The following is a 144,179-nucleotide window of genomic DNA, read 5'->3' as shown; positions in this document are numbered from 1 at the left end:
CAGCCTGGATATTCAACACAGCTTCCCACCTGCCCCAGCAAATAAGATTTACTGCAGATTTGAACTAAAGTCAGTTCTGGTCCAAATCTGTAGTCCAAATCTGGCAGTTCTGGTCCTTTAAGCAAAAGCCTTATTAGAACATAGCATTATTTACCAAGGAAAATAAGAATGCTTCTGAGGAAACATATCTTCAGAGCAATACAACAGAGTTGATTGATCTAACTTCTTTCCCATAGCTTTGTTAATTCTGACACAGCTCCACTCTCTGCTGCTTTCAGTCCCCCCTTTTTTTCTCGAGAGCTACACTAGGTCAGGCCAAGATAGCTGTCTTGTCTCTGAAAGTGGAGTATAGAATCTACTTATTTGCACCAAAGAAGAAGCGCAAGCATGGGGTAACCTTTTCTCTGTCATGCACACTCTCAGTCAGACGTTGCATTAGACAACTGTTTTTAGTAACCATCAAAGGACTTATCTTAACAAATAGCCCATTTTTCTCCAGATAAATAATTTTATCTCTTCAGTTTTCTTTTCTTACTCTTCACTACTTTTTTTAGTTAAAAAAAAAAAAAGATACGAGGCTCACAATCCACTAAAGCTGAAACCAGGATTCTTACAAATTCCCTTTTCTGTCTATATACTAGAGAAATTCCTATTAATTAATTGTGTGCTTTTTTTTCCCATCATTCTTCCCACAGCCTGATGTTAAATTAGTTTAATGTTTTCAGACAAGAGAGTTTTCATTTTCCTCTGTAGTATACAACTGTCTAGATACTTTTCCTTGTTGATCACAAACACAATTATCTGCAGATGAAAATAAAGAAGCTCCATGCCAACTGCATTATGGATAAGTTTGTGATTCTGTTGTCTTTAAGTCAGCAAATATTGTTTGCAGTCTCCACTGCGTTCATTCCAGCAGAGATTATAGAGACTGCTTTGCCTTGGAAGATGATAGTGAAAACCAAAAACATGGAAAATTCCATTTTAGAGGATTAGAGATGATGCTGACATCCACTAGTCTGGAGTTAGAATAGCATTGAAAGGAAAACAGGAGATGAAAAAGAGAAGACAAAACAAAAAATTATCACCTTCAAATGAAGTGATGAAGCCAAAGTAGGAGGCCACATGAAGGCAGACAGATAACAGAGTTGTCACTAAAGGTGTCTATGAGCAATTTCATTGACTTATGTGTAGTTCCAGGAATTATACACCCTTAATAACTCTGAGCTTGAACATCTGATTGTGGAAATTTTGAAAGGCAGTGCTAGGAAACAAATATACCTGGTCTATCTCAGAATATCTGACTGCAGATGGGCTTAGGGTAAGCAGATTGCCTATTCTTTTCAGGGAAACCAAAGAAGCACTGTTTATGTTTGCAGCCAAAAGTCATGTGGAAGAGGGAAACTGAGGCACGGTGATGTGTACTCTGTGTGAGCTTTGTGATACCTGATAAAGAGTGAAAAAATAATCAAAATGGAGGGAAACCTTGAGGAAATACAATCAAGCATGCATCATGGTAGTATCCCCATGGGATCAGTAGTTCACTCTGTAGGCTGGCTAAATCTCATCACAGAAAAAGCAGAGCAAATGTTTACCTGTGCATTCTGTTTCTCACTCCTTGACCTGAGGATATCCTTATAGGAAGTAATTTTTTGTTTTTCAGCTTATACAGATACATGAGGATTTTTTTGTGGGGACAGAAAGCAGTGAGTTTGTGAGGTTTCCTTTTTCTAACTAGGTAAAGATGCTTGGGCACTTCTTAACCTGAAGAGTTGTGTTCTGAAGCCTCACACAAAGTTTTGTAGCATGCACATATGCTCTATACCTGTTAAGACTGTGATGGCTATAGGAACCAAGCACAAAACAATTGATAAAATCCTGAACCCATTCATGGATATTCACTACGGTCCAGATCTCGCTCCCACTTCAAATAGGACTTTTCTAGTAGCATTTAAATTATGAGACCTTCTAAACTTCATACAAGAAGTATTTCATAAAGATACGAAAAGCTATGTTTCAGGTCTCTTGAGCCGTAGCTATAATTAAAACTACTGAATAGTGATTATAGACTTGAACTAAGAGAATACTGAAAGAGAACCAGCTGAAATAAAAGTCTTGATTAAACTGGGACTTGATGGGGGAGAGCCCACAGATTTCAGTAAAGCATAGACTGTAATAAAAGTCTGAAAGTCACAGATTGAGATTACAACAGAATTAACTTCAAAATTTCAGCTACCACTGATTCTTCACTTATCCAGACTCCCTTTGATTTATTCACGGTATAAACATAGCAATCATCACAGAGTTTTGCCAACAGCAGTTTGCAAGAAACGATGCAAAGTTTGAACCAGGTGACTGTCCATTTAGTAAAAAGATCTGAGCTCTGAAAATTGGAATAAATGCCAGATGATGAGCTTTCCTGTTTCTGATTTCATTGGTAGGAATTACTGTTACCACAGGCTGTGCTTTGGCTTTTCATTTTTCTGGGCAGGGGCAGAAAGTGCTGAGACACACAAAAATGTAATGAAATACCAGTGGTTTCTTTGCTAGCCAACTGTACTTACAAGCCTACAAGCTTGCTACATACACAGGCCACATATGGACAAATGATTAGCTAGTTTCTTTCTTAGTTAATGGTCTGAATTAATCAGTGACATGAAGGAGAATTACTTGAATGGAAGACTTTCTGTGCCAGAAAGCTTTTATGTGGGGACATAGCTAAACATGGCACTAACGCAAGATTCAAAAAAAAAAAAAAGAAAAGCCTAAATGCTTCCAAGCCAAAGACCTGGTTTGTGCTGACCCAGCTTTGAACTCCTGAAGAATGAATGAGTTCTGATGGGCCAAACTAGTTTCATCCTTCATCCCTGAAAAGAGAGTGGGATAAATAACTATACTGATAGCTCTGAAACCATTGCATCATTACCTGAGCAGAAGTGGAGCAGAATCAGCAAAGGAGGATGAAAGACTTGCAATTCCTTCTGAACCTGGAAGGTCATCTCCCCCTCACTCTGAACAAAGCCTTCAAATGAATAAAGCATTTTCTGAGCACTCTGAACAAAGCATTTTCAAATGCTTTGCAACCAAATTCCTCCCCACCTGAAAGGGATGGTGATATGGAAAGATTTAAAACAATGGAAACAAATGAAGCTGGTGAAACAGGCTGTAAAAGGCAGCTCTTGCTGTGGTCTCTTCACCTTGCAACTTCTTTACTTATGTACTTACTACAGCCCCAGTGTCTGAGGCAGTAGGACTCAAGGGATAATATTCTGTTCTAGCTGCATCCCTGAATTGCTGGATAACACTGGGTTTTTTTGTTTTTTTTTTGTTTTTCTCAACAGTAAAATAAAAATAAAAAAATAAAAATTCATGTTTCTGGTTTTGTTAGTAGAAGGTACTGTAAGCTTGAGCTAACGTGCTATATAAAGGCTAGGGATCAGTATTCTCTCTTGTTTGCAGCAGTTAGAATTATTTGCCATATAAAGAAACAACCAATGAAACGTTCAAGCTAGGCGAGAATGTGGCATTTTGTTCTGCTGAGCTAGAAAGGCAATCCAGGTGCCAAGTTTTCTCTTAAAGTCAACAGAAAAGTTAGTATGAGCATGGCAAAATAAGGCCCCAGGGACAAAGGCTGACTTTCATCTCCTCATGCTCAGTTCAGCATGCTATTTGCAGCCTCAGAAACTTTCAGGTCCATGTCTTCTCGTCAAGCCAAAAGCTTTGGTGATGAGATCTAAATACAGTGCAAGACAGAGGAAAAGCAGAGTAGTGAATCCCATGGCAAATCTAAATTCTCTGAAACACATCAAGAAGAACATTTAAGTGCAGCTACCCCTCAAGCAGGGTGATGTCAAGGATTTTAGTGCCTGAACTCAAACGTGAAACCACTAACTGCAGGGTAAACTGAGTTTTTAGTTCCTAACATGCAGACTGATCAACTGCTGACTTGAGACTGGGTGAGGAGGAGCCCCGGTCAAGGGCTTAGATTAAAACCTGGCGCTTCCACACAATCTTTGCAGATTGCCAAAGGATCCCAGAAAAAAAAGCCCAGCCAGAGAAAAGCAAAGTTTTGCTTTCTACAGATGCATCTGAGTTGAGAGGCAAAGAGACTGGCCTGTCTGCATACAACCTAGTCAGTCTGGGAAGCAGGTTACAATAGCCCTGATGTCAATTTTTTTCTCCAAGTAAAGTCAAACTGGCTGCAGCACAACAAATCTTTGCAAATGTGGCTGCAGAAGACCACACATTTTTCTTATTTCCTGCACAACATAAAAATGCAGTCTTTCTAAGTTGGGATCAAGCAGAATTACAGCCTAATGCATGTCAAGGTGACAAAATGGACAAAGTGAACACGATACAATGACATCCTAACAATAGTCATGGAAAACAATGATAATAATATCTCATGCAGAAAGAGCAGTTGTCAGGGAGCTTTAAAATGCCGTGCTTCTGCTAATCCCTCACCTTTGATTTTGACCACAATGAAATAATACAGACTATGACAACAATAATCTCGACCTTCACCTAACAACCAGTTATCAACTCTACACTGAAAAGCAAATCTGACTGCAAGAATACACATGTTAAGGCAAGTACCTTTTGAGATAAATTAAAAAATCAATTACTAAAGTTGTTTGCAAAATAGAATTATACACTGGATAAACACCTGAAACCAGTATTTCCTCACTGACTCCTCTATCTGGCCCAAGTATAATCCCCACAGCTCCTTTGTGGGCTCCTAAAATAATTGTAGAAGATTAAAGAAATCACCAAGATGGCTCATAGCTGGCATACTGGTACAGCCCAACAGTACAACAAATTGACCTGGGCTTATGGTAAAATGGACACTCTAATGACTCTAAACCATATATACGGCTCAGGCAGTGGGTCATAGAAATTCACAATCAGAGGACAGCATTGCAGTTGTGATTAATTTATATTATTTGAATAAATTACTTGACATCATCATACACGTGTTTGTTTATTTCAACTGCATCCTTGCCCACAATCCAAGGAAATAAATACAAACTGCATACCAGTGACAAAGAGGGAGAAAGAATTTGTACATGTAAAATTCAGTTAGAACAGTCCATCTATTAGCCTCAGAACTCAGCTCCTCTGCCTTGCTGCTGCTATTTGTTCATGAGAGCTGATGAATCATTGAAAAAGCCCATGTGCTTGTGATAGCAAGCTACAAGGAAAAGGCTGAAAAGTTTAATCAAATTATCTCAATATTCAGTCAAAAGACTGTAAGTCAATTTGAAAGATCCCAGTAAGAATCTAGGGCCACTGACAAAACTGGAAATATTGAAGGAAAAATCCATTTAAATACCAACATCAGCAGAAAAAAAAACTATTTCTGATACAAGCCAAGGAGTCATTGGCCTTCTTGGTCACCTAGGCACTATGCTGGTTCACATTTAACTGGCTGTCAACCAACACCCCAAGGTCTTTTTCTGCCAGGAAGCTTTCCAGCCACTTTCCAAAGCCCGTCACATTGCATGGGGCTGTTGTAGCCCAAGTGCAGGACTCAGAACTGAGCTGCTCTCCACTCACCCTTCAAAAAACATGTAATAATCTCAGTGAGTTGCTCTGGATGTTAATGCTTCTGGACCTTTTCCCTTCAGGGGCTCAGGAATTCATTTTTATGTTGAATTCCTTCCTGGTAATGGAAGTCATGAATGACTTCATATTAGGGCAGAAAAGGGAGCACAGGGATTATACACTGGACTGCCACAAGGACAAGGAATTAATTTGCAAAAACTACTAGAAAAAATGCTGTGCCATGGTTTGAAATATGCTTTGAAACTTTAACATGGAACTATCTGCACTTCAAAAACACCTCAAGTAAGGAAAAATTGATAGAGCCACATTCTTTCCACTATGCCCATAAAGTTCACTTCAGGAAATTCTTAGTATTGCAATAGTTTATGCTACATATCATACATTTTCAACATGGCAGATGAGTTTTGTATGTAATCAGCAGCTGAGAGGTAAAACATTGATTTTGCATCTACTGATGCTCACCTTTCTGGAATTCAGAAGACTATGATGTGTTTGCACCATTTGCTATTTAGAGCTTCAACATTTATTTATAGTTACACCCTAATTAAATGTCTTTTCCATTCTCAGACCTAGTTAAATATAAACATAAACCTACCAAATACATATATAATCAAACTTTTACTCTAAAAAGCCTAATGTGCTAGCGTTTCAGCTTCTATTGAGCACTTCTTTGTCAAGCTGGTGTGGAAAACAAAGAATTCCCTAGAGTTGAAATAAAGGTTATTAATCTAGCTATGCACCCCTAGGTGGGATCATCTTCAATGGATGATCTCCAGAGAAGTAACATTTTTTGTCATTCTGAATATAAAAAATCTAGAGCATGTCTAAAAAGAAAAGTATCTATTATTACTTCATTTCTAGCTACATATGGGGCTGTATCTATCTGTCCTTCAGGATTCTGTGATAAAAGATTGAACAGGAAAAAATACTGCAGCTTTTCCTGTGAATAAGATTATTCCCCTCACACAGGTACCTTTGAGTCTATTTTTGTTTCTTATCTAATTTTGCCTTGGATTTCATGCATGCATGGATCCTGTGACTTCAGAAGAGAGCACTGCATGAGTGTCACAGCTGAATACAGCCTTTTGTTTAATTTTACCATGGGCCACACAATTTCCCCAGAATGACCTCTGCTTGTACACAGTTCTGACCGAGATTTTTATTTTTTGAGTTGTTTCTAAGTACATGCCATTCATCTGACATGAATCAGGTAAACCTTCTAAGTAAACAACCCTTCCTTTTATATGCAATATTCAGTTTCCAGCAGATAGCTCTACATGAGTGGGGATACTGTGGCAGACAAAAGGTACACTGATTCCAGCTGACTGCTGGTGGCCAGAAACAGATATCCAGGCTTAGAGGAAGTGCAGCCTGTTCACTTCCTCAAAAGGCTCTCCTGGACACCAGCAGAGCACAGATCATGGAACTCTTCAGCTTTGTGTCCTGTAGGTCGAGATTAATTTCTATTCTACCAACTCATCCACTTACCCTTTTAGCCTATGGAAACTTTTAGCATACAAATCATTCTGTTGTCAGGAATTTCACAGCTTAGCTATGCCTGCATGAAAAATCAATTTCCTCATTTTGAAGAAACCTTAGTTGTCTCCTTTGCAGACTGAAGAGTCATAGCCTACGCAGCCACTCCGTTACAGGGAAGCCACGTTTGTTATGACCTGTGTAGACTTTTCTGACATTACCTCACAGCTTTTTTGATATCACATATATTTTATTCTAGACATAGACGGATTCACATGGTGGCATGTTCTGTCAGCATGCTGAAGTAGGTATGGTTAGATTAAGACCTGGTTCATTGTGTTGCTGGGTGGCTTCGAGTTAACTCAAAGTTGAATACAATATCATCATAGAGAAAATCTACTCTCTCATGCAACTTTGCTCAGGTCATGTGCTTTAACTTCGCATGAATCCTGGCCCAGCCCAATATACCTGAACATTTATCCAAACACATGAACAGAGTGAAAGGCAATGACATTTTGATAACGGTTTCGTATCTTTGAAATCACTGTTGGAAAGAATTGCTCCTTCTCTGGTGCTGGACTGGACATTGGTACTGGCTGAATTTCATGCAGTTCTTGTCAGTCCACTCCTCCAGCATGTCAGGTCCCTCTGGATAGCAGCATATTGACTCTGTCTCCTTCCTGTACAAGTTTGATGTCATCTGTGAACTTGATCAGAGTTGTCACCTTCAGATCATAGAGATGTTAAACACAAGTCTCAGAATAAATCCTGGCATTACCCAACTTGTTATGGGCCTCCAGGCACAGTATAGCCCATTCAGCCATTTTTTTACTATCTAGTTGCTCACTAATCAATAACAAAACATGAGTACAAGAATACTGTGGGAGAGAGACAGCAGCCTTCTTGAAGTAAATCCAGTCATTTTATCTTAGAAGACCATCAGGTTGGTCTGGCATGATTTGTCTTCCGAAAAGCTGTGTCGACTCTTCCCTCCCACATTCTTCTCCTTCGTGTTCCCAGAAATGTGCTCCAAGAGGACTTGCTTCACAATTTTCTGTCTCACAAACCTATAGCTCCCTGGATTGCCCTCTGAGTCTTTTTTAAAGACAAATGCAGTATTTGTCTTCCTCCAATCCTTGTGGACCTTTGCCCACTCTCCGTGACCTTCTCTAGATAAAAGAAAGCAGCCTTGCATGAACATTAGCCAGTTCTCTCTGCACCCTTTGATGAAGATCACTTCAGACATCTCTACCACTTATCTTGGCTTGAAATGACACAGTGACAGTAGGGTGATAGCCAGAACTGCCCTTCCCTTGGACATCTCTCATGCAGCAAGGCTCCCACATGTCTCCCTGTTTGCTTTATAACCTTCCTCTTGCAAGACAGTCAAACGTGAGTTTGACCCTTCAATAAAAACGACTATTAAATCTGAATAGCCATGTCTTAGGAGCACTTATTCTTATCTGCTAATGCCATGTTAGGGACATGAGCTATGTATGTCAGATACACAAAGAAACTAATGTATCTTTCTAACAGTGCAGAGAACCAGGCCTGCTATCAGCTTCTTGGTGTACTAAGTGACACTTCTTATTTTGAGAATTTTTTTCAGGTATGTTGTAAATTGTTTGTTTCTCTGTGTTTGTAGTAGTCTATATTTTCATGCTTCTGTGCATTTAGTACTACAGGAAAGATATAAGCAACATGGTTTGGGGTTTTGGTTTTTGGGGGGATTTTGGGGTTGTTTTTTCTTTGCTGTGCGTTTTGTTTCTTTGTTGTTGGGGTTGGTTTGTTTGTTTTTTTTTGGTGTTGTTGGGTATTATTTGGTTTTGTTTCATTTTTTAATAGCAGGAATGCCTGTAAAAATGTTTTCAGAAAACAGTACTGTCCCCACAGCCCTGAATACAGATCAGTGTCTTTACGCTTTGAATCCGAGGACCACACCTACAATATTCTCACTTTTTCCAGTCTTCTCCTGAGTGACACTCAAAACATCATGCTCAGAGCACAGAGCTCAAGCCCCAGTGAAAGACAATTGCCTATAGCTGCATGCTTTTCTTTCTGAAAATAAAGAAATAAAACAATGAATGTTTGTGAGCTGCACTGATCATGCACTCAAATCAAGTAATTTTATCACGGAATATCTATGTCTTTTATATACGAATGAAACATGTAATGGGTGGTTGAAGGGAAAGTAAGAGGTATAAGAGGCATGGTAATGAGAATGGAATCCTGCCATTCTGCTCCTTACAGCATCAGCCCTTAATTATTAGAGGACATAGTCAATAGATTTTCAACACGAAGGAATGTTGCTGCCTATTATAAGCACAGTAGCCATAGCAATGTGAGGAGCTACTTTCATTTATTCAACAAATTAAAAAAAATTGAAAAAGATTGTGGCCCCAAATCTGCTGTTGGTAACATACATTCAACCCTCTTGACATTATCTAACTGAAAAAATAATTTAGTCCAACTAATGTATTTTTTCTTTTTCTTTCAAATGTTCTCAGAGTCTACAATAGTGCTAGGGCACTACAAGTTGGTCATTTTCTGTCAACTAATGACAAGCCAAGCAAAGGGCTCTCAGCTACTTCTCAGGCACTCAACAGGTCATTAAATGCCAGGAAATGCCTGTTTTATCAGTCATTAATACTGAAAGAGCAGTTTCTGTTAATAATAAATGAATATCCTCCTTCCAGAAGAGGATTGGTCTTTTTGCCGCTAATGTACTGAACTAAACTTTTCCTTAATTTCATACAATATCTTGAAGTCACAGACAATGGAATGATTTATACTGATAGAGATGTCTGAAGGTCACCTGGTCCAGCCTTATACTCAAAGCAGAGGTAACTTAAAAGTTACCCCAGGTTTCTCAGGGCCATGTACAGTTGAGTTTTCTCTGAAGATGGAGATCCCACAAACTGCCTGAGCAGGATGCTTCCATTGCTTAACCACTCTCACTGTTATTTTCTTTTCCCTACATCTGGTCAGAACTTGTATTTGTGTGACCATTGCCCCTTGTCCTTTTACAATACACCTCTGCAAAGAATGAAGCTGCCTTGCATATAACGACCCACCAGCTGAAGACAGCAATTACAGCTTTTACTTCTCCAGCCTTAACAAACTGCTCTTTGGCCCCTCTGCACAGACAGTGTTCCAGTCCTGGGTTCATTGTGGTGTTCCTCTGCTGAACTCACTTCAACATGACACCTTGCTCCTGAAGCAGCCTTCCAAGTGTTGTGTAGAGGAAGAAAACCTTTTCATTTAATGTGCTCATTATTCTTTTGCTTATACAGCCCAGCATGCTGTTAGCATTCATGGCTGCAAGAGCACACTGCTAATTCATGTCAGGTGGTTATTTATGAGGACTCCCAGGCCCTTCTTGCAGAGCTGCCACCTGGACAGCCAGTTCCCAGACTGGGCTGCTGCATGGGGTTATTTCATCCTAGGTTTAGGGCTCTGCGCTGCTATTATGAATTTTCTGTTTACCTGCTTCTGCTGGCTGAAATCCCTTTTCTGTACTATCAACTCGTGTCCTTGCTTTGGTGCCAATTGAAAACTTGCTGGAGCTATGTTTTATTCCATTGTCAAGGTCACTGATGAAGATTTTGAAAGGTGTTTTGTGCTATGTGGAAGATACCACAATTTTCTTGTCCAGACTCTGTCTCATCTCCTCTCCCAGCTGCACACAAATAGTCTGTCCCAGAGAAAAAAAAAATTAATTTGGCAGTAGAACCTCGAGAAACTCTTTATTTCGTATGGGAGCAGCACCAGGTGGACTATGCTATGGCAACACATATAACTGAGAAAGATTGATTTATTTAGCTCAGCCAAAGAAAGATAACCCCATGTCAACAATAAATAGGGAGGAATATATCTTTTCACAACTTGTTTTTTTTAATCTCTAAGTTTTTGTACAGAGTTCTTAACATGTAGGTGAAACTTTAAAGCACGTAATAATAATAGAAGAGAGCTGTTCAACCAAAAGGCAAGTTGTCCTTAAAAGGAGGTTAAATTCATGAATACAGACTATGTGTTAAGTAGTAAAATAAATTTAATGCTTACTGAATAGTGTCACTGACATAACAATAGAACATGTTGTCTCATGGTTAATGGACCGTATCAGATTTAGAAGACAGTTACTAGACATTTTTGTTAGTTTGAAATTGCCATGTGACATAGAAGGCATTCACATTGCCCTGTGTTGGTAAACAATCCACGAAAATAGGCAGCTTTTAATGAATAATAGTAAAGTGAAATAAATGTGGTTTTAATATCATGCTGGTGATGGACTAAGTGCATTCGATCTTCTCGGAGACCATGCAATCCGTTCTACATCGCAGAAAGGAGGAGTGATACATTCTTAGAAAGAACAATCCCACTTCAAGACCATGTTATTGACCACAGCTCTATAGTAAAGAAGACAGTCTGTGAATAATCCACCACTGGTTTTTAGAAGCTTCTCTGCATGTTCTGTGAGCACTGTCAACAACTTACTCAATTCTGCTTAGCCACAGAGGATTAGATGAAAAAAGGTGGTTGTGTATTTCCACGGTCTTAGCCAAGCTGTGTATCTTTTTGCCAGCTAATGTCAATGCTGCTGCTTTGCACTGAATTATTTGCTCCTTACTGATCTCATCTCAGATTAGAAATTGATTGATTTTCAGTGAAAAATAGAAAGAAACTACCACCCACTGACTTACTTTTAAAGGTATGCATAGTATAAGGCTAAGTAAAACTTCAATTGCCACTCTTTTTCTCACCCTATACTGAAGAAATTATTCACAGATCCAGTCCAAAGATGCAGTATCTAATGCACTTTCCTCTCCCCTCTCCAAGAAAGTATTTAGGGAAAACCCAAGCGTTACTAGAAATGTTGTCTTTGCAAACACTGGTGTAGGACCATGTAGGAAAGATTATTTACATGATGGACAGCATAATGAAACATTGAGGCTTCAGAGTTTACTACAGTTTATACAAATGCCTAGATTGCCTAATGTGTGGCCACTATTTCTACTCAGAATCTCTATAGTAAATACAGATTGTGAGCAATCATTCTCTGGTTTCTAATGAAAAGCAAGATCCAACATAAAATGTGAATAATGTCAAGTGTGAGAGATTGGAGCCTCAGGTTATGGTTCAAGTACTAGGTTCAAGTACTCAGGTACTAATAGCGTACTGTGACTGCTAACACCAGTGCCAGCAGGAGACAAAGAAAGCTTATCCTTTGTGCTAGACTCTGAAAGGGGTGGTAGAGGAACATCTCCTTGAGCAGTCACAGCTTCCAGTGTCTTTGGTGCAAGGAAGCAAGACTTGTTAAACTCAACAGTGTCACAGATTTGCTGTTTTAATTCTGTTCATCATCAGCGAAATCCACTTCATTTCCCTTTTGATATGAATTGTAAATCCTAAATATGTCTTCCCAAGGCAGCTCTGAATCTTCAGCTGAGCTATTTTCTTCAAGAAACGCTAATACAAGTTGTAACCATTCATCCTGGTTCTGTGCCAGGTTACTTGGCAAATGCATGGACTTAGGCGGTTCCTTTCATCTAATTTGATGCTTTGCCAAGGTGGGTTATTTTTATTACTAACCTTCTGTCATGCCTGCTGTACAACAGTCCAGAAACCTCTTGAGTCTTTGGCAGAGCAGCAAGGGAGTCTCTCTGGCAAAGGAATAATAAAGACTCAAAACCAATGGAATTTAAATGATTGTGAAAAACAATAAAAGACTAAATGGCCAGACTGCTTTAAAAATGTCGCAAGGACTCTGCTGCATCCAACAGTAAGAGTTAGTGCTTGCTGACAAGGGAAGTATTTTGCTGCTGTCAGGGTGGCCACCCAGAGATGAATTTGGTGACCTGGCATATGTTAGTACAAGACAGGTGTCCCTGCTGAAACAACTAAGTTCACAGATCGACTGTCTGATCAAGAGGAATCTGCGGATGAGGCCTTGGGTGATATGGTTTAGTGCGAGGTGTCCCTGCCCATAGCAGGGGGGTTGGAACTTGGTGATCTTAAGGTCCTTTCCAACCCTAACTATTGATTCTATTATTCTATGATTCTATATTGCAATCTCTTTTATTGATGCTTCAGTAGATGTCAGCAACTGAATAAATATATAATAACTGTGCTTTCACTTATATGAGAAAGGTCCCAGTACCCCAAATCAGGAATTTTCTGGATTTTAGGAAATCATAATCTTGCTTTTAAATACTTGTTCTCTGTTTTCACAACAGGGGTGTTGATATTATTTTGTACTTCAATTTCAATTTTTTTTGTGTTTTTACTTACATCTATCTCCTTCTACTGTAAATCTCCTTAGCTGAAAGACACATACAGAGATACCACCTTCAGTCTAAAATGCTGTAATTCATTTATAACCAATTGCTTTGTTTGGATTACACAAGGAATAGTTTTTCTTACAAAGAAGTTGGCAGAATATTCTGGATAAAATACAATTCCTTTGAGGAAATCAAGGGTAACCAATCTTCTGTAGCAAAGCTTTATGGGGAGACACATTAAGAACTACTTAGCCAAGCACAGCTCTGCAGAGCTTCCAGTTCGGAATTTGCTTTATGGCCTCAAATATTTTTCATATTTGCTTCCAAAAGATCACATGGGTTTGCCCTAGATTGCCTGTCCCATGTTGTGCCTTTTTTCAAACAAGCAGTTCTTTTTGACCTTTGAAACATCAAAGTCAGTAGAATTACATACGTGAGAAGATCGGACTGCATACAGTGTTTCTGAGGCACAGTAATGTAACCTGACCGGCACTTCCCTCTTAACAAGATTTATGTTTTATCTAAAGAGAAAAATCAGCACAGGATAGTCTCAAAGCTGAAGAACTGCCTTAGCCCTCAGGAACAAAGAGTCCAAAAATTGCTATTTCATAGGAGCTCTCTGTGAAGTTGTATATAGGGTATTTTAAGAGGTATTAGTCAGCTAATGCCAAATTAGGCATTTCATGAATTTTTAAAATCTCTCTCCTGTTAACTTTTCATGTAAGTACCCACTCTGCTGGATTAGGCCTTTTCTGTCTCATGTTACATTTAAAACAAAGACAATAAAATTTATGGGAAAAAAAACTTATTAACAGTACTATTAACTGAAAGAGGCTCGCAAAATTCACAGATTAGAAGAGTTAAGGGGAGTTAATATAGGCTCTCATTGCTCTCAATTGTTTGTGGAATTTTCATAATACTTCTCCCCAAAAGCCAGTCTTTGGAGATGAGGGGGAGGGGGTTACCTCACACACACATTTCTCACTGTGATATTCACTGTAAAATTCAGTCAACTCTTGTCACACCACTTGGCGAATGCATTAACTGACACGACAGCAGATTAAGACCATTAATAAAATCCACTGCACAACCAGCCTTCCAATGAGGATGTGCCCTATGGTAATGGGGAAACTGTCAGCAGTAACTAAAAAGGAACAGCAAATCTACAAAAGGAAACTCATAACCATCTACCCTACGTACCCTGAAGTAATGACCTAACTAAAATGATTTAACTAAATAATGCAATGTTTAACTTTCCTTAGTGAGAAGAGGAAAGCAGAAAGGATGAGGATTTAATTTTGGAAAGCTTGCTCAAGGGAAAATGACTGTTTGCTATTGCTATTTATTCTTTATTTTTAGTATTACCTATGGGATTGGTAATTTACCCCTTAACACTTTTATCAAATCACACAACAAACTGTTTTATTTGGAGGAAGAAACATGTAAAGCTGGGACTAGAATAAAGAACTCTTTATTTTTCTATTTGTTTTGCTAAGAGCACGGTCCTTTCATGCTATGTACACAGCAAGAGCAGATATTTCATTTTCTATCAGACAAATGGAAATGGAAAGATGGAACCAATGTGACAACATTAGTTTCTGTCAGGGGCATTTAATGGGTATGGGGCTAAGAAAAGTTTTAAAGAGAGATCTGAAAGAAGAAAGGAGGCTGAACTGGAGAGAAGGAAACACAGAGGTTTATTGGCCACACAGCCCTTATTACATTAGCATGGGAAAGCCTGGACTGCAAAAGCTTGAGCAATCAAAATATCATTGGGACCCTTTATACAAATTAAGCTTACATTATGTAGCAGATACTGTACACAGGTGCCTTCATGTATGTAATCACCTTCCTTGGTATAAATTAATTTTTGATGAATAAGGGATACTCAATCAACAGTAAAATGGACATAGTCTCAGTGATTGTTATCATGGAATACCAGAGAATACGGTAGTATGAAAGAAGAAAGGAGAAAGGACGAAAAGGAGCTGGGACAAAACAATTTTTCAGATCCTGGTTTTCAGACATAAGTCAACATTACTTTGCCGTTGACCTTAGCAAATATCAAATCAGGATGAAGGATGAGGAGGGGTGGGGGAGAAGTCAGTTGGCCTCTTGCTCAGAATAATGTCGATCTCTATGGGGGGGAGGTTTGGGGTTTTTTTACAATCATTATAGTACCAGAGTCAGTCACAGTGAAGGGACATAGGTAAAACAAGCAGTTATTCACACTGATACTTTATCAAATCTTCTGTCTTCATTGATCTCCAGTTTCCTGCAATGAAGGACAGCTCTGTGGTATGCAGAAAGCTCCGTGTGCTGAGGTTGTTAACCTTCTGCAGTGACCCAAAATGGGGAAATGACTAAGCAAGGCAACTGGTCTTCTCAGAAATTATAAATGTCAGTCTTTAATGGGCATAAATAATGTATTTCTTTACCTTATTTTGCCTTTCATGATCCATTTTTTGCAGCGAGTGATACTGAATTTTTTTGGAAAGCAAAATACCCCAGGGAGAGAGATGTAACAGTAAGAAAAACTGCAGATAAGCCTGTGAGTCACATTTTCTGTTGATCTAAATCACTGTCATTCCAGCTGCTTTTATCAAAGATACCATGATTTACACAGGGTGAGGAACTTGCCCTGCATTTCCAGGAATTAACAAACAATGGATGATTCAGATTTTTTCATTATAGTTCTTATGTTATAGCTCTATTCTATTTTCTTAGCAGGAGGAGGAGTATGGCTTTAATGTACAGTCTGCATATTTCTACATGGTTATCATTAATCGTTTTCTGGTACATGATGTATCTTATTAATAGATGAACTTCCCAGCTGTAAATGTCAAGTTAAATTGATTGACCAGCTGGTACTTTGGAGATACAGTATTTCTCTAAAGTATCCAAAGCTTGAAGTGGGGGAGGGGAATAATTTTGTTTTAACCAAAATTCAGCATTACTTAGTGCAAAGAGCACTGATAACAGAATGAATCTGATTAACATGTCTAAGTTATGCAAAAGATAAAGAAGCATTTTCCTTTAATTGTAGATTCTGACTTGCAAAGCATTTCCTCTCCTTCTCCCTCCCAGTACACACAGCAGTAAATGCACCTCTGGTTTACTTTCCCCTATTCTATAAAAAAATGCATTATCTGAAGGAGTAGCAGGCAGGCTGCCATCTGCCGGCTGCTGCTGCTCCTCAGAATAATCTCATTAGCCGAGGCAATTGCATTAACATGAGAGAAGTGTGCTGTGCCGTGGCATTGATTCAGACATTGCAGAGGTTACTATTGCAAATCAAAGTACGTTTGGAAAAACAGAACAATAAATCAAAATGATCAAAATCTAATCCGATACAGTCTTTAGGATATGCCCCTCTTCACACTGCAGTTCCTTGTCAGAATTATGATAGTCTCGGTGATCCTGATCAAAGAACTTTGGTTTACGTGCAGGAAAACAGAAGTCTGAACCTGATACCATGTGCCCCTACCAGGAATCCTAAAAACTGTTTCTTCTTTTTATTTAGAAGCTAGGAGGAGAAGTGATGGGGGCAGGAGAGAGGCTAGATTTCTGAAATTCTTTCTTTGTGAATCAGCAGATAGTGCTTCTGGGGCTGGGAGTGTTTCCTCTTGGACTGACTCCATCTCCTTTTTTGGTCTGCAAACCCTTGAGGTTAATGGTTGGGGTTGAAGAAGTTGAAGCACATGGTAGTGCTTTGAATATGAAAAGAGGAATTTGCACAATATGGGTGCATTAGTCATTTGCAGTTCACTAATTATCTGTTTTATGTTAATGCTAATGCTCCATGTAAGTAAAGTAAATTAACACGATAACATAAGAGAAGCAATTAATGGAATATTTAACATTTGTAGCTATAATAAAAGTGATTCCATTCCACACACAGAGAAAGAGTCTATTTAGGTCTCTGAAATAAATGAGGAGCCTGGTGAAACCTTACTGCTCTAAGTAACACCAAGGACAGACTCACATGACATAATATTGTTGCCATAGTAACAGGGATGTGCACCAGCGGAATCATGCCCATATATCATTAATTTAGTGCTCTGCTAAACACAAAATAATACCTCTCCTAATTATATTGTGCCTTTGATTCTTAAGAATGTAATACCACTATTACTTATAGTCAGCAGTATGAAATCTGAGGTGTGATGGCTATCGGAACATACAACTTTACCAGAACACAGGGCTTGTTGTACACTGTCTTGAATACAAAAGAAAGAAAAAAAGGAAGAAGAGGGAATGAAAAAAAAAATTAAAAGAATTCATATCCGCAAGTCTCCTATATCCACAAGTCTCCCCTAATTCTCCTAAATATGCCACTGAGGAAGCTAATTGGCTGTGTGCCATTTGGCAACATTCTTCTTTACAGTCTTCCTGAGGCTCTGTGATATCAGCCACTTCCCAAAGCTTGAAGACTCAGCTTGATTTAGAACCGCATCTGGTGCTTTTTGGGAGCACAGTTGATATCAGCAATCACACTGCACATGCACAACTTCCCAAATATCACACCCACCCGTACCCAGAATACTTATAGCAGCAGCCAAAAAAGGGGAAGGGAAAAAAAAACCACCACAGCACAAAAAGCTGTGACTAAATTTATTGATGAGAAAATGCTGATGTTGGTGAATCCACAGCATGATTTGAAATGTTAGTAAAGTTATTAAGTCACCTTAGAAGAAATCACCCTGAAGACGAATGTTAAAGAAAGGCTATTTTTACGACAGTGAGTGTTTCATTCAGGTGATGAATAGTTTCCAGAAGATCCACGAGTTCCAGCAGCTTGCAGGATCTCAGGCTGCTTTCAAAACTGTAACCTTACTTCTGTCACTTGCTCTCATTCATTCAGGTATTTCAGTGCATGCAGTGGAAACACACCATGTGGTCTTGCTGAAAGCAAAAGCACAATTCATTTCCATCAACACGTCAGTGTGAAAATGCCTTCCAGATCTGGAGTCACATTGGTTTATTTTCCTATACTTTGATTCCTCAAGCACATCATACTGCTCCTTTCTAAGTGGGTTTGCATGATCAGCTCAATTTCAATCTTAGCTTCCTTCTGGTTTGCAGAAGAAGGCTGTAGAACTGTGCTGAATGACAGTAATTTCACAACTTGTTTCTTTGGGTGGAAGGGAAATCTCTGAGAACCTTCAACTACATTTTCTTACTATCCATACTGGCTGACCCATTCTGCAAGACAGTAGTTGGATGCATGTTTCTCTGTGGCCATCTCCTGATTTTCCCCAAGATAAATGTATTTCCATTATTTTTTATTTTCTGCTTCTTCCACCAGGAAGGAAGGAAGGATTTCCCACACACACCCTTTTAATTTCAAGATCGTAATCTTGAGAAAAAAGAAAAAAAAAAAAAAAGAAAAAAAAAAAAGGAAAGAAAATCCAGATTTTATTTCAATATTCTTTTCTAATCTGAATTCAGTGTTTAGCCTCAGTTAAACGCATGGATCTCCTGAGGTGAAGGCATAATAACCAGCATGTTCCATATATGTATTCAAGTTCTATTTTTAGAGCATTTTAAACTTGTAGGGGATTTTTTTTTTTCTGAAAAGACATTGTAATTTGTATGCAGTTTTCCTAGTTATTATTCTGGGGGACATTTTTCTTCAAACGATGATTACAGTCCTAACAAGGTTCAATGCTTCCCATCACTTTGCAGGCGGAGCGCAGATTCCGAGGAGCACACTGCCACCAAGCGGAACGGTTCTGTAGGTCCTGGACCCTCTATTAACGGTGCTGCCGGAGTGCTTTAGTCCCTGCTGCTACGCTGCGCAGGCTTTTGTATATGCAAAACAAACAAACAAAAAAAAAGGTCTCATAAAGGCTGAAGAAAGCCAGCAGGCAAACCCGGGGACTATCTGTTGCTGCTGCTATCTCTAGGCAACCAAAAGCATCACCTCTATCTGTTTGGAAAATATGTTCTTTTATACAGGGACTCGTGTCATTCACTGCACTGTAAATAAACTCTGTATGCATGAATGGATAGAAGACTATCTCTAGATCTCTAAATGAAAGTCCACTGCAGGCAAATGTTAAATAGAATTTAATGTAGTGTAATTCCCACTTTCAATGTCTACTTCTATTGTGTAGCGTACAGAAACAGCATGTGACAAAGTAACCCTTTTTGCTTTCATCCTATTTGAAATATGATTAGTCCAGCTTTTATATTATTGAGGCATAGCAGGCACCTGATTTATAATATGATAGTCAAAGGGAAATTACTCCTACCAGCAGCCTTAAGTAGCACTTGCTTCTAGCTCTGCTTCTTCCAAACAGAAGCCTTCATACAGATGTGGGATTACATGGATTAGATGGATTTGCCTAAAATAACTTCCGATTTAATAAATCAGCAACAAGAATCATCATCATCAAGATTAGGACACTGTACTTTGGGCTAGATTTTCCAATAATTGTCTAGTTCCAGTGCTGTCAATAGATACACTTAGTTCTTTTGTTTAAGTATCTTGGTTGCCTATTTCTTGAGTTGGATCTCTGTTATTCTGAGCAGGTGGAGAGGGCAGGAACAGGCTGTCCAAATTCATAGGTTGTGCAAGCCTCTGCCTAGCTCTTAGTAGAAGACAGATTTGCTTTCTTTGATCCCCAAAGAGCACAGAGACCTGCAATGCTCAGTGTTCAGAAATGCTCCCCAAACACCATAAAATCTCCTTAAAGTGGTCAGCCAGACTATAAGACTCTGTGTCCAACCCCTCATAAATTATCCTCTGGGGACCACTTTTCCCTTCTTTGAAGCTGATTCATACTTTAAGGATGGAAAAGAGAAACATTGGTATGACTGATTATCTGTCCTTTACCAGCCTATGCTGTGGTCCTTTGTACATAACCTGAGCAGCAGAGCACAGAGTCACTCTGTATCTTCTGGAGTCTGATAGGTGCAATACCTGCACAGCAAGTAAGAAACTCAGGCATGAAGGAAGGGCAGTATATTACAAATAGAAAAGAACAGAATGCTACAGACTGTTTTTCATGTTTTAGAAATGTTTTATAAAGTACTGGTTAATAACAGTGTCTATTGTGATTGTTTAGGCAAATGTGACAGCTCTTATCAACAGCTCAGCCATAACATGGAGAAGCTGAACATATTATTTCCTGGAAGAATAAGGCTAGAAAAAAATAAGAGAGACAAAGGAACAAGTAATGTAAATTTGAAAAATCTTCAAATTATACCATCTTGCACAAGTTTCACTTTGTTGTGTGCCAGCCAAATTTTTCCTCTCATTCTTTCAGTGCACAGCAAGATCTTAATGATCACTAGGTAAAGATACGCTTTATCCTGGAGTCAGAAGTAGCTCCTGCATCTTATGTACCAGAACACGAAACTCAAAAGACATGAGGAGTTAACAGTGGCTTTCCACCATCTCTTTGTAACATCACAGTCATCTGGGAGTGGGGGTTGAGCTAGGTTAATGGACAAAGTATGTGTCCCTGAGCATTTTGTTGCTGGACAGAAGCAAAGTTATCATCTGTGCTGCTGCTAACTAGGCAACATTTCTATTCAGAGAATACCCAGGTGGAGCCTGGAAGTGCCTGGAAGAGAGATTCACCAAATGAACTTCAGAACAGACACTGGAGGACACCGTCATCCTCTTGCAAATATTTCTGTCAAGAGAAAGAAAAGCTTTATTTTTCAAACAGCATGCCATCTACAAATTACTCCCTTAACTGTAATTAGGAACATGCCCCCAAGTATAAATAAAACACTGTAAAAAGCAAAATTTCACTCTGATATTTGACAGGGGCACTTTGTGAGAGCCTGATAAGGTTTCTCTGTACTTAAACTGAAAAATGAACCAGACCCACATGAATGCTGAGTTACTGTAACAAATTAGCCATTGGGACCTGAAGGTTTCCTATCTTAACCAGCTGAATTATGCCACTGTGTCCATTCCATACAAAAACTGCGCAATAAGATAATTTTCTTTTATTTCACTCCACCTTCTGTGACACTTTTGCATCCTTCTATACAGAACACCTCTTAATTGTATTAAAAACAGTATCACTGGCTCAGGACACATTGTGTATTTCTGCTCTGTTGTGAAACATGATGGCACTACATGAATGCCTCTTGATGGCTGTGGTTCCCAAATATTCTTTTTAGGCCAGTTCCAGCATTCTGTAAAGTCAGGGGAAGTCCTTCCTTTGATTTCAGTGGGAGTTGCATGAGATCCTGAATTTAAAAATTACAAAAGCAGCTGGAATTTGACACAAGCTCTTAGACTGAAATCTACAGATGTCTGGGATAACTTACTACAGTATCTGAGAAAGGATAACACAGGCTTTTATTGAATAGAATTTCCCCTAGGAACTTATAGAAATAAGACATATGGTTTTGAACAGCTTTACATCCAGCATTTCATATTCTTAATGTTTCCGGCTTTCAAATAAAACAATGTGACATTAAACAGACATTATGTCTTTTACTGAAGGGTCTTACAGTGCTTTAGAAGCAGCAATTAAGCTTGCAAGGTATTTAAGTGGCACTACAGATGGTCACTAAGGCACAAAGACATTTCCAAGGTCACTCAATAAATCAGTGACAGCAACAGCGCTAAACCCCAGGCATCCTACTTGCCCCACTGCTCAAAACACTACAGCCACATGCCAGGCCAGCCTGTGCCTCTGCTCTGTGCTCTCACTGTCCCATGCATTTCTTTTCCTTTTTCTTTCTTTTTGTGAGCGTTGGGTGTTTGAAGCAGGCAAGCTAATCTGCTGATGTAAATTGGCTGGGTTTGATTGACTTCCGTGCACTGTATCATGCACAAGAGCGGCATTTGCATTTAGCTTTGATATCAAATTATGTGAAGTATGACAGTTTGATGTAGTTGGCTGCCATCATCCTTGGGCCCTGCAGGTCTAATCTGAAAGACATTGTCACTGACTTCATTGGAGCTATGACAGTTAAAACCAGCTGAGGATCCGACCCAGAAATATCCTGAAACCTATAAAAATATAGAAGAATCCAGAATTTGATACAAGAAGGACTGATTAATCACAAATCATATTTGGGCACTTTATACATTCAACAGGTTGTTTATTTATCTTCAGTTGAAGATTTGGTATGCAAATACCAAACAAGTGGATTGGTTCCTTTAGTATGATGCAAATACACAAGTAAACAGAAATCGAGACTCACTGACTTCAAAGAAGTCAGGAGTAAATGACTGTTTGGTACTATATATTTCATTTTGCACAGTGAAAGAACCCTGAAACACATCTCATAATGCCCTGCTATAAAACAATTTTCATTATCAATAATAAATGTTTAGTTAAGACCATGAGAGAACATTTGGAAGGGGGGAAACTGAGGCTGAGAGCTGACAACCTTATCTCTGGCCGCAAAACAGGTCAGTAGCAGAGTAGGGCTTAGACTTTTAACATTCCTCAAATCGCCATCCCATTCTTGCTCCTCCAGAGCTCAGGCTCCTAATTTAGGAGGCATGTATTTAGCGACACTCTGTCACAACAAGTCATCATTTTTCAGGGAAAGATAATGACTGGAATTTACGAGTACCAGAGCCTTTGCCATGTTTGATCATCAGCATAAAACTCTGTCTGCCTCCCACTGCCAGATTTCCTTAAACTTGGAACTTTTCCACTAAGTATAATTGCACAGACCGGTAAGTCACCATTTCCTAGGTCAGCTCATCTGAGGCACTGACTAAACCCTCATCCACCTTCCACTTACAAAGAAGAAAGGGAACACCTGAATTTATTACAATCATTACTCAGACATACATGCTTGCCTTTAAAATGAAACCTAAACCATTTAAGGATTTCTGTTAAAAAAAAAAAAAAAGAAAAATTATTGCCTTTCACATGCATTTAAAAACTATAAAAATATCTTTTTATTTCTGACTCATGACCGGTATACAACATTTGGCCATATTCTGAAGTGCAAGAGAGATTGTTTGGATGGTAACCAAACGTTATCTCATTCTTTGACTATTTTAAAATATTCATTAAGGTGAACCTGAGCTTGTAAAATGGAATAATTATTTTAGCACTCCTATCATAATTTATAACATGGCCACTGCATGCTGATGAGTAAGAAATAGCCTCATTGCCATAAAATACCCGAGGACAAACACAGTAACTTGGAACTGGCTTATTTCAATGAGAACTTATAGGACAGTCTGGAATAAACCAGAAGGCATATGTGACAGTTATATAAAAAACATTCCCCTGTTGAAGATTTATATTCTATTAAAGTCACAGTTATGTTGTTAGCTCCTCATTCAGAGAAAAAATGGTGAGTTCTTCCACTCCAAGCCCCTTGACCTCATTACGATAAAAAATTGTTTCATGTTAAAGATCATAAACATCTTTTAACTAGTTTGCTGCTAAGTACATCTGAGCTTCCAGCATCTATAGCTGTAAGGCAGTAGACTGCTGTTAAATCTGAGGGTACATGTATGGTTAAAAACTGAGAGATTGTTCACTAGAACAGCATCATCTTCATGCTTATTATCATTTTACTTGAAATGCATCACCACATTTGTAGACATGGTAAGTTTTCCCAGAACAGACATGTTTTCTGAAACTGAACACACCTTTTAATTCTCCCTTTTCACTCAGGTTGTTGATTCTAGATGCTGTGGGAAAGGAACCTCTGCAGCGATTTGAGCAAGCACTAAGCACCCATGTAAACATTTATCCTCCTACAAAGGCCAATGCAATTTTTTTTTACAAACATTTCCATCTCTTTTATGTTCCTTGGTGCTAGGTTATTCAGTCCCATTTGCTTTTTCCCATTTTATCTTAGGCTGCAGTTACTTCTTTTTTTGTAGTCAGCAGTTTCATTTGATTTGTAGGACTAACGCTCTTAGTGCTTGGGGTATCATGCTTGGATTTAGATTTCACAAAATACATTCTGTGTTAGGCCTATTTTATTGTCTCTGGTACAGAATTTCACCCAGTTTTACAGGACATTATCTGCTGAAGCACCAGAGCTCCACATATGAACTCTTATCAGGAGAGTTTATCTCCAACAATTGTGGTTAAACAAGGAGTTAATTTATTTGAATAATTAAGGGAAGCTCTCTGGTTAAATCTCAGGAACTGAACTGAAAGGCTTAGCAAGGATTCTGCATATGTTTAGGAATATATTAGTGTGGGAGGATGAAAGGTTTGAAAACTAATTTTGTTATTTGTAAGAAATATATCCCTCTGTAGCACGACCATCCCTTTAGAAGTCAATGAGGCTTTTGCTAGATTCTCAAGTTGAATTGTTGAATGGGGTCTATTTGGTAAGTATCAATGACTTTTCAAAATCAAAAAAAGCGAGAAAAGACATGAACACAGAGAACTGATGAAAGGTTTTAAATAATCATTAGTCTATGTATAATGTCAAACCTGCACTTGTTTGTTTGCAGGTTAGTCAAACAGGGAAGTAATAAATGACAACTAATCCATACCTATATTGTGAATCATGACCAGCTGTGTGTTTGAAGAACCTCACTAAGTACTACTCAATAATGGAGATTTTTCACTATGTCATGATAAATGTGGTGCCTGTTTACCATCCCTGCTGCCTTTCACTCTATATTGACTTCACTCCACTGGAAGTAAATTTGCATCTGGCACATGGATAACAACGAATAGTCATTAAACCTTAATTATCATCTGAATCTTAATTATCATCTGTTTGTAATAAACACTGAGGGACAAGGCAGTGCCTGTAGAACAGGACGTGACAATATTCCAAGTCTAAAGACATGGCTTAGGTTAACAAGTGGCGAAAGTGAGATAGAAAAGGGAAGGGAAGGGAAGGGAAGGGAAGGGAAGGGAAGGGAAGGGAAGGGAAGGGAAGGGAAGGGAAGGGAAGGGAAGGGAAGGGAAGGGAAGGGAAGGGAAGGGAAGGGAAGGGAAGGGAAGGGAAGGGAAGGGAAGGGAAGACAATTGGTAGTTCAGTATTTGCTAAAAAGGGATGGACAAAGAGGAAGAGACCAGTGTGGAGAAGAGGCAAGTTTAGAAGTGATTCACGAGCTTCTGAAGGTATCTTCATCTCTTGCTCAAAAGCTTAAAGAAAATTCTGGGCAATAAAGCAAGAAAATGTTTAGAAATGTTGTACTGCTTTAGGCAAAAGTTACAAATTACTGTTTTGGGAATGGTGCTTGTTCCTAGTGAAGAATAGCTGACAGTAAGCACTTCCTAAAGATGTGTGTCAAAAAGGCCAGTGAGTACAGGAGTAGACTCAGACTGGGTCTGAGAGGCCTTATGTCCTCTACTTGTCAGTACCCATCCTATTTATGTCCAAGGTAGATGCTTATATCTAGTCAGATGAACCCTATCCAAAGTGCTCACTGTATGTGAGCCAAGTGTGTGAGGCACAAGCACAGCAGTCAGTCAAATGCCCAGAGGCAACGGGAATACTGCCAGGGCTGGAATAGTATAGACTGTCTGTTTAAAATGTCATCTAAGTCTTAATTCTGATAAGAGAAGGAAATAATTCATCTGTTAATTAAACTGAATAGGATCTGACTAATCCCTCTGCACTTCTTTGCAAATCCAAACCTCCAGTTCCTCCCACTGTTAAATGTTTATAATTTTATAAATCTATAAGCCATCTTTCTTGATTTTATTTTTTTAATCCACAGAGGCTAGATTTTTCTAACTTGCTTATGTTCTTGAAAATGCATGATTCATGATGTGTGTATTTCAGAATATTTCCATGAGTTACTCCAGTTTAAGCTCTACATTTCACTCTTCTTCCTTCAAGGTGACTAAGAAAATCTATCCTTCTGCTGCCCACAAGTCCTCATGATCTCAGCTGCACCACAAGACTCATGATTATGAATCAGTTTATATCAGCTAGAATCACCTCCCTGGCACCAGAGGTGAGTGAGGGCTCAGTCCTAATTCACTATCCACCCAGGTCCTCTGTGGTGAGTAACAATAATTAGGTGTAGAGGTATGTCCCTCTGACACTGTACCTGCCTGTAGTCTCCCCCCATAAGTTATATAAAACTTTTAAATTCTATACTGAGATCCTCTGGGGAATACAACAAAGCACTTTGAAAATCAATACTGTAAGGAAAGTGCATTTCTTTTTGTAGGAACATCAGCCTTATTGGTAGCCCTTTCCCAGGGAATCACCAAAAGTAGGTGATCGTGTAACATACAAGAAACATCATAATACCTGCCAGACAGAGTTCAGAGACATGACAGATAAAGATTTTTTTTTAACTCCTGGAATGAAGCTTATTAAATCTTTCAGAATTTAGATTATCATTCACTATTGTAAATGGGAATATTCTTGGGAACTATATAAACATTCAGCTACCTTTTAATCTTACTAAGTCTTCAGCTTTAGTAGCGTTCTTTGCAAAATGTTTTAATATTTATTGCTCTGTGCAACAATATATTAATCTATTTTGAGTTTACCACCTTTTAATTTCATAAAAGTCCCCATATTCTTGTGTTATGAGACAGGGAGAACTGATGCTCCTGATCTACCTCTTCTATACTGTTTAATATTTATCATATTTTTATCACATTCCCTTATTTGTGTTTTTTATCCCAGTGTTTTCAGCTTCTGTTATGAGTTTCTCCACTGCTCTATTCATTGTATACCAGAAAATGAAAAATTGAATAATTTAAAAATACTTAAATCAGATAAAATTGCTGAAGCTTACAAAAAAAAAATCACGAACTTTTGTGTTCATGAGTTTAATTTAAAAAAACAAACAAACAAACAAACAAAAACAAACAAAAAAGAAACAAACACCAAAACTCTTCTGTGAGACCAAGGACATAATATATTGGTAACAAAATATGTTCTTTGGACAAAGGCCCCAGTAAAGAAAATGAATAGTTAAAAAAGAAATACTATTGATGTTATCTACATAAATACAGATAAGTATACAAAACTACTTACATACACAGATCTAAATATACACATTTACACATGTACATACTTTTGACTTACCTGGGAGCATTATGAGTCCTATGGACATAGGTCCATGAAACAGTTGAGTTAGAATTATGGCTACAAAGATTTGCCAATTCATGCTATGCCTCACCATGTTCAGACACTGAAACTGACTTGTCAGATTGTTTTAGCAGAATATACATTAATATGGCAGAATTCTAGATAAAATAAAATGTTCATGAAATTGCATACAAAACAACATGGTTCCTATAAACTTATTATGTTAGCAGGGAAATTAAGGATGTGTCTTACACCAGCTTCTGAATCTGGTCTTGCAAATATCACAAATAAGTAACTTTCATCAAATTCATTTATCTTGGCTATGTTAGCTTTCTCATCTTTAATATAGACCCCTGCTTCATTTGAGTTATTGCAATCATTTCCCTCTAAATCACAGCTCGAGACGCCTTTTCTAGCTGAAATACATGTTCTAGTTTCCTGCAAGTAACACCATATATATTTAATTTTTTTTTTACTCTGTAGTTGTCCTTTTACTTTATAAATGACAGTGAATGCACTGTATTTGAACAGCAAAACTGTAATTCAGTCTAGAATCTCAGCTTCTGCACAAAACATGGATTATAATATGGTTTACAGTGACAGCACAATCCTTGGCTGCATTAATGTCTTAAATCACCAGTAGCTTCCATCTGTCTCTATTTGATCAACACACACACACACAAAATGAGAGCCAAGACACAACAAGCATTTGCTGAAACTTTTTATGAACATGTCCAGTTTATTTTACACTTCAAACAGATAGAAGAAAAACAGGGCAAAATGTAATCTCACACAAATTAATCTCAGTTTCAATTACCATTCAGCAGCACACTCCGTGTCAGACCATCCACTGTGTTGCACCAAGTTCTTATTTGCTGAAGCAGAAATGAGCTCAGGAACCACCATGAATACACAGCCTGGCATTGATCGTGGTGTTTCCACACTACCCTGGGAGAGTTCAGGAGGAACAAAGCTCCCTTAAAGAAGACAAGTGAAGACTATATTTGCATTTATTCACCATCTTGTCTAAACCAAAGGATGGATCAATGCCTTCTGCCTGTCCCTGCTGACTTCTGAGTCATTGAGGCATCCCTTCTTTGACCAGCATAAACACTCTTGTAATCTACTGAAGTCAGGGCATCATTTCCCAGAGAAGTAAAAATATTTTCTCTTCTGCTCTGTTCACCTGCACTACAGTCAGCACAGTCAGATTAGTTAACAGTATCTATTTGGCATCTCTTCAGTCAATAAAGCAGTACAATAGCTTTGACTGGGAAAAAGACGGACATGATCTTTTCATGCCCAACGGCAGTGGAAATAGGGCCAATTTCTTAAAACTGCTAGCAAAGAATAGTGGTAAACCAGTACCCTTCTGCATTCCAGTAGAACTTCCTTGACATATAAAGCTCATTTTCCAAAGTCTGATGTAATGTGTACTGAGTTTTGCTCCATAATTACAGGAGAGCTAAAAAGCAAGAGTGCTGACAGAAAAAAAAATAAAAAAAAAAGTCAGTACTATATGAATTCTGAAGATTTCCAATTAAGACTTGAAAATTTTCCTTTCCATTACAGAACAGAAACTCACAATTTTGGCAATTTTTAAAAATCAAGCAGCTGTACAAATTTCATTCTCCATTAAAAAAACTGAATAGGATTTAAGTTTGTTTTAAAATATTACAGTAGGAAATTTTTTATTTTTGAAAGTTCTTCAAAATGGAAAACACCCTAAAAGTGTTTACTTCTGCAGTTTCAGGTTGGTTTGTTGTTTTTTTTTAAAAAAAACAACCTAAAAATGTCAAGTCTAATTCTGGAGATGGGAAAACTAATTTACCCCTTACAGACAGAAATGGTCATATTATCAAAATGAAGTGCAATGTGTCAAATATACTTTCGCATCATGTCAACTTCGATGGACCTGAATTCTTGGAACTACAGACCTAGCCTATATTTATCTGTTGTTCTTATAAGGACAAATACTTCTGCTTGTGCAAGAAAGGAAGGTGTTTGTGTGCAAAGAAACAGTTTATGCACATCCTACAAAGATCAATTTTCTCTCAAAGCCAGGTTGTGTCAACATAATTCAGTACAAGAGAAGCTGAAGACAGTCAGATGTATTACTGCTTGCAGATTCAGGGATGGCAAATTCGAGTTATGTTTGGATCCACTAGCAAGAGGCTTGCCAGCTGCAACAGTGTAGTGGAAAGCCTATTGTTTTTTATATGACATAATGGAGAAAGCTCAACTAAAAAGCAGGACTTGTGTAGCCATTTCGGATAAACTTTTTCACACTAATGATCTGCATTAGAATTGCTTTGTAGCAAGGAGTTAACTCTAATTTAACTCTCCCACTTGCTTCCATAGACACTCGGCAGAACAACTATCTGAAGGTCTGCTGGAAGCTCAGGGTCTGATCCAAAGCCCATTGAAGTCAGGAGGCTGTTGGGTCCCAAAACAGAATGAATCATCCATCCTGCAGCATTTTCACACTTACAAGTTTCCTCAGTTGGTATCAACTGATCAAGACAAGTAACCAAATATTTATCACACATAACTCCACCCAGCCTGACCTCCTGGTTGCATAACATGTCTGTGATGCGTAAAGGAAACGCTAAAGCTGAGAAGATATTCAAATTCAGGTTTCCACTAACTCCGAGCTAAAACTGCTGGCAACTGTTATAATAAAATCTGACAAGATGTCACTCTGCCTACAATGAAGAAAGAAAAGCAGTGGTTCTACACAAGGATCTGTCCGAAAGAAAGTAAACAAACATTGAAACCACACATTTAGGCGGCTGCACCAAAGACTGACTTGGCAATTAAAAGAAATCTCTCAGTTCAACAAATTATATCACTTTGAGCTTTGTTGTCAGCTGTTAAAACTCCTAAGAGGGACATTTTTAAACATGAATTTTAGTGTTTTCTGTAAGTAGCATGGCTGGGTGCACAGGAGACCAAAGTACAAGGGCAGCACAAGCAGTATCAGAGCTGTCTACCTCTGATGCTCTGCTCCCTCTTGACCAGGGCAGACAGATGACCATTAGAGATGAGAGCCTCCATGCCTATCCTACTCCTGGTCTGTCTGTCTGCTGACATTGCCAGAGGGTCATTTTCAGATAGAGACAAGAGTGCATCACAAATGCATAAACATGTCAAAATGAGACTGTTTAAAACTCTGTTTTATTACACTGGAGCTTGCAGCAGTGATTAGGAATGAGTGATGAGTCTGGGTTTCAGGTTTGAGGATGGCCAAGTTTTCATTAATTTACATCATTTTTGGCCTTGGCTATTCATTCATTGTTATTTTTTTAAACTTTTTGCTGGCACAGGCCTTATTGATCCCCATCCAACTACCCATCTCAAAATAGGTTTACCTCATGCTTTTCAAGAGAGGTTTTATTAGCATTGTCTAGTGGTGCGAGGAAAGTTGAAAGAGCCCCATTTCACTTGTAGTCAGAAAATGCCATGTCGCTGATGTATTAAAAACCACAGCAGTGAGTCAATGGAACAAAAGGGAGGGAAATAAGAAATAATAGTGATAAAAATAAGAAATTAAAGAGATTCTTCCATAATTGATTATAAAGCTTTTCACTATTAATATAAATTCAGTTCCGACGGTACCTTTGTGTTCTTGACCTTCTTATTCTGTGTATGCAATAATTTTTTATTATTAGCTGTTCCTTCATATCTTTATATAAATGCTTTCTGTCATGGACCCATCTTACTCTGTGTCCTGTATGAAATGCTTGTTCTAGGCTCCGAATGGGTAATGACATTACCCATTACAGGCTTTTGGTCTAACCTGTCATAGAGTTACTCAGTGTATTTAGCAGAAAAGTGGCTTATGGACATAGACGTGACACTCTTGCAGCCCTTCCAGTAGGAGACACAGCCCGGGCTGACTATATTTTCAACAGTACACTGCACAAGCCATGTTCCTGTGGTGCCTCTGCACACTGATTGCCAGTTGCCCTTTCTACCTGCCAGCTCAGGTAAAGAACTGTGCAGGCACTCCATTATATAGTTCCCGGTAAAGAAACCCGTTTATTTACCCAGGCTGGATGGCAGTGCCCTCCAGGTGGTTAGGAGTTAAGGGTCCTATTCCGCCAATCTTCCTGGAAGGTATTTTCCCAGAGTGCTATGCCTCTAAAGTTTTGCCCTGCTCATTGCCTGGATCCTATTTAAAGTAATAGCTGGAAATCTTGTTTTGTCACAGAGGAGAGCCAGTTATTCTCCAGAGTCCTTAAAAATGACACATTCTGTGTTACAAAATACAGATAGGAAGTCTAGCTATGGAGGAAAATGTGAGATTCCAGGAACCCTGTGAAATATTCTCCCTTCATTGGCAGATGCAGTTTAATGCCTAACGTCCAAACAAAACCAAACAGACTTATTTTCACTTGGGAACATCAAGAATTTCTGTTTAGAAACTTTTTATTCTGAGGAAAATTTTTACTATAATAATGGCCAAAAATCAGAGAAAAAAAAAAAAAAAAAGCTGAAATGCAGGAACTTCCCAGAAGAAGACCGATCTAATTTTCATTTTGCTCTAATTTCAAAGTTCAAAATTAAATCTCAAGAGATTCCTACCTGACATAGAAGTCTCTACAAAGTCTTGCTGCAGGATGACCTATCATTGGGTTTTAACTGGTTACAATAACTAAAAATAGCTGACAAACTGGAAGAGCTTCATAACAGAAAGTTTTTTTTATTGTGGGTTGAAATCATCACTGAAGAAAGCAAGTAAATGCATTTAGCATTTCAATTCATATTCAGAAAAACACTTGAGTAGTGCTTAGCTTTCATCAGGGCCAAGCACACGTGTTAAGTTAAATTTGGTTAATATGCTTTCCTGAACAGAGATAATTTTCTGTGTCAAGTTGTTAATGAACAAATGGTAAGCCAGGCTTTTTTACCCCTCCACATACAGATGCATCATGGTAATTCCAAACTAGCAAGTATTAAAACTATACTGTGAGGAATACCTTGCTATGAAAATCTACTATGAAATGTTATATAAAAATAACAGATTGTTCCACATTTTATTTCTCCAAATGATCTCATTTAAATGTAAATTTTAACTAAGTTATGCTTCCCTTGGTGGTATTACTGTTTAAACTAATTGCTGCCTGTTGGAACTCAAAAATTGTGTGCATGCAGCTGTGAATAATGTATTTCTATCACCTCACTAAAAAGCACAGAATTTTCCTTTCCTGATATTGCTTTATGGTATTATCAGATCTAGTTTTTATATCAAATGAAGTTCAGGACAGATAACATAAGAAATCTTAAAACTAGATTTTGTAAGAGATTAGGTAGATTTCTTTTGAGGGAAACATCAGTAAGCTTGCACAATTTGACCAAAAAGTCACTGTCAGATCATTTACTTATCTCAGCATGAAAATTACCTGTTGCATACCTTTGCTGCTTTTCTTTTAATTTCTGTATACTTTTTTTATCTCTCATTGTAGCGGTTTATTTTTGGCAAAATTTACTATATGCAGACTAGAATCAACTCTACAGATAATGGATAAATGGTATTATTTTGCCATATATCATGACTGCAATTTTTTTTTCTTACAGGCACCCTTCAATTTGTATTTGGGAATGCTGCATGCTCATGGCCTTGTTCAGATCCCGAGGCCTGTTTGTGCCTTACAGGCATGACCATGTGCAAAGACCAAGATTTGCCCAAGACAAATACACATGTAAACACACTCTTTTTTGAAGTTATGCAGAACTGTGCATGTTCTACCCATCCCCAGGGCTTAGTTTTTTCTCCCAAAGAGCTACACAGCCATTCAGCAGCTACAGTATATGCCTCCTCTCCTCTCCCCCTCCTTAGGCACCTATATCATCAAACAAGTATGGCCTCAACCCAACATCAGACACAGATTTACCTGTTCACTACATACCAGTGCATGAGATTAACTGATGCCTAGTGTGCTACTAAAGGGGAAAGCATAAATACACATAGTGCAAAATATTTTCCCCAGGCACTCTGAATGGATCAGGCAGAGATGGGGCTAAGCACACTGGAGAAAATGGGGAATAGCACAGTGATTTTTTTCCCAAAAGATAATGGCATCTATTACCCGTATGTAGAGTTGGCTGTACAGGCTCTATAGTTGTAACAGAAGTTTGGATACACTCTTGGGATCCAAAGTATAGGTTTTCAGCCCATAATTACCTTTCTGTATGCCAAAAGCACACTGCCATCTAGGCTGACCTTGGAAGCTCTGCTGAACATCTGTACAGGAAGTTGGTCACCCATTATCTGCCTTCGTGTCCTTTCCTTTTTACGGTGCATCTGAAACCTACCATGATCTTCCACTCCTCCAGCAGTCTTCTTGGTTCTGGTATTTGGCTCTTCTGCCCTCTTCTCTCGTTTGCTTTTAAGTCAATAGAGCAGGAAAGAAGCTGTTGGTCCACCACTAATTTTTGAAGTGTTTTAATATTGCACATGAGAAAGAAAAAAAGAATTGCAATCAATAAATTATTTGATGTAGGAATGATGTAGGCAGGGACTGGCAGGTGACATAATCTCTTTGAAATTTATGGTTTCACAATATGGATAAAGTTAGAGAATTTTTATTCTGTATTGAGGTAACATATTTGCAAAATTTGGTGAAAAAAAACTAATAGGAGTGCTGTGAGCGTAAAATTGAATCTTGTGATATGTTTAGATAGTATGTTCACAAAAAATACCCATGAATGCTGATATGGAAATGCAGATAGATAAAGTTTTGACAACAGTGCCATCAGAACGACTTTGGCTCGTTCCGAGAAATGGGAGATTTTGCAAAAAAAAACTTGTTTCTTGAGAAAAAACAGGAAAACTAATTGGAACCCAATGTACACTTTATCTGCATTATTTAAAAGCTAGACTACTTAAAAACACAGTCTTCCCTTACGAATCTCTTGCCAGTAAAGCTGAAATGTTTAACTTTGTCCAGTTTCCATTTTTCTGCCAATGCTACAAAATAAATTCATTCATTCATTCATTCATTCATTCTGCTGCCACTTTGCTTTAAATTAAGTTTCCAAATATTAATTTAACTTAAAATACTAGCTGATGATGATAAGTTTAGCCCAGAGGTGGGAGCTTTAATGATTTAGGAAACCAGCAACCAGGCAGAATCTTTCAACTTTGATTGCCAGTTAAAACCTAATCAAAGCATAACCTCTCATGGGGTGGTTATGAAATTCACTGACAGCTTGCACCTCATTCCTTGAACAGGAAACCATTTTTAACTGGCAGTTACTAGCTGACTTGTTGGCAATCTAAGGAGAACAAGTTAAGATTTAAGAGGTTTAAAAATTGAATCTGTTCCAAGTGTCAAAGAGTGCAGGAAGTCCTTCTGCTGCTGTAGATGACAGGTTCAGCTCCCTAGCTGGAATCACTGGGACTCCTGCAACTTCCCATACGGGCTTCAGTTCACAAGTTAAGCCTAACTTAACTTTTCTTTGCCGTGGCTCTGGAACTGCTCATAGAATCATAGAATAGTTTGTGTTGAAAGGGATCTTAAAGATCATCTGGTAGCAAAGCCCAGCGATGGGCAGGGACTCCTTCCACTAGACCAGGGTCCTCAAAGCCCCATCCAACCTGGCCTTGAACACTTCCAAGGATGGGGCAGCCACAGCTTCTTTGGGCAGTCTGTGCCAGTGACTCACCACCCTCATAACAAAAATGTTTTTCCTAATCTGTAAGGTAAATCTCCCCTCTGTCAATTTAAAGCCATTCCGCCTTCTCCTATCACTACATGCCCTTGTAAAAAGTCCCTCTCAAGATCTTATGTAGGTCCTTTTAGGCACCAGAAGCTGCTCTAAGATCTCCCTGGAACCTTCTATTCTCCAACTCTCCTAGCCTGTCTTCATGGGAAAGGTGTTTCAGTCCTCTAGTCATCTTCGTGGCCCTTCTCTGAACTCACTCCAACAGGTTTGCATCCTTCTTGTGTTTGGGACCCAAGAGCTGAAAGCAGTACTCCAAGTGGGTTCTCACAAGAGCAGAGTAGAGGGGCAGGGTTATCACTTCCTCCAGCCTGCTTGCCACATTTCTTTTGATACAGCCCAGGATACAGCTGGCTTTCCAGGCTGCAGGCGCATACTGCTGGGTCATGCTGAGCTTCTTGTGAACCAACACCTCTGAGTCCTTCTCCTCAGGGCTACTCTCAATCTGTTCTCTGTTAACCTTGCAGTTGTGCTTGGGATTGACCTGACCCAGGTGTGGCACCTTGTGTCTGGCCCTTTGCTGAGCTTCATAAGGTTCACACAGGTCCACCTCTCCAGCATGTCAAGGTCCCTCTGGATGACATTTCTTCCCTCCAGCATGTCAAATGCAACACACAGCTTTGTGTTGGCGAAGTTTCTGAAGGGGCGCTCAATGCCTGTACCCTCCCATTCCAACACCCAGTCGCAGAAGCCATCTCACTACATCTCTAATCACAGTGCTGCAAGCATGTGCACATCTCTTAACTCCTCTTGTTCACTCCCCATGCTACCTGCATTGTCAAAGAGGCATTTAAGTTGAGCACCACTGAAGACAACTTACTGGCTGGAGTAGCTGGAATTACTTTGTGCTGCACTTCAGGTGCTCTCCTGCTGACCTGTGATCTCTCTTCAGGCACTTGGCACCTATTGCTGGCACTGGCATCAAAGTGGTAACAGTGGGATGAATTGAAGTTCCCCTCCCCTGGGTACTTTTAGTTTGAAGCCCTTTTCACCAGCTTGTCAAGGCTCTGACTATTAATGACAATAGCGTCATTACTTTATCTCTGAAGTTCATTAGCTGGCAGTAGGTATGTTTTAAGGCTCCTGCCTATAGTGCTAGGAAAGCACTAACCCATAGTAAAGAAATGGATCCTCCTTCAAATGGTATAAGCTTTACGGCTGCCAGACTTAAAACACTTAATACATCCGTAGATAGCCAAATTACTCTGCAATAGTTACCAGGTCACCATGTAGTACAAACAAACTTCAAGTACTGCATGTTTCCTTGTGTAAGTTCATGATCCTCCCACATTTAGAGAAAAAAAGGATAGTGTTCTGCAATAACTTTTGGAAAATGCTGAACTCTCATTGTTACCGCTGGAACATAAAATGTGATCATTGCAATCAATAAAGTTACATTTAATTTAAAGAATGATCCTCTGCTCAAAATAAATGGGAACACTTCAATAACCATATGCTTTTCTCTGTTTTCTAGTCTCCTAAAACAAATAGAAATTACATGAAAGTATATCACAAGATATAATAAGAGCTTCGAAATGAGTAAGCTAACTAAAACTATGGTTCTGACCATAGTCATTATATTTTCCGTGTTGCATAACGCAGTTGCAGCATAACTTATTTTACTTACTTTAAATCAGGGTTAAGGCAGCTTAGACTGAAATTCTGCTAATGCTAACTGAAAAGACACCCATTGAATCTTGAGTAGCTCGGGACAAACCTAAATGAGATTTTTCTTTTATTTATTCTTGTTTCTTGGAACTGAAATCATATAATTCTGACAGAAAATATGGTCTTTCTCTTTGTCAGAGGAGAATGAAAGCATTTGTCACTTTGCAGTATTGTCTCCATCAAATCAGATTTATCAGGAGAGTCAGTAATTGTTATATTATAAAATTAGAAAAAGAATGTAGAACATCTCTTGAACAGCATAAAGCAGGATCTGTAGTGGGGAAACTGTAAACCTCAGCCCTCCTTTTGAAGAGTTGCTTGAATGCTTTCCATAAATTCTAGCTGAGTATCTTTTTATTTGCTTTCATGGATTGCCTATGCAGCTATGGAACATTAGTTAAATTGAACCAATATAGATATATCATTTTGTATTATTGAAGGCAATTTTCTTTAATTAGCTTAATAAGAGGAAAATTACATATCTTAGTAAGGGCCACTTGTGTCATTTCCCTGTGTACGCAGGTCTTTCCAGCTGATTGTTTTCAATCAACCTAGAAAGCACTATGAACAAAGCTGCCGGAGTGTAGCAGCCTTACTTCCAACATTATTCATTTTATACATGACATTTTCGAACATGGTTTCTGAGATCTAGACCACATGAAAGGATTTCTTTTGACTGTTTCAAAAAGTTTGCGGTCTATCTGTTCGCTTACAGTCATCATGGAAAGACTTAGGCAATGACTGTGTTTTTAGTGGTTTGGATTTTTTTCCCTTTTCTGTCTTGTGAGTGAAGATGAAAGAACCTAATTACTTTAGGATTAAACTTCTTTATATTTCACTCTGACTTTGAACATTAATATCGCTAGAAAACAGAGACAATAATTCTCATTTACCATGCAGGTTTAGATGACGCAACACACTGAATGAATGTATGTAAAGCTATAATTATATACGTACAGCTTGTCAGAAAGTAAAAGGAATGTTATAATAGTCACTAATTAAGTTTTACAGTCTGAGTAAAGTTGGTTAGGTATTTTGAATTATGAGAAGGTGAAAAACCATACTTCTGAACTGTGAAAAACAGTGATATGAGCACTCTTCCCCCCCAGAGAGATCACTCTAAAAGCAGATAAACTTGTATTTGAAACTTGGCCTGTCACTAATGACTAGTGATCATGTTATTTGAAGCACTGCAGAAAATTTGGTTTCCAAATAATACAGGCAAGTAGCATCTATGAAGACATAGCTCTGAACTTTCAAAAATGTGTCATCACATATACACATTAAAAGTAAACCTAAAGATCTGTCATTGAAAGTATCTTTTGGCAGTACTGCTTTCCATTTATTATGGAGGCTTTTTTTCATTTTTAAAAGAAAACTTCATTTTTGTTAAACATGAGGAGGGAACAGTTTGAAGAAAAAAAAATATTTTTTTAAATATTCCAGAAATTGTAAAAATGTAAGGTTTTTCATAAGACTTTATAAAAACTAAAATAATATGTTTGTTTGTTTTTCCATTCTTTTGGAATAGATGAAAATAAGTTACATTCCTCAGACAATTACAGTAGAAAATAAAGGAACTTCTGACTGATACATTTTTTATGTACATCCACTGTTCAGCTGCCATAATTCACAAGCTTACAATAGCAGAAAACTAGGGCATGCACACTAAGACAAGTAGCTAAACTCTATCTTTGGCTAAATGTTCTCATGTAGCTAAGTCACAATTACTCACCTAGAAGCCAGCATGGTAACTACCTCCAGTGAGCAACACCCAGCTTCACCAGAAATCTTATGAAGACACTGGAGGAATGCTGACTGAAAAGAAAAATATTAAAATCTGCCTTGCAATATGCAATGTATGTACCACAGTCTGCATACATTTTGAGGCATCTAAATTAGACAAAATCTAAAAGGAAGTTCTATTTATGCCACAAAGCATTGCCCAATGCTACTGAGCAAAACACTCATTTGTATTTTAAAATTACCCTCATACAAAAAAAACAGACTGTCATTTAAAAAAAAAAAAGGAAAAAACAAACAAAAAACCAAAAAATCCCACCCAAATCCCATTCGCAGATAATTTTTATAGTTGAAGTTTTATTCTGTTCAAGTCAGATTTTCTAATTTCACAATCCTTTTTAGTTTTTTCGATCCTTTCTGCCTTCACATGAAGGACATCACTCCTTGCCAGTGGGATTGTCAATTTTCCACATTTCAAGCAAATCCATTTTCTTTTTGGTGTAAAAATCTGCAGGATTATTACTGCTTTGCCCTGTACCAAAGCAGTCACAACATAAAGCCCAGTATACCATGTGTCAACCATACCTCTTACATGCCCATAATTTTGAGGTATGATGTTTACATTGCAGTGCACAAGCCTTTGAGTCAAACCTTCTTGTTATTCATTACCTGGCTTTCCATTCTTTCCAGTACATGTGCAAGATTGTAGTATTTGAGGAGACAAGTTATTTGCTTCTTATAATAACCAATACCAACATCCCCTCCAGGATGCATCCCTCTCAAGTAAGAGACTTACAAGAAACACATAAATATCACTTTATGCTCCATTAATTAGCACTTCTTTTGCAATGACCAAAGGCAAGGTCACAGGGAGCTGTAAAGAAGCAGTTTTTGTATACTTGCGCAAATTCAGCACCCATGCTTCTCTGAATTTTGCTTTTTGCCTAGAATTTTTAAATGTGAATTACCCACAGAAAGATTCTCTGGCTTTGATTCTCCATTTGGATTACCTGCAATTGCTTGCAAGCACTTAGATGCAAATAAGCACCGTTTCCTTTCAAGATCAAAGATTTACTGGTTGTCAGATTTTATCTCTGACAATCACAACTCTATACTCACAAGCCTAATGCTGTATGTTCGTACATTTAGAGTTCCCCGTTCACTGTGTTAAGCAGAAACTAGGTCATTGCCACACAGTAAGTGAATGAGCATAACAGTATAAGAAATCTATAATTCTCTCTTGAGGGTTGAACAGGGAAGCAGGGAAAGAGATTGGATTAATTCTACTGAAACAGTGTGGTTGGTCATTATTCTTTATGTGGATCAATATGAATTGAGTCTGAGCGATTCCAAAACATACTGTTACTTTCCAGAAGGCAGGGAGCTATTTTGGTGCTGTGCTTAAACCATAATAGTTACATTTGTCAGATTATCCATTATACCTCATATCTCCATAAAAATTCTCAGTGCTGTGACATACTGCTGGAATCATCTTGGGTACATTTACTTTGAGGTGAGATAATATAGCTTGACCTATTTGGGGTAATTTTTTAATGATCAACCATATCCTGAGGATAATTTGGTTGTAATTACCCCTAACTATTTTGACTAGTTTGAAAATTCATTTACTGTCTAATCTGAGAACATCAGAATATAACAAGATTAGAGCTTCAAATATCAGATGCTACCTTATTACTACTAACAAAGTAGTTACTACTCCAGTTTTTCTCCCCTTTCAAATTATGCAACCTGCTGTTTTAGCACCAAAATTCTTACAGATGCTTAAGATGTACAAAATCCCAGCTGCCGCTTGGGAATATGTTTTGTGGTGCTGTTGAGGTCTGCTGATCTGACCTGTAAAGATCTGAACTTCTGGAATCGTTCTTTCTTCTAAGAACTAAGAATTTTTCTGGTGTAAACTGTTACTGAAATGAGGAGAAAGACTTAAATAGATCTATGATAATTTGAATCAGCTAATATTTTGCCACCTCTTTCATGATTTCAGGAGTTGCAGTCTTTCGACACCACATTGCAGGATGGAGCCCTGAGGAATAAAAGTTTAAAATCCCCTTACAGACTCTATCATAAGGACTATGTGCTCAGAATGCATATTCAAGAAAGTGTTTAGAGCTGCATAATATATGTTGTGCAAATGTCCTTCGTCCTTTTGACATTGACACAGATTGCCTCAACTTGTTACAGAATTCTGCTTATAGCCAACTTCTTTTTCATTTATCTGCACTGTATCTAATGATAGTGGGTGCAATGTGCAGTTGTTTGGACCAAAGAAGTGTGCTTATATGCATCCCCAGTAAATGGGAATGAAAAAAAAGGATGTCCAGAAGAGAAGGACTCCAAAAAAGACATGTAGGGCACTGAAAAGTCAGCTTTTTGAAGGGAGTGTGTAAGGAGATTATTGTAATAAACTTTATATGAAGATAAAGCACTTGACCTTTATCTTTACTGCAGCATTTAAAGGATGGGGGAAGTGTTTTGGTTTTTAATTCAAAAGACAAGAATTATAATGTGTAAAAAAGCATCTATTTTTAGTGTTAGCTGTATCAAGAAAGTAGACCCTATTTTCTCATGTCATGTTTAGTAGACACTGCTGCTCAGTAGATGTCAGTCAAAATGAGTGAAAAGAATTGTGAACAGTGGCTAAAAATCCTTTCTTCTCTCATTTCTTCAGATTTCAGCCTCTTTTGTCTTGAGATGTCATAATTTCTTTGTATCTCCAGTTGCCATAGAGTTTTCAGGATGGACAAGAGCTGAATACACATAAAGGAAGAATAAATGACTAAATGATTGAAAGAAAAACCCGCTTTTTTCCTTTTTGCAAGATTACTATTAAATGAGATTTTTGTTCCTGAGAAAATAAATGCGCTGGATTAAATTAATGCAATGACGACATTGTGACTGAAAATGCAAGGTCATTAGTCATTTATTACACCCCACTGAGTCACAGAATTCAGAGAACATCCACTATCTCACAGTGTACTACGTAAGGTCCTTGCTCCTGTTAACATGCATTTAGAACATGGAAGTAATTTCATGTGACTGTAATGGAAAAACTGGCACCCTTAAAGTTAAGAAGATGCACTAACCTCTGTGTGATGGAAACCCCTATGCACGAGGGTGATACAAATCATAGAATCAACTCTGTTGGAAAAGACCTTTAAGAGCATCAAGTCCAAGCATTACCCCAGGACTGTCAAGTCCACCACTGAACCATGTCACTGAAGGCATCAACACAGTTTTTGAACACTTCCAGGGACTGTGATTCCACCACCGCTCTGAGAAGCCTGTTCCAATGCCTGAGCACCCTCTCGGTGAATAAATTTTTCCTAACATCCAGTCTAAACATCCCCTGGCACATCTTAAGGCCATTTCTTTTTGTCTTATCCCTTGTTACTTGGGAGAAAAGAACAGCCACCTCCTCGCTCCATCCTCCTTTCAGGTAGTTGTAGAAAGCAATAAAGTCTCCCCCAAGCCTCCTTTTCTCCTGACTAAACAACCCCAGTTCCCTCAGCTGCACAGAAATTAACCCAAATTTCTGTATGCTAGCTATCGAGAAATAAATATTAAGTTTACTTCTACTGGAAATGATAGCTTAATTCGACCTTGTGGATATCTATGTAACAGGAATATAAAATTAAAACAGTATGTTAAATTTGTAAACTGAAACCCTTCATAGTCTTATACACTTCCTCAATGTGTTTGCAGGGAGTGCAAACATGCAAAACCCCTACAAACCAGGGTTAGGTAAATGACTAAACATGGATTTGGGATTAGGATTGTCCAGACAAGTTAGATCACTTCTCTTCAGCACTGTCTTCAAACCTAAGTGACTAAATGATTTAAATGCCTGAATCTTACTGTCCTTTCCTTCGATCTCCTAAAAATCCTAGCCGAGCACTGAAAACTGGGTCCCATTAAAATCAATAACAAACCACTCATTTGATTTCAACAATCAGTATTTCACCTGGGATGTCTAACTTTACACACTGCAGAATAAGTATTCCCTAGCAGCTTGTTTCTTCACCCACTAATGATTTAATTTAGAGCTAAACCAAGTCACTGGAGGTGAGATTGACTTCAATCCAGGTTAGAGTGACCTTTCAAGAAAACGATCATATGGTAACAATAAGACAAGAACAAAATAACCCAAATAAACCCCACACATCTGTGCAAAAAGTGGGTTTATTATCCTTTCAGTGGGCAGAAGCCAGTATTGCTGATCTGTGCTGCCACCCTCTGTCATTCAGTGCTATGCCTTGCGCTTTCAGTATTTTCTGTGCAGCTCAAACTCCCTTATAATATTGGCCCTTTTCCCCTGTCCTTTGTATTGGACTTTGCTCACAAGAAACACCCTACACTAGATTTTCATTCACTGACTGGGATATATATTCCAGTTGGACGCCTTTCGTATCAGTCTGGGCCCAAATACCTACGTACCTCAACAGTTAAAAAATAAAAGCTCTCATTATACCAAAGTCAAACTGATATTTATTTACGACTAGGACAGACATCATTGCATGCTAATTGTCAAATAGGTTATGTCCTGATTTAATTGGAAAACCACAATTGAAAATGATGGATAATGTTTTCATTACGTTTAGTTGCTTAGTCATACTTACAGTTCATGATGAGGAAATATTTTAATTGGATTTCACTTGGCCAGTCTGGGGACAAAGACTGTCCTTTCATTTTCATGGGAAGTCCTTCAGGCAAGAAGATTTTGATCTTTAACCTGGCATTTAAACACAACTACAATTAATAAATACATAGTTTGCATACATATATATATATATATTTGGGTGTAAATTACAACTTTCAATTCTGTCCAGAAGTGTAAGAGCCTGAATGGACATGGGAAAACCTAGCTGGCTGTTGCCTCATAGGGCAACTAGCGTTTCCCTCTGTTGAAGGTGCAAAGGGTGGAAGCATTCACAGTGTTCTGATTCTTTAAGAAAATGTAAAGAATCCTACTACAATCTATTTGTTACAGTTATCTGCCAGCTCAATCACATGGTGCTCTCTCCCTTGCCAGGCAGGAAGAGTTTTAACTAAAGAATTACTTTTTTTGCACTGAGCAGTATTCACCAATCAGTGAGTGCTCAAACTTTTGTTTGCTTACATCTGAAGTTGAGAGGCCTCCTCTGTCTTCTGGTTTGTTCTCCCCTTCAGTTCTGTAACATTCCAGAAAGGTTTACAGAGCCTCCATAGTCTGGGCTTAGACTCTTCAGGCTGTTTCTCACAATTCAGTCATCATCCTTCTGAAATAGCTCTTTCCCACACTGCTGAGTAGGGCATTTCCCATAGGTCCTGTCTCCTTTAGAGAAATATTCACTAGATATCCATCTCCGCATTACATTTCACAAAACCAAATTAAGAGACTTTTAGCTGGTACACAAAACCAAAGTCACAGAAAATGAAAGACTGAAGACTACTAGCTAATTGTTAATTAATGAGTGCTGTCTTTGGTCACATACTGGCTTTTTCTGCAGTGCTGCGAAGGGCAGAGAATGGATACTACACCATAAACTGGTATCCTAGTAATCTTCAGGACAGCCAGCATTGTGATTTTACTGACTGTGTGCTGTTTAAAGCCATTAAGGGTACATAGGATGTTTCATCTCTTCACAGGCCTTTGCATGCTATCCTTCATGGTCATAGCTCAGTTTTTCACAAATACTCATTAACTCTAAGCATGTCTGCACCAAGCAGTGCAGTGCTGGACAGGCTAGTCACAAAACTAGAAGCATTAGAAATGCATCAGTGTCACATTGCATCTTGCCTCAGAGAGATGCTTTTTCCATGGTATGAGAATCACACTGTTTCTGCAAGTCAGACTAGCATCTTCGCACGGGAATGCTGTTTACCCATACCAAACCATTGGAAGATAGCAGAAGAATCTGGAACACAGTATTGTCTTGTATCACACAAACACTGCCTTATCTTTGGTAAATGTGAAAAAGAAGTTATTGCTCTTCCTATTTTAGGAAAAAGACTGTCTGTTTTTGTTCCTACTTTGAAATATCTTCCACTTGATTCTTCAGAGCAACCAGCATTTTTATGGCACTTTATAGTTCCTTTTGGCTCCATTTGCAAACTCAACATATTTTGCTATCAGTTTCAAGTTAAAATAATATAATGTCAAAGTTCTGTCATGGCATGGCCAGTTTTGTAGAAAGGTAAACAATAAAAACCCAGCCTAGACCACATACTCTGAATTTCGCATGATTTTGGTGGATATGCACACCTCAATGCAGATCATTAAAAAGCAATTTATAACTGCACGCAGTTTTCAGAGAAGATGTAGCATTGTAGAAGTGATTAGCACTGGAGGTGTTTTATCATTTGCTGCAGTGCCAGATTTTAGCTGTAGAATATAATCCCACCTACCTAATGAGCTCTATGTGCTTGGCTTGTCTCACTGCAAACTCTGTCAACAGAAAGCTCCTTGTGGCCAATCACAATAACATGATCTGAGTGGCAAAAGAAAGCAAGCTAAAGCCAGCGGTGTGACCGGCAAGAAAGCAAGGGTTAAGATGAGACTTTGTCGTAAGAAAGGGAGATAACATCAGTTTTCAATGAGAAAAGCGTGAAAGCAATACTGTAACACAGAACAAAATGCTTCCAGGAGGTTTTAAGATACAACAGGGAGCACTCGCCCTCTAGAGGATTAGTGACCATCAGCCGGCTCCTCTCCTTTAAACCCACAGATCCTTACTGCAGTTGGTGAATGGTTCAAGTTACCGACATTCCTTCTGCAGCCCTTTCTTTCCTCTGGCATCGGCCCTACTGTGCTCCCCGGGCTGTGCAGGAGCCAGAAAGGAGGCGGCTAAACACCATGCGCTTTCCCAGAAGCTGTCACGGGAAAGACTACTAGCGGTCTAAACACTGAAGCTGTCTGGAAGATGATTCAGAGTTTCTGGAGCTATAAACCCGCAGATTGTGACTTTCCTGGAACAAATCAGAGCAGGTGTCACTTCCCAATACCATTTCTTGAGGAACAACTCTGCCATACTCAATTAAACTGATGTTATCACCCTTTCCATTGCACAGCCTCAGCTTCTCACTTCTTCTCTTGCCCTTTCCCTGCCTAGATTTAACTTCCCCACAGGCTGCACAAGTCTCCGCCAGCTGTCTGTTGCACTCTGTAGTTTTCCTTCTACGTTCTCCACAGTCTCAAAAGGCATGGAATATGTGGGAGTTTTTTAACTTTCCACTAATTCAACACCCACCATCATGCAGAGCTAAAATTCTCCACTGCCAATATCAGTTCCATAAAAACTGAGCCATTAATAGGTATGAAGAACGCAAAACGTTCCATCTGAAGAATGCATTGGTATAATAAAACCTATATTTGGTTGTGGAAGGCCAAGTATTTTTTGATAGTTCCAAAGCCAGTAGTCTAAAACTGTATTCCTGATACCCTTTAAGAAAGGCTAAAGAGACCATTTAAGAGAAAACTCTAAAATATGCATGGCATGTAACAGCACTTTGGAAGCAGTTTGTACGTTTATTTTTGAAATATGTGTAAAGACAACCAGGGTTCCTGAAGGTGTGGATTTTAAGGCTCAGTTGAATTTTAATTGCTTACTAACAACATTATGTAATTCTCCAATTAATCTTCTCCCAAAACAAGCTTACCCATGAGATATTATTCCAAAGCCTATTTGTGTAAAATTGTTATTTTTGCAAATGAAAAGGTATTTGATTTCCTACCTGGAGCTCATGTCTTCTATTTTGAACATTTTAAGCAGTGTGAGAAAATGTACCGGTCTGGTTTTGTAAATAAATGCAGCCTGCCTTGTGGTTTAATTACATCAAGCCTCCCTCTGAGAATTGTCAATGTACCAGAAGAAGGTGTAGGGCCAACATTAAAAAGCAGAATCTGTAATTGCAAACTGGATGTATTCTTTGCATGTTTGGCATTGTATTTAAATTGCTTGGACACTTACGATAAATACATGGGTGCTTGATACATTGCATAGCACACAGGTAAATATGCTATCTTAGCCAAACACAGTTATCTGAAGGCAAAATGTGTGTTGGGTAAGTTCTATTATCAATAAATAAATTATTGAAAGAAATGTACCTGTAAGCAGGCCTGGGGCATGTACATCCAATGATTTTTGCATGTACAGTGATTTTTCTAATGAGTGATGTTGTATCTGACATTCCGTTTATTGGTTCTGTTTTGAATGGCAAACTGCATGTGCTTGAGTTATCACAATAGGAAAGCTTATCATAATAATGGCACACAAACTGCAAAAGGGCAAAAGCTTTGGCCCATAGCACAGCTTCTGTATGCCAGGGTTAGACATTGTCTCATCCAAATATAATCGCACCCTAAGTTATGTTTAAGAGTTGAATAAGTCAAAGTTATTATCATGTTCACTTTTATGCTCAGTTGTTGCTCTGGGCATAGTCTCCTGCCACTTACCACTTACATGCTTCCTGGTTTTAATTTTTTATTAAGTATTCATTTTACAGGGAAAATCGGAAAATAGTATTTGATGCTCCAGAAACAGTGTCTCTAAGATTTGCTAAGTACAGAAATGTCAAGTATATAGTATAGGTAAAATGAAAAATGTTATACATACTTTATTGTCAGTGTCAGAGATTCTTAGGATTCAATAGTCATAGCTACACATTTTTAATTAAAGTTTTCTAATTTCTCTTTCATTCGCTTTTGTCCTCGCCTCACAACTACATGCTGGGATCTTTCTATTTGTGACTATGTACCTCATAGTCATAGCACAGTTCTGTTCTGGGTATCATTTCCCTGGATAAAATGAAAGGACAAGTCCACATGCAAAACCTGGTTGTGCTGATCCTGTTTACAGCGTGGTCCTTGACTTGATCAGTGATTTTCACATCCTCTTCATTCTCCATTTGTTTGTGAAAGACATGAAATGACCTTTCAAACAGATAAAACAGCTGAGTGACATATATATTCCACATACTTATGGGTGAAAGCCATACTATTTCAGTTTGGGAGTTTGGTTTGTTTTTTAACAATGCAGGAGACAGAAGCTACAATGCTAATTTCATTAAGTTCTTTTTACACTGTTTTTGTGATGATTTTGCTCAAAATAAACAAAACCAATCTTCAGAGAATTTGCTGGTCTTGTGAACCCTCAATCAGCTTGCCAAGAAAACTAATTTTCTTTTTTTTTTTAAGTCAAAATGTATAAAACCACCATAGGTGACTGAGAAGTTCAAACCAGATCCATTTGTTCAGAAAACACCTTTAATCAAAATAAATATTTCTGAAAATTACCTTGTTTCGAAATTTATAATGAAGGATTAAGATAAATAGATATTTGAATTTTAAATACATACAATTAAATTTGCATAGCTGTGAAAAGTGTGCCAGTCTTACAGGAACTCCATAAGTTTCACCCATATATGCCAACACACAGGTGCTATGCGATTCTGACAAAGCAGTAAGTATTGTTCCTGGGTCCTAATTATTAATTAATGTAATTCCATTAATTTAGCTCTAAAATAGATAATGATAGCAATCTTAGTCCATGATTTCTTTGAGAAACTGTGAAACCGAGAGACTTGATGACCTCATACTGAAGTAGAGATTATAGTGATGCAGAAGTCGCTATTAACCTCAGCAATGCCAGGGTTTCTTTTTTAAGTCAGTGGCAGAATTAAAATTCCTGGAGTCATGACATACAGTCTTCAGTTTTAATAACTACTAAAGCCATCAAAAATAATAACTTGATTCTTTTTCATATTATTGGTACAGGCAGCCATTCAACATTCAGCTTCTGTAGTAGGTTGCCTTCAATTATTAAGCAGTAAAAGGTGGCAGGTCTTTATCAGGAAGAGAGATGAAAGAGAATACTTTCCTTTCATACAAGAAGAAGAGACATGTTGCTGAACATAATGAACTGTACACTATGTGGAGTAAATCATAATGGGCTTTTTATTTGGGTTACATGTGGAAGATGAAACAAACATGTTCATACATTCCAGAGACATCTTTTCAAAACTTCAAACCATCTCATTTCATTCACTTCAGATAATATTTTACATCTGACAAGGCATGAGATCATTCAGCATATTAGGTCACATTGCCTATTTGAAGACCTTATGGATTATTCAAAGGACAAAGACTTACATGTCCTGAAAACTGTAAGTAAAATGTGTATGATAAAAAACCTGGGTCAATTCTGTAGCCTTTCTTAGGTAAATCTCCCAGTGACACATAGCAGAAAACCACTGCTGTGGAAATAAGAGCTCAATGTACACTGGCTGAAATGCTGCCCAAGCTGCATTTCAGCCATCACCAGGCACGCTTTTACGGGAGTGCAGAGGAGTAGCAATTGTAGTTGTGTGCCTCTCCTTTCAGGTGGCTATTGTTATAGCTCCAGATAAGTAGAAAGAACCATAAAGAACAGAAGAGTTGGGGCAATACTTCACCAGTGTTCACTTCATGAAATGCTATTTACTTCAGTATGACTGACTACACCATATGTAATTAAACAGAAATTGTCTGACCCATGAGATTTAAAGATTAACTGAAAACATGGTTGCTCAGAAAATGAAAAAAAATATGCACTGTCTTCAACATTTCTGAACTGTTTTGACTGAATTTTCAGAACAATGACCTGTATTTTAAAGTTCAACTTCAGTAGTATCAAATGATGGTATGAAATACAGACATTTAACATTCATGTCTAGAATGTGATTATAGGAGTTGGCCATCTGCAGCACCATGTAGACATTGAAAGTGGAAGATACAGATGGTTTCTGCTTAGCATTTGTTTATAATAATAAAGTGTAAGTCAAGTGCTGCATTTTAAACAGCTGTCTAAGAGCCAGTACACAATCTGAAACCAAGTACAACTTAAAATATAGTGCTGCTTTGCTTTTCACAGAATCAGTCAGTGAAACGGAGAATGTTTTGATTACTTTGATATCATTTATACATCTTGGTTTTCTAAGAAAATTAAACTTGCAGCTCATGCTTTTCTTGTCTATCATTTAGTTCCCCTCTCCTCCACCAACTGACTAATTGCAATGGAGCCTGACGAGAGCAGAAGTCCCAGGGATATTAAATTCCATGTTTTGTTGAAAGAGACAGATGAGCAGTAGAAAAACTTAAATGCTCAGATGAGAGAAAAGCAGAAAAGCCCATCCATTACATGTTCAGTTTGCTGCGCAATCTATCCACGCATCACTCCAAATCAGCTACAGCGTATGATTGCCCAGGTGGTCCATATGGTTCCCAGGTGGCAAGAAGGCCAAGAGCATCCTGGCTTGTATCAGAAACAGTGTGACCAGCAGGACCAGGGAAGTGATTGTGCCCCTGTACTGGGCACTGGTGAGGCTGCACCTCTAATACTGTCTTCAGTATTGGGCCCCTTACTACAGGAAAAACATTGAGGTGCTGGAAGGTGTCCAAAGAAGGGCAACAAAGATGGTGAAAAGTCTTATGCACAAGTCTCATGAGGAATGGCTAAAGGAACTGGGGTTGTTTAGTTGGGAGAAAAGGAGGCTTGGGGGAGATGTTATTGCTCTCTACAACTACCTGAAAGGAGGATGGAGCAAGGTGAGGGTTGGTCTCTTCTCAAAGTAACAAGTGATAGAACAGGATGAAATGGACTCAAGCCACATCAAGGGAGGTTTAGATTTGGATATTAGGAAAAATTTCTTCACCAAAAGGATAGTCAGGCATTGAAACAGGCTTCCCACGGAAGCTGGTGGCATCACCATCCCGGAAGGTATTTGAAAGGTGTGTAGACGTGGCCCTTAGGTATATGATTTAGTGGTGGACTTGGCAGAGCTAGGTTAATGGTTGGACTCAGTGATATTAAAGGTCTTTTCCAACCTAAATGATTCTATGGTTTTACACTACTAAGCACAAGCAATGCAAAATCATAGTAAGGATGAGAAGGTCATGAGGGCATTGCAATATGGGGACAGATAATGGGGAATTGCTTAACTTCAATGTAATGGACATAGACAACAAACAACAGTATTTTGTTATATCTGCTGGTCATGGCACAACTTCTGTAAGCACCTACTTCTTCATATAACAAACTTCCAATAACACCTAAAGTAGTCACAGATGCAAATACGGCATTTTCATTGTCACGACTGCTTCATTATTACAGAATATATCCAGCTGAGTACAACAATTGTTCAAACAAGGATTCAAATAAAGAAGGTTGAAGATTAGTAAGGAGTTGCTCCTCTGGCTATTGAAGTACAGACCCTGGCTACACTGTTCTCTGATAGTTTAGATCACATAAATATTAATTCACTCTCAGGCTCTCTTTTCTCAGGCTCTCTTTTGGAGTAAATAACCTAGTCCTGGGAAAAAAGAAATGTATTGAAATTATGGAGATAGTTTGCTCAAAGACCTCTTCTAAAAGGCAACGGGAACAAGATTACGCTGGGTTAGGCTACCACCACCACTTTAGCAGCCTTGGGACTTAATCCTGGGGCTTTAAAACTCAGGTTTCTTTACGAATCTTTTCCCACACATGGAGGGATGCTGCCCAGTTTCATATTATAAAATCACTACCCTGGTAGGCTGTGTTGGAGCTCTCTCACTACTTCAGGTAATTTAAACTGAAATTCCGCTCAGCTGCATCTTAGGACCACACAGGGACCGGAGGAGATCAAAGGTCTCTGAAGTGCAGACCAAAGGTCCTCCAAAGTGCAAACATCAATTTTCATGAACCTTCTCTGGCTTTTCAGTTAGAAGATGCTTTTTATCATGAGGATGCCCTGCTACCCTGACACTTAAGTATGCTAAAAAATGCAAGCAATCTGAAGGTTAAATATTTTTTCTCTTCCTTCCCTCTTTCCTCCAAGTGGAAGGTAAGAGATAACAAGAAAAAATTCTTTCCAGTATGTGGCAGCTGAAATGTAAACAGATGCAGAGCAATTTTCCAGCTACTCCGGACAGCATCAGACATGGAAAGAACCCACTTCTTCTCAAAATGTGTTTCACTTGTACTAAACTAAGGCATACATTTCATGTTTTTTCCATTACTGCAGCTCCATAGGATCTAGCATGTGTTTTTTTCAGATACAGGCAGTGAGCTCACTTAAATGAAATCTCTACATAAACTCCACAACTCCTTTATGCAAATGTTGTTCTTCCCACACACAAAGAGTATGCATATGCCTATATCTATGCTATACGTGTGTCTGCACTGTTAAGGACTTTATAAAGGCTCTCTGTCAACAGGGTGACAGGAGCAAGACTGAGGTATCTTGTTAAGAGCTATGTGAGAGATCACATCTGCACAGCATTAATCTCTATTCTGGCTTGTCTCACTTTGGTGCAACAAAGAAGTTAAGAAATGAAATATAACCCAACTAAGGCTAGAAGAAAATTCACAAAATGTGGATCACTCTGCAGTATCAAGAACTTGTTTATCTTCTTGGTGTTGTGAACTATAGTTTATTAATGGGTCTGAGCCAACAACAGTGGAATTTCTCAGCACTGAGGCTTTTGTTTTTCTTCTGTTGGAAAAAAAATGGACTCTAATGCAAGTAACATCACTAAGCAGATAACATCACTAATGGTTTAAGTGGAGATATTCCCAAATTGTTTGTAAAAGGATTAATTAAATGATTGATAAGAATATATAAGGATGCAGCTGAGAATTTCTGGATATTATAAGCAAGCAGCAAAGGCCAATCCTTCCAAACTGAATCACCTTAAAAGAAAGTGAGTTATAAACTTTTAAGCTGTACTCTATGGAATAAAATGCTGCCACTTTGTTAATTCACTGTTTTTGTTTCTCCTGAGATTCATACTCCTTCAGCTGTCGTTGTTAACAGACACTTGCGAAAGTAGGAAGGAAGCAGAAAAACAGCAGCAGTACAGCCTTTTGTCTCTGCCTCTTACTCACAATCTTGGCTGGAAGAAAACATGGTCAGAGTAAATTAGGATATGTGCTGAGACCTAGGAAACTTTTCTCTCCATGTGGCTTTGTAAAATACCGGTTCCAGTGCCTTGTTGAATGTTGGCTTGGTGCAACACTTTGGCTTGCTAATGTTTTGTTATTGAAAAGAATACATTTAAAAAATACAAATGAACAGGAATAATTTTGGAAACAAAACTGTTACACAAGCAAAAGAAAATAGTAGGGTTCAGTGATGTAATGACACAGCTGAAGTTGGGGTTGTGTTCTCATCCTGTCAGTGACCTTACTTCTTACCAGAACCTCTCTCAGGAAAATGATGGGTGGTGGTTGCAGGGACCCAGTGGAAGAGAAGGGCTGGCATCTGGGATGTGGAAATTCATTCTTCTCAACTTGCTGGCTGCTCCACCACTATCATGAACTCCCTTTAGAGTCTTTACTCATGGCCTTAAAAAAATTGGTTGACAGGCCTTATTTTGTCCACTGACAATACCAACTGTACTTCCTTTAAATTTCTATCTTTCAGTAGACCTTGAGCACAGCATTTTTCTTTTATCTTTTGCTGATTTTCATAAGGAGTTTTCTGTTGCTTCTGACAACATGTAGAACAGGGCTGTGCAGAAAACCACTGGTCTTTCCCTGGGAGGGTAAAACAGTCACAGAGGAAATAATTTTATTAACTTTAGCTCTGGAAAAACCCTATCAGAAAGGTGCAGGCACAGCCTATGTTCCATGCAGGGGAAAATTTCGAGATCATGCTTGGTATGGGACACGACAGAAAAAAGTTTTCAAGCTGTAACATCTACTAAGCATGTTTCAGAGATTTTACCTTGGGAAAAGTTTGTGCCTTTTCCATGAACATAAGACGCACTTGACGAGTGGGAGGGACCAGCCTCTGTGGCAGACGACAAAGATTGAAGCTTCTTAGTTAAACACAAAATATTTTCATCCCTGAAGAGTGTTACTTACTTTTTTAAAGGAAACAGCTTGTGCAGGCACGGGACTCCTTAGCTCAAATATTTAATTTAGATAAACTTGTAAGTGATTGAAAACAAAATCTTTTAAAGGAAAGTAACATTAAGTAAAGATCTATCCCTAGTCAAACACTGAGCATTAAATTGTCATCTCATTTGCACCAGTGGAAAAGCTCTTTGGAGTAATTGCGGTTATGTAGAATTTGTCACTATATAACTGCAAGCAAAATCTGATCATGGTAATCCAAACAGTTTTACGTGATTTATCAAGGCAAGTTGACCTAGATGACTTTATGCTTGTTATGCTTTTACACCGCAGTGAGTTTTTTATGAATTATATTTTTCTTAAGATGCAAAAGACATGTTTATAAAATCATATCTATATATATGCACGTGTGGGCCTGTACATTCACAAGAATATGGTGTACTACTCTCACTTTACCAGTGCAGCAGTAATCCTATACAGCAAGAAAACAAAGAAAAAATAATATAACAGATAAGTCTCTGGTCCGTTTCCTAGAAGAAAAGCTCTGATGTACAAAATGCATCAAATACAACAGCAAGAGAAATAAAAAAAGAAAGTTGTCTGAGGGGCAGTATAAAAGACTTATATTTACGTTTCAGAATTATGTTTGACGTATTTTGAACCCCTGTCTGCTCAGATTGCTTAAGTTTGTGAAAGGTTGCCTGTCAAATGCTATGTCAGCAATATGAAAACAGACAGCTAGTAAATCATCCTTTCAATATAAACATCAACTAAAAATAAATAAATGTCTGCGGCAGAATTCCAGCCTGATGTTCCATTAAGATGAATGTTATAAACCATGAAGCAAACTAAATACTGATGACAAGAAATCTGAAAAAGAGATGGAAGATTATGGTCAAATTAAGAAAATGTTAGTAAAGCTAAGGAACTGAACAGTCAACAGAAAAAAACGGTACAGCCTTTTAACATAAAAATTGCTGCACACTAACTCTGTTGTGACTAATAATAAACTGTAAGTACATGAAATATTTAGAAATATTTAAAAATTTAACTGTACAGTGTAAACTCATGTTTCTATGTGAGACATGATTCTTTTCATATGTTTATTCTTTTGAGAACATTGTTCATTATTTTGTTTATGTCACTGTTTTTAGCTTGAAAATATGTAGACATTTCCATCAGGACTGGTTCTTCCTGGTGTTAGAAACATACACTTTCTGGAAAAATACCTAAACCTATACTAAAAAGAAACATAGTGGAAGCAGCTCCTATCAAAGTGGTGTAACTTGGATCTAATCTGAAACAAATGCAGAAAAAAAGGGACAAATCCTACAAAAGGTGAAATGGTAGAAGGCAGGCAGAAAATCAGGTATAATAAAAATAAGGAGCAAATTGCATTTGCCACTACACAGCATGTAAGTTTTACATGAGAGCTCCTGGATCTTTTCACTACCCTTAAAAAGAATGAGAAAGGTATGTAATTAAGATGGATGACAGATTCTATAGGTTAATGCACAACATCCAGACTTTAACAACAGCAAGTTATCGGCTTTTTTATTTAATTTAAAAATTAATGAAACAGGAAAATTACACGGAAAACACAAATGAGAAAAAACAGAGGACATGAATGGTGCTGGAGAGACAAGGGCCACGCAGCTACTGGAGCGATGGAGGAGGATGTGCTTTAGGTCAGTGCGCCTGGCAGGCAGGGCGGGGAGGGCAGAGGGCAGCAACGATAAAATCCATTACGTGACAGATGACAGCAGCAGTGGGAGGCAAACAACTGCATGCCAGATAGTGAAGAGAAGGAAGAGGTCAGACGGTAGAGACAAAAATTCCTGGGATAAATTCCTATTTTTTTCAGTTAACATCATAGCCATAGAACTGGAGATAAGCTGCATGGGATATGCTGAGCCCCTGCTGCTCAACCTGGTTTTGTTTAAAATCCCACGTAGCCTGTTTTGGCATCAAGCCTTTTAAATCTAAACAGATAGCCAGGCTTTCGTGTTCAGGAATGAGTTTGGTGGCTGCACTTTGCAGATGCTGGGAAACCTCATGGATGTACGATATAAAATCAGTTATCAAGTTACTATCTAAAAATCGTATGAGTTTGCAAAATGGAAGAAATAAAAGCCTAGGCATGTACCAGCACTTTCCAGGTAGGTACAAGGACATCCTGTGAATCTTCACTGAGGTCCTTGTGATGATACTGACTGGGAGAAGTACATCTGTGTCTCTGCTGGCTTATCTAACCCGTGCTGTCCCTGCACCTCCCTGGCCTTGTGCAGCTGATAAAGGCTCTGCACACACAGACACAATTGCCGGATTAAAGCCTGGTTTATCTTCCCACGTACTCCTGTTTACTTGTTTTCCTCACAAGATCTTTGCATAAACATACTAAGACGCATTAGCAAGAAACGGGCAAGCAGAGATACAGCCCTTGAAAGGTGTATCTGAATTGCCATGTTGGGGTTGAGCACCGCAACCCACCATCGGCACACCGCACATTCCCCCACCGCGGACCGCCCGCCGTGACCCTACCGCTGCCCCTCTCCCAAGACGGCTTGCCGCAGCACGGGGCGGACCGCGGCCGGGCGGGCGGAGCCTCTCTCCGCCGCCAATGCGGGCAGGGGCCGTGGCGCCTGCGCTGGTCCGGCTGTGCGGCCCGTCCTGTTCCAGTGAGGCGCCGAGCCATGTGGAGCCGCTACCGGGCGGCTGGGGTGCTGCTGAGCCGCAGCCGGTAAGGACTAGGAGGGAGATAGGGAGAGCGGGTGGAGGCTCCGCCGATCCTTCTTGGGCCTGGTCCTGCCGGCCCCCTCGTTGCCGCCCCGGGCTCGCCGCGGGCCTGGGCGCGCTCCGCGCTGCAGCCGGCTCCTTCGCCCTCAGCCCAAGGACGGAGGGCGACGTGCCGTGTCCCTGGCGGGGAGCAGGAGCGCCGTGCGGGAGCCGGGCGGCCCCGCTCCCCAGGGCGGCTCCTCGCTGCGGGCCGGTGGGACTACGGCGTGTTCCCAGCTGCCCCCGCCTCTGTTCCCCGGCGCCGCGGTGAGGGCCGGTGTGTCGTTCGGTGTTGTAGCACCGGTGGTGGGAGCGTGTTTGTCTGAAAAGGAAGTGTTCCTTCAGGTTTTCGAATCGGAAGTCGTGGAGATGGAGGAGCATTTCCGCTAATGAACGAGCGCTGCAGTACCGGGTGGGCGAGCAAATCCATGGGTTCACTGTAAAGCAGGTGAGCATCGACTTCCACCTGTGAATCCTCTGTGTTTGTGTGTAGGTAAATATTGCCTTGTCTGGAAGGCGCCTAAATGAGGCTAGGAGCTGCACACTAGATGCTTTGGGTGGTCAGTTAAGAAAGTGTATTTGTTACTTGTAGTTGTCTCTCTGCAACCACATCCTTTAGGTAACTAACACATGTTCCTGTATGGATCTAGCTCTATGCTAAAGTAAATTACACGCTGCAGGAGTTTGTGTGTCTGCCACAGATGCTGAGCATTTGGTCTGGTCTTCCAAAAGTCCTGACAGGTGACAACTTCACTGTGTGCTGCTTCATGAAATATATTCAACTAATATTTTATCTTCTAAGATGCTTTTAATACCTTTGTTAAGAAACTGCAGTGGGAATTATATGTCAAATTGCTTTCTGAAAGTAAAAAGCAGATGCAGAGTAGAGGTAATTTGCAAAAAGTGATTGCTAGTGCCAGAGCTAGTGGTAGAACTGGGTTCATTGATACTTCTTTGGTTGCCCTAACCACTGGCATTTGAATATATGCCTTTCTTTGTATTTTTGATGGATTTGTTCTGGTCTACGTACCTATAGTAGAAGAGTATAGTTCTGTGGTTGTAGTCTTATTTTCATTGGTTCTTAAAATTGTATTTTTTTTTCATTTACATACTTATTTTTTTTTCTCCAACATACCACGGAAACAAAGAATTTATGTAACACTGTACATGGCAGTACTATATACAGGATGAAACTGATCATTGCTTTATCATGCATGATTTATTTGACCTACTTGCAGTCACACTGTAATGCAGATGTTTTCTTCCAATGCAGGTAACAGCTGTTCCTGAGCTGTTTCTCACTGCAGTGAAGCTTAGTCATGACAAAACAGGAGCCAGGTATTTACATGTGGCCCGGGAGGACTCCAATAATCTGTTCAGGTAAAACATTAATACATGTTTAGCACATTTCATCTCGTTATCACCTTATAGTTTCTAAATTGGAATCCAGCTTCATAACTGGATTTTTCTGTGATAACAGAGGATAGTTCTTCTGTGGGACTTGCTTAGAGTTTTTCACATTGAACGGCTGTCATAAGATCTGTTGTTCAGTCTGCTGCTCAAAACAGGGTCAGCACTTAATTCAGGTGTGGTTCCTTAGACATTTATCCAGGTGGGCCTTGGAAACTTCAGAATACTGAGATAATGCAAACTGTCTGGACAACCCATTCCTAATGTTTGACTGTTGATATGGTGGGATGCTTCTATCTGTACTATAGAGTTGGAACATTCCTTGCTTGAATTTATGAACGTTGTCTCTTGTCCTTCCATCAGGCATATCTGTGCAAAGAACTTGACTTCATCATCACCTTGTAGGTATTGGAAGGCAGCTATGGAGTCCCCTGTTGTCTTTCCTTCTCCAGGTTAAATGAGCCCAATGTCCTCAGCCTCTTTTTGCAGGGCATGTCTCCAGCTGTCTTTACGGCTCTACACTAAACTATTTCGGATTTCTTATAAATTCTTCTGCATTGGTGAGCTGAAAACTGGACTTTCTGATAAACTGCCTAATAGTTACAAGATGTAGACCAGTTCTTTTTTCCATAACCTTCCGAGAAGTTTTTTTTTTTCTGAGCCCTTTGTATTTAGTTATGTGCTGAAAACTTATGTATTACCTCCACAAAAAGAAGTGCATAGGTTGTACACCCTCTGGAAGCAGTGGCCGAGTACTCAAGAATCTTAAGAACTCTGCATCCTCCTTTGTGTCATTTTAGCTACTAGAAGGTGATAACGTTCCCATAAATCACAGCTGCAGATAGGAGGTGGGTTGACTTCTCAGCAGAAATAACTACATACCCTTCTGTGCTCTCTGTCTTGCAGTATACAGTTCAGAACTACTCCAATGGACAGCACTGGGGTCCCGCATATTCTTGAGCACACTGTGTTATGTGGTTCTCAGAAGTATCCTTGCAGAGATCCATTCTTTAAAATGTTAAACAGGTCTCTGTCCACCTTTATGAATGCATTCACAGGTGAGCCAAGAGTAAAGCCACTTAAAGAGCAAGAGGTTTTATTGCAATAGAGCTATCTGTTGGCTCTCTTAAATTTCCTTTTGAAGAGCCATTATTATTAAGTGTGAATGTTGTGAGATATTAAAAAACTAACAATGCAAGACAACAAAATAGGTCTTACTAACTTGGCACTTTACAAAGTCCCAGTAGAGCTGGATCTGTATAGTATACAACAATGTATTTAATTATATATGGTGAAAGCAAAGCTTTCATGGCGAAAATAATTGCAGTATTGAACTTCTGTGTATTTCTCAGCAAAAAATTTCCGTTTATTAAGCTTTTTCTCTTGCAGTTATTTATATGGATGAGAAATAAAAAATAAATGAGGGCAGAATGCATCTTAGACTTTCTAAAATTCTGATCTTTTTACATTTATTTATATACAGCTAGCGATTACACACTCTATCCATTTTCAACACAAAATCCCAAGGATTTTCAGAATCTCCTGTCAGTGTACTTGGATGCAGCTTTCTTTCCATGTTTGCGGCAACTAGATTTTTGGTAAGATGTGGTCAACTTGGGGTATGTGCAAGTTTTATGTTTAAAAACAAGAAGAAAATAAAACTTTTGAACTCCCAACGCTTCCTGGTTTTCTTTTCAGGCAAGAAGGGTGGAGATTAGAGCATGAGAACCCAGCTGATCCTCAAACACCTCTAGTCTTCAAAGGAGTTGTTTTTAATGAAATGAAAGGGGCATTTGTAAGTTTTGTGAATGTTTGGTTTGAGATCTGGTACATGGTGAAGTGGTTTAAGCTGCAGGTTATCAATGGCTGGTTATCAGTATCAATCACCAGAGATCTCCATTCCTCCTTTATCGAATTTAAGTTCTCAGTAAAGTTAACAATCTGTTGCATTGTCATTCTTAACATTAGCCTGTCAGAAGTTTGTTTATGTAGAAAAGAGCACCTTGTTAATGGGTTTTATTGAGGAATTTTCTTTTAAACTTAAAGCACAGCTAGTTTTATTAAAGTATGTGGGACTACAGAACAAAATGCTTGTTCGAAGAGTTCTTGTCTAAGTTAGAGCTCTGAGGTCTTATTATTGAGCACCTTTTATTTTTAAAATGTTTTGATGACTTTTACTAAAATGTGGTGTTTTCATCTTAAGACAGATAATGAGAGGATATTTGCGCAGCACCTGCAGAATAAAATCCTACCTGATCACACATATGGTGTAATATCTGGTGGAGATCCGTTATGTATTCCCGATCTTACGTGGGAGCAGCTTAAACAGTTCCATGCTACACATTATCATCCAAGCAATTCCAGGTATCTGAAATTTGTGACTAGTGTTCTAGGTTATGTAGTGTGTTAGCACTCTGTGAGTATGTTTGTGAGGGGAAAACCAGCAATCTGTTCATTTGGCCAGCAACTTAAGTAACCTATGGCCTACAGTAGCTAGGACAGCACTGAAGCAAGGGATTGATCTAAGAGCAATGAGGGGTGGATTGGAGGCATGCAACAGAGAGGGCTGACTTTCTAGACTGCATTTTCCTGCTTGATTGTGAGGATCTATTTGGGCGATTTTTGTATGCAGATGTTTTACCTTGAACTCATAGGTTGTGGGGGAAATGGAGTGAGCATACTAAAAAATATTTGGCAATAATGTTAGGGAGTTATGATACACTTAGTACAGATGAGTCTAGGGGTTCCTTCCCTCCTTGAAGTCAACACAGATTAAGTTATAAAAAGGAGATCCAAATGAATGGCTTCTCATTTGCTTCTGAATCACATATTACTGTACCAGGTTCTAAATAGTGGATATTCATTTGATGCTAATTCTGTTGGTACTAATAAGGTATTTAAGCTAAAAGTCAATTTAAAAGTGATATGCAGGAGAATGTTTCTTCTCTGCCAAATTGGTGGTCAGTCTTAGTCTCATGAATTCACTTATGGAACATCAACTTGTGTCATGATGATGAATTGCCACCCTTTCTTTTTCTCAGCATCCCAAGTATTCTGCTGTACCTGTGTTTAGATTTTAATGGGGGAGTAATATTCACCTGGGACATAGAATCATAGGCTAGTTAGGGTTGGAAAGGACCTTAAGATCATCTAGTTCCAACCCCCCTGCCATGGGTGGGGACGCCTCACACTAAACCATACTTCATACTCATGTTTAATCAAGTGGAAATCATCAGTGTTTCATGCAGGCATGGGAATATGCATGGTAGACTGACCCACAGAGCCCAGGCATGTTTTATAGATCCGTCAAGATGCGGATCACAGTATTTTATACATGATGTGTGAGGACCACAGTAATTTTGTCTTCTAAAACTTCAGAAAAAACAACAAAACTGGGATTCTGGCTTCAATTATTACTTTTTTCTTGGAAGATTATATATTGCTGCAACTAAACAACTTCTAACTTTTTGTGGCTCCAGAGCATAAAACAGAAGCTGGAAAATGTGTAATTTACTGGGAGATCTGTGGCAAACTGGTGGGTCATTAATGTAGGAGAATATGATAAAAGCTGTTACTGTAATTTTCATGTAAAATATGTTACTTAATGCCAATTTTTAATCTGAAATGCAGATTTTTCACTTATGGTAATTTTCCACTGGAGCACCATTTGAAACAAATACACGAGGAAGCATTGATAAAATTTGACAGAATTGAGTCAAATACTGACATCCCGAAACAAAAACTCTGGGAAAAGCCAGTAAGTAAAAATAAAAAAGAAATAAACAAAAAGAAGTGGCACACATCCAATCTTGAAATGGCAGAACATGGATATGACAGGTTAATATTTTAGACCAGGCTACTGGTGTTACTTTTTTGTTTAGAATTGTGTTTGTGTGTAAATGAGCTGAGGCATTTTTAGGTTTGATTCCAACAGGGAAAAACTGCACTTACTTTCGAGTTTCAGTACTGTAATGATTATGTGCAGTTGTTTATTTTTCTTATTTACAGTTTTCAAGTCCCTCATCATTTGAAGCTCTGAAGTTTTTCTTAATGGAAAACCTTTAGTCCTACTGATACAAATAGAAATATTGGTACTTAGTGTCAGAAAATATGCCTTCTAATGGTACCTAAGCTCTCAAACATTGGTGTAAAAAATACTTTTTTCCATTCTTTTCTTTTTCCGCCTCCCCCCCCCCCGGCCCTTTTCTTCCCTGGCTTGTCCAGAAGTCTAAGCATTTCTTTGAAACCCAGCTCAGAGTGTTAATTATGGCCAAATTTTCTTGATCCTCTCATCTGTTCTCCATCTGTAAAAAACTGAGATACCAGTCATATTTTTTTAGGATATTCTGTTAGTGTATTTAATCATGAATATTTAACTTAGTGATGAGTATCTGTATGCGATCAGTCATTTTTTATTTGTAACTTCTGCTCTGAGTGCAGTCTGCGTCAAATGTATTTATTATGCTTTACAGAGAGAACACAGTGTAACATGTGGCTTAGATTCATTTGCTGCAGATCCTTCTAAACAAACAACTGTCAGTGTGAGCTACTTGTTGACAGAGTAAGTGTATCAAAATGAAATTCTGAATCAAAGGCTCATTTTAGAACTTTAGGCAAGGTGCACCATGTTTCATGTTCTTCAGTCCCTCTTCATAAATGTCATCTTTAAGGTAAATAATGCCATGGGAAAGCCAGACACATCCTGCTTTAGTAAATGAAAGTTTAATTGCTAAGCAGAAATTTTCCTGTCTTTTTCTTTAGCAGATGGATATAAGGAAAGTCAGCTGAAAATCACAGAATTGTTCAGTTGATTAGGCTATTGGGAACAATGGCTTCCTGTCTTTCAGTTTCCTGCCATGTGCAAGCTTTTCCATATGACCCTACTGCTAACTTTACCCTTGCAGCCTAATTCAACTTGCTTTACTTCTAGTTACAAGTGAAAGATGCAGGACTTTCTTACTTCCCCAAGGTTTGGTGCAGTGTTTATAACTGATGGTTACTTCTGCCTCACACCCTATGCATTGTTTTGTAGAAATAACTCTTTTGAAATTAACTCGATGCTGAGTGTCACATATTCATAGCTTGATGCTTTTTAAGAACTGTTAATTTTTCTTCAGTATTACAGACACTTTTGAAACATTCACACTAAGCCTGTTGTCTTCATTGTTGGTGGATGGGCCGAATTCTCCTTTTTACAAAGCCTTAATTGAGTCTGGTGTTGGTACAGATTTTTCTCCTGATGTTGGGTAAGTGTCACCATTTATATTTCTGTAAGCAGTATTAGGAAAGTAAAAAACCGGTATTATGTTGTGAGAAGTCATCTCTCATACAGTCAATTTACGCTAGAATAATATTTAAATATTAAAACATCCTAAGAGTTTCTATTGTTGATCTATAAAGCATTCTCAAGTGTAATTTTTGGCTTGTCAAAATAATTTGATAGAAGCTGTGTTAGTTTAAACTAAGTTGTACTGTTTAAAGCTTATGAACAAGAAAATGTGTAGATAAGAACATGGTATACATTCAGTGCCCTAATTTGTTTGGGGTTTTCATCTTGGCCATTTAGTACTATTTAGAAGAGTTTGCTAGCTCTTCTCTGTGCTGTGCTACCTTTGCTTTTTTGCTTTTAATTCTGTGACTTAGTAGTAGGTTTGGCACAAATGTGCTTTTGTGCAATTTGGTGCCATTAACTGGCCATCACTTTGGTACAAAAGGGTATTTCTGCCAGCACTTACTTATTCAAGATGTAGCTCTTGCAGCCAGTCTTCTAAGCAAGCTTTGTGCTGCAGACTAAGGGGGGGTGGGGGGGTGGATTGTCTTCACCTAACTACACACTCAGCTGCTCATTGTAGTTTGCCTTTATCATCAGCATAAAGGAAGCAGTGCTTTCAGGGTGTGATTAATCTGATTTTTTACTTCATGATGACAAAAATAATGCCTTTGTCTCCACTGACTGTCTTAAGTGTTTGGTTGGGAAACCTTAATATACTCATCTATGATTTTAATATACTCTGCCTGACTTGAACTGTCTCTGCGTGAAGTCATGGACTTCTTGCAAGTCCTGTGTCATGCATGACAGTGCCATGCAGACACCTAAACTTTACAGAGCATGGCAGTAGAAATCTATCCTTAGACAATGAAGTAGTGATTGAGTTGTATGTTTTGTCAGCTGGGCCTCTTCCAGGTTGACTACAGTAATACGGGGTTGAACTGTACAGCTTTAATTTGCCTTAGTGACTGTGCTGATGGATCGGTGTAAAACACGTTTGAGTCTAGAGATCAGTGTTCAAGAATCCAACACTTGAGTCTGCCACTGAATTCTTTCTGTGGTTTTAAGTCATGGAATAGTGGGTGTTTAGAGTTTAGATAAAATTAGCTGTCCCAGCCAAAACCAGGAAAATGCTTTTTTGTTTGCTGGCTTTGCTTCAAACTACTAGGTGTTCTGTATTTGTGTAACTGTCCATTTGTCTCTGTAAAGAGGAGCTCTTAGGATTAACCATGCCTGACAGCTTGGACAAAATTATATTTACTTCTGTGGGTTTAAGTGCTACTGAAAAATAATTGCAACTAACATGGAACACTTCATTTGCCTTTACCACTTACTTTACAAGCGCTGCTTTAAAAGTGCTATTCCACTCAACTACTTAAGTAGAATGTATGTTTGGCATCACAGGCAGCCAAAATTTTCACCTTAAAACCAGAGTCTTTTTTTATCTGGAAGTACTTACATATGGATGGCAAGATGAACAGAAAAGACCGGCTTTTCTTTCATAATTTTTTTTCTTTCTCTAATATCATATGCTGTATGTTTTCTTAACAGTGGCTGCTACTACTGAACAAAAAAAATGCTTTTAAGTTTCATTTCTTGCCTCTTTGGTAATTATTTTTCTTTCTGTCTGGCTTTTAAAATGCTGCGTGTGTGTATGTGAAAATGATGGATGTTTTCCCCCTCTTTTGCCTTTGTTAGCAGGTTTAATGCTTAAGTTGTAGTACTTCTGAATATGCTTTATTCTAGGTTTAATGGCTCAACAAGAGAAGCTTATTTCAGTGTGGGTCTACAGGGTATTGCTGAAAGAGACATTGATACTGTGAAGCAGATAATTGCCAGAACAGTTGATGATGTTATTGCGTGAGTAATATTAAAGTTTTGAGAATAGAATTAGTTCTTTCCTACAATATTTTTCAATTGGGTAGTAATAATGATATATAGGCATAGCATACCTTAAAAATTTAGTTATATTAAAATAAATGCACCACTATTCAGTACTCTCAAAACTTGCATCTGCCACTTCCTCTATTGTACCATATTCATCAGCATAACCTTCAGTTTAATGATATTAGTGCATTTTCACTAAATGACACAGCATGATAAGATTATTTCATATCAATTTTAATTCAGTGTGGAAGGCATTATGTTGTAATGCTTTCTTTATCGATGTTATAATTCCTTTTCATGACTTCACTTAAAGTGATTAGTGTTAATGGGTCTGATTTCCTTCTGTCTTCACCCCTTCCCAAAGGAAAGGATTTGAGGAAGATAGGATTGAAGCTCTACTTCACAAAATTGAAATCCAGCTGAAGCATCAGTCTACAAGTTTTGGGCTTGCCCTGACATCTGTAAGTCCATACATGTGCCTATGTGAGGTGGTTTTTTAGGAACGGATAAGAAATCTATTGTCTATGTCTTTAAAAAATAGGGGGTCATTTTGTAACTTTTAACTTAAGGGCTTTGTCATCTCAGGTATCCTTCTTTCTTCTATTCCATAGCCTTTAAGCTTATCACTGGATTCCACAATGTGTGACTTAAGCAGGCAGTGAACCTGTTTTCTTTGCCTGAATAGTAGATGAGGGAATTGAGTGTACTATCAGCAAGTTTGCTGATGACACTAAGCTGGGAGGGGTGGCCGACACGCCAGAAGGCTGTGCTGCCATCCAGAGGGACCTGGACAGGCTGGAGAGCTGGGCGGGGAATAACTTGATGAAATATAATAAGGGAAAGTGTAGAGTCCTGCATCTGGGCAGGAACAACCCCTGGTTCCAGTATAGGCTGGGGAACGACCTGTTAGAGAGCAGTGTAGGGGAGAGGGACCTGGGGGTCCTGGTGGACGACAGGGTGACCATGAGCCGACACTGTGCCCTTGTGGCCAAGAAGGCCAATGGCATCCTGGGGTGTATTAGAAGGGGGGTGGTTAGTAGGTCGAGAGAGGTCCTCCTTCCCCTCTACTCTGCCCTGGTGAGACCTCATCTGGAATATTGTGTCCAGTTCTGGGGCCCTCAGTTTAAAAAGGACAGGGACCTGCTGGAGAGAGTCCAGCGCAGGGCAACTAAGATGATTAAGGGAGTGGAGCATCTCCCTTATGAGGAAAGACTGAGGGAGCTGGGTCTCTACAGTTTGGAGAAGAGGAGATTGAGGGGTGACCTTATTAGTGTATATAAATATATAAAGGGGGAGTGTCACGAGGATGGAGCCAGGCTCTTCTCAGTGGCAAACAATGAAAGGACAAGGGGTAATGGATACAAATTGGAGCACAAGAGGTTCCACTTAAACCTGAGAAGAAACTTCTTCTCAGTGAGGGTGACGGAACACTGGAACAGGCTGCCCAGGGAGGTTGTGGAATCTCCTTCTTTGGAGACATTCAAGACCCGCCTGGACACGTTCCTGTGTAACCTTATCTAGGTGTTCCTGCTCCGGCAGGGGGATTGGACTAGATGATCTTTTGAGGTCCCTTCCAATCTCTAACCTACTGTGATACTGTGATACTGTGTAATAGTAGATTTAATTGCAGAAGCACTGATTGCTTCTGCAGGAGGCATGCCATACTGGCTCTTGCAACTATGTGTTTTAGCTAGATGTCTGTGTATTTTTAAAAATCAAATAGAAGGCCTGTATTTTTCTATGGAATTTAGGGTTGTATTGTTGTAATTTAATTTCATGATTCACAAGTGAAAACATACTAATTCAGTTCTTGGCCTCAAATTTTTATACCAAAACTCTACCAGAATTTGAGACAAAGGTGTTACAGAAAACATGTTCCACAGCAGAATGTGGTGTCTTTGTGAGCCTGGAAATCATTGGTAAACTTGGGAATGAGTTAGCTACAGTATTTGCAGTCAGTTTGGAAATCAGGGCTTCCTGCTGCCACTTGTTCTCCAGCGTCCTCTGTTTTTTTTTCTGCTCTACAGCAACTTCAGTTGCTTAGCAGCTCATTTGCTTTCTGTCTCTCAAGTGTTCATCATCTTCAGCATGAACAGGAGTTCATTCTTTTGCTTCTTTACCTAACTTTGTATGCTGGAGCCCTGGATTAATGTGAGACTTACAAATGGGAGAGCACAACCAAGATCTGTTTCAAATCAGATTACCATACAGTGAAACAGACAGATTGTGGATATTTAACTGCCTGTCATGTTTCATAGTAGGATCTGGTAAAATGTGCCTCACTTTGATAGCCAGCACTTCCTAGCATGTTTTCAGATTGTGTGAGTTACTGTGACTGATGGAATATTTATGCATATATTTTACCTTTCAACATTTTTTAGTCCTGAAGTTGTTACAATTATTAGGACTTAATTCTACAACAAAAAGCTCTTAAACCATTGTTGCTTTTAAACACCAGCCATGCAACATTTGGTGTTAATATTCCCATAGAGGAGGGTTATACTTCAGTTTGCTTCCTTGAGGTCATGTTTTAGAAGCTGACCTTGAAAAGGGCCTGAAAGGGACCTAGTTATAACTAATTATGGAATTGCAGCATGGTTTGGGTTTGAAGGAACCTTTAAAGATCATCTGGTTCCAACCTCCCTACCATGGGCATGGCCATCTTCCACTAGATGCCATCCAACCTGGCCTTGAATGTTTCCAGTGATGGGGCATTCAGAACTTCTCAGGGCAATCTTTTCCAGTGTCTCACCGCCCTCATTATGAAGAATTTCTTCCTTACGTCTAATCCGAATCTACCCTCTTTCAGTTTAAAACCGTTGCAGCTTGTCTTGTGGGTACAGGCCGTGGTTAAAGGTTTCTGTCTTTCTTAAAAGCCCCCTTCATATATTGAAAGGCTGCAATAAGGTCTCCCCTGAGCCTTTTTCTTCTTCAGGCTCAGCAGTTCAAATTGTCTCAGCCTGTCTTCACAGGAGAGGTTCTTCAGCTCTGATCATTTTTGTGGCCCTCCTCTGGATCTGTTCTAACAGGTCAATGGCTGTCTTGTCCTGTGGGCCGCCGAGCTGGATGCAGTATTTCAGGTGGGGTCTCATGAGAGTGGAGTAAAGGGAGAGAGTTGCCTCTCTCAGTTTGCAGACCATGCTTCTTTTGCTGCAGCCCAGGATACGATTAGCTTTCTGGGCTGCAAGCAGATACGGCAGCTTCATATCCAATTTTTCATCTACCAGTATCCCCAAGCCCTCCTCTTCAGGGCTGCTTTCAAACCACTCTTCAGCTTGTACTGATTACTGGTCATTGCACCAGCACAGGTGTAGAGATGCTACCAGATTAGTGGGGCACTGTTTGCCTTTTATGAAGCCACTTTGGCTATCACAGATGACAGCATGTGTAATTTTAAATGTCATGTGGTAAAAATTCTCTTAACTTCCATGCTGTACTCCAGTGCTGTGCAAGCTTTAAAATTAGGACTTTGCTGTGTGTGATTTATTGATTTAAGACACAACACCATAGGTGAACTGTTGACTGAAAGGTGGGGCTGAGAATCTTAGTAAATGGGATAATATCTGACTAGCGGCCAGTCACTAGGGGTGTTCTCCAGGGCTCAATTTTAAGGTCAGTTCTCTTCAATGTTTTTATCAATGACCTGGACATAGGAGTTGCGTGTACACTAAGTACATTTTCTGGTGATACTAAATTAGGAAGAATTGTTGATTCCCTCAAGAGTAAAGAGGCCTTACAGAGAGATCTTGATAGATCAGAATGCTGGGCAATCACAAACTGTATGAAATCCAATAAGGACAAATGTGGATTTTGCACCTGGGACAGTGTAATCCTGGATGTACGTATAGACTGGGGGGTTAGGGTGGAGTGCAGCCTTTCAGAAAGGGCCTGGAACATTCAGAATCAGGTTGGAAGGGGCTCTGAACAACCTGATCTAGTTGAAGGTGTCCCTGCTCATTGTAGGGGGTTGGACTAGGTGACCTTTAAAATTCCATTCCAACCCAGACTACTCTCTCGTCCTATGATCAAAGGGATCTGGGGTTTTTGTTGATGGTAAGTTCAGTATGAGTCACATAAAGGCAAAAAGGACCAACCATATGCTGGGGTGCATTAATGACAGTACAGTTAACTGGTAGAAATAAGTGGTTGTCCCACACTTAGCATTGGCGTGTTGTCACCTTGAGCACTGTGTGCAATATTGGGCTCCACAATACAAGCACATAACAGTATCAGAACATGTCCAAGGGAGGGCAGCAAAGATGCTGAAATGACTAGAGGGCATGACTTACATGGAGCTGCTGAGGATACTAGGTTTGTTCAGCTTAGAAAAGAAAAAACTGAGGGGTGACCTCATTACTGTCTATAACTCCCTCATGATGGGAAGAGGAGCAGGAGATAGTGGAGTATTCTCTGTGGTGTCCAGTAATAATAGGACAGGAGGAAATGGCTTCAAGCTGCATTAGGGAAGTACAGAGTGGATATTAGGAAAGAGTGCTTCATAGGGTGGGGAAGGACTGAAACAAGCTCCTCAGGGGTACTGGTTTGGGCTGGGATAGAGTTACATCTCTTCATAATAGCTTGTATTGAGGGTATGTTTAGGATCTGTGGTGAAAACACTGCTGATTACACAGGGATGACTGCTGCTGAGCAGCAATTACACAGAGCCAAGGCCTTTTCTGGCTCTCACCCCACCAGTGAGGAGGCTGAGGGTGCGCAAGGAGTTGAGAGTGGACGCAACAAGGACAACTGACCCCAACTGACTCAGGGGATATCGCATTCTATTTGACATCATGCTCATCAGTAAGGGTGGAGGAAAGGGGAGGATGTTCACGGTGATGGTGTTTGTCTTCCCAAGTAAATGTTACACTTGATGGCGCCCTGCTCTACTGGAGATACCTGAACACCTGCCTGAACACAGGAAGTGGTGAATGCATTCATTGCTTTGCTTTGCTTGTATTTGTAACTTTGCTTTACCTATTAAACTGTCTTTATCTCAACCCATGAGTTTTCTCACTTTCACCCTTTTGCTTCTTCCCTGCATCCTGTGATGAGTGGAGGGAGTGAGCAGCTGTGTGGGGCTGAGCTGTTGGCTGGGGTTAAACCATGACACCAAGAGAAAGTGGTCATGGCCCTAAGCCTGTCAGTGTTCAAGAAACATTTGGGCAATGCTCTTAGATACATGGTTAAGCTTTTAGGTTACTTACTGAGAACCAGAACTGGATTGTTGTAATGACCCCATGGAAGCCTCAAATGAGGTGGCTTTTATTTCAAAATTACTAATTTGAGTGTAGTCTAAAATTTAACTATTCTTTAAAACACATTAGGGAATTTCCACAGAATAGATAATAATAGATATTACTTGAAAAGCCTGGAAGGCTTGTGATACCAGCTTGTAACTAAAGCAGTAAGGTGGTTTTGACACTGCAAATGCATTTGTTTTCTATATGCTTTTAAGGGCTTTTCTCTTTCATGTGTCTTGGAATTTTTATTTTGCTTTCATTCATTTTTACCACATTCATATGGGGTAGAAATGGAGAAGGTTTTGATAACTTGCCCTGTGATGTGTTTTAATAACTTTCAATAGCAACTTGAGCAAACACAGTAGTCTCGAACTAAAGAATAAAACTAGAATAAAAATTCTTCAAAAAGAAATATCCTGAGGATATTTCTGGTTATTTAGTGTCTTCTTTCTCCAAAGTCCCAGCTATATTACATTTTTGAATTACCTTATTATAAGTCATTTCACCTGCTACAATTAATGTATAGACAGTAAAATTCAGGTACTGCTTTGTCTTGACAACCTGTTTCTTTTCTCCTTTCTTGGGCTGAAAAATGAATTCATTTTAAATGGGAAGGAGGAAAGAATATTATGATCGATTTCCAGAATACAGATATACACATGTAAGCATAACAAAGAAGGAAAAGAAAAAAAAGAAGGTGGTTTGGTATGGTAAAATTAGAGGATAGAATAGGGGACAGATGATGATGGAGTATAGTCCTTTAATCTGAACAGTGATTTCAGATGCTTTTTCTTTTTTGCCTCTCCAGACATATAGAACTACTGATTATATGTCTGCTAGTCAAACGTAAATGATAAGGTGGTTTTGGAATACAGATTTTGTCAGTTATAGAAATGCAGATGGATTGTCCTGCTTACCTAATTAATCTTTCCTATTCAGTATATAGCCTCCTGCTGGAATCAAGATGGGGATCCAGTGGAGCTTCTGAGGATTGCAGATAAAGTCTCTTGGTTCAGGCAGTGCCTTAAAGAAAATCCCACATTTCTTCAGGAAAAAGTTAAAACATATTTTAAGGTAGGCAAACGTATAGATAAGTGTCTTTGGTATTAATTTTTATATCACTGTTTTACCTTTAAAAATTAAGGGTAATTTCTTACAACCATATTGCATATTTTGAGATGCAGATGAGCAGCAGCACTTTTAGTGAGACATGTTAACTTTAAATAGTTGAAATGGAAAAAACTGTCTAGTTGGACATTTGAAAACATGCATGTTAGAGCATTGATAAAACACTAGTGTTTTACTGAACTGTGAAGCCTGATGCCACATGAGTGTTTCCTAATGAGAAGCTCAGATGTGAACAGAGAGTTACAGGCCTAGTTATGTGTTTCTTAGTATTGGCATAGCAAGATGTATCTCTTTTTCCTTGAATAAGTAAGATCATTCTAGTGCTTGTCATGTTCACTGAACTGCTGTCTGAACTGTGTTGTCAGTGCCAATTGCTTTCTGCTCGTTTTCTTGTTTTCCCCTCCATATGTTCTTCAAGAAATGGAAATGGTGAAGGCATTATAACATTGAATAGTCCTGAAGACCTGAACTAACTAATGTCAGAAAGAAAGTATCTAGTGATAACAATCCAAAAGTGATGGGGGTTTTTTGGTGGTGATTTTATTTTTATTTTGGGGGGTTTTGTTGTTGTGGTGATTTTATTTTTTTTTCCTGAGGGGTGGGGTGTTTTTTGGTACTTTTTGTTGATTTATTTGCCTTTCCTTTTGTGGGCTTTTTTTTCCTTTTTTTTTTCTTTTGTCTTTGGCTTTTTCTTTTTCTTTTTTTTTCCCACACCCCAGTCAAATTGTTGAAGCTGTCCTGAAGTGACTGCCAACCTGATTTAATAGTGAGTGGGTGCTGGTTCTCCTATACTCAGACAAGGGGCAATGGCATCAATTTAAATCTGTTTTCATAGAGGCATTATTAGTGTCTGAAAGTAGTAGACAGCTGTTAAGGTTTTGGATTTTGTAGGGAAGAAACACAGGTGCAGTATTTTTGAGAATGTCCTTTACTGTGCAATTCTGACAAGGGAGCTAATGCAAAAACATGACTGGGTAGGAAGCAGTAAGAATAGTTGGATGTTCTTACATCAGAAGATTACACTCTGTGAACATTGTACCCGGAGATAAATAAAGCAGGAAGGCTGAGAGGGATGGAGAGGATGCTGTGCATCCTGTCCATTTTATTACGTGTGGATAATTTTGAATTTCCTTCTTCAACTCCATAGTCAGTCAGGTTTCCATAGTCTTTGCATATAAGCATAAGAGAGATACTCATAAAACAGAGTCTGGATACATTGTCCCAACCTAATATCAGTGTCTGTCAGTAACAGATGTTGCTGTTTGACTCCTACTTCAAAACGGGCAGTTTCTGAGGTCACTGTCATTTGACTGGCCTCCCAGTATTATATAAAATGGAAGCTGCTTGAGTAATATTGTTATTAAAATTCCACAGTCCGGTATAAACAAAGAGAAATTCAACAGCAGTTGTGCCACTTTCATAATTCAGGGAGTTCTCTGGCAGTAAGACTGATGTAAAGCGTTTCTGAGCAGGATGAGGCATGCACATTTTGCATCATATGGAATCTCTGTGCACTCAAGCTTGGGCAGGTTTAAAGAGGTGTTTAATGCAACCCTCCTGCATTTAACCAGATTCCCCATCTTAGAACATTCTCCAGATAAATCTTGGGCATGCTTCTCTGTTGTGTTGTGTACAGTTGTTTAACTTTGATTTAATTAAACTAATGAGTACTGTTGAGGAATTCTGACTCTATACTAAAACTTCACAGGAGGCTGTTCATGCTGTTTCTTGTGGTGAGCTGCCTCTCTTCCCCACCCTTGTAGCAGGCTGTTCTGTATGAAATGAAGAGTTCAGGTTGCCTGTTTGTGATACTTTTGATAATATGCAAGCCCAATGATGCACAAGACTGCTTTTTATCTGCTGCTGCTGAAGCAACAGTCTGAGGCAAAACAGGAGGCAGTTGCCCTCAAAATTAATAATGCTTTGTTTTGTGATACATTTCTGCAGGATAATCCACATAGATTGACTCTGACAATGAGTCCAGAGGAAAACTACCATGATAAACAAGCAAAAATGGAAGCAGAAAAGCTGGAAAAAAAGGTCAATGCTCTTTCTGAAGAAGAAAAAACACAAATCTTTGAAAAAGGTTAACGTGGTTTTCCATATATTCATTTGGGTAACTGCTTAAAAACACAGCCAGTTCTTTTAGCTGTTCTGTAGAGTATCTCCAGTTCTCAGGCACAGTCCAGCATTTGCTTTGAAAGGGGTGGTATTTTTTCTTGGAAGTTTGTGTATATGTGTTACGGGGCTTTACAGTCAGTATTTACACTACAGTGTATGACTGGTAAGTTTCATTTGTTTTCAGTATGCAAAACCAGAATGATCAATGTCTCCACTAGGGTAGAAGAAAGGAAATTCCTTTGCAGTACTGATCCGCTTATTCTTTCCCATGTTAACTTGCATGAAATACAAGATTATTTCCACCATTTACCTTAAAACTGTTATTTATTTTCGAGCATACAAGGTCTGCCCTATGCTCCTATAAAATTCCTGTTTCGTAGTTTTGTTTCTTATTTTGTCTACTTAAAAAGCCATTGGTGGGTTGTGTTTAACTTATTCTGGGCAGTGACTTAAACTTGGACACCTTGGGTAGTCATCTAGTTTTGTGAGAGCAGTGATCTGATCACAGAAATCCTCCAAAATAGTGTCTTTAGTCTTCTGAAGTCTTCTGAATCTTTGCTACCAGGCAGGGGATAGGGGAGCAGAAAATCAGATGAGTCTTACTTACGAAGATAAATTAAAGAGTACTTGGAGGTAGCCAGCTGGAAACAGAAAGGGTGGAATGTAAAATTACACACAATTTAGCTGCATCAGTGTACTGACAGAGCACTTGAGTAAGAACTGGGAGGAATGGATTAGGAAGGAGCTTCTTACCTGCAAGTTCTTTAGTTGCCTGGGTTGGTGTTTGCAGAGCTGGGTCACAGAACAGACTGGCAGATGTCACTTCTTCAAAGTCTAAATTGCATGTTACTGCAAACAGGATATGAAGGACACGTTGGAAAGAGAATTTGCAAAGATAGAGTGAGTGTTCTGTTAGTTGTTATGATGTGATAATCTGCAGAATTTGTTTCAGTAAAATATTTTGAAGAATTGATAGAAAATTCTAAACTCCAGACTCTTGTGTTTTTCTTTCTAATCTGCATTACTGCAGTAGGCTTTGACAGCACTTTCACTAAAAGCTGAAAATGACAAACTGGTATTCTGTCTCCTTACTAGGTTTGGAATTAATTGCTCTTCAGAGCAAACCTCAAGATACCTCTTGTCTCCCAGCTCTGAAGGTGTCCGACATTGAACCCAAAATCCCATTCACCGTGCTGGAGACCACACTTGTAGGTTGGTGTAACCACTGTTTTGTCCTCAAAAGAGCAGCACTGTTGGGTTGTTGCCCAGATTTTCCTCCTTTTTCACTTTGCAGAGCATGTGTACTCACTTTGTTGTGCATAGTTATGGTCCATTTCCTCTAGTCTGGCAGTAGGCTTCTGATGCCAGCAAGCTCCCTGCTTCCTGCTCTGACCCACGGGCAGAGGAGCCTCTAGGTGGCATGCTCCACCACTCTTGAGCAATCTCCCATCTGACTATAGACTAACTCAGCGTGCAGCACTGCTGAGAGCTTGCACATGGAGCCTTCATTACTGCTCTCCCTGCCTACCCATTTCTTACAGAATACAATGTACAGGAGCTATAGGAAAAAAATAAATTGTCCTTCTTCATAACTGGCAGTGCCAGTTTCTCCCTGCTTTGCTGGTGGCTACCCTGTGGATCTCCATTTTTTTACAATTCTGTCAGTATCTTGCAGGTAATACTGTTCTATAGTGTATTTCTAGCATTTTCCTGCAAAAATTGGCAGCAGGTGTCAAGTACTGTATAATTTTGATGCCAGAATGACCTGCTTTTGTGAAAATGCTAGAGTGTATATTCTAATCAGTATCTGAAGGGGGCCTATAGGGATGCTGGGGATGGACTCTTCATTAGGGACTGTAGTGGTAGGACAAGGAGTAATGGGTTAAAACTTAAACAGCGGAAGTTTAGATTGGATACAAGGAGAAAATTCTTTCCTGTTAGGGTAGTGAGGCACTGAAATGGGTTGTCCAGGGAGGTTGTGAATGCTTCATCCCTGGCAGTGTTCAAGGCCAGGTTGGACGAGGCCTTGGGTAATATGGTTTAGAGCGAGGTGTCCCTGCCCATGGCAGGGGGGTTGGAACTTGATGATCTTAAAGTCCTTTCCGACCCTAACTATTCTATGATTCTAATACCATAACTTAGAATGTACAGTGTAGGAACTTGCTTTCTTCAACCTTTGACATGATGAAGGCAAAAAATAAGGGAGAAAAATTCACTTTGAGTGTTACCTCTAAAATGTGGCCTCCGACAACAGACTTCTGTCTTCAAATTGTCCAGGTATGTATTACCTTACCATGGATAGAAACAACAACTCCCTTTAGTGCTGCTTTCAGTGCAATGGGAAGTGCCAACAGAAAATAACTCTTAATGAGAAGATCTTGTAAGAAATTGTTTTGCTTTTATGTGTTTAGAGTACGAAGCTGTTGGTTGATCTTTGCTTTTGTTTTTTTCCTTATCCCCAGCTGATGAAACTCCTGTCCAGTACTGTGCTCAGCCAACCAATGGGGTGGTTTATTTCAGAGCTGTTTCCAGCTTGAACACACTTCCTGAGGAGCTCAAACCATACGTGCCTCTCTTCTGCAATGTCATTACAAAGTGAGAGGTTTACTTTCTCAGAAGCTGAAGCAACAGGCTATATTATAGATTACTGAAATAATACAGGTTTTAATAATTTCAACGTCTGTCCTTGGTATACAAGGGAAGTGCTGGTAAGCTGGTGTCCTGCAGAAACAGTAGTGTTCCCTCTTCCCTGCAGAGTTGCCAGCTCCTTTCCCCTTCTTCATCAGTCTCTGCATTGCCTTGTTCCTCTGTATCAACATAAGCATTCCCTGAACAGATTGGAAAATCCATAGAAGTGAAAAATAGCCTAGCAGAAATTAAGGTTTTCACTTGGATAGATTTTTAGTCTTAATTTCACCATGTACTCGCAGAAACACTAACCCTATCAAGAGTGGCAAGGGTGGCATAGAGCAGACCAGGTGACCTGAGCTGGAGGAATCTGTTCTTTTTATTGGTGAGAACAGTTTATGTGATGTTTTTAATTTTCTGTATAGATGTTGGCAGCAAGCCTGTACATAAAAAACACTTCTTAATACACCATTTTGATGCTTTAATTGAAGAGCTTGGCGTGAAGCTTTTACAACTTGTAAACTATTATGATTGCTTGATAATGCCCCAGTTGTTTAGTTGTTAAATTAGCATTGGCCTAAACAGTCTACTTTGCAAATGCCATATGGATTTAGGTTTTGTCATACAATGGAAATGGAAGTAAATCTCTCTTGTTTTTCACAGGATGGGATGTGGAGCCCTTGATTACAGGGAACAAGCCCAGAAAATAGAACTAAAAACAGGTGGGATGTCTGTCAGCCCACATGTCATTCCAGATGATTCACACCTGGATGTGTATGAACAGGTAAATTAATCATAAACGTCAGGATGTTGCACTTGCAATAACAGCTCTGTAGTTAACTGTCAGTCAGCGCTTCCAGGTGGAGGGTCAGCTAATATGCATTGGAAACCCTGTATGAAAGGAATTAGAAAAGTGCATAAAAGGACTGGTCCTTTTTTGTGTAAAGTTTGAATTGGACCATTACAATGATTTCATATTTTGGCATAGGGGGAGTGCTTGATGTGGTTATCCATTTTAAGGCAGTGCTTCACTAGCATCTGTCGCCATGTATCTGAGTGCTGCAAAAAATGTGGAAGCAGAAGGCAGAGAACAGAATGGTATGGTGTTACACATAGAGATGGCTATTAACGTGCGTATGTCACTGCTGGGAGTCTGCTGCTGTGGCCTGCTGCTCACGGATCCCAGAGATGGGTGAGGGGGACTATTTTGTAGAAAGATGCATCCCCAGAACAGTTTCATTTGTGCTTTATGTGAAAAATAAGAAATTCTTTTTCTAAACTGCCCCTTTCTGCTGGGGAAGAGGAAGTGACAAGCTTGCTTTGTGTGAAGAACAATCACATTTCCTGTCTGCTCTGGTTTTAATAGCACAGCCTGTCTTAAAGTGGTTTTGTGATGTGTAGCATTAGGTTGGCATCATTGTATGACTTTCATTTAAAAGTTACTGTGCATTTCACAGGCCATTGCTTTGGTTGTGTTGTGTGAAGGGGTTTTTTTGTGTTTTGTTTTTATTTTTTCCTTCAGGGTGTGCTCTTTTCATCTCTGTGCTTGGATAGAAATCTGCCAGACATGATGCATTTATGGAGTGAAATATTTAACAAGTACAGTACATGGGGCTTCATTTGTTTGTGTTTTTGCATGTGTTTTGGGGTTCTATTTTCCCTTCTTCCCCCAACCATTCTCCTCTTAGAGATCCTACTTTGGGATTTCTTCTTATAGCTATATCTTTAGTGGCTCTCAGTTTCTAAACCTAAGTATTCCATCATTTGCATGACTGTATAGTGGAGTAAATGGACAATCAGTAGTTTAAAAGCTCTTTGTTGAACTTGGGGTGATGGATGATTATGTATTATAAATTCCATTGGTATGCTTTTGCATGAGATCCAGAGACCGCTTCTACTCTTTTTCAGCCCTCGATTTGAGGAGGAAGAGCATTTCAGAGTGCTGGTTAAGAAGACTGCCCAGGAGCTGTCAAATGGGATTCCAGACTCTGGGCATTTATATGCCTCTATTAGAGCCAGCAAAAACCTTACACCTTCTGGAGAACTGCAAGAAATGTTCAGTGGGATGGATCAGGTGAGGAGATTGTGGTGTCCTTCAGCAAGGCCCAAATCCTCAACTTTGGAACTACAGTGCTTGGTTTTGCCCTTTCTTCTATTTGGCTTAATCTGAAGTCTTCCTGCCTTCTCTTCTTGCACAGGTGAAGCTCATGAAGAGAATAGCAGAAATGTCTGATATTAAACCAGTACTACGCAAGCTACCACGCATTAAGAAGTATTTACTAAATAGTGACAACATTAGGTGAGTTCCAGCTAAAAAAGAAAAGGGACATTTTGGTTAAAGAGAGGCCATGGCTTGTGAATATGCATTTTGTGCTTCATGGAATACTGGGATTTCGTGAAACAGGTCATCTGTGGGGAAAAATACAAAAATGTTACTAGTTTAAATTCTCCTTATTTACAAGGTAGTAGCTGTGGCTTATTTTGTTCAATATTTAACAGGTGTGAGAAACTTAAGGCAAATTTTATGTGTACCTGTTGTACCAAAAGTGAGCAAATGGCCTTTTCTGGGGTTTTATAGAAATACTCAAAATTGTCCCCTTCCCATCCCCCCCGACTTTTTTTTTTCTTTGCACATGCCCATTGGACATTTTTTTTCATTTTGTTTTGGGTTCTTTTTCCCTCCCAAAAGGAAAACAGGGACATTCTGGAATCTGCTTGTTGGAAAACGTAAGAGGGCACTTTAAGGTGTTTGGTGTCCAATGGATAAGTTCCAAAAGTAGGTCCTTTTGAAGTCATATAAGTTGGAAAGCTTTGTTTTGCAAAGCGTGAAATGGTGAATGGAATAATGGAAATACCTGTACTGTTCAAAATCATGGTAGGGCTGCCTGTAAAGTGAGAATACAGAGGGCATTAGTGTCTTTGTGAGACATCTGTATTTTGCAAAACTAATGTAGTCCAGCCCTGTGCACGGAAGTGGTGTGACAGCTGCTGATAAACTTTAGTTTCAAAGGTGTTTTTGGGCAAACAACAGAAAAGCAATTGGACTGTGACTAATTTTTTTTTGGCACATCAAATACTGGATTATGAATATATTGCTTTTTTTTTTTTTTCTGTGGCAGTGGTTATCAGTGAGCACAGATCTAACTTTCTGATGATTTCATAGAAAATGTTTAAGAAAAAGGGGTGTAAATTATAAAGGAGAGCCTGAAAACACAAAAACATATTTAAAAACTTTGTGTGTATTTTTAACAGATGTTCACTGAATGCAGCACCTCAGCAAATATCAGAAGCAGCTAAAGAAGTAGAGAAATTTATAAGGGGTATAGCTAGAAGTAAAAAAGAAAGAAAACCTGTTCGTCCCCATGTGATTGAGGTAAGACATTACTTCATTTGTGACTAGGGCATCAAATACAGTTGACTCGATGTTGCGTAAAGACACCTATGCAATCAGGTAAAGATGTTTTAACTCAGACAGTATGTCCATACAAAGATGTCTGAAGAAGTTTGCAAGAGCCAGCTCTGTGCTAAGCTGCTGTGTGTTTTGCCACGGGTGCTGTCTTCACCTCCATGAAGTAGACAATAGTAATCCTGAAGATCAGCTGTCAAGCCTTACCCTGAGGTCGCTGCTTTTGCGTGGGATGTGGGATATTCTTCCTATCTATGTTGCATAAAACTGCAGTTTCTTTTTTAGCTGAACTTCACTTGAAATGTTGGCCAAAAGGAAATGGGGCATGATGTGCAGTTCCTCAGTTACGTAGAGTTTATTTTGTTATTTGGTTGTTCAGGACATTTGGCACAAAATGGTAAATTCAGCAGTGTTGACAAAGGCTGTCAATAGGCTTATCTGTCTTAATTTCTGATGAGGCTGTGTAAGCTCCCTACCCATGAGGGAAATGATAGCATGAAACTTCACAGGACTCATTTAATCTTCATGGTGTCTTTTGGTGCCAAATTATTCTCGAAAGGTAATTTATTTGGCATTTGCTTAGAAGTTAAAATATGAAGAAGTAATTGAGTAGCTTGCTGATGTTTGTGAAGACACAGCCTGATGATAATTTCAAAGAGGTTTAAGTGGTAGGGGTTGCATTTATATTAGTCTTGGTCTAAATTGTTAAATCTTCTTTTAATATGAGCGCTGGGTCTCTTGCAGAAATCATCAGAGGTTACACCTGTGGGAAGGGAAATGCTTACTGGTTTACAGATCACAAGGAAGCTAGTTAATGTAAGTGCATTGCTGGTTGGGGATAGTGGCATTATAGGGCTATTATTGATACTAAGCTGTTATGTCTTAAGCTGTTACAGATTGGTTTACTGTTTAGAACCACACCACTGAAACATATGGTGACCTTCAGTTCCACCCTCTGAATTGTTTCTTTACACTAGCGATTGAACTTAATCCCTGTGTCTTTTTTGTTGTCTTCTCTTTGGTTCTGGTGTGAAGATCTTTTAGCTAACTCCACATCCATGCCTGCAGGCAAATACTCGCTTGTGCTGTCTCTTGTAGGTGATTTGTTTTTTTGCCTGGTTTCTTTCAGAACCAGGCTGGTGTGGTGTCACTCCCAGTTAGTCCTTTCTTTCCTCTCCTCCCATAATGATTCTGAATGTCAGTGACACCTAACATAAGAGCATCAGTGACAATAAAGTAAAAAGGAAAATCTGTATTTGGCTACAGAAGATAAAACCACTGTTGCATACCCTGAGTCCTCCTTTGAGAAGGCAGAGAGTGCTCAGCCCATGGTTTTGCTTGCTGACCAGTGACAGATACGCTGCTCTGCTTGGCCCCACCAGCCAGAGTTGTGTTAGAGGCTGCGGCATGGGTCTCAAGTTAGGAAAACCTTAGGGGTATTGAAACGGGGGAGGTGGGGGGGTAATAGCTACTGTGGAAATGTGTAATGCTCTGCTCATGCTTAAGTACCCACACAAGCAGGAATATGTGTGAAAGAGACAAAGAAGTGAGTGCTACAGAGGCCTGGAGACATAAAGAGGACTGGAGGTTTTGACAGGAGGTTGTAAGGAAGAATTGCGTTTATTGCAGGGGATGTTTGAGCAGAAATTCATGTCGCTGCTGCTGTTCATAAGTAGATTGTTTTTTTTCTTTTTTGTGGGTTTCAGTTTCTTAATCTGTTTTCAGTATCTAAAATTGAGAGATGTACTGAAATACGATGTGGTGACCATCTACATATGTGGACATAGAAGTGGAGAGTTAGGAAGACTTGTTTCAATCAAAGTGAAGACACAGCAGCCAGTCAAAACTTTTTGGTAATATTGTAAGATCTGTGCAACTGAGAAGCTGCTGTGCCAGGATGAGTAGCTGATGTGTATGGTGTCCGCATGCATTAGTTTCCAAGACAGTTTTGTGTACTGGACTGATGTGGGCACAAGTGAGATGTCACTGGTTGCGGTGTAGGTCAAGAGGCAGCTTTAGCAATTGTGTGTGTGTGTATTTGGCAGAATTGCATAGTTCCAGAAAAGTCTTGAGTTCTCAAATAGATAAATCATCTCACCACTCTTAACTGTGACACAAATGCATTTTTCTCTTAGGATCCTACTTTCAAACCGTGTCAGATGAAGACCCATTTTGTACTTCCCTTCCCAGTGTACTATGTTGGGGAATGCATTCGAACTGTTCCCTACACAGCTGCAGATTATGCAAGGTAAGAGCAGAACCAGCAAGGAGCTTCTGTGTGTGTTACACAGCACAAAACAAAATGGAGTGTTAGGTTGAACACAGAAAATGGAGTGTCAAGAGAAAATGCTTTGCAGTGCATTTGTCACAGAATCTTAATGGAGCAACCTTTGTGTGGCCTGGCCCGGAGATGCCCTCTTTTTAGTAAATGTTGAGATTAAATAATGAGGGGCTACTGTTCCCTGACTTTGGAATAGAACGCCCTGCCTACTTGGATGCATCTGAGTTGGCAGTCCTACTGCATGTAACAAGGTTTAGGAAGCTGCTCTTGTATTTCATTAAAGTGAAATGCATGGAAATAGTGAAGAAATGTTCCAAAGCAGTGCTACTCTTAGAACGGTGTCACATTATTCAGCTGCTATTAAATATTGAGTAGTGTTATCATTACTGTTGTAGATTACAAGAAGCAAAACAATGCAAATGGGGATCTTTGTGAACGTTGAGAACATTACTGTTGTCCAGTTCATTTAACATCTTTGCTGTTGCCGTTTCTCTCATTACAGCCTTCGAATTCTTGCACGGTTGATGACAGCTAAATTCCTACATAGAGAAATCAGAGAGAAGGGAGGGGCTTATGGTGGAGGTGCTAAACTTAGTCACAATGGCATATTCACTTTCTACTCCTACAGGTAACAGTGGGTTCATTCTTTCTTGTTCATGTGTGAGGGGACTACTGACTGCACTTGCATGTGTCTTAATTTTGTCTTGATGGTAGTTCTCTTTCAAGACTGAGTGCAGTAAAAGGAATGACACAGCAAGAAAGTGATTCAGTGCTAATGATGTTAAGATTAATTGCTTAAGGTGTATAATAAACCCCTCCTTACTTTCTCTGGTTTGCATCCTGGGGAAAACTTACCTCTGCTGATAGCAACTGTTATTGTGTTTCTGTACTTAGGTGTTTGCTGTCCCATTACCAGGTTATGTAAAACTGGGTTTCACTTGCTGCTTCCTGGGTTGAGTAGGTTCTGAAAAAGGGAATGCAAGACTACTCTAAATTTGAGACAAGTAGAATAATGTTGGTCCTTGATGACCTGAGCCTGAAAATACACAGCTTCCTTTGGTAACTGGCTGGAATCATCAGAGGTTCAGCAGAAAGCATGGCTGGTGATAAGTTTAGAACTGCTTTCTCCCTTCTTTTCTTCTCTTTTTTTGCCAGTTTAGAACAGTTACTTTTCATTGGCCTTACTAAAGCCCTTTTGGATGAAATTTGAAATGGAGGTATTGAAGGTTGATCCCCACTAAAAATATGGCTACAGTCCTCGTTTAAATAATTTTCCTATGACAAAGACAGCACAGCATTTGGTTGGATTCCTAGCTAAAATTTGAGCAGCTTTGCCTCTCTGTGGAGCTTCAGCATGGTAGAACTTGTCCTGATTACTATTTCAATAGTTGTTAACCTGTTGCACCTGTTTTACAGAGAGCAAAAGCAGGTGTGGCAGGAAAAGTAACTTAAGAGAAGATAGGACATATCATAAATATGACTTGTTGTTGATATTAGTGGCAGTTATGGTTATGAAGCTGTTGAAGCAAAATGATAGCACATGGTAAACAATGGTTTACCGGCTTTTTTAATACTAGTTCTCTGCACACATAACATTTATTTCTTAAAAAACAAAAGAAACCTTTTCTTGTACATAAGAAATAAGTTTATCATTTGGTTTAATCCCCATCCATGTATGTATGTATGATGTACAGTAACTATGAATGAGAACAAAGCAGTTTTGATTTTTTTTTCCCCTTCTAAGAGACCCGAATTCCTTGTCCACCTTGAAAACATTTGAAAAAGCAGTTGAATGGGCCAAATCTGGAGAATTCACACAGCAAGATATAGATGAAGCGAAGCTAGCAGTATTTGCTGCTGTAGACGCACCAGTAGCTCCTTCAGATAAAGGTACATTCTCATCAGCTCCCCAGCATTGTCAATGTTTTGCTTTTATTTAAGGTTAAAGGGAAGAAAATAGTTTGCTAAACTGCATGATAGGGTAGGATTTGTACTTGGCACATGTAAGACAATTGCAGTTTCAACAAAGCAGTCACTTCCTGTTGTTTCCTTTCAGAAACACCACATGCATTCAGGCTCTGTTGAAGTATCTGTATTCATGTGGCTCCTTAATGTCAGGTGAATACAGCTACAGCTGGGTGTAAATTAAGGAAACAACTCAAGGCTTGGAAACGGCATTGAATGCAAGCAAATAAAAGGCAATATTGATTTTTCTGATTTGGTAACACTGTAGGATTATTTTCCTGACACAAGTACACCTGTTGAAGATTGATGTCACCGGCCTTTTGTGCATGCTTTTTTAGAAGAAGCTAAAGCCTAAAAGTCTGTCTGCTGTGGTGGAGGGTGTTACCCTCTTTATGCATCTGCATACTTCTGTTGGCTTGGCAGTATCTTCACATCTTTTCAGTTTGCTCACACTGGTTTGCTTTCCTCACTTTTTCCTCCTTCCCTCCCTCCCCCATTCTCAGCTTAATTTCAGTTCAAAACTTGCTGAGTTAGAATACATTCATTTTCTATACATAAAAGATTAAAATTAACATTATTTAACGTGTACTTGTATTAACACTAACTTATTAAAAAGAAAACTTAAAAAAATGAAGCTGACATTCACTTGATGGAACTTGGTTTTTGTCTGGGCAGCTGAAAAGGTAACTAGTTTTAGGCGCTTATGGGTGAAATGCATATGGAATACTGGCATTTGTGAGAGCAATGATTTGCAGTCTTTGATGTTTGAATAAGCATCTTAACAGAGCTATAGCAAATTTAGTGAAACACTGAAAAGAACGTTGTTCAGCAGGCCTGGAAACTGTTGCAGAGAGAAATACCTGTGGCCTTCTACTGTTATTTGTGAGGACTTAAAACAGCCCTATATAGCCTAGAACCCAGCCCTGCTTGGGGCCAGAGATGGGGCTAATAGCCAGATGTCCTCCCAAGCTGCCCTTTTTTACCCCATGGTTATTTGCTTCACAGAAAGCTTGGCTGTGATCGTTTGGGAGTTCTCTGTTCAGGAACCTATAATATTAATAGTCATATTAAAATACCATAGGCAAGTATTCCAACAAAAGCATTTAAAGCATTAGGATGCAGATTTCTGTGTGTAGCACAGACAGGTGATCAAATCTTTGTGTTGCACATATAATTGATTGCAAATCTTAGAGGAGTTTGTTCTTATAAACCACAATTAAAAAATACTTCATGAAATACATTTTAGCTGAAATATTATTAGAAAGTATTGAAACTTTTAAAGAGAATTAAAGAATTACTCTGGAGATTTAGGTACACAAAAATACCAAGTGCCTCTAGATTTCCTACAGTATCATTCTGACATGGGGCCTACATAAGATCTATGTTGGAATTAGATGATCTTTAAGGTCCCTTCCAACCCAAACTATTCTGATTCTGTATTTAGGTTTTCTGGGCCACCCTTACATTCAGGTTTTTGACAAACTAAATCCCTTGCCAAAATAAGAGTATGAATCTTTTTTCTTTTTTTTTCCCCTAAATAGGAAACTCTGACCACCTCAGAAAATTAATTTTTACCCATTTCTGACCTTTTTGATTGACATTTAGATACTGTTTCAGAACAATGGCCCAATGGGGGGCCTATTCTTCCCTTCTAGGACATGTACTGGTCTTAGCTTGCACTAAGGTGTCACTGAGATTATTCAGGGTGCCAATACCATGTTTGAGTTTGTTTTGTTTATTCCTTAGGAATGGATAATTTCTTATATGGGATTTCAGATGAAAAGAAGCAGTCGCACAGGGAACAACTTTTTGCAGTCAACAGTGGTAACCTGGTTGATGTATCAAACAAGTAAGTTTGCTCAATTGAGGAAAACATTGAAAAATGGAACTAAAGCATAATCTGAAAACAGTTTGTGAAAGTTGTCGTAGACTTCTAGGATTTCTTTGCTTGGCCTTTCATACACTTCCACTATTTGCTTTTACAATATAGAGAGAGATGTTAATTATGCCCTGTTTATGGCATTCTAGCAGATGGAACTCCCTCCTACATTCTGACTTTGTAGGTGATTGTTTTGCTTGTGAAAGGTCCAGAAACTGCCTGGAGAGTTCCCTCAGACATCAGCTCCCGGCTTTATAAGCTGCTGCTTCTGGGCCCATAACATTTTGTGCTTCTTTAGACTTGCAAATTCCACTATGGAAGAAAACCGGGGTAAGGAGATAGAATAGTTAGGACTGTGCTTTAGGAGACTATTGTATCATGCTGAGTGAGAAAAAAACACTGTAAATCCAAAAGATGCTGTGAAAGCAGATGGAGGTACGTATCAAACAGTGCTGTTACTGAGGTGGGAGTATTTTTTTAGTATGTGGCAAAGTTAGGGATAACTGAATGCAGCACCTTGGTTGTTTGTTTTTTTCTTACAGGTACCTTGCAGTTGGGAAGAGCACTCGTGGTCAAGCTGTGCTTGGCCCAGAGAATGCAGATATCACCAAAGATCCCTCCTGGGTCAAACGATGAATTCCTGATGAACATCCAAGCTAATAACAAGCCAATCTGTGTGACTATCTCATTAGGCTTTTTAGTAACTGTTAACAGTGCTATGGTCCAACCTAAATGCTTACTGCTGCTTTTAACAGTGTCCAAAAAAACAGTTAAAAGCTGTCCTTCTTGAAATAACTATGGGAAAAATTTTCTAACCATCCAGTGTTTGAGAGCAAGTATTGTACATGCTGTATGGCACAGACAGACCTTAATATTTTATTGAAGACTCACTCTCCCAGTTGCATATGAATACTATATAAATTAAATATTTTTGTACATGTAAACCTCTAGAGTTCTAAATGGTGTTTGTTTGAAATCATGCTTGCTGTTGGATATATAAAGAATTATGTCTCTCATACTGACAGATTTCATTCTTTGGTGTGATAATTCCAGCTTCCTTTGCATAAACCACCTACAACCAGAAGCCCTGTACGTGACAGTACATTCCACCTCGCATCACACTGAGAGTGTAGTGAATGGCAGGGTAGTGGGCACATCACTAATGAATTAGTGTATTTTAAGTTCAGTTTATTTTGCCAATTTGGGCAACATTTTGATATGACACTGTCTAGTGCTTAAATTTTGTGAAGGTGTAGTTAACAGATAAGCTTGCATGAAGAAACATTTTTACTGCTTTTCATCAGTGTGTTTTTTTTAATAGTCTTGAAAAAGCTGAGAGAAAGGAATCATGAACCAAAGGCCACAGTTACACCCTCATGGATCTCATGTTTTTAAAGCTTGCTTCCCACCACTGCTTCCCCTTAAAAATAAGTTTTAAGCCTATATAAGAAGAAATGATTCTGAGTTCTAAGTCCAATTCTGAAGCAACACAACCAGCATTTGGTATTGTGACTGCTGGCTGCATCAATAGGGCAGGGGGTTTTTTCTTTCACTGGAGCACACGGTGGATACTTCATGAAGCATTATTCCCCCAGCTGTCTAAAAGCAAGTGAATACAATTCCTGACACATCGCTCATGATGTTTGCAGCAGAATTTTATTTCACTTCAGATACATTAAGCACATCCTGTAACTCAACACAAAGCTAGCCATCTACACCTATTTTTGGGTGTAAGTACTCTGAATCAAAGTGCAGGAGATGAGTAACTTACAGAGTGCATAGAAACGGTGCTGCACTTGCTCTTAAAGGGTAGTATCGGTAACTGGTGTTTATCCATTAGATGCTAGGGTTTGTTTCAAACATAACACAAATACAGGACAAAATCTCTGTGTGACATCTGAACATCTCATTTCACATAAAGTGCTGGTACAATAATTTAAATGTTACAAAACAAAGCTGTAATGATTCTAAAGCATTGTTACTCACAATGTGCATCTATTACAATAATCTAGAAGTGATGCCTTTAGATAGCTCCGGTTTCTGCCTCCTTTGGGCTGTGCATAGCAACATGCTCCAGCTGGCCTGAGTCTGAGACATCGTAACTAGTCTTGTACTTGGCCAGGATTTTCATCAGCGGTCGCAACTTCAGCCACCATTGCTCCTTGGGAATCCTGTGACTGTGTGAGAGGTGTGATGGGGAAAAAACATCAGGTGATCTACTTAGTGGCTAAGACAAACACACTGGACAATACCAACAGTAATGGCATTCCTTATAGACAGGATGTGATATATTTATTGTCCCAAAATGGGGAGAAATAAGGTCACAATACTGAAGGAATGAAGAGATTTTACTGGAAGATGTTCTATATAGGTAAGTGTAATATTGAATTTGGCATAAAAGTGCTGCCCCACTAAAGGGTACCAGAAGTAAAGTAATTCTAGGCATTAGAGCTTAGATTTATGAGTGTTTTATGAAAGAATTACAAGAAAGTTACTTAAAAGAACAGAGGAATCCCAGAATTCATAACAAGAAACTTCCAAGTATAGAGGATGAAAAGAAAGCTAAAAGGGAGGAGTTATTAGAAAAGACAAGTGAACAATCGAAGTGAATTGCCGGCTGAATATAGGCCAGAGGCAAAAGTGCAGTGAAAGTGCCAGCAAATGCTGTGTGTCAGCAGTGCAGAGAAGTTCGTTTGATGTGGTGAAAGGAAGCCTGTGCAGAGATGTTTAAAATGGAAGCAGTGTATACGTACACAAAGTCTGTTTCAGTCTTAAGCTCAGCCACAGGTTGGAAAACGAGGTTGCGTCTACGCATTCCCAGCAAACAGACTGAGTCATCGGTGTTGGCAAATACTTTTCCTAAAAAGAATGAAATAATTCAGGATCTTTCTTACTCACTAGTAAGGGCAAATGCCATGCCATTTTTTTTGTAATTAATCTGAATAGAAAGCTTAACAGTAGCTTAATTTCAGTTACTGAACATTTAATGCAGTGATAAAATACCAATTAGTACTTTGATAGGGTTAGGAGATCTTCATTTTTTTTTAGTTTAGCTTTGGTGATTAACAGTGAAAATTGTGTGACTAAGCAATAATAAGACTGAACTTTAACATTCAGTTTTAAATTAGATTTTAGTAAACAGTGATTTACAAAAATTCCCAAAGAAGACATATTACCTTTTTCTGTCTCCCATGTAGCCACCATGAAACAAAAAGGAAGAACAGATGTAACTATATAACCACCAATTCCTTCATGCAATGAAAACTGCAATCATATTAGCATTTTCTTAGAGAAAGACAAGAAAACAGCTCTCTGAATTACTGACTTCACTTGAGGAAGCACAGCAAGCCATTACTGAACAATAAAAAGATAATCAAGAGGGAAGAAGTATATTGACTAATGAACTAATACACATTCGTATGTTTGCAAAATAGTAGTCTTACATACTGATATCAAAGACAGTAAAAGAGAGAGCATCAAATACTTCTTCACCTTTGCGGTAGGTTTCTTTCAGTTTTTTGGAGATCCACTGCATAGCTTTTGCAGATATTTTTGTCCCAAAGTTTCTATCAAATGGAGAAGGTGCACCACCCTGTGTGAAAATTGAGTGCAGGTTACTTTAGTTATTGAACCAGTCTTGGTTTGTTTTGTATTTTTTTGTCTGCTTTCACTCCAAGCATTACAGCAGCCTTTATAGTGTTCTGGGAACAGAATTGGTTATTTTCAGCTTTGGGGTTGGTTTGTTATACAAAGTCTGACTTTTTTGTCCATTTTCAATGCAGCAGATGGGACTGAAATCATGTGAAGTAGTTACAAATAGATCTAAACAGATTGTTTGACTAATGCTGGTCTTGGACTTCAAAATAAGGCTTGCTAAATTTTATGCAGAAAGTGCCAACCTCAGCATTGAATAATCTAAAAATATGACTAAGGGGAATATGCATATAACTTGAAAACTTTAAAATGAAAGACTGTTGTTTCACTAATACTACTTAAGACATTTGGCTCTACATGTTATTTTTCACTCTACGTTAGTCTTAGTGATTAGTGTGGCCAAATTAGAGAAGCTTACTATTTGCCCACTGTCAAGCAGTGTGGTGAGACAGAAGTACAAGGAGTAGCTTCCTACTGTCTGTTCTACAAGAACAATCCACCTGCACGTATTTTCTTAATGAAATCTCCTATCTTCCAGGGCTCAGAAGCCAGATACATTACAGATAGGCAGATTGTGTTCTAAAGACGTATTACAATAATGACAGCTGTATTATTTCTTAGAAAGTGTAACTGTTTATTGATATAGGCAGAAGAATAAAAAATTAAAATCTTTAAGAATCTAATACCTTTTTTCCCCTAGACTTTTAAGAAGAAATTACTAACAAATACTTACAAGTTACCTAAAAAAAATCCACACTTTTTATTTAATCCTGAGTCAGACTTGCTTGAAATGCTTGAATAGTGTATGCTCTTTGTTCATACACGTCTGTAATTTAAAGGTAATTTTTTACCTGCTGCATGTGGCCCAATACATTTTTTCGACAGTCAAACACTCCTTTTCCTTCTTCAGAATACAGCTGATAAATGAAGTCAGTTGTGTAGTTCTCATTGCAGTTCTCATTTCTGTAACAGTTAAGGCCAGATACAGTTAGCAAATTTACTAGCAAGTAGGCGATGTCCTTACAGCTACTGAATGAGAGATGTTTTCCCATTTTCTGGATACCAGCAATCATGGATTGGATATTTTCATCTAATGACATATGTTCATTTCCATGTAACATGCTCCTGATTTTGAAGTCTGCATTACTTTTACTACATTGTAATTGCAGTAATTGACATCACTTGGAATTAATTGTTGAATACGATAGTGAAAAATACCATTTTAGGTCTGACAAGTTCATTATGCAAAGAAAAAAAATGCATTAAAAGTCATCAGTATCCAATGTCATCATTTTGCCCTTGATAGAAGCATGAATAACGAATAGCAACTTAGTTTATTCCTTAACGACATCGGAAACATAGTGTATTTTTGCACCCTAACCATATAATAGAACATGAACAAATACAATGGTATCCCCATACAACTTACTGTGGTATTCCTCTTTCAGCCATTTGCTATTTGGCAGATTGAAATGCTCAAGAGAGAAGCTACAGTCTGATTCAGGCTGCCTAAGAAGGTGTAATTTTTAAACATACTAAACAACATGTTTTGATTTTTGAAAGCTATTTTATTGTGTGGCTACCTCCTAAAATCTACACAGGGTTTTTATAGTAAAGCCCATACTATATGGGTACACATGTATGTTAATTAAGATTATAAGCAAATATATTTACATAGAAAGAAGGAAGTTTTGGACTTCAGCTTCTAGACAGCCAGCAGAATTACCTTCTGCAGCAACAGCTTTACTAAAAATCTCACTCTAAAGGAATAATCAAGGAACACAGACTCAGAGTGTCTTTGCAAGTGGACCAACAGCCTACCTGGCTGGAAGTGCTCTGCATCACTGATGATTTTCATCACTGTGAAAATTACTTTTACTTACCTCAGCACTAGACCACGCTGGATACTGGTTTTCATTTTTTCAGTCAAGTGTTCCACATTAGCCTAGAAACAACAAAAGAATTTTTAATAAGCCATACAGAAATATAAAACAACTTTAATGAGCCTACATCTCCTGAGAGCTTCTGTAAAGAATTCTACATTAAGTATTATGTTCAAATTCAAAGAGTCAATATGTTTTTGGAGACCCAGGATAACATACTGTGTACAGCTATTCATCCTGGGTTAAAATTTCTTCTACATCACAACTAAATGATTTGAATCGCAACACAAAGTTGGTTTTGTATGCTATACTGGTACAGCACTGAGCTGAGTAACCTCAACATACATAAAAATGCAGAAATTGCCAAAAAAAAATAAAAAAATCACAGCTTGCCTTTACTCCCAGTCCTTGTAAAAGTCACTGTATAGTGACATACTGCTGTGCTGGTACACCCCTATATCACATGAAGAGTACGCGCCACTGAGAAATGTGTGGGAAGGAATTAGGATTCATTTCACATCTCTTTTCCCTTCAGGAAATTTCACGTTTCTCTTCCTTTCAGGAAATTTCTGCCTTTTTAGCTTTGTATTTGCTGATGACCACACGTAGTTCTGTATCAGTTTACATTCTAATATGTAATCCTTAAAGCCTTAAAGATCTTTACTTTAGTAACACCTTCAGACATGCTTTGTATGGTTGTGCTATCAAAGCCAGTACCTAATACACCTTATAGACTGCTCAGTTCCTAACCTGAATGGCCTTCTGACACAATAAACTAAGGCAGCATCACAAAAGTATTCTTTCCCTCCCCCATTTGCTTTTTGTGGGTTTGTTTAAAAAAAAAAAATAAAATCCTGCCTAAGTCTATTCATTTATATGTAAATTGGATTTCCATCAGAAGACCAAAAATGAAACAATCTAGTAACATGGCTAATACAGTGATTTTGTCATTTAAGTGAACCTGATGCCAAGGGTTAAGTGGGTACATGTTCGGGTACATGTTCTTGTACATAATATGGCATAACTGGCGCTATACCGAAGTGCAAACAAGCACAGCTTTTAGATACAATCAAAACTAACTTTTGTTATGAGCCATCTACTTCAAATATACACATTATGCTATATAACAATTTTAGGATCTACTTAAAAATGAGAAAAACATCTCTAATGTTGTATACCTGGAGTTCTCGAATATCAAACTGTTCTTCAAAGATATATGCAGCATCAGCTCCTGCTGCAAGGGCCCCCATATTAGCCAGATAACCACAGTAACCACCCATGGTCTCGATGATGAATACACGACGCTTGGTACCACTGGCTGACTGCTTGATGCGATCACACGTCTAGGCAAAGACAAGCTACTGTAAGTTTAAATAAAAAAAACCCTGAATTTTTATGGTTTTAGATTTCATGCAACATTCCATCACTTACTGGCAAAAGAATCTGAAGCATTTATAAAAATATTAAAAAAATACCATAACGCATTAAACTATAACATTTACCAAATAAAGTAATTCTTATACATCATACACTGAACAGTAAAAGTAAAATGTTTTGCTACTATTATATCTTGTTTTTTTGCTTCCCGGAAATACTAAAACAATAATTAATTTTGGTTTGTGTGTGGAATTAAAAGTTGTGATAGTCTTCTAACAGAGATACAAATAGATAAAATGAAGCTTTTTAACCAGTTCTGGTTAACTTTGCTTTAACTTGTTACTGAAGAGTTTATTTTCTCTTAGTATTGATTTTAAAATTCACTGCATTCCCAACCATACTTAAGGTACAATTTCAAAACCTAAAGTTCTGAGCATGTATTGCCCTACTGTTTCCTCTGCAAAAATGATATCCACATAAATACCATTCTTTCAAGCACTAATGGCACATTTTTAATGCTTTTTTTATGAGTAGATAAAAACATACTATAAAAAGACTGTAATCTCCACTTGCATCTGACTCTGACCACCATACAGAATGTTCTCTACAAAGAGTCTGTAGTTTACATGCCACCAATTAACACCAATATTTATTAGAGCTAGAAGACTTAGAAAATAACAGAGAAAATCTCCAGCATGGCAGGACATAGGAAACTTAATAGCGTGAAACTGACGGACTGTCCCTAAACCAGTCCTGCTTAGTAAAAACAAGAAATTAAACAAGAAATACCTGTGAAGTTCATCATCTTGAAACCTGCATTATGATACAGTCAAAAAATCCCCATGACTTACTGATTTTCCGAGTAACTGCAGATGCTGTAATGTTTATTTCTCTTTCACAGATACTTACACAGAACCTTCAATTCAGCTAACTGAAAATAACACTTCAAGTTGAAACTAAGATCATGAGCAATACAGCTTTTTAAAAATACACCTAACATACTACAGAACAAATAACGAATTGATACGTGAGAAAATGTATAATAATAGAAAACTAGAACTTCTAACATAGAAAGGTTTAATGCATTGAAGGACTAAAATCAATGTATGGATTCATTTGTGTCCAGCTACCAAAAGATACACGTAATTTCATTTATACATATTTATATATTTGCATATGTGCATGTTACGTGTATACATATACACACAAATATATACACACACATTTTAAAAATGTCAATTTCTTTTACTTGTTTAGGAGTTACAATGACCTCAAGCACTTTACTTTCTTCTTCCAGATGTGGTTTTATGAGAATTTTTGTAGAATACTGGCTTCTGGCATATGGTAAGCAGGAACAAATTTATTAAAATCCATTAATTTAAATAGTGGCAGGTGCAACACTGAACCAATTTTAACTCATTTTTTAAACAAGGTCTTTGGAACTGGATGGATACAATGTGTTTAGCCTATACTATAAAAAAAATAAATATCTTAGCTTTAGACACTGAAGAAATAAATGCACATTCATCTCCCTCATTTTGAGAAACCAAAACCATTTGTAAATTCCAAGCTTTCTAAAACAGCTTGCCAGCTGCTGGTAGTAGAACAAAATTTTCTGCCTTTTGAGAAGCTTCAAGTTCTAAGCAAGGACATAAGTAATAGTTGTGTTTGGGACTACCCACTTTAGATTCATTGAGGAGAATTTCTATCCTTGGCTATACAAGATGCATAGTAGAAACTTTCTACTATTCTTCCTCTCTCAGAATGACTGTGATGAAAACACCAAAATAAAAAAATGGCACATACTAACTTTAAAGAATCACTAATTCATACTGAACCCCACAGGCAGCAAAGGCCAAAGCTCAAGTGCCTGATGCAGATTTCTGAAGCTTGAACATAAAGGGATGGTGAATCTTTGGAAGACTCTCTGGAATTCCAATGCTTGCTGAGCTTTCATAGAACTGATACAGCTTCATGAAAAAAACGTGATATACAAAACTTCACCAACTGAATAGCATGGTATTGTTAGCATAAACGTTCTAACCATAGTGAAATACAATAGATACCATTTTTATTTTATTTTTACTGACAGCATTACTGAAAGCTGTACAAATTGCAATTAATAATACAACCAGTGAAATACAAGGAAGCAGCAATATATTTTCCCATTATGTCTTCATGTTTTCTCTTTTATAGGTAGATCACTATTAGAAGTGGTATCAGTCACAATTAACTGACTTAACCTACTTCTATAAATGTCAGCCTGAGGGGGAAGCAGCTAATAGAGTGGTGAAAGTAACTGCGTCCTGCCTATAAATGTACTGCTATAGTTCACCCACACCACATCTTAAGTCAGCCTCACCCCAGGGAAGACTAGGACAGAATGTAATCCACTGCTCTTTCAATTATCAACTGGGGCTTCTTCATTCCATATAAATAAATAACACAGTATCCAAGCAGGAAAAAAATCTGCATTTCTCAAACCCCTGGACTTCTAACTTTCTTGGCCAAATACTACAAAATTAGTTAGACAGATAGATAGATTGATAATGAGGGGCTTGATAAAACCCAGAGCTCATAAGAGGTTTATTCTCTTGTCTACATTATACCTCAACTCAGTTCTCTTTGCAGTGGCTCCAGCAGACTCAATAGGACAGCGAAGAAAAAGAGTTCATACAGCAGTTTTACCCAAGGGAAAAAGCTGTGGCAGACTAGAACTAGAAAACTGATTGTTCTGACTGAATACTCATTCATAGCAAGCTCTGGCCTTATATTGTTCAGTTACAGTGACACCAGTGACAGCCTTAACTGCTTATACTATGCATGCATTTATATGCACTTAATACACGTTAAACTTAATGCAGTCTATGGGATTATTCACGTGTTTAATGTTAACCATGTACTTAGAAAGCTCTACTGCACTAGACTCACTGGAATAATGTGGCACTTATTTATAAAAAATGCCCTTTCTTCTTTCACCTGAATAATGCTGAGGAGATACATAAGATAAAAATCAAAATCAACGCAAGCGAACTATTTTATTCTCGATAAAAGCAAATGCCCTAAGCACTAATGCAGCAATCCTGGATAACAAAACAGACTCCCCAGAAGTCAAACATACAACATAATGAATTTTTATAAGGTTAATCTTTAATTACCTTTCAAAAATTTCTTAACTATAAACAAAAAAAAAAACCCAGTAACTGAATTATTTTAGAAAACTAGACATTTCAAGGTCTGTACGTATCCTCATTTTAAGCATTTTATTGTCTTTTAAAACTTTTTTAATTGACTTTTAAAAAGATATGCAGTCTTACCTCCACAATAGCATTCAAGGAAGTGTCAGCACCAATGCTAAAGTCTGTGCCTGGCACATTGTTGCTAATAGTAGCAGGCAACACACAGATAGGTACGCAAAACTCCTCAAAGCGGGAACGTGCCTCATGTAGCTGCAGACAACTTTCATAGGCCTGAAGCAGTGGTACAAGTGTGAGTGATACATTCCTTGTCTTTGGATTGCTCTGCTAATGACTCCTTGTATGTGATGGTACATTTGGCTGTCCATTGGCCCAAGTATATACAATTGGTGAGATTATTTGGGGGTGGGTATCCTGTACGTACCACAACAGTGCACTGGGGTTGCATTGGCACAATGCTCTTTGAAGAAATGCAGATTAGTGCAAGCTAATACAGAGCGAATGCGAAGTGTGCACAGCACAGGCATCTGAAGCAGTTGAGCAGAAAAGGGCAGCATAAAGGTAGACTGGAAATCATCCCACAAGAAACCACTTGAAGAAACAAAGTTTGATATGTGTTAGGGAGATTAGAAAGTTAACTAGTAAAACACCTACAGTTTGAAGGAGATGCTTAAAGAAAGCTGCTTTTTTAAAAAAACTATGTTATCCTATAAAGTCGACACACACATCTATTTCTTCTAAGAAAAAGGAAAAAAGTTTTGCCTGTGCTTTCCAGGATTCTATTAACATCAAACATCTGCCTCTATGAACACAGACTGAACGCTGGCCCAGAAAAATGCAGGAATGTGCACATGGATGAGTTAATAAAGTTTTTGAGTATAGTTCAAGGATTCCTTCAAAAGCATAGCTGTAGGTCCTTGGAAAGATTCCAAACACTCGAAATAAATCATCGTGGGATAAGGATTAGGTGTTCTTAATAGATGTCAAAATAATACTTAAAGGTTAAGATTTTGCAGCTGTTCTAAGTCAGTAAACATATTTTTAAGTTACATTATTCCAATTCTTTCTAATGTAAACTAATCAGCATCTCTCATGATGTGTGGCAATTTTTTAAACTGCCTAGGTAACGACTCTTCACAAGAAAGCTGATTACACAGTATGTTACATTTTTCTTAATCTCTTTCTCCCAGAAAGGACTAATGTTCACAGAAGTCTCATTTCAATTCCTCAGATCAGTTCAGAGAATCAAACTATTGTAGAAAAAAATTAGATTGCTATCAAGCTATCTCCAGAAATAGCTATTCAATGCCTGATTTAAGCAATAACTTCAAAGAAAATTAAAGGAAAAAAAATCACCTGGGAGAGTTCTGCTCTCTAGGTTTTTGTCATAGATCAAGCAGACCCTGTTCAGTGAGGGGACAGGACATACATGGCAGTGGGTGCATAACTGCAAACTGACTTCCTAAAGTGCATCTTTACTCTTGTATTTCAAAGTGCAACTTTCAGTTATGGTCAGTGATAGAATTCATCTTCGTAAGTCCAAACACAGCCTAGAACACCGCACTTTAAGACCTGTAGCTCTGAGAAGCACTACAGCCAGAAGAGCCACAGATGGATTTTTCAAGTGGATGAGGCTTTATTGAGAAAATTTCAGTAGCTGCCCAGCTCAACTTAGCTGAGGCTGCTTTGAATTTTTACTTCTACTGAAAAATAAAGATATACACTGTCGCAGCAGTCTGGTAAAACCACATGGCTTCCTGAAGATCTGCAAAACATTAGTATCCCTAAAAAGTTTTATATTCAGACCTTTTGGAAAACCAAGTTAAAGGGAGGTTTAGAGCAATAACTAACATAATCAGTTAGTCTGCATTTATGATATGTTAAAATGCAGTTATGATATGTTTTACTTGCATTAAATATTGCCGTTTTATTTGATGCAAGTGATCTCAGCAAACATATCAAAAGACTGTACCTTCACCAAGCATGAGCATTAGATGATTATAATGCAACATCTTTGCATCACTGCAGCAAAATATGATAATATTTTCAATAAAGGGTCACTTAATAATTACAAAGGGTAAACAGCTAATGGGAGGTTTTAATAATTGCTTTACAACTACTTTTTCTTAAATAAGTACTACAGTAAGATTACAGAGGGATGCTTACTACGTCAATAAAATGTTTTAACCATTTCACACCCTTCTATTGTATGTGTTATTAAAAAAGAGTATTGTCATAACCAAGGATGCTTTTAAAAAAATACACACAATCAAGCAAAGACTGTGGTTTGTTGACTTCATGCTGATCTCAATGCAAATAGTCACTGAAAGGGATGGATTTACTGCCCTAGCTCCACAGCAGCTGTTGCTAGGACTGAAGTGGATAGATGAAAATTTAACTGGTTAGCTAGCTTAGCCAAGCTGATTTTCAGCTTCCTAGCTGAGATTAATGTGAAGCCATATATGCTAGTACCAGCACTGGGAGCATACAGGAGTCTGTGTTTTTCAAGGGAAATGCATGAAGATGGATGGCACTAAGGCATTCTGACTGTAGCTCTCTTCACTCCTCAGTGGCTGTTTGCTATTCTTTTTCTTGTAAAACCAATTGATCAACCTGTACCCCCTTCTCTCTGATGAAAGGAGAAGACAGATTGTCAAAGAAACAGATTAGTGAGTTTTAGCCTCTTCCTTCTTCAGGTTCTTTTTTTTTTTAATCTCCCATTTACTTCTAAATCTCCTTAACCAAATACATATTCTTCCATACCTTGTTCTGTTTTTTTTCCTTTTTCCACCAGTTAACACTAAGCCCATCAGCAGGCCATGGTTTTAAGTTAAGTTTTCATCCTTTCCAATCTCTTTCCATGTTCCGTACCTGAAAGAGCCTAATTTTTTATTCATTCTGCTTAATTATGGAGTAGGTTTCTGCTTTTTTAGTTCTCCGTGCAAAATGCACTGCTTATGCAATCCATTTAATTTAAAAAGAAACTTCTAGCCTTCATGGTTATATAGGAAAAACCCTAACACTTCTTTGCTGTCACATTCCAGAGGTCACCTATCTGAGATAATATTCTACTCATTTCATGGAATTAACAACACGCAGTTGAGAACATAGATATTTTTATTATGGTACTTATTTTACTGATCCTTCCTTTTCAACAGAAATCTCAAAGCTCACGTTCTTATCCTTCAGTCCTGAACAACTTAATGTGTGTATCTAGATATACAAGCCTTATGCATACCCTTTCCAGGTACATAAACATTCAGCTTTCTCTAGGTATTTTATATTGGAGTTTTCATTGACAATTGTTGTCAATAACATTCTGAAAAAAGTAAAAGATACAGCATATCATAAATTTAAAACACTATTCAAAGACAGATCAAATTCTACTATTCTACTGATTACAAGCCTACATTTTAAAGCAAAAATGAAAAAAAAATGAACATTTCAAGAGGCTCACAAATATGTTATAGAATCTAAATTTTAATTACTAAGAAATGTTCCTTCTACTATCTATGAATTAGGGAAAAGAACACTCCTATCTAATCTCTCATTTGGACGTTATGTATCTCTTGGTCTCTTTTTTATTATTTTTTTTTTAATGCAGATGCAGCATTTTAACACATTTTATCTGCAAATGTCTCGAGGTACCATTTACATACTTTACAAGTTTCAAACAAACTAATACTGACAAGCGTCTAGTAATGCCTAACACTAAGAAGGGCTCATTACCCAGCAGAAATGTACTTACCTTACCAAAAGTTGCCAAAAATATAGAAGAACAATACCACAGAAAAACTAAGTGTGATGACATTTGGTGTTCATAAGAGGTATTAATCTGAGAGTGTTGGAAACTATGATGCATTTATTGATCTAACAGAGGCAATAAGAAAAAAAATGCGGCAAACTAGATATAATGGATATTTATATATCAGTCAGTGCTACTTTCACTTATCACTGGCAATTGTAGGACTTGTACTGACTCTACTAGTCACATTTAATAGGGTCATCATCACTACTGAACCTGATCTGAAAATATGACACAAGAATGAAAGGATATATTTTCATTATCAGTTTTAGTGAATCACATCAGAGCAGAAAAGTGAAAAGATACCAAGCAGAAATGTTTCCCCCAAAGTCTGCTCCTTCCCCCCCCCCCAAAAAATAAAAAACATAATTTCCATTGGATTGAATCTAAATCTTGCAAAGCTGTTACATTCTACTTATTTCGGAGAAAAATCCAGAGAAAATAAAACGCAAAACCAAGACAGAAGCTATTAGTAATAAAAAAAGAAAAAAATAATATAATTCTGAGAAGTTTTCAACTACTGCCCTGAAAATCTGGAGAAAATGACTTTTTATTATGCAATGAATGTGAATAATACTTAGAAACCTAAATACAAAGCAAAACACAGCAGCAAAGAGGGAGAGACTGGCTATGATGTATCCTCCCTAGATTAAATAACCTATAAAAAGAAGTCAGGTAAATAAAGCTTATAAAGGAAAGGAAAGAAGAAAAGTAGGTGTTATGCACAATCATTTTACTCACCTTAATTTGTGATCATTTTGGAGAGATATTTTTATTTACCAGAACTGGAAACATCACCATTTATAACCTAAGTTGTCTATAAGGAACATGTTCAAGGTAAATTTTAGTTAGTTTAAGCTATGGTCTTGTTCAAGGCAATAATTAAGGAAACTAAGATTTCCTAACTAAAAGGTTTATTTTGCTAAAGATAAAAATATTTATGTTAGCATTTAAAAAAAAAAACAAAACAGGTGAAAATTATGTTAGTGCTCTTGAAGTTAACAGCATTTGAAGAATCATTTTTCTGAAAATAATATTGTAATTTTCAGAACCAACTTGAAAGTCTTTTCCCGCTTTACATAAGCACTCTGCTTGTGATTTTTCACTTTTTAAAATGTAGCTCACTATGTACAATCAGTGAAAACTTCTACATTCTGGTCCAACACAACTGAAAACAAAAGCAGAAAGTGAAACTTGTATTATAATCTAGTAATTCACTAAGATACAAAATAATTCTGTTTCTTCTTTGGAAGTGAAAATGTAAATTAAATTTTGAAGATGAGTGTTGTATTAGTTCTTTGCTGTGTTTTAAATAAACTATGGACACTCTACAACTGTACCTGCAATATGTATGTGTCTGCAGATTATAGAATCACAGAATCATAGAATAGTTAGGGTTGGAAAGGACCTTAAGATCATCAAGTTCCAATCCCCCTGCCACAGGCAGGGACACCTTGCTCTAAACCATATTACTCAAGGCCTTGTCCAACCTGGCCTTGAACACTGCTTATGTCATAGTATATAGAGTTGCTCTTCTTAGCAGTGGATTAATTCTTCTCCAGGTGATCCAGATGAACTGTAATTGTGCGTACCTACCTGACATCTTAATTTGTATGGTGTTTGACAGTGCTTTCTGTCCAACTCAGTTTTGTATTAATAAATCCATTTTTAATATATAGCATATTATTGGATGTGATTTTTTTACAATATACTTTATAATATGTCTCAACTCTTCTTGGTAAATCTGTTATTAGTAGAAAACATGTAATACCTATTATTAGAGAATAGTGGACCTTACACTCTCTATTATAGGAATAAACATGTCACACAAATACGGATATCCTGAACAGAACATTCATGCAGTGTTTGTTACAGCTAGTTATACTGATACTCTACATATAAGGGGGATTTTTCCTCTACAGTGCCTCAAATGATCACCAAGTCTTAGTTTAGGCTTCTTTCTTCTATATACAACAGATACATGCCATCTCATTTTGTAGTTTATAAATGTCCATATCACATCTGAAACCTATAGTTTCAGAGGAAACCTAACAGAAATGCATGGGATCCTAAACCACCTCTTTTTTAAGAGACACCATGAAGGTGGCTCTATCAAGTAACTGTAAATTTTCCAAACTATATTTCCAAAGTTCTGGTCCATAAAAATATCCAGTTCTAGCCAATTTAGACAGTTTTAAACAGAACCGCTTTGTTAGCAAGCGCACACACCAGAATAGACTTACATCAGTTATAGTGTTCAGAGCAGTATCTGCACCAATGCTGAAATCTGAACCCGGTACATTGTTGGATACAGTTGCAGGAACCATAACCATTGGAACACAGAATTCATCATATTTCTCTCGGGCAGCTGACAATTCCAGAAGTCCAAGGTATGCCTGTTGGGCACAGGCATTGGGTGAAAAATTAGGATGAATAAAACAAGGGCAAAATTGGAGTGAAAAAACGGAAAGGGCCACAGGGGGAGCCATTTCTACCACAGCATACTTCAGCATGTCAAAGCATTAAGGAACTAAATCTAACACACACACACAAAAAAGAAAGCATTAAAAACAGGTACATTTTTAAAAACAAACAATAAATAGAACTTTCACTTTCATAGGAATATATAATTCAGACATAAAAAAGTGTTTTATACAACGTAAACAACTGCAAACTAGTTCCGCAATCTTCTGGTACTGTTACTACTGATTTGAAATCTTAATATTCCTGAACTAGGACCTTGCCTAACAGGTTGGAAAGAACGGATGATTCATTCCTTAGCAAAAGCAACAAGCATGTCTTCCCTGGAACAGTTGGCAAAATACTTCCCGAATCAAGGTTTCAAAAAACTTCTTATTTTGGTAAAAGAAAATAAACATGAAATATGGAAAAAGAGAAAATATTTCTCTAGACCAACTACAGATTTTGAAATGCACTGTGACACAAAGCAGCTTAAAAAAGGAACCACGGTGCAATTACTGCTAAAGATCAAGAACTTCTGCATGTTCTAAGTACTGATACAGTATAAACTGTAACTTGGAACTAATGAAGTAAAAAATAATATATATTTATTAATAAAAAATATTAGCATAGAATCACAGAATCATTTGGGTTGGAAGAGAAGCTCATCTAGTTTCAACTCCCCTGCCATGGGCAGGGACACCTTCCACTAGACCAGGCTGCTCCAAGCCTTGTCCAGTCTGGCCTTGAAGTACTTACAAGGATGGGGCATTCACTGCTTCTCCAGGCAACCTGTTATGGTGTCTCAACACTATCAGGCTGTATTACCTTATTTATTCATTTAGCACATCCTGTTTTGCAACAGTTACTGGCCACTGTCGTGAATGTCAATTTTCTACAGAATCTGTGATTAACAATACTTTTGATACTAAACACTACTTGTACTGTATATAAAAAAATTTGTTATAACCAAAGACATTTTACATGAAAATTGGGTAAAAATTAAAATATAAATGGTTCATTTTGTTAGTAATTCTACTCAAACATAATTAGACATTTCAGTGTACCTCAAATCCACCAATAACCATAAGGGCGTTAATGTTGTTAGTGCGCATCTGGTCAGCAATCTTCTCCAAATATTTTGCAGGAAGAGTACTAAAAATTATTAAACCAAAAGAAAAATAAAAACAATGTACAGACTCTGCAGCAGTAAGAACTAATTACTAAGCTAGAACAGAGCAGTCAGTGCAATATTTTTTGTTTTATGTATTTGTCCACACAAATAATTCTTCCTGACAACCAAGTAAGGACTCATGTCAACTATAAGGAAACAAGTTTGCAATCCTTTTAAGTGCAAGGTTCCCAGGAATTTTTTAAGTCGAGGTCCTGACTCCCATTTTCATTCTCCCTTCAGGGCTTGTACAGTACTTGCTTGTACAAGTACCCGACTTGCAAAGTAATGATTTAAAGAAAAATAAAAAACCTAAGCACTTAAAATATTCTGTGGAAGGAGAAGAGCATGGAATCATATGGTGGCTACATAAAGTACTAGCATTCATCATATCAATTGGCAAAACACTGATGTTACCGTTTTGTACCGAGAATTGATCCTCCTTGACCAGTCCAGCCTCCAACATCTCCCCAGCTGATTTCCTTTATCTTTGAATAAAAGTAAAAAAGGAGACTCTGTTAAGTAATTATCCAATTACTTCTCCTGACATGCAGCAAACACCAGGTACTATTTAATGTAAAGCTGTTGGAACAGGCTTTGGGCTCAAAAAGCACCAAAAATGAACTTGGCAAATAAAACAAATCATGTCTTGTATCCAGTTTCTCCTCAATATACCAACTGATTCTTAAGACAGGGAAACAGAAGAATCTAACTCACCTGGAGAGCAAACCAAAATAGCTTCCTCCTTCAACAAGTACCATGCAGTTTCTTACAGCAAAGGAACTACACAGGTGCACATTCTGTACTCATTGTACAGAATTGGCGATTCATCTGTTAATATTCTGTGGAAAACCTGCCATATGCTAAATGCTGACCAAAATGTAAAGGTAGGATTCATCTGCACTAATTCTGTAGCTCTGCATCATGTGATTAGCAAAACCTAAGGCGTATGAATCTAAGAGTTAAATAGTTGAGAAATACAGTTACGATCTGGATGTTATATATCCTTAGGAAATAACTTACAGAATTGCTTCTCACAACAGTTATGACAGAACATAACTTCTAAGAAAATCAACAAAGGTGGTGGTGTGAAATGGGACACACACTATTGCAGGCACATGTGTCATACTGACCTTCCCTCTAGCAAAACCTTCAAATCCATCAATGACAGCAAACATTTTATGGCCTTCAGTTATGCCAACTCTCACTGCAGCCCTTACTGCAGCATTCATTCCAGCTGCAGGGGCACCAACATTTAAAACTGCCACATTAAAATTAGTCTGCAAAAAAAAAAACCACAACCAAACATTTAATAAGCACTTCAATTTATACAACACAGTTAACGTGTCCATCGTACACAGTTACAGAGGTACTAAATATTAGAATATAGGAAAGGCAGTTTTGAAGCCTAATGCAAAACTTAAATAGAAGATACATACACATATTTTTCCCTTTGCATACTATCACATAGAAACAAAGAGTTTGTGTTTTTTTCTAAAAAGAGTGTTTAGTTTTAAATAAAACTTTATCACAATTCACTTGGTTTGTAGGTAAGGTTATTCAGGTTTTTTATATTCTAGCTCTGACAGGTTCAAGAAACACAAATTACCCTGTTATTCATAGAATCATAGAATAGTTAGGGTTGGAAAGGACCTTAATATCATCAAGTTCCAACACACCTGCCATGGGCAGGGACACCTCACACTAAACCATGTTACCCAAGTCTCTGTCCAATCTGGCCTTGAACACCACCAGGGATGGAGCATTCACAACTTTCCTGGACAACCCATTCCAGTGCCTCACCACCTTTACAGTCAAGAACTTCTTCCTTATATCCAATCTAAACTTCCCCTGTTTAAGTTTTAACCCATTACCCCTTGTCCTATCACTACAGTCCCTAATGAACAGTCCCTCCCCAGCATCCCTATTGCTCCCCTTCAGATACTGGAAGGCTGCTTTGCGGTCTCCACGCAGCCTTCTCCAGGATAAACAGCCCCAACTTTCTCAGCCTATCTTCATATGGAAGGTGCTCCAGTCCCCTGATCATCCTCGTGGCCCTCCTCTGGACTTGTTCCAACAGCTCCACGTCCTTTTTATGTTGAGGACACCAGAACTGTACACAATACTCCAGGTGAGGTCTCACGAGATCAGAATAAAGGGGCAGGATCACCTCCTTTGACCTGCTGGTCACACTCCTTTTGATGCAGCCCAGGATACGGTTGGCTTTCTGGGCTGCAAGCGCACACTGAAGCTGGCTCATATTCATTTTCTCATCAACCAACACCCGCAAGTCCTTCTCCACAGGGCTGCTCTGAATCAATTCTCTGCCCAACCAGTAGCTGTGCCTGGGATTGCTCCGATTGCTCTGACTGGTTATTCAACCAGTTTCATGTTATCAAAGCAGTACCTTTTTGCAAAACTACCCAGAACAGGAAAGAGCAGGAACCAATTCTAGCACCATAGCATTTTGGTGTGGATCATCAGTACCATGCAAAGCAGAACAGATAACTTTTAAATTAAATTATCAGCCAGGTTTTTAGAGCAGCTGACAATATAGTAGTAAAAAGAAGCACTCAATGTATTTCTCAATATCATCTGTTTTCAGGTTATAACAGTTTTTAAAGCTTCCCCTAACAACCCAAAGTAACTGCTTATATACTGTCTCCCCAAGTTCAATGAGCATCCCAAGTAAGCAACTAATCGACTCTAATACAAAGTCTGATATATCAAATATACATTTCTAATTAAAACCAGGGGCAACGTAAAAGAGAATGATGTATTAAAAACATAACATGAAATAATAAATATTTTGATAAATAATGTGTACTCCCTACTTAAGCATTTTGCTCCCATTTATATTGCTTTGTTATTAAGTGTACTGTAGGTGAGTACTGTAGGTAAAACAACTACATCTAAATGGATGTAAGCATTAAAGACTGAACATCACAAGTAGCCAAAATCACACAATCTAGCTACAAAATACTATTAAAAATTTCTGTCTTTTTTACAACAGACCCAACTCTAAAACCACAACAGTTTTCAGTTTTCAAATTAAGAACATTTTATACTGATAAATCCTGTATCATTCAGATCATGGATTCTTTCCCAGAGGAAAAAAGCATCAATACTTGCATTAAGAAGAAAAAAACGTAACAGAAAGATTATTCCTGAATGTTCACTGTAAGGGTATACAAACCAAGAGCGCTACTATGTGTAAAAAGATAGCAAGCATCTTTGCATTAAATTTTAATTGAAAAACATGAAATGCAGATATTCTGTGTATGAAGTATTCCATGAAATAGAAAACTTATTTCCACGTAAATCAGAGCCCACTATCCTTGATTAAGAAACTGTCAGCATAATTTAGTACTGGCATCAGTAAGTGTTGATTTACAACAGATAAAAATAAAATCCATTACCAAAAAAATTAAAATGGCACTGAAATGCATTAATATTGTTTTATTTTTATGGCTTTGAAATTAATACTGAGAGCAAAATATAAGTAAAGAATTAAAACTGTAACTGACTCACTTTTGGGAAAGTTTAGCCACTCTGTAGGAATTTAGAAAACATAAAAAACATGCATTTTTGCATAAGCAAAATGCATGAAAACTTCCACAGCCGGAGCTTATACACAAATTCATCATGCTATGTCATAGGTTTGAAGAGATAATTAAGGCAGTATGATGGGGAGAGAAGTAGAAAAAAATGTTATTTGTTACGATATCCCAAAAGCACTGTACACTCAAAAAAAAATCCTTACCTTTGGAAGCTCGGCATCTGGCTTTTTGTGCGACAGTAATTTGTAGGTGTTAAGGTTGTTTTCAAAGCTCCTAAATAAATAAATAATCAATCAAAATTAAGAAAAGAGTAATTTTTTTCAACTCAGTTATCTTAAAGAAATGCTTTAGAACAGGTATGTAACATTAGCACCAAAGACAAATGCAAGCCATAAAAACTGGAAATGAGAACACACTGGAAAATAATCAATCCTGTAAGACAGTGAGAAAACACAAAATAGTAAGAAAACATAAAATAACTATATAGCTGGCCAGTATATTTATAGATCAGCAATAAAGCATTTTATTACCAGATTACTTGAAACAGAAAAGGCTCTGTTGACACGAGAGCAGAATGTCTCCCTCCAACATTACTGTTGGAAAACTACCAGCTACTTAACAAATAAGCACATGGGATTGGCCTCAAAATCTTGAACAGACATATGTTTGCTACCAGACAGCTCATACAACACATAATTCTTTTGTTTGTGACTAGTTAGCCTAGTATCAGTCTGCTTGACTAGTCTGACACAGTACTGAACTAATTTTCTTTGCTTTACATGTTTTTATGGAGATAAGAATTTTAGTTATTCTATTTCAACAACTCTTCTTCTGTATTCTCTATTATTCTTAAATACATAAAAGCATATGGGTATTAAATTTAAAACAAAATGCCAAGCACCAGCAGAACAGCAAAGCAATTCAGCTTTTCTACAGTAAATAAACCAATACAAGTTATTGGCCATACCTTCCACGAAGCCTAACAGCCTCAACAAATCTTCCCTCATCCATGGCTTTCTGGACTTCTTGAGTCTTGAAAAAACAAGTGGATTACTCAGTGTGTTTAAAAAACACAGGAAGTTGATTATTTAATATATTCCAGTAAATAGATAATTTTGAAATAACTTTCTAAAGGGAAAAAATAAATATTGACATTTCATAAACTTATGAGCTACCTTTTATCATAGCATAAACTACAGAGGAAAGGAGAAGAACAAAGTAGAAGCAGACACCTAAAGCCTTCCTGGGAAGAAAAATAAAAATCAATGTATCTATTTTTGTGTTTTATTTTTTTCTGTTTAAGCTGAACAGTTTTAGCGCAGAAACCTAACTGTCACGACATGTAAATGGATGCAAGCATCTCAATAATTTGTTATGGCAATAAAAACAGACGATCCCAGATGACATTTTAAAGGAAATAAAAACAAAACAAAAAAAAAACAGCCACAAAAAAAAAAAAACAAAACCCAACATATTTCGTATTTGTTGGTAGTGTGCAAATAAATAATAACACATAGAAAACACACATGAAGTTCATTATTCTCACATGTGAGAAAGTGCTGCACATATTCCCATCAGTGCTTTAATGACAATAGACAATTATTGTACACAGTGGTCTGCTGTAGTTAATGAATAACTGTAAACTGGCTTTTTGCCAGGAACTCACCATCTGCACACACTCCATCAAAGGCAGACGGACAGCCTGGTTTCCAGACAGGGATACGACACAGGCAGGGGTAGCTGGAGTCGCTTCTAAAAGGGCAAGCACAGCTTCCACACCCATACGACTTGCCTGAAAATACATAATGTTTGAGTTTCCAAGCAAGTGCTTGAAAGGACAAGGCTTCCAATCACAGAACTTGTCATGATTTCACTGTAAATCCAACCAAAACCACTTATTCCTTGGTAGATGAAAATGTCACAGGCTGTTTAATACCCTTAAATATGGACAACTGTTCTTGAAGCTTTGCTATTTAATCTTAATACAGATTCCTTTACACAAAATGCTTCACTATTCTGAATTCGAGCTATCCAAACAGTTAATGCAATATAATAATTGGATTCGTAAAGTTTATCAGCTAAAGAACCACCCCACCCCCACATAAATAATCAAAATGTAGTTGCACTATGTGGTGTGTCATGAGTAAGTATTTTAGGTTTACTCACCAAAATTCTGTCAAAAGCTGAAGGGGTTCCGCCTCTTTGCACATGACCCAAGATAGTTACTCGTGTGTCAAAACCAAGCCGCTGAACTACAAGCTGCAGAAAATTTCAAAATACAGTGGGTTTACCATCATTATTTCATATATGCATGCTTTAGCATTACTCTGCTTTATGCAATACTGGAATAATAAAATTCTACATATACTATACAATAGTGTGTCAACAGTAAATGAAAAATACTACAGAAGTTAAGCTTCTAAGTTCTAAGCTTCTAATTTGAGCTTCTTAAAGTTAACTAGGAAGTTAACTTTAAGAAGTTAAACTTTTAGTTTATTCCTAACCTAGAACTAAACTCCAGGTTTAGTTTCCAAGGAACGTTTTATTTAATAATGGCAGAACAGTGGCTTAGATTACCATGCTTTAACTACAGTTACAATGGCTCCATTATGCAGAGTCCTCAGCCTTATAAAAACAGGTCTAAGTATTATAATTAGAATACTTGAAACAACTGCAATTACAGTGTGTCATTAACTCCACGTTTCATCTATGTGTAAGATTACACATCCCAAAACGCTGAGTAAAACTTTAGTGGATGATTTAACCTCAATCGACAAGACTTTAAAAACTTGCAGTAAAAACTATAAACTGACAGCTACAGAAAACAAAACTTCATAGTCACAGGACAGATAAACCCCCAGTGAAATCAAAATGGCATAGATCCTTCTTGCCAATTACTGGTTTGTAACATCTTTTCTTAAAGGACCCTTTCTATGAAAAGGAGAATCATTTCAGCTCAAAAGATTTTCTTATCTTAAATGCTACTGAAATTTTTTTGGCAAAGCAACCACTTAGGAAAAAGCGGCAAGACTCTGCCCAAGGTAGACGGTATTATTTCACTGTGACACAGACCATGTAAAACACCATTTTACAAGAAACATAAAGTAATACAGGATTATAATTACTGATCTGAGGGGATTTCAGACTATCAGATAAGGCACCCATGAAGTAGGTGTTTTGGACCGTTGCCTTACATTATAAAGAGAAAAGGTTCTAATTAACTGAAATAATTAATGGAGAAAAGGTTCTAAAGCCACTGAAATAATTCCCCTTTAAGTGGGATATGGATTCTGATAATAAAGCATAAATATAAAATGCAACCAGCAAACTATGTGATACGCTACTTTACAGGAACAGACTTACTTTACAGAAATGTTAACAGCAACAAGCTCCATCATAAGAACAAGACAAAGTGTATCACAGGGTTGTTGACACTTACATCCTTAACCTTCTCTGACGTTATAGGTTTGTTATGGCAATCAATAGCTCCTTCAGCTACAATAATAATATTTAACCTTTTCTTTCGTGCACGATTCTGTAATTAAAACAAAAGAACCTCCATATAATAAAACTACTGAGATTTACAGCACAATTTTATAATCAATTGCTATACACTAAGCTGCTAGTATTTGAGGAAATATTTCTTCTATTTGGTCACCTCAGAGTTCTGACACATTTTATCTTCATGTAAGTCTTTTCATTGATGAAGTGAAATGTCTTATATCAAATTAATGACGAAAGGTACACATGCTGTTTTATAGGAATAGTTTTATGTAATCCCTAGAGTAGATCATGTAATTCTTCAAAACAATCACAAAATGCAGGAAAAGAACTGCTAAAGGTCAAATAGCACCATCTGTGACATCAGAAGCAAAGGCTTGCTGAATGCCCTGATCGCATTTTTAAATCAACATCTTCAAACAAACATCTACAAAAATGTCACGAAATCTCAAATATAGTAATAGATTACCTCTGAAAGCTTAACACACATTGTGTCTTCCCATCCTTCTTCTGGTGGATATTCAGGAATAAATACCCAATCTGCACCACAGGCTAAGGCACTAACAAGAGCTAGATACCTAATAAAACGTAACAGATTATTAGACATCTATCATTCAGATCTCTCATATTTCATAACTGTATCTGTATGAGACACAAGCTGAAGATAATACATACCCACAGTGTCTCCCCATGACCTCCAGAACAAATGTCCTCTGGTGGCTGTAAAATTAAGAAAACAAATGAACTGTAATGCTGCAATTCAAAAGTTCAGTCAAAAATCTTGAAAACAGAACCTGTTATCAGGAAACAGCCTGTGTTTACCACACTTATCAAACACAGAACTCATTAGCAAAACAGAAGGTCACATTAAACAATGTATTTAAAATTATGCATATTCCAACACATAATTCGTTTTCCTGACTATTTTATTCTAAAACACATAAGGGCAGTTAGGAGAGAAGAGGTGAACATTTACTAGCAATGTAAATGATGCAGACCCATAGTTAAAAACTGTAATGATTATAACTGTACTACACCTTCCCCTCCCCCCCCCCCAAAAAAAAAGTATATATATATAAATCATGTAATTGCTTCAATTTTACCTAGGGAAAGCTTACATACAAACAGGTGCTACTTTGTACTATTAAAGGTGTGTCTTTATTTTCTCTAAAAACATTGTAAAAAAACAAAGCCTGCCCCTAAGGCTGATGAAACCTCTACAACCAGATGCTTGACGTGCTGCCACAACAGGAAAGATGAAAAAGCAGTTACTAAGAAAAAAAGAAACAAAGACATTTGAAAGATACAGCTAAAAGAGCTGTTATTTCCACTCTAGAAATATTACAAATGCTAGTCACCTAACTTCTATTTAAGATTAACTTTTATCCCCCAAATACTGTACAGCAATAGGATACTTAAAATTTGAAGCATAAACAATTGTATATTTGTTACAGTTTTCTACAATATGAATGATTTACCTTTGAGCAGTGGTCATGATGGCATCCACAACTTCAATGATTCTGTGTAAGGCTGAGTCAGTACCTATGGTCATATCAGTACCACAGAAGTCATTGTCTATGGATCCAACCATTCCCACAATGTTAAGGTAAGCATACTTCTTAACAGCCTCTTCATCAATCTTTCCTGTAAAGTATCCAGAGAAAGAGCTGTGAGATTATTATTAAAAAAACCAAGCAAACAAACAAAAACCCAACAAGAACAAAAAAAACCACAACTTTTAGACATATTGCTTGGATGCTCTACTTTTGTAAATTAAACATATCCAAACATAAAATTATGTTTGGATATTTTAGGTAACAAGGTTAGTCAAAACTACAAACAAAAGCCAATCAAACAACCAAACAGAAGAATCCCGCATAGAACTCCTTACAGTAAGTAAAGAAACAAGAGCTTTTCAGTCCATTCCAAAATGTCAGCAGATTACCAAGTTTTGCAACCAGCCTTAAAATTTATGGTTTGGACTTAAACAACAGGATTCAAATTGTAGTCTCAGTGTATGACAGGTAATAAAGAAGTAAAAGGATGCAAACTGGATGTGATTACAGGCATTGGTAAACAATTAAAACCCAGCATTAAACATTAAGAGATCTCTTCTGCAACACTGAAAGGCTCTGATTTCATGATTAATAAGCAAATACAATAGAAAAGCTCCTCTTCTAAGTCTTAGTCACTCAAGGCATTAGTGAAAATGCTGAATCATCCAAGAGATTTAAAGATCTCAAGGATGAAATACCTTAGCTGCTTAAGTGCTTAAAACTACCTTAGTATCTGTGGATGGGATGATAGTAAATATAATGCCAATACTTTAATGAGATTCAAGAACTATATCAGTGTGTTTAATACTACAGAAAATAACAGAAAACACAATGAAAAAATAGAACTTATGTCCATAAAGGTATATGCAGCATTCTGAAGAATAATCAAAATGTTTTCTATAAATGTATACCATGCATTACAAACCTTTTCTAGAGTTCCAAAGGTGACTTAATAATCACATGAATAAGGGATATCTGGTTGACATATTCTACTTAGGTTTCCAAAAAGCCATTGACAACATCTGTCACCAAAGGATTTTGAGGAAACTAAGTAGTTACAGCATAAGAGAGAAGGCTTTTGATAGAATAAATAATGTGAAAGAGGGTAAAAGATAAAAGAGAGCAGTAGCAAATGCAAGTTCTTGTATCTGAGAAAGGTAACCAATAGAGTTCTACAGGGATCTGTGCTGTTCAATATACTCAGCAATAACCTAGAAAAGGGAATGAGCAGTAAGGTGCCAAAGTTTACTGATCAAACCGAATTATTTGCATTCTAAAGGTATGGTGTGTCTGAGAAGAAATGAAGAAGACTGGCAAGACAAAGTGAGCACTAAATATCAGATGGAATTCACTGCAGACAAATGTGAACTAATGCACATGAAAAAATGTACCCTAACAGCACAAACAAAATAATGCTATTTTCAGCATAATAATAATATAATGCTGTTTTCATTAATAAATCAGCTTCAATGCTCAATAGCAGTCAAAAAATCAAAATATTAGAAAATATTAGGAAAAGAACAGAGAACAAAACAAAGATCATTATACTACTGTGTAGATCCATGGTTTGCCCTCATCTTGAATACTGGGTGCAGTTGTGGTCCTCCCCACCTCAAAAAGGACATGGTAGAACTGGAAAAGGTTCAGAGAAGGGCAACAAAGATGATCAAAGGTATAGAACTTACATATAAGGAACAACTAAGCAAACTAGGACTTCCATCTAGAAAAAGAGATGCTGAAGGGAAAATAAGACAGCTGTAGTCTCAAGTGGCATGCAAAAAGGAATCAGGACTGGTCACTGTTTGCTCTAGCACAAAAATCATAGGACATCAAATGATATTAGAAGCCAGAAGGATCAAAATAAACAGGAGAAGATTCTTCAAAATCTTCATCATTCAATGAAGTTGAACTCCTTGTCACACAATGTTTTCAGCAACAATCTGTATGCTTTCAGGGAGACTGTATACATTCATGGAAGAGAAATTCATTAAGGACTGCTAACAGCATCTGGTTCAGGAAGTTCCGAAGACAGAAATGGATGGAACCTATCAAGAGTATTTATAAATTATGAATAACATACAGCATCAACACAGCATTATTTATGCTTGTCCTATTCTTTTACTCTTCCCTATACATGCTCTTGGATGCTACCAAAGACAACTACTAGGTGGGATGCATTTTTATCAACAGCCACTTATATTCTGATCTTAAAACAGTGTCATACAGTCAAGAATCATAATATAGTAACAACCACATGTGGCCATTTGAGGAAAATTAACTAGCATCTCAGTTTGGATATGAGGGCAAAAGGCTTCTCAAGCAGAACGTTCAAAGTTCAGACCCTGAAAATGATTCATAATGAAGGGAAAAAAAGCCATACAGACTATTACCCAGTAACTTATTTGGCCTTTTTGAACCTTTACGGTATGTAAGAGAGGATGTGCAGAAATAAAAACTATTGCTTTATGAAGAACCATGTGATCTCCTAGAATGTATGTATCTGATTTTGAGTTTAAGCTCTGGATATAGTTTTTATATGTATAGTTAAGGCATATAACTTCCTTGGAAATTGGACTAGAAGTCTATAGCATCTAAATGCAAACTTACCTTTCTGTGCCAGTTCTTCTAGAAGCCCACTCCACTCTTCACGGAACAGATTGGCACCAGTTAAGCTACCGTCTCCACCAATAACACATAGATTAGTGATTCCTCTCTGAACCAAGTTGTAGGCTGCCTGCAGGCGGCCCTCCCGGGTACGAAAGGATTTGCAGCGTGCACTACCAATAACTGTACCTCCCTAGAAAAAGGAAGTATAACAGTTTTAATTTATAATCCAGTATTTTAATGTTTTCAAGATGTATTAATGATGCATGATCTTGCAGCATAACCTCAATCTTCAATTTGAAAGTGAGTAACAAGTAATGAAAATCAAAGAATTATCAAACCTGTGGGAAATTATGTTCTCAGGAACAGATGTATACATCAGGAAAAAGTGAGAAAACACTCAAAACTGACCGATAAAGAGCTGCTCTTGAAGGAAAATGTTAAATTATTTGGGATTAATTTCAGTAGCATGCTAATAAATGATCTAATTGTTACTTACACGTGATGATAACAGTAAAAGTGATATGATACTAAGTAGTTAAGTATTAGGTGAATTTGCTTCAAAGTGTGACATTTTTCCCAAAAATATTGTAAGATATATGACCAGTAACAGAAAAGGCATATCCTTATCAAAATTAGCATCTGTCATTCCACAGAGTTGTGGGAAGAACTGCATCAATATTTAGTACCTTACAGATCAGAGTAATGTTAAATTTCCTGGTTTATTAATTATTTGCTGTAGTTATTAATGTGATTTACAGAACTTCTCACAGAAATAAAGTTTTATTTTCAAAAAAGACTGAATCATCCTATCACTGAAAATTGCTGAGCACCTTGCTGAAAATAAGTTATTCACACATCTACATTTATGGTGTTCAGACAACAAGTCTCAAGAAAAGTCTATTTTTCCCTTATTTTTCTGTCTGCTAACTGCTTTATGTTTATTATACTAGCTTCACAGAAAGCTCCAAAGAAACCCACAAATCTACCCTGGAGGTAGATTTCAGAAAGCCTGGCAAGCAGTAAGGCCTCTTTGCCAAGCACTGCATCTGCTCTCAAAGAGGTAACAACATTACCATGCTGAGGTAAAATGTAAGAAGAGTCAAATGGCCACCTTGCAGAACACTGTAATATAAATGTACTAAGTCACTGATATTATCTGAGCTCTGGAAAACTGTACTGTTACTACATTCATTACTATAATTCTAAATCCACTTAACACAGAAAGTCAACAGAGTTTTGTAACGAAACACTTGCCTTACAAAATAGCTGTTTCATACTTTGGCCCTATAATGTCTTTTTTATTAAAAACAAGCTTGTCAATATGGCTTCAGGAGGCTAATGACATGCACTGTTGAAAATCTAGCACAAAGGTTTTCAAGATTATTTCTGTGCACCAAGTAAAAGACCACACAAAGTCTTCAGAAAGCATCAAATATCCATATTGTAGAAATCAAGCTCTGTCTAAAAGTGGTATGTGCTGGTCACTCAAGTCATCACAGAATTCAAACCCATAATTACAGTGGTTGCCTGGATCTAGAATTTTGATTCCCTGTTGTAAGAGCGAGGGTTTGGGTGCTACCCCCTAACACTTACCACTTGCAAGATACTTGAAACACTTTCCCATGAAACTTCTACAATATTGTCACCTCCATCAACCATTCCCTGGTAACCCTGAAAGAGAAAAAGTATTTCAGAAGTCTGATTTGAAAAATTGTGTAACATTTCCACTGCAGTAATACTCACCTTGTATATTTTAATGCAGCTTTAAGTAAAGCCACTGAATAAAAAATTATTCAATTTAAATGCGACATTCAAGCAGGTATCACATGGGGAGGGCGGGGAGCCAAACCCTTTTCCTAAACTATTATTTCCAAAGAAAACTTGAAGATAAAGTTAATATTTTACACAGATAACACTTTATGAACTAGAATGACATTGGATTTCTCCTTTCTTAGGAATAAACAGTCATTTCTGAAAAACGGCAAAGACAGAAGAACTTTGAAAACCATTATAAAATGTGCTTCCTAAAAACACAACTTCAGCCTGTGGTCACAATTTTAGGAAAAATTTACCTATGTAACACTTTGTACACTTTCCCCCCCCCCCAAGGTAGGTATAAGCAAAACAAAACAAAGTGCGACAACTAAATACTTTTCAGAAAAGAAGAAGAAATCAGGTCACATGATTTTTCTTTTTTTCAATGCAATTATACGATAGATCACTAAGAGAAATTTAGTACAAAAATAGAATTTTAGTGATGCGTTTAAGAACTCCTTAATACCTTATCTCAAATAGTCTTCAGAAACCAATGCATGTTGTAACATGGAAAGAACTACACTTAGCTGAAAGATGGAAAACTATCCAATGAGCAGCTGAGGGGCTTTGTTATGCCTGATTTTATTAACCCTCTGCATAAACACTAGCAGAAAGATACTTGACAATTACTGATTCTTTTCAATTGCATGCTACTGTAAACACTGATTCAAAAAAAAAGAAAATACGGCAAAGTTCTAACCTGGAAAAAACTAATTGATACAGAAACCAGAATAAAACTGGAGTTACCATTCAACTGTTTGACATTTATTTAAATCCAAACGGAAATAACTCAACCTGTGAGGTTAAAGAAAACAAACAAGAAACCATCAAGGAAAAATAAACATGACAAAGTTTATGTCTCCATTTTTAGATTATGTGCACACACAGGTAATAATACTGAGGAACAGTTTGTTAGCCTTTCTTCAGTTCTTGCAAGACTATGTGTTTAGTTTTAGGGTTCTCAAGAATATATCAGGTGGCACTAGAAACAGAAGGGAGTTTAGAAAACAGAAAAACTGACATTATAAACTGGAGACCCTTACCTTGGCATGATCCAGAGTATATGTAGATTTTACCCAGTAAGTAGTAACTTGGGAATGTACTAAGCCTACACCGGCTTAGAAAGCCATGTATATTACATGAATACTGTATCATACTTTGAGTCCCTCACTAGCATGATAGGATAACAATATAATGTGGACTCGGGGAAAGTACGAGTTACTCAAATTAAGCTTTTTAGGATTCTAGTACAGATTTCAAGGGGAAAGCATTAAAGTTCCTGCTCAGTGAGACTTGACTAACGAAATTACATACAAGATGATCAATAGTAAAGACACACTTAGATGGAAAATGATGTCTCTAATGTCTGTCATTCGATAAATCTTAATATTTTGTATGCTCGAGATAACTTTGATATGTATCTAACGTATACACAGTCTTATATACTTATGTATACACACAATGACTTGAAACCAAGATATTTGCATAATTCCTTCAAAATTAGAGTAAGTTAGAGAAAAGAGAATGCTTGACCTACATATCAAGTCAACAAAATAAAATCATTTTCTCAGATAAGGTGTAAAGATCTTCAGACAGAAACATTCCAGTGGATCCAACTGTGCTCGATGAATGCTAATAAATTACCAAGTTCACTTATCACAGCTTTGCTGTTTTGTTGGGAGTTTTTTAGAGCAAACTATCCAGTATTCCCTATATCACTCAGCAACAAATTGAAAGCTTTTTCTACTGGTGTTGCTATTAGCAACTACAATAACATAAAGGTTCATAGGCAACAAATCCTGAAAAAACAGCATGATGTTGCATCCTAACTCAGTTTTTAACACTACCTATAGTAAGCTGCACTACAAGCTGACAAAAACATATATAGCTCACATATTTACTCCAGCTATTCACCTTTCATTTTTACTTGAAGAAGAATGTGTGAAGAAAATGTGTCCAAGAAATTATTATATACAGGAAATATACAAATAATTACCTACATATCATGAGACTCATAGATGAAAATTTCTAATTCATATTTTATTAACAAGCCTAACAACAGGGAAAAGCAAATGGATAAACTACTATTTGAAAGTGGCTATAGGATTATTTTATATACTTTATAGCTATGCTAAGGACAAGCTATGACCAGCTCCTGCACCACGCATCTTTAAAGTAGAAAGAACTCATGCATTCTGGTCAGGAGTCCACAACGGTTCTACTTTTCTGTGAAGAGAAGCGAGAATGTAGGGGGTATATTAAGAATGCCCTTCACAACAAGATAAGGACAGGGAGGTTTTGGAACAGGCTTGATACATTTTAACTGTTACATTAGCTTTTCCTAACAGTTCTGTTTTCAAACTAGTGTACGTCAACTAAATATGTACAAGGTAGCTAGAATTTCCACACTGTTCTTTTATACCATTTAGAGACAAAAGCCATAGAACTAGAACAGCTCTGCACAAAAGCTATGTGGGCTTAGTGTTGGGAAAAATGACTAATTATAATGGAAGTATTAACAATTATCACAATTTCCATTTAGCATTTTTAGTTATTTAAACACTAATGCTAACTTGAGGCTTGGGCAATCCATTCCAAAGGTGGAATTTAACTTGAAATATTTTATCAAATAGTTTAACACTCACAGTTGTCTGGCAACTGAAAATTACTGGCAGATATGAACACACATCTTAATAAAAAGAAGGTGTGAACTTGTCAAATTACATTCTAAAAGTAGCAGCGTGGATACTAAGATACCAAAATTTTGGGGCCAGAATTGAAGAAAGTAAACTGCCCAAAACACAGCAAGCTCTGTATGTGAGGATCAACTCCATTTTATGCTTATTCCTTCCTCTACCCAAATCTGAATATTCAAAATATGAAGAGGAAATCTCTGCAGGTCATATGCTCACAGGGTACATACATATATACACCGTAACTCTGGGAAAGAGTGGCAAAGACAGCAAACCTTGATTCCAGGTTTAACGGTAAAGCTTTCCAAGAAGAACAATCCGCCTTCTGGTATGATATATGTGGGACATTTGGGACTTTAACAGTTAAGTTTACTTACTGAGCTTTTTGAGTTATTGCTTGACAACGTAAAATATTAGCACCACTGAGTGCACAAACCACCACATAAAAGATGAAGTTTTCCTCACAGACATCCATGACTGCTGTACCACTGCATTTCCAATGCTGGCCCCTTGAGAAAAAGACTCTTAATCAAGATGAAGAATCTAAAAGTTCCATGGCTTAGCAGCAAGAGCACGCATTCACTGGGAACTATGTGCTTCAATCCTGGAAAAAGTGCAGGGTATACATACTTAAGACTGCAGTTTCTAAAATTAATTGTCATAAAAGAGAGGCATCACTTTTTCTTTTCATTCTCAATTAAAAATAAAAAAATACAAACACCAAGTCACTTCTGCTACTGAAAAAAATTAAACTAATCTCCTAGCGCAGCCTCGTATTTTTACCTGTACTTTCACCTCTTAGATATTCACAGCATGAGTGTAATTAAGTCCATGGATATTCAAATTTTAATTCAGATTGAGAAAGAGTTGAGGAACATTGTGCTGTGATGCTAGTCAGTCAGGGTGACTACAGACTGTTTATATACTGAAAGATGATAGCATGATTAAAATATGAAACAAGGGCAAGAGTAAGCATTGTTTCCACAAATAAATATCAACATTTTCAAATCTGCTAATTTCACTGAATTAAGATACATGAGTTCTTTTCAATTTTAGAATATTTTTAATGTATATAAAAGTATAGTTTTTATATAAATTATATAAATCGTATATGACTATAATGATTTATAGTATTCATATAAATGATTTTATCCTTTTAATTTTGACATGTGGCTTTGTTTTGTTTTTCTTTTGGGAATCAAATTATTGTCCAGTTCTGATTTCTGACCATTTCTTTCTCCAGGCTTTGGTAAACCCATCTTATAAAAGGCAATAAAATTACTTATATCTAGTTTATTGCAAATTACTACTTATCTTGGTACTCTCTTATTACAAAACGAAGCAAAATGGAGTTAGGAAACAAAAGAAAAATAGATTTATCATTTGACTTAGAATATGGAGCTAGTTTTAGCCACAACTGTAGAAGACAGATGGGTTCACAGTACAAAAAAGTAACAGAGAAAGTTACAGGAGAAAAAGAGCATATGACAACTACAGCAAAGTAGGCTTGAAAAGGCTGAGACCTTTAACTCCATTTCTGGCTCCAAAAATACAAAATTTTTCACCTTTCAGATGTTGCCATTTTTTTTCACTTTTTCAAAGCAGCTTCAATGCAAGAACCACACGTGTGTCTACTTAAACTGCCTACTGATAATGTAGGCTAAAAATATACTACTCTCATTGCTTAACACACTGAAGTTGCATTTCATAAACTGTAATTTAGAAGAACGTTACTGAAAGTATTAAATAACTTCAAGTATATACAAAAATATATTTCTTTATACATCATGCAAAACCTTGTAATAAGGATCATTAGTGGTTAAGTCTTACCCTAAGATTTTTACCTTCCTCTACTTGTTACTTGCATCTCAAAGCACTGAAATTAAAGTTGTTTCATTTCAAAACTTGCAAGTGTTTCTCTGAAGTACTTATGTGTATTGTGAAAGAAAAATGACTTCGTATTTTACCTAACACAAAGAGAGAAAAAATCTTATCATTTGGTACTTCCTGCAACAAAACTAAATGGACTAACCTAGGGGCAAAGATCTCTTTCAGAGCTATTACTCATACTTACAGTGAAATGTGCATTTTTCCCCCAGACTACACTGTTATAATGAAGAATGTCAATACATACTGGAAACTCGGAACTCCAACACTGACTTGACCTTTACAACCCTCTTTCCTTCTCAGGTAAAGCAGAAAAAAGTGGTGAATGCTCCATTCCTGGCGGTGTTCAAGGCCAGGTTGGACAGAGCCTTGGGTGACATGGTTTAGTGTGAGGTGTCCCTGCCCATGGCCGGCAGGTTAGAATTTGATGATCTTAAGGTCCTTTCCAACCCTAACTGTTCTATGATTCTATGAGTCTAAGTACCTGTGACTTCACATTGGCAAGCCCTAACATTTAACAAAGGAACACGATAACTTAAACACTGCAAGTTCAGAAAACAGAAATATCTAGATTTCTCTGGGAATTTATCACTGAATACTCTGTGATAGAAAACAGTTTTTAAAAGGTGACAAAAGTAAACATACAGTAAAATGAACTACAAATACCGTAATTCCTAACTTAAACATCGTTTAAAAAAACAAACAAACAAACCTGGCCTTTAGAGACAGCCAAAAACCCCTCCTTTCAACAAAAGTATCTGACCCATTTCAGCAAGCCTGCAAAACAGCTGAACACTGAAGAAACCCTAGAGATTGGCCACATAATTAGTACACACCAAGTATTCAGAGCTACTTGCTGCAGCACTGTAGTACAAAAGAATTTTGGAGCACAGCACTCTACTTATTTGCATTTCAATTTACTTTGCATCTCTTTAGTAAAGGAACTATAGGAATAAAGAAACACTGAAAGAAAATGAATAAATTGTCTTTTAAAGGTGAATTGTGTATTTTGCATGCTCAAAACTAAACCCAAAGTACTTCCCTAGCATTCATATGAATTCCAGTACTCTGTATTTTTTATAGCAAACATTAAAATTGCATTTTGGTAGAAATATCGCCTACCACGTTTTGCCCAATATTGAATGTTTATTATGATTTGTAATCACCTCAAACTTCTGAGGAATTGTGCAGGAATTACATTCTGAACAGAATTACTTCCTGCTCCGTTATTTACTGTACAAGGCCTTGGGTAATAACAGTTCGATGCAAGGTGTCCCTGCCCATGGCAGAGGGTTGGAACTTGATCTTAAGGTTCTTTCCAACCCTAACCATTCTATGACTCTATGATTCTATAAAAATTGAAAGTTTCCCTCATGTGGCAGTCTAACTATAACTTAGTCTTCCAGTAAGACATACATTCATACATTATTTTGGCATTTACATTAAACTCATCTCATTTCTTCTTATCAAGTAATTGTTACAGAAATTAACAATCTTCATGTACATACAGTGATAAGCTTCAACCACAAAATTCACGTGCAGATTTTTTGGTGTGGTCTTTTTTGTTTGTTGGAGTTTTTTCAGTTGCAACTTTCTAACAGGAATACAGGAAAGATGGCACCAGCCCAACAGTACTCTTGGTTTTGATCAAGTCGTTTAATTCGTGAAACAAGGATGATGGCACATCCTTACCATACCCTAGGAAAATATACTGGGGGAAAGCCAGAGGGTTAGGAATTAGAAGTTTAACTAGATTTCAGAAGGTATTTATAAAGTACATCTAACAAGTACACACGTACATAGCTCACTGCTGAGTAACAACCACCTCTGGTTTTCTCAGTATTTCCAAGCTTCTAGTGGCACATGAAGAATTCCATTTACTAAAAAAACTGCTTTTAAATGAAATAGTTTTAGCATATACCTCATGAAAATAGCTTTCTACAAAAATAAAAAATTTTAAATAAAACAGGGATATGATTAAATGACAGGTACAACATTTTTTATTTTATACTATTCATTTTCCATGAGGTTCCCACAAAAACGAGTACAATCATTAGACAAATTAAGAATGAATAAAACAGAAACTAACCTCATAAACAAAATACACTTTGGCTTTTACATAGATCCCCATACGTACTACTGCACGCACAGCAGCATTCATACCTAGGAAGAAAAAAAGCAAAATCACATTGTTACAGGTTATTTGTTTGAGGGTTGTGGGTTTTTCTGAAAACCGTAAATTTTCAATGTCTTTAAAATAAAACTGAAGCATTAATTCATTCCTAGAAACAATTATCAGCACCTATCAAAACACAAAATTTGCTTAATGACAGTGCAATCAGACCATGAAGACAGAAGTGTTTGCTTTATTACAATAATTATGTAAACGCCAGTATGTATGTTAATCAGACATTAAATTGCTGCCGATTGTAAAACAGCATTGTAAAAGTAACAGCTACCAAACCAGAAAGAGAAAATAAATTTACTTCACAATAATGATAGGTTCTCTATCTAAAATTTAAAATGTTCAACAAGTTAAAATTCAGCTTCTTCAAGAGAGAATTTATACTGCAACAGTTCTTTTTTCTAGACTTTCCAAAGTAACACAGGTGCATACACAGTATTTTGTGGGGAGCACAGACAAAACTGACATAGACAGGTGCCCACTTAAAAAGACAGAAGTAGCTGCAAACGATTAAAACAAGAAATGCTTCATGGACTTATTTGACAGAAAGTATCTAAATGCCACTTCCCAGAAGTGCAAGCTCAAATGGGAATTCCCTGTTTACAGACATCTGACATTAAACTCCTGTAAAATCTTCCATTTAAGTCCAAGTGCTTGAACACTTAATCTTCTGAGCAACAATGGATGTTCTGCTGGTCCCCCCTACATGGGTTCAAATGAATCTGTGTTACAACTCATCCCTTCCAATATTGTATTACCTTACTCATTATTCAGGAAGTTTTCAAAAGTAATAAACTAATTGCTCCATACCACTTAAACAGACACAAGAGATTATGCAAAGGATGAGGACAGAAACAGTAGTTGAGCTACACCAAAAGAAACAGCCTTGGCACATGAGTTGAAAAGAGATGCCAGAAACTTGACGATCCAACATATTAGGCACCAATTCTCCAAATCCGTTGCACTTAACAGTAAAGTAGTAGGTCAGCTTTGCTGTTGAACATAGGTGTTAAGTGTTCACCTATCTGGAGATATAAGTCTGTAACTACAATATATAAACCCACAGCACAGTAAGCCATAAAGATCTATTCCTACAATATCTTCCATTATAGGAAAAAATACTGAGCTATCTGTAGAAGTTTATCTGTCTGAATAAAGAATGAGACTGAGGTTTACTCAAATATTTATTATTTTGGGAACATAACAAAAAGTCCCTGAAGTTGCTCAATGCAAAACATGAAATTAAATTCTCCAAAATCAAGTCACTTTGCTGTTTGTACAGATGTCACTTAAGATTAAAATCATGAGTAACAGTGTTTTCACATCAGCAAATAACAGCTAGAATTCTCTGAGAAAGAGCCTTGTGGCAGAGCTGGGAAGTTTTCAAATGCCAAGAATGCTAAAAGCACAGCATTGGACAATGCAGTAGATGATGCCAAGTTAGAACAGAAAATCTCATCTCATCTGACAGGCTGTACTGAAAAGAAAGCATGCTGAGTTTCAGATCTAAACAAACCTACTACACATAGTGAATGAATCTCCTCAGCGAAACAAGTTTTGTAACAAAATGAACACCCTCAACTCTCACACATGATGCTCCCTGCAAAGTCCTTTAACTTTATAAAACTGACAATACTGTACTGCCATTTTCCTCAAGCACAAGACATAAGCACAAGCTACTACCATCAACAAAGGCCACAGCTTGCTTCTATTAATACACAACATGTGCAAGAGGTTTGCTGGGGATTTTTTTTTAGTGGTGGGGTTGGTAGGTAGGTGCTTTGGTAGTTTATTGCTTGGGTTTTGCTTGGATTTTTATTTTGGTTTGGGGTTGTTCTGGTTTTTTGTTTTTCTTGGGGGCACTGTCATTTGTGGAAGAAGGTTTTCTTACAGATAAGGAAAACATTTTATATTACCTATTTGGCTGCAGAATCCTCCAAAAGCAGCTAATGAACATTTAGCTGTTCATAAATTAACATTTTCTGAAAGGAAAAAGCACTGTTAAGAGCTGCCCTTTTAAAAGCCTTCTGCTCTTGAAGCTCAGCTTTGTCAGCTCTCATGTCTGGCATCTGAGAATAAACATCAAGACTGTGCCAGGTATCTAACATATGTTCAGTTATAACGACTCCAGTGTCTCATTCAGCAGTAGTCTCTGCATTCAAAGTATCTACTTAGAATAAAGAAAAAGAATCTATGATCCGAACAGATTAAAGCAGAATAGCTTTGTCAGCAAAAAGAAGTAATTAAAAAACCAGGAAGACACTAAACATCTATGTCTACCAACATACACACTTGTCTTTTATTTGCTATTGCTCACATTTCCACTTTATTGGCCATGTACCCTACCTTTTTATCTTTAGCATGCAACCCTCAGTTATTTTAAAGAAGGATAGTTATTCTGCTCTCATCACAAATCCTCCAGATCTGCCGTACCTTTGTTATGCATAAATTAGCCTGCAATTTATGCATATTTCATTCATTCATACTTCTTCCAAACAGAGTAAATGAAAGCATTTATTTCTCAAAATGACAAATCCATTAATTTTCTCCACACTAATATATTTATAATACAGACACATTTTCTTAGTGAATACTTTCCAGTTCCAACTGATCTTACATGAAGAATTTGTAAAATTCATAATTTACCTGCTGCAAAAAAGAGCAAAAGCTCGGGAAACAAAAGAAGCACATATTAGAGTGCATCTTGTCAGTAGCACCAGTGTAACTTTATCAGTTTATGCAACATACATTTTATTGTTATTTGTCAATGTATATTTTACCTCTTTATATAGAAAAATGACTTGGGTGCCTATTGGCAAGTTCCTAAAGAAGTGGCTTACATTTCAGAATGGCTGAGGACTGAAGAACGTTATCATTTGATATTTACAAAACACAGAGCACTGAAGTTTTAGATTTCTGTATGTTGGCTATCCAAATCTGAATACACCGCTTGCAGTGATTCAAGTACGCGAACACAGAAAATTTCATGAAGTCTCCATAGAACTTGTCTAACAAAATATTGTTGTATTTAATTATTTGTGTAGTCTTACATTTCACAGTCATTATGGTAATTCACCAATACTATTGTAATTATATGCTTATTACTGAAAAAGAGATTTACTGGGTTAACCATGGATTTAGTCCTCCTGAATAATAAATACAGCCTGATAAACATAGGATTAGAATAGCAGCTTCAAAAGAAAGCCACGAGTAAAACCAGTATTTTTTTACTAATATAAGAATTATTTAAAATTTTCCAGAATTACCACTTGCTTTTGCATTAAAGCCTTTGACAGTAAAAAAGATTTATTTTGCTCTTTTGTACTCAGCAAAGGTTAACTAAATTGCAACTACCAACATGTCTTTATACAATGTCTGATTTAAAGAGTTGATTTACTGTCCTTCTTGGTATTGTCTACTCAATTGCCTTTGAAAGCAATAATTTAATAGCAGGGCTATAAACAATACTGCAGAAATCTGAATTATTTTAAAGGCACTCCCTTCCCCAAAATGTATTGCTCTCCCGCACCTACATCCTGCTCAACGTACATATGCCACCACAACAGAGGACATGCTACACTATTTTGTGTTGAAGTCAAGTTTTTCTCACTTTAGTCAGCTAGACAGGCCTTTAAATAACTGTAATACGAACCATATAAAAGAAAAATCAAAACTATGCGTCTTGGACAAGCATCAAGAAACACTTAAGTACCATCAGTTTTAAAGACAAACATTGGCTTTAATGCATGCTAATGACTTAGTACATATGTTTATGTGCTCTCTGGAATAAAGACCCACACTTAAAAGACTATTTAGCAAAACACACAAACTAAGGAAAATGTCTGAACATTAATAACTAGAAAGACTCCATTCAAGTATGCAAATGGATAGATACATCAGTAATTTTGTGCAAGCATATAATCATCAAAAGGAAAGATAAGAAGAAGCAGTCAAACACAAGAACAAATAATTAAGAAAACAATTTGGGGTTTGTTTCAATTTAGGTTTAATTTGCCTTTGATTACCTAACATTTTATTGCATATAACAACGATTCTAGATATCTGAAGAAAATACAATTGTTCTAAGCAGTAACACTATACAAATCAGAGCGTTCTGCTGAATATATACAAGAGAATTACGTATCTACATACATAGCTACATATCTCCTCCTTCAAGATACAAATAAATCTTGAGATTCATTTCAACCATAGAAGCACTTCTTCCAAAATACTAAATTCATTGAAATAGTTACACTTATCCATTAACATCTATATTCAAGTCTACATACAAATTATACTACTATATATATGAACACACATGTATATGTATTTTATATAGATGCCTATACAAACACACACTCTTATCTGGAAAAAGTGCCTTTAGAATTCAAAACTCCTTGACACTACCTTCAAATTACGAAAGTTAAATAAACTCTGTGATTTGAATGGCATAAAATTAGTGGGTTTTTTATTTCTTGTCCATTTATTTTTTTGTACAATTTCTTTGTCCTCTGGCAAATTTATTTTTCCATCATTTGCTAGCAAGACAAAATCAGTACACCTTCACTACTATATTATGTCTTGTCATGTTCCTCAGAAAACTGTAATGCTTCAACAGAAGCATACATAGCTCTTTGCTTCCACAGTCATGGTCTGTGGTACTCTAAAACGTGGAATATAAGAGACTATAGGCTTCTTTTTAGCTGTTTCTAAGCTCAGTACTTGCCCCAGGAGTGGAGCTCTATTATCTGTTCAACAGCAAGATTTCTTTGTCCAATGTAAATTTTCAGGACAAGAGTAGTACATCTACACTACTATATTAAATATGCCTCGAAATGTTGGGAAGCCTGTAATAATTCAAACTTTGAGATATGCAAAACTTTACTTCAACAGTCATGGTCTATGGTATCCCAGACCATTACCACGCAATCCTTTATGCTGTCTTCCAGAACACTAAATCTTTGAGTTTACCTCAAAAGTAACATGGTCACATTCAAAGACAGTAATCTTGAGCCAGTAAATTGGGCAGTAGCTCAAAGCAGCCACAAGCACATCATTCCTCAATAGCACAATCACCTGTTGGCAGCAGTTTTCAGATTTCACTGCTCCTGCTGCTGAGCCATACCTATCACAACCCTAGAACAAGCAGTCTGATCAGAGGTGAAATGAAAATAAAAGTGACCTATGGCAGCAAAAATTGTCTGTGGCAGGCACTGGCAACCCGCACAAAATACACCCATTCATGACCAGAAGCAGACTATGGCCAGAGTCCCACACACTGAACGCAGAAGCATAACTTAAAACCCATTTATTACTCTACCTTTCTGAGCTGCAACCACTACAATCTAGAAACAGTCCAGAAACTGAACCCATAAATCTTGAGAATCCATTTTCAGCTTCTTTTGCCTCTCAAGGTACTGTGATTACGGTGAAAATTACTTGGTTTACCTCGCAATTTAAGAGATGGCTAGCTGAAGTGTTGGACAAGCTTAGTATTTATATATGTTAAATGTACAAAATGCAAATTTTTTTCCAGTTAAGTAAGTCGGTGATAAATTCTTTAACTCCACCAAACAAAAGAATGTACCTGTTTAAAATACAGTGACTAAACCATAATAGCTCCAGTATAACATATAGATATTCTACAGTCTTTAATATCCCACAGGTAGTGAAAAGGAAAAACAAAAAACCCTTTCAAGGAAATACCACACGTCAGGAAGTAATTTAAAACATAACACGTCCTATAAATAGAAAGACTTGTGTAATTTACATAATGCTACTTCTAAATTATTAATAAGCATAGTAACAGCAAAGGTAGCACCTTTATTTCAAAACAGATTCAAGCATATTTTTCTGGGTTGAGATTTGCAGCCAAATCTAAATCAAGGCACCTGCTCATGTGAAAATCATGTGTTTACTGAAACACTAATAAGTGCTCATTCCACTCAATTTCCTGTGAGCTTAGTTTGCATTACAAATACTCTGAGATTTTCTAGTGTCTAACTAAAAGAAAACCCTAACAAAACAAACAAAAAAAACCAACAACAAACAACAAACCCACAGCCACCCCCCTTCAAAAAAACACAGGAGACTGGAACTTCTTTTTAGTATTAGTACTTTTTTTGCCTACTTCAGTATTAGTAGTTTTGTCTCACGTACAATTTGCTTTTAACAGCTCTACAATAATAGCAAGATACACCCTTCTGGTTATACTTCAGAACTTCTCTTGATCATTTGCCCTTCAGAAGGCAAATGACCTTGATAGGGCATGACTCACCCTGTCCCCTGTTTAACTCCTAACCTAGCATGCAAATAGACTTGATGTGCATTTTACACATCTACACTGTTACCAAGATCATAAGGGTTATGAACCTCAATTGTGTGGCATGATTCAGTTGAAATTATCCAGGTTTTGTTGTTTTGGCTTTTTTTTTTTTTCTTGCTCTTCAAAGTCAGGACATCACCACTGCCTGCAAAAACAACGTGGAAGGCATCCAGTTTACTTTGGTCTTCGTGACAACCTCACTCCTCAGAACAACTTTCACCAGCTGTTACTTTTTATGCCTCCACCTAAATGTGCTCCAGCAGCAGAAAATAAAATTTAGGTGTCACCCATGGATTCTGCAAGCCTTTTAAATGCTTTAATTCATGTAGTGCAGATTAATACTTTATAAAAAGAGATACATCTGCTGCTACATTATGTAATCTCCAGTCACACGGAAGTAAGTGACAGGGTTCAGTCTCTTGCTGAACATGCTACTGCTGCTTCAGGCAAAGCTCTGTCACACTTTAAAATTAAAATGGCGATTTGGGAACCAAACAATTGAATCAGAGATGACTTGATTCATGGTCCCTCCTAGAATTGTTTAGCAGTGGAACTGATGGCACTGTGATAAAACTCAAACAAGTGTAAACCCACTGAGGGGCAGAAGAGAAGCCATTTAGAGGCATCAATTTGCTTTTTCTCCGGAAGTGTAGCGTTTTCCTCTCCGATTGGTACTAAATCCTTTCCACCCCTGATAAAATTCCAGATAATTTCAGGTAAACCCCGGGGCTCCCCGTTATTCCTGCGGTCAGGGGGAGGGAGGATGCTTCTCCCAGCCCAGATGACGCAAGGAGGCGGAATCTGCAGCGACTCGCGGTGGATCACGTACACACCGGCGGTGGGGAGGGAGCGCAGAGACACTGGTCCATACAGGCTTACACCACCCGCATGGACGCGCCGGGAAGCGAGAAGAGGAGAGGAAGCTGCCTGCGCCCGAGAAAGCGGGCAGAACGCCCCAGCCACGGATGCGGGCTGGTCTCTGCACGTCCCCGCGTACAAAGCTGGGAAAACTGGTCATTAACTACCGAGCCCAGACAAAAAAAAAAAAAAAAGAGAGGCTTCCCCATGCCCTCATTCTGTTCAACAGTGCCGTTTCTTCTTTAAGTGAAGGTACTTTCGAGACATTCTCGGAAAAAGAAAAACTAACAAAAAAAATCGTCATTTAAGGAAACGAGCTAAAAGCAATCACCACAAAAGAACTCTCCTGGCAAAAGCAGAGCAAAAGTCCTCTCAAATAGCATGGAGTACCGCATATTTGAAATCTTAATTAACTGAAACTTCAAGCTATTAACATATATGAGAAAAGGGGAAATGAAAGTGTAAAAAAACGACTTTAAGGCTAAGTATATCGGGATTAAGCCTCTTTCCTTTCCCTTTAACATCCATAGGTCTTTTGTGCGTCCTGTCCTGTAGCGAGCACTGCCTCTATGCGTAAAGAGATTTAAGGAGGTGAAGCACGTTTCCAACAGACTCCTACGGGGGTAGAGAGTACACTACCATCTGAGCGTTCTAAATCACTGTTAAGAACGTAAGTGTTCTGGTGCCAACACGAAGTGAAAAGCAGATGAGGCGAGGACTGGCACGGCCCCAGCAGCGCAGCCAGCCTCCCACCGCCGTGCAGGGCAGCACGGCCTCCTCCGCTCGCATCAGCCACCCTCTCTCCCTCCTCTCCCCTCCATCTCACGCGGAGTGAAGACATTTTTGTTGTAAAAGTTATCGGACGGCTTCTACTTTCTTCCCTACAAGGCAGGCGCAGAGGAAACGTGTGAGAGAGGAAGGATGAGGGCATGGTCCCAGCTCAGGCGCCCAGGCCACACAAAAGTAATTTATCTCTTAAATGCTCTTACTAAGAGAGACAGCTGGAAGGCCAGCACTGCAAAAGGAACAGGATCACGGCAATCTCCTGTGTCCCACTGCCAGACGCCCTCTCCATCCACCACCCCCACGTGCCCCTACCGGCGTGGCTTCCCGCCGCAGCCACGCCAAAGCAGCCCATGCTTCCTACTCCCTTGTCTCAGGCGCTGCTACCCCCACCAGCTCCTTCCCCAGCCTCTCTCACACCATCCCCTAGGGACTCCTCACCGTGCCTTTCCGCTGCCCCCAACCCCCACAGTGTCCATGGTTTCTTCCCCCTCCCCCTATCTTCTGCCTCTCCTTCCGCGGCTCCTTCCCCTCGTCTTCCCCCCGCGAACGGCGTGAGCAGCTACCTTGGGCATCACCGCCGCTGGTCAGCACCCCTATGGCTTTCCCGGTGCCTGAGAGGTTCTCGAAGAACTTCGGTTGGTGATCCATGGCGCTGTGGTGGCGGCACCGGCGGGAGAGACGGAGTGCGGTTGCTGAGGGAGCCCCTAGCCGCGGGGGTCTGCCCTGCTAAGCCGGCGTGCGCACTCTGCCGGATCGAGTATCTAGCCTCTGCAGGAAGAGAAGTCGAGAAAAAAACGGTGTAGCTGCGTGTTTACAGACAGGTATATGAGGGGAGAGGGCGGTAGTGAGAAATAGACCGGGACAGGGAGGGAAGATGGTGAGACACGCAGCCCTCACATCGCAGCCAGCCACCCGCCCGCCTCCTCCCCACCGTGCCCGCCGCCGCTTCCTCTCCGCGCTCCCGCTGACAGCCCAGCCCGACACCGCCCTCCGACACCCCTTCGGGGAGCGGCGGCTGACGGGCGGGCCAGGCCGCCAATGGGAAGGCGAGCTGCCGCGCCGAGCGGCTGCCTTTGCGGCGGGCGGGGCCGTGCAGTTACGGTCTGAAGGTGCTGGCATTTGGGGGGGGGGGGTAACGTGAGGCTGACGGAGGGGTGGAGGGTGGAGGGCGGGGCTGCAGGTGGGGGGCGGGGGGCCCTGCGGCGCTCCTCCTCCGGCGGCGCCTGAGGCGGGGGCGATGGGGGAGCATGGCTGGCGCCTGGGCTGGCGGTAGTGGTGGGGGTAGGGAGTGCTGTGAGTCAGAGTTAGTTCATCCCCTCCGTCGTAGCTGCTGAGGGGTACCGCGTGTCTCTGTCGAGCGTGTGGGCTGCCCGTTCTGCGGGAGCTCTGCGGCGGACAGAGCCCTGCCGGGGCCGCTCTGAGGGCCCCGCCGCGGTGAGGCTGTGTCTGTCCGGCGCCGACCGGGAGCCCCCGAGCCGGCGCAGCCCCGCTGTCCCTTGCGAGCCTTGCCGCAGGCAGGGCGGGCGGGTGGGGGTACCCGGCTCTGCCTGGGGCTCGAGAGAGAAATTGCCTCTGCTGTGTCTGGTTACTGCCGCCCGATTGCTCTGAGGGGGACTGGCCTGCCCTGCCATGGTCAGCTGTTGCTCTGCAGTGAGCGAGGAACACAGTGAATGCACCCACCATGAGCGAAAAGAGTTACTGCCTGCCTGCTCTTGGCAGGGTTTGTGTCACCGGGTTTGCTCCACGTATGTCAGGCAGGAAACCCAAAGGCCTAGAGCTCTGTACATTCCCTTTTTGCCCCTCTCGTCCTTGAAACTGTAGCAGGCATTCAGGTGCCGGTAGGAAACCAGGTTACCTCCTGTAAGTATTTACAGCTTGGAGACAAAGGTTGAGTCCAAGAGAGCAACAAAGCAATTGGCAGAGATTACTCGATAGGAATCCCAGTCCTGCCTTCCTTTTCGTTCTGTTGTACACTGTTTCTTTTTCTTGGAGAGTGCTAAGTACTGGTAGGGAAACACTCTCTTAAACTCTCTGTATTGTAACACCATGTTGGAGTACAATGGAATAATTCTGTTGATCATAGCAATGTATGTTATCACAGAAACAGTTTAAGACCCGGGTTTTCTTAATTTAAGCAAGTAAAGCTGTATTATACCATATGCTTTGTGATACTTAGCATAGGTAAAAGTATTTGCAGAATCAGGGGCTAAGTTACTTGCCCAAAATTATAAAGCAAGTCAGGGAGAGAGTCAGGAACAGCAGCAAAATGCTGATTCATGTTTTATATTTTAATTGCTGTAATAATTGCTATTGTTACTTAACATCTTCATCACATTTTAGACTTAGCTCACATTGTAAAAATATACATGATCATCCTGTCAACTTTCACACAGTCACATGCAGTACAGTCAGTTGAGTAGTTCAGTTGAAACTACCCACAGATAAATGTTTGAAGAAACCGTACCTGCAAATAGATAACTATACGTAGTATGTGGGCAGCTCACATTTGCAAATCTACTCAGAGGCTAAAATGAGTCTAAGATTTGATGACAGAAAAGACATGTTGCCAAATAGTTTCCATACCGTGAACAATAGCGATTCTACAGGGGAATTTACTGGATTCTTTCCTGAATCTAAAGAACGTTCTGAGTCATAGATTATAATAAAGGTGAACTTGTATTATAGAAATATGTAAACCCCAGTAACAGCATACTCTCCTTAAAGGGTTGTGGTTTGAATTAGAATCACATTAGTTTCTTGGAAAGTAGTTCTGCAAAAGATAAATTAAGGCCTTTGAGTAATTTGTGACTTGATCCAAATACTGTAAAATCAGTAGGAAAGTCTTTAGTTAGTATAAAATATTGTGTATACTTTAAGATCATAGACCAATGATAGTTTGTCATTTGAGCAAGCTTTAAATTGGTTGTGGTTGTTTTGGTGCAGATACTTCATACTTTTTTAGAATTGGCTTACCTTGTTTTCGCCAGCTGAAGTTGTCTGTAGGTAGAACTGTCCCTCTTGCTTTCAAATACAGCCTTGATGCTAAGGAGCTATTATTTTCTGAAAGATTTTTTTTTCCTCAAATTGCCTTATGGGGCATTATGAACTTATGAGTGATTGTTTTTTTTTCCCCCACCCTTGTGTAACTAGGAAGCTGCTTATGATTTCACTGTTTTCATAATTTATGCAACTACTACATTGTTCTTAAACAGATCTGTCAGGAAAGAATTCTATTTTGTCTGTGTCAAGTTATTAAAGTAGAGGTAGGAGGAGAGAAAGGGATGTGGAACTGTTTGTTCCTGAGGCTGTCTTGATATATTTAAATCTCTTCCAGCAATACAATTGCCTATAAACTTAAAAGGAGTGACTGCTTGGCTTGAGTACTGAAGATTGTTGGGGTAAACAGTCTTATTTAACCTTGTGGGATATGGTTGCAATACAGCTAGATACACCTGTATAAATCATACTGACACGAAGAGAATAGGCTCTTTTGAGATATGCAAACTGATAATAAATATCCAAATAAAACCTCAGCAGGTAATTTGCACACTACATTAGGTGCTGTAATTGTCCTCTTACTGTAATACTAAATAGAATCAGTTTACATTGGGTAGGAAGAGGACAGGTGGGTTTTGACTCTTCCTAATACTGACTATTGCAGATGCCTTGCTGCATCTTTTTCCCATTTGTTCCCTGCCAGCTAAATCTATCTGCTCATCTTTAAATATTATCACTACCTAATAAGTCCTGATTGACCCTTTAAATATACTTTGGATTGCTACTCACCTCAACTTTCTGTGCCAACATCATTACACATGCTGCCTTTGAACTAAAGAGCAGTTCATATCCTAGATGGAGTACCACAGATGCGTCCAGTACTTCATTTAGCACATCTTCCATTGAAATTAAGTTAAATTGGAAGAACAAGTCATGTTCAGAAAAAATGAAGTTATTGCATGAGTAACAGTGTTGAATGAATGGATTTCCAGCCAAATGAAACTATTTTCTGCAGCTAGACCTTTCTTTCATATGTGGATTCCCTGGCGTCTAGTGGTATGTGAGCCCACACTTCAGGTTTGTCTGAAGCACTTGTAGGAGCAGTCTCTTCTGTCCAGCTGTCATTTTTTCTTGACAATTAACTTTTGCATGTTCAACCTCTTAATATTATTAAGAAACAGGCAGAGAACAGAGAATGAGATGGAAGGATTTATAGAAATCACAGCATTTTAAAATGAAACAGGCTAGTCATGGAATGCACAGATTAGCATGAAAAGAAGGAAAGAAAAAGTCATCAAGATATCATTTTTGGGCAGATGGTGACAGTGATTTCTTGAAGAGAACTGTCTGCTCTCCCATTAATACTACAATATTCCATGACCCTACATGCTGCATGTAAACTCTTCTGCTACTTAGTCTCTTTCCTGTTTGCTTTCACGCTTCAGTTGTGTCATTCTAACAGTATAAATTTTGTAGTACAAGGGCTGGATTCAGCGTTGTTTTGTCATTTTTTGGTTTGTTTGTTTTTTTTATTTCTCTCTTGCATAATGACAGTCCTAGTAACACTAACATACACAAGGCTTTCTTTATATTAGAAATTTAAGGTGTAAATGAGAGGAAGTCTAGAACTAGTGTGATACAAAAGGTATAGGAAAGTCTCCAAGAGATTCAAACGACTTGCTATTGGAGTCGGTTAAGAAAGGAAGGGAGATGAAAATGCTGGAAAGATAACTCAGTTGTGAGAAGAATAATGAAGTCTTTTAATAAATATTCAAATAAGATTTTCTATTTTTTTTCCTGGTTCTTTGTCTGGTTTGTACTGATTTTTTTTTAGAGAGAACATCAATTAACATAGCCTTAGAGAGAAATTTACTTAAAACTGACCAACATAGACATTATGGAAAAGGTGGTGAAAATGCTAATGATACTTCACAGTAGTAATCTAAAATGCATCAAAATGATTTTCTCTGTAAAGACGGATGATGTCATCGTCGACTGCAATGTCAGCTTTTAAAAGAGAGAAAGTCATATCAGTGGCCTATGAATATGCCCATTTTACACAGGGATAAAAATACTTATTAACGTACTGTAACAAGTGTAAGCCATTTACACTGCCCACGTTAATACAAGACGTGCAAGAGGGAAAAACTGTCAACCCTAAAGGATGTTTTATTATTTCCAGTGGGGGATGATAATGTAAAGTATCACCATATTCATCATGAAAGAAAATCACATATTCAACATCAGCTACAACTTTTTCTTGAATGTCAAATGGCTGTTGCTTTGAATTTGCCTGACTTTGATTGAGAGTTTAGGTACAAATCCAAGGCATTGAGGAAATTCCCACTAAAATCAAATGGCAAGATTTTTAACGGTACTTGAATCAGGCCTTCTATAACAGAAAAGGACAAATATAATGCCTGTGTTAATTATAACTGTTCTTTATTAAAAAAAAAAAAAAAGCTGTGATTGACAATTATTTTTCCAGAAGTTATTTCTTCCTCACAGTTTCCATCTCAGAATCTAAATGTAATACCTGATAAAACAGTAGCAAATTAATTCCTAGCTAATATATTTTGGGTGAGAATGTAACTTCAAACCCAGTAAGTATTGCTCAGCTCATACTAGTTTTGAAGCCTCCAAGTTTTCATTGAAAGTATTCTATAAATACTTATATAGAAAAAATAGCTATATGGAAGAAGGGTCAGTGTGGTCTTTAGGCTTGTTAGTTGTTTCTTTCCTGATAAATTCATGTGTGTTTTCTTAAATGACACATATTAAAATTTCTAGCTCGTGTTCAGCATTGTCATTGTTTGGCATTGTTCAGTGCCACCGTCAAACAGGTATTATTACCGTGCTATATATTTGTAGGCTACCTAACTTTCAAAGTTTGATTCCTGAGGAAAAAAAAAAAAAAATAAATATTCTAAGCTCCTGAAAATACACCTTTCTGTGGTTTGACATAATCTGAAGACCACTTCTTAATTTAGAAGCATGTTTTTCTTGTTTTATTGGGTAGGAAAACTTACGACTGAACTGAGTGCCACCCAAAAATGTACAGATCAAAGAGGATTTGTGTTATTGTGAAAGATATATTGTGTCAGATACACTAGGTTTGGAAAAAAGTGAGCCATGCTAGTCATGCATGTATAATAATTGCTCAGAGTTTAAAAAAATCTCAGAAACAGAAAAAGACACTTCGTGCAAAGGAAACACTGTGCTCATTAAGCAATCAATGAATCATACAATTGACTAAGTTATCTCTTCTGATTTGGGGGAGAAGAATATTTAAGTCTTTCTTTCTCACCTAGAAAACTTCCACAGTGAGCTATCATTTGGCACCACAGGGTAATTTGTAAACTTGCTGTGCTATGAGCCACAAAGGGTATATGTCTGCTTGGGAAGTGGGTAGGGTGAATGTACATATTCATAGTCTGCATTAAAAGGGTATTAGACTAATCATGGTATAAGCAGAATGTTGTACTTCTACAGGGTTCTCTTAAGTAGTGCAAATGATCTTAAGATACCAAGATTTCTTACTATTTATGTGATGTGAATTATGTTTATCTGCTCTAATGCTTAATGTAGAAATATTAACAATAACCTTAGAACATTGTCTAGAATGCAGAACTTCTTTCTTACAGATGAGTGCCCTAACTATGTGATTATTAGATTATATTATCCTTTGTACAGTACTTCTGGATTAGTGAATTCTTGTAACAGCTTCAGTATGAGCATTGGAGTGTCCTTATCCTGAAAAACGTCTTCCTGACTGATAGGGCAGATTGTGGAGGAAGGCATCAATGTACTTGAGCAAAACTGATCTCAGGAACATTGCATTCTGGTCATACGCTGTAATTGTTAGGCCATACTGTAGAAAAGGTGAGCACGGTGTAATTTTACATGGAAGTCACTTCTTTTGAAGAGTGGATGACAATAAGGAGTTCTCTGAAGATTTGTTATGTTCCTCCAGAGTTTGGTTGGAATAATGCTTAGTCTTTTGTTTCCGGAAAGGCATGAATGCAGGACACATAACTAAGTGCTTAGGTGGATTGTGCCCAAATGGACAGTTTGGCCTGAAGCTGTTTCTTCCCTCATGGAAATAACTGCAAGGGAAAAAAAACATCTGAAAGAATTAGGGAAGATAAAGAAGAATTTACATGATTTGTGTAATTTAGGCTTGCTTAAGGAAAGAGCAACTTCTTCCCCCTCTTTTATGACCTTGGGGATCATTTTTATGTGGAAAAGAAAAACAACCAAAAAACACAGAAATGTTTTTCTACCTAAAATTATATACCCTCAATTATACTTCAAGACGTGGTACTAGTAGTAATGCTCCAATCTAATCTAATTCAGTTGATTTGATAAGTGTAGCTTCATTTCTAAATTAATCTCTGATGGTCTACACACATGACAATGGTTGTTCCCTTTCACAAAGACTTGAATTTTACAATCTCAAATTAACATGGTAGTATAATTAAGGTAATGTAAATATAGTTACAACTTACTCTGTTGCATTGTAAATAGTGAACTTCCTTCTTGCTGTATGTTTTTGCATAAGTTATAGCATTTATATTGCTTTAATTAGCACTGATAAACAATGGATTTGACATATATTTATCTTGGGTTTTTTTTCCTTTGAGGATAGATTTCACTCTTTGTAAAAGAGGTTATGCATATTTTTCTTTGCAGTTTTGTGGCTTGCCTGCAAATGGAAGAAGGTTCTAGCAGCATTTAAAATAACTGGGTGGTTGTGGAGACTTCAGGCAGCCATTAGTGATAGATTGCTAAAATGGAATGATATATGACTGTGCTTTTTGTTGTTGCTGCTATGACCCTAGTCCTTCAAGTGCTCTTATTACAGTGTGGTATCTTACCATTGGACTGAAAGATGATTCAGTATTCAAAATGCCTGAACCTAATGAAGACACTAATTTGGGGGATTGTGAGGTGGGATGGAAGTATAACTGGTGAAAGTGAAATGTATTCCAGAATCTGAAGGGCATCTTTGTCTCCTTCACAAACTATCTGGGGAGAGCAGTGCCACAACATTCTCTTTCTGCAGGACAGAGGAGACTAAAAGAGCAATTTTGGCAGTAAAGCAGATAATGGGGCCATCATTAGAGGTTGTGTGTTAGCAGACAGCATTTTCTGAGAGAGGTTACAAGTACTTAGAGAAAGCAATAAAGTTAGGTATTTGGTCCAAATAATTTGCACTTCAAGAAGCAGTATTCACCTTTGATTGTTTGTTTTTGGTTTGGCAGTGTTTTTTTGTTGTTGTTGTTGTTGTTGTTTTATTGTTATGGTATTGTAAATAATACATAACAGCAAAGATTGTTTCTTCAGGTGGACATACTTTTATTTACACTGTTTCCTGGTCAGTCAATACTTGTTATTTCCTAATATGGATTTGTTTCTTTCACTTTCTCCCCACTCCAGCCTTCCTTTTCTTTCTTTCCTTTATTTTCCTACAATCTATTTTATTTTGCACCTCCTTGCTTTCACTGCTTGTAACTTCTCTCCCACATCTTTCTTTGTCTTAATGCTGAAGCTAACAAGAATGTCATTTTTTTTTTCACTCCTGTTGATAGTTTCAGTGTAGTAGTTGACAGGTACACATTTCGTATTCTTGCTTGTAAATGTTTTTTATGACTCTGATTTCAGGTCATAACTGGTGATTAAAACTAATGTAATATTTCCATTTGTGGAATAAGGAAAAATGGCCTTTAGTAACTAGCCAAGTCATTTTCATTTGCAAGAAGCCAGTCTGATGCCTTCTGAAATGCTATCTGGTTTCTTCCTTTTGAGGGGTTTAATAATATCTGCTTATTTCTCCTTGTCTGTGAAATTTTAATAGCAGAGATGTATTTAATATTGATTTCTTGTAAGAATGCATTTGTGCACATTTTTTGCCAACTGTGACACCAGAAATAGCATTTATCTCACATACCGTAGCAAAAAAAAAAAAAAAAAAAAAAGACAAAGCCAAAACTGTGCTTGCATTGGAATTCCTTGGAATTCTGATAAACAAAAAAATAATTTCTTTGATTGTTTATAGAAGTAGCCTTATAACTTATTTTATGATGTATTTGAATAACACAATTAGAATCATTATGTGAAAATAGTATATTGTGAATAAATTGAATGGTGATTGTTTTGATCAGACATAGATGGAGCATGTTTAATGTTTATATAGTCAATTATCTTGGGCTTATCATTTCCCTTCTAGGAAGGCAGTGTTCCTTGTATACTCAATGCCTCTATTTGCTGCTAAGACTGAATGCCTCACACAATATCTTGTCTTTAAAATGAATGTCTCACAACATTGCTTTCATGAGTGTTAAGATACAGCTGTCTTCAACTTTTTTTTACAGGGAATTGGAAGGTCCATGTGACTGACCTGTTCCCTTGTGTCCCAGGGTAGTACGTGACTGTACTTTCGGATATTTTGTAGCATCTTGCATGGAAGAGAAGAGTGACAGTTACAGGATAAAAGCATCTGAAAATTATGTGCATGGTTAGACTGCCAGCTGAGTTGCAGCTGCTCTGAAAGTATTTTTGTTTTAAGAAAGAATCAACGCAGTTTTAAAATCTTGAAATCCTGAGAGGAAACTTTTGCTGTGCAGCCAGCACAGTGAGTAGCATGAGTCAGTGCAAGATTTTGATTAATGAGCAAACAGGGAGCACTTCATGGTTTGAAGACAGTCAAACTCATGGTGTACCTAGATGTCTAGGGTAAAGAAAAAGAAAAGTTCTCAATGACTTCTTTGCCTCAGTCTTCAGTGACAAGTGCTCTAAGCCACACCACTCAAGTCTTGGAAGGCAGATGCAGGGACTGCGAGAATGAAGACCTTAGGCCCATGTAGTAGAGGATCGAGTTTGAGATCATGTTAGCAACCTAAATGTGCACTTAAACAGGGAAAGTTCAGGTTAGATATAAGGAAGCAGCTCTTTACTGTGAGGGTGGTGAATCACTGAAATGGGTTGCCCAGAGAAGTGGTAAATGCTCCATCCCTGGCAGTGTTCAAGGCCAGGTTGGACAGAGCTTTGGGTGCCATGATCTAGGGGTAGGTGTCCCTGCCCATAGAGGGGGATTTGGAACTAGATGAACTTAAAGTGCTTTCTGACTTTAACCATTCTATGATTCGGTGATTCTAAAAATCATTAGAGGCATGGAGAAGCCAAAAATCGCTGGAATTGAAGTCATTTTCTAATTGTTAGGACCAGAATTTTCCCCAAAGCCACACATGTGGATGAGATGCCACAGTCTGTGCTGCTATAGATGATGTCATCAAGTTGTAGGATGTTGCTATGGAGTCAGGGCAGTGGTGAAAATGAAACAAGATAACTTGTAGAGTAGGTCTGACAGTAGTCAGCTGGTCTGGAGCAGCAGTCACTCACGTGGTAACCTCAAGCAGCTGTCAGTCAGCAAACACCTGGACAAAGTGTAATAAATGTCCTTAACAGGAAAGTTATAATGTGGGCATTGGAAGGTGAAACAGCTGAGCACATGTCCAGCACAGGGATCCTGTTATGGGGGGAAATTTGTACTCTGTTCCTTTATAATGGAGCTAATTCAGTTTTACAACCATTGCAGTTCGCATGGTTGTGTTCACAGTGCAGGCTCTGTACTGGTGTGGGCTATGGCTTCCAAGTTAAACTTCATTTGCCTGAGATAACAGTTATCTGAAAGTTATAAAATGGTTTTTATTTCCTGTCTCTCTGTGCCACTCATGATGAAAGTGCAGTTTAATAACTTCATAGAAGTTTGAGGTAGAAATGGTTGGATAGGCCACTTGTCTGATGCCACAATACAAAATTATTTTCTGTTCTTTCTCTTCTAGTAATTTACATTATCAAGCATAGCTGTTAAAAAGACTGATATTAATCTTTATTCCCACAGTTATTGTTACTTTGAGATGTGTGTAAATAGTAACACTGTTGTTACCAGTGCTAATTTAGGGATACTGGGCTTCTTTTTTTTTTTTTTTTTTTTTTTTCCCGAAAGGCCGTTTTTAGCAGTGCTTTGAATATGTAACTTTAGGTTCTGTATTACTGGCATTTATTCTTGAATATAAAGCCATAAAATAATTTCTATTCCTCTGAAAGATTCATCTGTCTTCAGTTGTCATTCCTCTCACTGGAGACTGTCCAATATTGTAAGCACTATTTTTAGTACACTTGGCCACCATTTTTGTATGATTTTTTGTGTCAGTGACCTCAACCACCATCCATGTTCCTGACTCTGCAGAACTACTCCAACACAGGTTAATTTTCAAGTCACTTTGTTCACTTGTAATTCTGACTGTATAGAAGTGTGACAAGAAGCATATTGCTTCCCTTACAAGATATGAATGTAAACATGGGAACTAGTATAATAGTATCACATTGTCAAGTTTATTTGCTTTGCATACTGCCTTCTGATTGCAACTGCCCTTTCCAGTAAGAATCCATGACATGCACATACATGTTCTAAAATTTCTGTATGCTACAGCTTTATGGTTTAACAGTTAGAAGTTACAAAGTAATACTTTTATTCTAGCCAGCAACATTAACAGGTTCATGACAAGAGGAAAGTCTTATCATGAGAGTAAGATGTTATCTTTGTGATTTTAGCAGTATAGACATTGAGAGCCATGTGTCCTGTTACCATGACAGTTTCAAGGCTTAGTATAGAAAGAATCCAGAATCTGTTATGCTGAACGAATGTTAAAAGTGTCTTTTGTGTTAGACTACCCATTCTGGAGGGGAAAGCTGGGGTTCCAGGTAAACTCAGTATTTATGGTAACACTGTCTTATGAACTCAGATCATTGATGACATAATTTTTGTCAAGACTCTGTGCTGCAAAAAAAGCCTTACTTGGAAAAGGATTTGGTATCTAAGCTAGACTTTTCTACTTTTTCTTCTGATACACAGTTGTGGTGTATGCAGGGAAAATGCATGTTAAGCAGGAAGAAAAATGGTGTGAGAATATAAAAACACAATCAGACACGAAAGAGCTTTTACCATAAAGTAAAGAAACAGAGCCTGGAAATCTGAAACCACAGGAGTAAGGCTTATCTCTGCCAAAAGATGTAACAAAACTGTTCATTCACAGTACTCCTTTCTCTTCTTCAAAACTGTCAGTTTCTTAGATGTTATCTTCTTTTACTGGCTTTCAAATAATCAGTGAGCTGTTTGGAAAATGTGCCAATATGCAGTGCTGCCAGTGGTTATTAGATACCTTGTGAGTGTTTAAAGGTGTTTTGCTATTTAGGGTCTTCTCTGTATAATGAAATGCAGAGGGGGTTGTTTGGTTTGTTGCTGGTTTTGTCTTTATAGTTTTAATCTGGATAACTGTCATGGTTTAAAACCAGTCAGGCAGCTCGTTCACTCACTCCCCCACTTCTTTCCCTCCCCCTACTCCCAGAGGGACAGAGAGGAGAATCAAAAAGAATGCAACTCCCATGGGTTGAGATAAGAACAGTTTAGTAACTAAGGTATAACACAAATTACTACTGCTACCAACAGTAATAATAATGTAAAGGAAATAACAAGGGAAGAGAATACAACACCTCACCACCAGCCAACTGATAACTCACACCCCAGCCCGACCAAGCACCGACCAATATCTCTTCCAATCCCGCAGTCCTAGCCCTTCCGGGTAACTCTCAGTTACATCCTGGGCATGATGTGCTGTGGTATGCAATACCTCTTTGGTCAGTTTGGGTCAGGTATCCTGTCTCTGCTTCCTCCTGGCTTCCCCTCCTCCCTGACAGACCATGAGGCTCAGAAAGTCCTTGGTCAGACTAAAACATCAGTGTTATTAGCTCTGTTGCCAGGCCGAAAGTCAAAACACAGCACTGCACCATCTACTAAGAAGGAGAAAAATGACTGCCACTGCTACAATAATCAAACTGAAATCTCAAAATTTTCACAGATGCTTGTGGAAACCTGGCAGCATGGCATTGTGGAAACAGTCATATCTTCACACGTGAATGGCAAAGTAGCCTTGTAACTGCAGTACAAATGTGTGGTATGAGATCTGACTGGAAAAACATTAGACTGGCATAGCTTCATACTCCCATAACTTGATGAATGTACTGAGCATATCAGTTACAGTAGTTGATTTCACACTTTTTAGCCTGAACACAAAATTTGAAGAGCTGTATCTATGATATCTATTTTATAGAAAATGTCCCCATTTTTTTTTTTGCAAAAAAAACCCCAAACCATAAACATATTTACATGCTCCCTTGCGTTGTTTTTAGTAAGGCTAAAGTTATTCTAGTAGCTTAGAAAAAATATCCTGAAAAAAAATAAGTTAAGCAATTTATATTTTTAAATAGGAACTATGTGTATACTACTTCCTTTAATTTTTAGAAAAACAGGATAATTTATCTTGATGTGATAGTAGATCCTCAAAGTATTATGCAAGTTAACTTTGCTAATGTGCTGCTCTTCTTTTGAAAGAGTAGTTTTCAATTCTTTGAAGTATTTCTCTCGATTGTGCATGGATCTCTTGCCAAGTGCAGTGATCATTTGACTGTGAAGAAAAGATTATTAAGAAGTCTTTATTAGATGATTT

General features: G+C 38.1%; 2 protein-coding genes across 4 annotated transcripts; one reads left to right on the top strand and one right to left on the bottom strand.

Annotated features, from left to right (window-relative positions):
* The first annotated feature begins 55,892 nt into the window (after positions 1-55,892).
* On the top strand, positions 55,893-86,318 carry PITRM1 (pitrilysin metallopeptidase 1). Its single transcript, XM_061349797.1, has 27 exons — positions 55,893-56,045; positions 56,426-56,528; positions 57,354-57,460; positions 58,397-58,548; positions 58,974-59,088; positions 59,189-59,285; positions 59,694-59,854; positions 61,121-61,247; positions 61,963-62,051; positions 62,608-62,736; positions 64,506-64,619; positions 65,011-65,107; positions 70,826-70,960; positions 72,962-73,100; positions 74,231-74,347; positions 75,598-75,730; positions 76,427-76,547; positions 77,286-77,362; positions 77,672-77,837; positions 77,962-78,062; positions 79,016-79,136; positions 79,914-79,985; positions 81,305-81,417; positions 81,953-82,078; positions 83,195-83,340; positions 85,162-85,264; positions 85,837-86,318. Exons 1-27 carry the CDS (start codon positions 55,999-56,001, stop codon positions 85,928-85,930), a joined length of 3,102 nt encoding a protein of 1,033 aa, XP_061205781.1. The 5' UTR covers positions 55,893-55,998; the 3' UTR covers positions 85,931-86,318.
* A 615-nt stretch (positions 86,319-86,933) lies between these two features.
* Positions 86,934-131,563, bottom strand: PFKP (phosphofructokinase, platelet). Of its 3 annotated transcripts, XM_061349828.1 has the most exons (24): positions 131,512-131,563; positions 131,178-131,382; positions 122,550-122,623; positions 115,659-115,736; positions 114,066-114,255; positions 111,381-111,546; positions 110,578-110,622; positions 110,372-110,480; positions 109,841-109,936; positions 108,568-108,660; positions 108,068-108,193; positions 107,369-107,433; positions 106,605-106,674; positions 103,975-104,121; positions 103,259-103,329; positions 102,738-102,825; positions 101,454-101,606; positions 95,526-95,678; positions 92,010-92,174; positions 90,832-90,893; positions 89,800-89,911; positions 88,787-88,886; positions 88,048-88,153; positions 86,934-87,471 (listed from the first exon to the last, which is right to left on the bottom strand). In XM_061349828.1, exons 2-24 carry the CDS (start codon positions 131,260-131,262, stop codon positions 87,318-87,320), a joined length of 2,508 nt encoding a protein of 835 aa, XP_061205812.1. In that variant the 5' UTR covers positions 131,263-131,382; positions 131,512-131,563; the 3' UTR covers positions 86,934-87,317. The 3 variants fall into 3 exon arrangements, with proteins under 3 accessions (XP_061205812.1, XP_061205795.1, XP_061205803.1); XM_061349811.1 differs by lacking the exon at positions 95,526-95,678; XM_061349819.1 differs by lacking the exon at positions 101,454-101,606.
* Positions 131,564-144,179: the final 12,616 nt, after the last annotated feature.

The sequence above is a fragment of the Neopsephotus bourkii genome, unplaced genomic scaffold, assembly GCF_033783945.1.
Source record: "Neopsephotus bourkii isolate Nb327-2 ecotype Australia unplaced genomic scaffold, CSIRO-AGI_Nbou_v1 NB_53, whole genome shotgun sequence".
NCBI lineage: Eukaryota > Metazoa > Chordata > Aves > Psittaciformes > Psittacidae > Neopsephotus > Neopsephotus bourkii.
The sequence above is the reverse complement of the archived record's forward strand: the minus strand, read 5'-3'. Positions and strand labels throughout refer to the sequence as shown.

What these genes read in the sequence shown, in the direction of transcription:
- PFKP (XM_061349828.1), bottom strand. Translation starts at nt 131,262, where the DNA reads ATGGATCACCAACCGAAGTTCTTCGAGAACCTCTCAGGCACCGGGAAA. An exon ending in TCAATTCTCGGTACAAAACG is followed by an intron (nt 102,826 to 103,258) that starts GTAACATCAGTG and finishes AATAATTTTTAG; the next exon opens with TACTCTTCCTGCAAAATATT. An exon ending in TGGTTATTGGTGGATTTGAG is followed by an intron (nt 101,607 to 102,737) that starts GTACACTGAAAT and finishes TGTGCCCAACAG; the next exon opens with GCATACCTTGGACTTCTGGA.
- PITRM1 (XM_061349797.1), top strand. Translation starts at nt 55,999, where the DNA reads ATGTGGAGCCGCTACCGGGCGGCTGGGGTGCTGCTGAGCCGCAGCCG. An exon ending in ACAGTTGATGATGTTATTGC is followed by an intron (nt 64,620 to 65,010) that starts GTGAGTAATATT and finishes CCCTTCCCAAAG; the next exon opens with GAAAGGATTTGAGGAAGATA. An exon ending in TTCTGCAATGTCATTACAAA is followed by an intron (nt 75,731 to 76,426) that starts GTGAGAGGTTTA and finishes TGTTTTTCACAG; the next exon opens with GATGGGATGTGGAGCCCTTG.